Source organism: Trachypithecus francoisi, unplaced genomic scaffold (genome assembly GCF_009764315.1).
Source record: "Trachypithecus francoisi isolate TF-2019V2 unplaced genomic scaffold, Tfra_2.0 Lachesis_group0, whole genome shotgun sequence".
Lineage (NCBI taxonomy): Eukaryota > Metazoa > Chordata > Mammalia > Primates > Cercopithecidae > Trachypithecus > Trachypithecus francoisi.
This window is the reverse complement of record NW_022681453.1, coordinates 40,793,638-40,917,135: the sequence shown is the minus strand read 5'-3', so window position 1 is coordinate 40,917,135 and position 123,498 is coordinate 40,793,638. Positions and strand designations below refer to the sequence as shown.

Genomic DNA, 123,498 nt, shown 5'->3' with positions numbered 1-123,498 from the left:
TGTCCAATAGCTCCAACTGATTTTGCATTCTGCTGAACCTCTATTCCATTAAACAGCTTGACCATGTTCTCATTCCTAAAGTGAATCCTTCCCTCAGCGGGCCTCACTGCTCTTTCTTTCTATGTCTCTGGCCCTTCCTCTGTGGTCCGTTCTTTCTGCCTCCTTACCTACCTATGAACCCTAACATTCTGCCCTTTGCCTTCTCTTCTCTCACTCAGCACTTTCCCAGCATGCTGCCTTCACTTCTAAGACTTTAGTTACCATCTGTGGGTGCTAGCAATGCTCCCATTCATATTTCATAGGCAGATCTTTTTGCAGCACCAGATGTGAGCAGAACATGCCCAGTTGGATGTCCTCATAGAACCGTCAACACTGCATTTCCTAAACTGAACTGTGTCCCTTTACAAATTACTTCTCTATAACACACTTCACCACTCATACTAGCCCACAGCTAGAAACCCCAGAGTCATCCTAAGCAATTCCTTCTCTTCCAATATCCAATTAATCACCAAGTATAAAAATTTCTCTATTCTCAGGAGTCTATTGCAGCTTCCGCATGTTCACTGCAACAGCCTCCATTTATCATTTCTATAGTGCATAAGGCTTCACCTGCCTCCAATCTCTCCCCTCTCCAATCATCTGCATTGCTGGTAGAGTGGGTTTTCTAAAAGCAAATTGAATCATTTCACTGGCTTTAAAAATTTCCAAGAGGGTATGTGTGTATGTGAGGGGGGTATGGTTTAGAGACTGTATTGGCTATCATGCCCTCCAAATAAAGTCCACATTTCATAGCACAGCATAGAAGGCCCTCTAGTCTCTCTGAGTACACACTGATTTTTGCATTTCATCTCCTATGACCTCCCCTCACTGTCCCTGTATCCTGAGCTCAAGCTCCTGTGAATTCCTCTTTCCTTCCACTACTTCCTCTGATTAGATGGTGGAGATCAATTCCCAGCACTCTGAACTCCTGGCTTCGTTCAGTTTTCAAGTCAAACTGCACTTCTTCCCAAAAGCATTACCTGACCCAAGGACCAGACCTGAGTTTCTCAACCTCAGCACTACTGGCCTTTAGAGTTAGATAATTCTTTTTGTGGGGGACTGATCTGTACCTTGTAGATGGTCTAGCAGCATCTCTGGCTTCTACTTACTAGATGCCAGTAGCAACCCCACCCACCCATGTGACAACCAAAAATGTCTTCAGACACTGTAAATGTCACCTGTAGAAAGTAATTGCCCCCAGTAGAGAACTATGGAATTAGACCAGGTCTCCTTCTTATCATACATGGCTTCCTGGTCTTCCTTGATCACCACACTTATGGTACATTTTTATTTTATTTTTTGAGACAGAGTCTCACTCTGTCACCAGGCTGGAATGCAGTGGTGTGACCTTGGCTCACTGCAACCTCTGCCTCTCAGGTTCAAGCAATTTTCCTGCCTCAGCCTCCTGAGTAGCTGGGATTATGGGCACCCACCACCATGCCTCGCTAATTTTTGTAATTTTAGTAGAGACGGGCTTTCACCACATTGGCTAGGCTGGTATTGAACTCCTGACCTCAAGCGACCTGCCCACCTTGGCCTCCCAAAGTGCTGGGATTACATGTGTGAACCACCACGCCCAGCTCGTGGCACATTTTTGAAGTGACTTGTCTTATTGTCTCATCTGCTTCCAAAGGCTGTTATCTAGGAGGGCGCCTCCCAGGGCATGGCACCCAGTAGGCATGCAGTCTAGCTTCATGAAAGAGTGGGCTCTGTGATGTGAGCAGCTGTCATCTTCATCATTATAGCTCTAGTAGCCAGCGTGGTGCTGGCACATAATAGGTGCTCAGTAAGTATGTGTTGAATGAAGGAATGATTGAATGCTCCCATTCAATCACTTCTTTCTCTCTAACTGAAGTATCCTAGTCAGGGTTTTGTGCCTTGTCTTCTCTTCTCCCATAATATTATCACATATGGCCCTGTTCCCTAGTACTTAGTACACTGGATAGCAATGACAATCAAGACAATAGGTGAAATCATGTTTGTGGGAAAAAATAATGCTCTATCTTGAGGCTTGAGGCCTCTTTCTAAAAACAGAAAAACCAAGTCCAGTGCTGTGCCCAGAAACCTCATGGTCTAACTTGTCCCTCGACTGCCATGCTTGCTGTGCCCCTGGCAGCTCTCAACCACACCCGCCACACACACACTCACCCTAAGCGGAGGAATCACTCAGGGCTGCTGAGATTTGAAAGCTCACTTCCACTCCAAAGCATCATTGTACTCCTCACTGACTGTAACCCCAACCCCCTGCACTGCATTCTGCCGGGGGGTGATTACATGCAGCTCACTTGCAAGCCTCTCCTGGGCATGGGAACAGTCCTTTCTGCAGCGTGCTTTCCACCTGATGACCTGAAATGAAGAGGCCAGTGAGGGCTCCACGGCAGAAGGGAGTCGCAATACAATTCAGGAAAACAAACATTAAAAAACGGTTAGTAGAAAGGAAATCTGCCTGCTAGGGAGAAGAGTCTGGTACTCAGAGTAGAGTTGGGTAGCTCTTCATGCACAGTAGATGGTGAATATGCATCCTTTATATGCATCCTTTAGTCACAAAGCCTGCGGAGAGAAGATGCTGTAGCTAATATTTATATTTGGCATCCAATCTTCCACACAAATAACAGCACCAAGGACGCGTGTTTGGTTTAAGGTCAGCTCCGTTTAAACAGCCCGACCAGGTGCAGACACACATTCTGGACCTTTGAACTCTGTGTGTTGTAATCCAGATGTTTGGTCAAGGTGATGAACTTGGGTCACTGACGGTGAGAGAGTGTGTGCTGCTCTCTTCTAGCATCTTCCACAGGGAGCCCTGGACAGAAGGCCTGGCCCCAAGCCCACTTTCTTCGCCAGAGTCAAGAAACAGTAGCAGCTGCAGTTGTTGCTAGGGATGAGGGATCATCCACTTGGGAGTTGAGATAGCTGGGAGGGGGAGGTGGGTAGCAGGAAGGAGGTCTTGAAATTGACCATGCTTAGCTGCTGCCCACGTTTGGATTACTCGGAGACAGTCTGCAATGAGGAAAATATTAGACTTTTAATGACAGCCCTGACAAACACGATCCGTATGACCAAATCAATCTCAAATGCAACTGCTAGCATTTATTAAAGGAGGATTTGCCAAGTTGCACGGTTCTCCTAGAGTTTTCCTAGTCCCAGGCTTTGCCTCGAACACGTATCCAGAGCGAGGGGTTTGAACTCTCTGAGTTTCATGCAAAGCACGTATGTTGTTTGGGTTTTGTTTTGTTTGTTTGTTTTAATTTTTGCAAAATACGTTATATAAGAAAGACGCATATGTCAATAAAATGGTAAATACAAACCCTCCAAAAAGATGTAACATTTTTCTAATGAAAGAAAACAAACACCTTCGCTTTATCCACAAAAAAATGTAAAAGGATGAAGTGGGGCCATTTTCATTCACAGATTGTGGAATCCTACTGTTTACTGCTCTCTAAATGAGTATTTTTGAGGCATGACTTCAATGGGGATTCTCAAAACGAAGCAGCTCCTGGCATAGCGAAGAGAACACTGATGTTGGCAGCCAGGCAGTTTGGATTCCGGGCTTGACCGCTGACCCCAGCTTCCTGGCTTCCAGCCCCAGCACTCCACTCAAAGTGTTCTTGTCAAGGGTACCAGTGATCTTCTAATTGCTAAATCCAAAGGGCATTTTTCAGTCCTCTTCTGACCTGACCTCTCTTCAGCCAGATGACATAATTGTCCACTCTTTCCTCCTTGAAGTTCTCTTACCCTGTGGCTTCAATGACACCATCCCATCCTGGCTATCCTCCAGCTTTCTCTATCACTCCTTCTAAGACCCTCACCTAGGCTGCTCTCTTTTTTCTCAACAGTTATGGGGTAGCAACCGTGGACTGAAGTTGTGCTTAGGCTTTGTATACATCTTCGTATCAACAATTCATAGCATTCCTGAGCTTATTGGTTCCATTTTAAAGATAAGAAAACTTCAGGCAGCGATAGCTCATGTCTGTAATCCCAGCACTTTAGGAGGCCGAGGCAGGCGGATTACTTGAGGTCAGGAGTTCGAGACCAGCCTGGCCAACATGGTGACACCCCATCCCTACAAAAAATATAAAAATTATCCAGGCATGGTGGCGCAAGCCTGTAATCACAGCTACTTGGGGGGCTGAGACCCAAGAATCACTTGAACTGGGGAGGTGGAGCTTGCAGTGAGCTGAGATTGCGCCACTGCACTCCAGCCTGGGCGACAGAGTGAGACTCTGTCTCAGAAAAAAAAAAAAATTAAATTATTATTTAAAAAAAGATAAGAAAACTAAGGCTCTGAGTGATTTAAGGGATCCTCACCCAAGGTCACATAGCTAATAAGTAGCAGGAATGGGAATCCCAACCTAGGTCAGTTTGAATCCACAGTCAAGTTCTCAGCTATTAAACTCTAATATCGCCTTCTCAAGTAGCCCCTCCCTTAAATAGAGGTGCTCTCCAGAGTTCTGTGTTTTGCTCCTTTTTTTCCTCTCTGCCCCTGTCTCGGCTAGGGCTCCTTCTCAGCCTTGCCTGCAGTTAACTCCTCTATGATATCTTCAGCCAAATTCTGTCTTCTGATTCTGGTTTCCAACTGTTTTCATGCTATCTCAATTTGCATGTGACACAACCTCCTTATAGAGGTGGGGTGGTGGACTCCCCAACTGCCGTTTCATTCCTGATGGTTGGCTAAAGCCAGTGATTATTTTAGGAGCGAGCTCATGACCCACTTCTGCCAGTAAAATATAAAGGAGAAGATAACTGGGGACGTCTGGGAAAGGTTTTTCTCCCTCCTAAGAAGACACATGAAAAAACGGTCCCTCTTCTTCCTTTCAATGCTGAACCTTGTAATATTGGAGTGGTGACAACTGTCTGCAGCCATGAGGAGAACCAATGTCAGGTTGAAGCCATAAGAAAAGGATGGAATCCATGTGCTTATGAACAAGTTGATTGTACCTCATCTAGGACTGGGGCTTTCGACTATGTTGAATATTAATAATACATTTTCTCATGGTTTGTATGGGTTTGTTGTTGCTGTGGTGGTTGTTACTTGCAGCCACAAGCATCCCAAATAACACATCAAATCATCATATCTATAACTTAGGTCAATATTTCCTCCTCTAAACAGCCTCTCCTCCTGTGACTCTATGTCTGTTAATAGCACTACGATCCACTCAGTCACCCAAGTTGGAAACCTGGGTATTATCCTTGACTCCTCCCTCTGCCTTATTCAGAGTGTCCAATCATGAATTAAGTCCAGCAGCTTTTACTGTTGGAAATCTCTTCGTTTTTTTCCAGTAACCCTCTCCCTGTCTTTTTCAGTTATTTGTCATTTTTACTGGTCTTCTCTTCCCTTTCTCACTCTGACCTAAGCTACTACTATACGCATTGTTCCTAAGGACATCTTTTTTTTTTTTTGAGATGGAGTCTCATTCTGTTGCCCAGGCTGGAGTGCAGTGACACGATCTTGGCTCACTGTAAGCTCCACCTCTCGGGTTCACACCATTCTCCTGCCTCAACCTCCTGAGTAGCTGGGAGTACAGGCACCTGCCACCACGCCTGGATAATTTTTTTTGTACTTTTAGTAGAGACGGGGTTTCACCATGTTAGCCAGGATGGTCTGGATCTCCTGACCTCGTGATCTGTCTGCCTCAGCCTCCCAAAGTGCTAGGACTACAGGTGTGAGCCACCATGCCCGGCCCCTAAAGACATTTTAAAAATTCAATGTAAATTCCATAAATTTCCTGATTATAGTCTGTGAATAGGCCATCATTGTCTTCATGATAAAATCTAGCCATAGCTTGTGAATGGCCCACCATTGTCTTCAAGATAAAATCCAACCAATCAGCATGGTTCATAAGATGCTTCAAGGCAGAGCTTACCTCTCTGGATGCTCACATCCACCAATCCACATGCACTCCAAGTTCCAGCACACTTGTTGCGTTGCAGTCCACAAGGCTCTTCTCCTTAGTGTCACTGCATGTGCTGTTCCCCGACCTTGAGTGCCCTTCCTGACTTGTTTCCCTGAACCATACTGGTTGGCCAGTACGTTCCCATGTACTTTGGTTTGTGTCTCTTATAACATAGCAGGTAGGAATTTCAGGCATGCCAGAAATGTCTTACCTTATTGTTCTCTCTCTCTCCTTGATTTTTATTTGGAACCCATATCCTGACTCAATTTCAGTGCTAAGGGGGTTGTCTATCTGGTCTCAGGGCATGTGTTAATCACAGGTTGCCATAGAGATATCCCTAGTTTCCTCTTCATGGCCCTTTCAAGTCCGGGAGTTGTCTTGGCAATGCCCAACCCAGGCTAGAGATCCTGGAAGCTATGCACAGCGGCCTCTGCATAGACACAACCACTGCCACTCCTGCTTTGGGATCCGGCCACCTTCCCAGAGCCCATTTGTAGGCAGGCTCCCCCTGCTCTCTGGCCCACAGCCCCCTCTACCTTATGAACTCTTCATCTTCTCTCCTTCCCCAATGCCTGGAGGAAGCACTCCCCAGACCCTACTTCTTCCAAACATTTGTCTATCCCCCACCTCCTCTCAGTTCCCCTACCAGGGACTTCGGGAATTTAGAATTCAGGGAACACGAGAGGCAGGGATTGACGGGCCTTTTTTGCTTCTCCTCTGCCACATTTCCTAAGACAGGGAGCATCAACAGTCAGATTGAAAAAGGGGAAAATACCGGCAGACAAAAGAACATGGGGTGACAGTGACCGATCACCTGGCCACCTCTCTGTTCCCATCACCTGCTCGTGTGCCTCTTTCTCCCAGACTATGAGGCCTGCTGTGTCCGTGATCCTTGTATTGTCAGCATGCCGTATCTGGCTCATAGTAGGTACTTCATAAATATCTGTCAAGACTAAAAATAAAAGTAAGAAGAGAATGGAGTTGTAGTTAGGAGACCTGAATGCATCCCGCCAACTGTCTTCCTAGTTGTGTGACCTTAGGCAAGATACCCTACCTCTCTTCTCTTGGCAGTAGCAACAGGGAGGAGAGGCTCTGAAGAGGAGGTGAGGGATATGGCGCTCTTCGAAGCTCTGCAGTTGGTACTTCCACCTCTTCCCAGCCTTCTCAGATTCTGGCTCCATTTTACCATCTCCCTGTCACGCTTCAAGTGGCCCAAAACTTTTATATCAGGTGCCTCTTCCCCTTGCAAAGCTATTTTGTGTATAAATAGATTTTTGCTCTTCCTCCTCCAGGTGGGCCCCTTTCCTTCCTTCAGTTAACAACTTTCAGGATTCTTGCATTCCAGGGATTCGGTTTGTGATGAAGTACAAAGAACTGGAAATTCTGGTTCTGCCACACCCTGGCTGTGGGTTGGACCAGTGTCTAAGTCTTAGTTTCCTCATCTGGAAGATAGAAATGGTCATAACTGACTAACTAGTTCCTTCAGAGCCTGGACTCTGGAATCCAAGCTGCCTCGGTTCAAGTCTCAGCCCAGTCACTTTCCAGATGTGCGACTCAGGGTAAGTGACTTAACTTTACTGCTTCTTAACTTCCTAATTTATAAAAGGGGCACTGTAATATAATCTACCTCATATGCTTATTGTTAATATTCATTGAGTTATTAGTTCATTAGTTAACACCCAAAGTGCTTAGCACCTTGTCTGAGTAAGCACTCCATATATGTTGGTTATTATCTCATAGGCAGCCTCTCTCTTGGGTTTTTGTTTTTGACAGGGTCTCATTCTGTTGCCCAGGTTGGAGTGCAGTAGCATGATCTCAGCTCACTGCATCCTTGACCTCCCTGGCTCAAGCGATCCTCCCACCACAGCCTCATGAGTAGCTAAGACTAGAAGCTTGCACCACCATGCCTGGCTAATTCTTGTATCTTCTGTGGAGACAGGGTTTTGTCATGTTGGCCAGGCTCTTCTTGAACTCCTGAGCTAAAGCCATCCGCCCACCTTGGCATTCCAAAGTGCTGAGATTACAGGTGTGAACCACTGCACCCGGCCAGGGCAGCCTCTCTTTAGCTACCCACAAACTCATGATGTATGGATAAGTTTGCTAGATCTGCTGTAACAAAGTAATTCAAACTGTGCAACTTAAACAACAGAGATTTATTTATTTCCTCACATTTCAGGACCTAGAAGTCCAAGATCAAGGTGTTGGCAGATTTGATTTCTCCTGAGGCCACTCTCCTTGGGTTGCAGATGGCCACCTTCTTGCTGTGTCTTTATGTGGTCTTTCCTCTGTGTGTGCATTTGTCTTCGTTTTTCTATGTAGAGTGTCTAAATTTCGTCTTCTTATAGGGATACCAGGCAGATTGGACTCACCCAAATGCCATTATTTTAACTTAATCACCTCTTTAAAGACTCTATCTTTAATACAGTCATATTCTGAGGTAGCCAGGATTAGGGCTTCAACATATTGATTTGGGAGTGGGGGTGGGGACACAGTTCAGCTCGTAACAATGTGTACATAGACCCTAACATTATTAGATGTTCCTGTGGGTAAGTCTCTTTCTTAATCTTACTCTTCATGAATGTCAGGATATTTAAGCTCTAGGGATTCCATTTGTGGCATAATAGAATCTGCAATCAGAAAAGCAGGTTTTGAAGTCCAGGTACAAAACCTGGTCAGTTGCAGGAATGAACCTGGATGAGCTACATAGGCTGCCAGTGTCAACGGTAATTCACACAGAGGCAGCTGTGGGAGGCAGCGATATATGTGAAGGCCCTCTGTGATCTCTCTGCTCATGGGTTTTTGCCTCTGAACTAAGACAGTACTAGATGGATGGTCTTAACTCTTCATTCCGTCTTCAACATTCTATGACTCTGACTCTAAGGGTGGAAATTCAAGTATCAAGGATAAGCGGCCAGTAGCCGAGCCCAGTGGTATGTGCCTGTAGTCCCAGATACTAGGGAGGCCAAGGCAGGAGGATCTCTTGAGCTCAGGAGTTCGAGACCAGCCTGGGGAAAATAGAGCCCTGTCTCAAATATAAAATAATAATAAAAAAAGAACAAGCTGCTAGGGAAGCAATTTCTGGGTCCAGGGCTTTAATAAACATTGCAGAACTGGCTAGGCGCAGTGACTCACGCCTGTAGTCCCAGCTCTTTGGGAGACTGAGGCAGGTGAATTGCTTGAACCCAGGAGTTCGAGACCAGCCTGGGTAACAGGGTGAAATCCCGTCTTTACAAAAAATACAAAAAGTAGCTGGGCATGATGGTATATGCCTGTAGTCCCAGCTACTTGGGAGGCTGAGGTGGGAGGATCACTTGCACCCAGGAAGTCAAGGCTGCAGTGAGCTGACATCATGCCTCTGCACTCCAGCCCTGGGAACAGAGTAAGACCCTGTCTCAAAAAACAAACAACAATAATCACAATAACAACAGAAAACACGGCTGGGCGTGGTGGCTCATTCCTGTAATCCCAGCACTTTGGAGGCCGAAGCGGGTGGATCACCTGAGGTCGGGAGTTCGAGATTAGCCTGAGAAACATGGAGAAAACCTGTCTCTACTAAAATACAAAATTAGCCAGGTGTGGTCGCGCATGCCTGTAGTCCCAGCTACTCGGGAGGCGGAGGCAGGAGAATTACTTAAACCCGGGAGGCGGAGGTTGCAGTGAGCCGAGATCACGCCACTGCACTCCAGCCTGGGCAACAAAGAACAAAACTCCATCTAAAAAAAAAAAAACAAAAAAACAACAAAAAAAACAAAACAGAAAAAAGTTATGGAAAAAACGAAGGAAATCATACCATCATAGGGAACCACTCACCTGAATATTCACAAGGCCCAAACTGGAACAGTGCTAAAGCTCATCATCCATTTCCTGGGCTCTGGCACGTGTGGCTGGACTGTTTTGGCAAAAACTCACAGGCCCACAAACTAGGATTGAACAAAGGAAAGTCCCTGTCCCAACAAATATTACATTCTACTGGATGAACCAGGCCAAAACACACACACACACACACACACACACACACACCCCATCATACAATGCTAGGTCATGCTAAGGGTGTAAAGAAAGATAAAGCAGGGTGAGGGTGGCAGTGACTGGGGGTTATGCTATGTAAGATGTCCTAGTCAGGGAGGTCCTCCCTGAAGAAGGGGCATTTAGCATCCACCTGGACCATGACAGCAATGTAGCTGTGGGACTATCTAGGGGAGAGCAGGCAGAAAGGCCGTGAGGAGGGGCTGGGCGTGGCAGGAAACAGCAAGGGGCCCGAGTTCCTAGAGCTGAGCTGGGGGTGAAGAAGCCAGGGGTGGACGAAGTTAGCAGGTCTTGAAGGCCAGGGTCAAGATTCTGGATTTTCATCTAAATGTCATGAAAGTCATTCGAGGATTTTGTGTAAGTGAGTCATCAACATCTTGAAAGGATCTCTTCACGTGGTTTTGAGAGAAGACTTTAAAGAATCATGGTAATCACAAAGCCGATGGCCAAATATCTCTTGCTCTCTACCTCCTGGGCACATACTGGCTTCCTGTTTATGCTTCCTGTCATGCAGGGTGGCCATGAAACTCTGACCAATGAGTTGTGAGCACAGGTCACTGTGTCACTTCCAGGCCAGGCAGCTGATTGACAGAATGTGTGCCTCCAGAGCTCCTTTACAGCCACCAGTGATGTTCAAGCTAGATGCAGCTCAGAAAGCCTGGGTCTTTGTTTGTGCTGCTGTCACAAAGTACTCAAGACTGCTGGGTAATTTATAAAGAACAGAAATGTATTGTCTCACCGTTCTGGAGGTAGGGAAGTCCAAAATCAAGGTGCTAGCATTTATTGAGGGCTGCTCTCCGCTTCCAAGGTGGCAGCTTGAACACTGCATCCTCCAGAGGGGAGGAATACTGTGTCCTCACATGGCAGAAGGCAGTAGGGCAAAGAGGATGAACTCCCTCTGCCATGCCCTTTTATAGCAGCATTAATCCATTCATGAGAGTAAAGCCCTCACCACCTAAACACCTCTGCAAAGGCCCTACTTCCCAACACTGTTGCATTGGGAATTAAATTTCCAACACATGAATTGTGGAGGACACATTCAGGCCATCACAGCCTAGGTCCAAAGAGTGAGGAGAGACAGGGTGGAGGTGTTGACCTGCAGATATGTGGTTTCAGCAAGAAATCCCTTTAATCACTTTGTTGGGATAAATCACGAAGATTTGGGAGGGTTACCATAGCATAACCAAGCATATCCTGACAGTACAGAGTGCAAGAAGAGAAGACTAGAAGTCCTCCTCTTTTCAGTTAGGAGGCTGAGAAATAATTCTATGTTGGACTGGAGTGACAGCAATAGAGATAATGGGAAGTGGTCAGATTCAGGATATATACTGAAGGGCAAGTGCAAAGGCTGGACTGATGTAGGGTATAAGAAAAAGAGAGAAGTCAAGGAAAATTCCAAGGATTATGGCCTGAGTAATTGGATAAATTACTGAAAAGAAGAATACTCTGAAAAGGACAGGAGTATTCACAGTGCCAGGCACATAGCAAAGCTACAAAATGCTAGGTCTTATGGTTATTACTTCAAGAGGGGAAGGAATATGGAATGTAGATGCTTAGGGAACTTTTCAGTCCAGAGTTATTGAGATGTGACTTACATACAGTAAAATGTACTTATTTTTTTTCAGAGACAGGTTCTTGTTCTGTCTCTCAGGTTGGAGTGCAGTGGCGTGATCATAGCTCACTGCAGCCTCGAACTTCTAGACTCAAGCAATCTCCCTGCCTCTGCCTCCTGAGTAGCAAAATTTACTCTTTTTGGTGTACAGGTCTGAGTTTTGACAAATGCATTCTATCTTGTAAGTACCTCCATAGTAAAGATGTAGATAACTTCCACCCCTCGCATTCTTTTTTGCTGCCACTCCTTTGTAGTCAAATACTCCCTCCACCCCTAATGCTTGGCAATCACTGATCTGTTCTCTATCCCTCTGATTTTGCCTTTTCCAGAAAGTTACGTAAATGGAACCACACAGTATGTGACCTTTTGAGACTTTGTTCTTTCACTTAGGATAATGTATTTGAGATTCATCCACATTGCATAGATCAGTAGTGTGTTCCTTTTAATTGATGAGTAGTATTCCACGGTATGGATGTGCCACAATTTGTTTATTGTATCGCCAGTTAAAGGGCATTTGGGTTGTTTCCAAGTTTTGGTGATTATGAATAAAGCTGCTATAAATATCTGAGCACAGGTTTTTATGTGAACATATGTCTTCATTTCTCTTGGTAAATCCCTAGGAGTGGGATTGCTGGCTCATATGGTAAGTGTATGTTTAACTTTATAAGAAACTGCCAAACTGTTTTTCCAGAGGAACTGTACCATATTGCACTCCCACTGGCAATGTGTGAGGGTCACTCCACATCCTCCCCAGCACTTGGGATTGTCAGGTGTGTGCGTATGTGTGTGTGTGTGTGTGTGTGTGTATGTGTGTGTTTTGCCATTCTGATATGCAGTGGTGTCTCTTTGTGGTTTTAATTTGCATTTCCCTAATGAATAATGATGTTGAGCATCTTTTCATGTACCTATTGTGCATTTGTGTATCTTTTGGTGGAATGTCCACTCCCATTTCTTGTTCATGTTTTCATTAGGTGGATTGCCTTCTTATTGCATAGTAAAAGTTCTTCATGTATTCTGGATATAAGTCCTTTATCAGATATGTGTTTTGCAAATATTTTCTCTGTCTTTGAGTTGTCCTTTCATATGTTTAACAGTGTCTTTCAAAGAGAAGTTTTTAGCTTTGATGGCATAGAAGCTATCAACTTTTTCTTTTATGGATCATGCTTTTTGTTTCATATCTAGGAAACCTTTGCCTACCCAAGGCCAGAAAGATTTTCTCCGATATTTTCTTCTGGAAGTTTTATAGTTTTATAGGTTTAAGTTTCACATGTTGGTCTATGATACAGTTTGAGTTAATTTTTGTCAAGGGTGTGACGTATAAGCCAGGACAATTTTGACTTGTGATATTTCCTACTGTAGAAGAGGCAGATCAATGAAACTTCACATTTCTGATAAGCACGTGCACAGATGACACGGTAAAATGTCACCAGGTTGCAAAATCTGGTGAAGGTTCAAAGCAGATGGTCAGGGAAGTTCCATCTCACTCTGACTCCAGGAGAGCTTCTTTAGAAGTTAATCTTATCTTCAGCATTAGTTTCCAGATGTCCCTAGTGATACCAGCACAAGCCTGAGGCTTTCAGTGAAATGAGCTGGGTTTTCCCCAGTTCCTAAGACCCTCCACCTCCAGGTAGGTAGTTGCTCCAAGCAACAGTTTTCTCTCTTAATCCACTGAAGGAACATTATGTGCAAAGTAGGGCATTAATTCCTAGCGATTAGGATTGACATTTTAGCCTTTCTGGCTTCACTCCTTCTTGGGTGGCTTTTTCAGTCACCTCGTGATACTGTTTTCTCCCTCCTCTTCCCCTCAATCACACATAACTCAGAAAGCTTCATTAAGATCATTTAGGTCTTGGTGCCCTTAAAACTTAAAAGATAAAATCAGTGAGGGGAGAGAATTGAGAAATCAACACCAAATTTCCAACTAGTGATTTGGCCAATTCAGGACATTTTAGGAAAGGCAACTTACATTTAGGAAAGGCACATACTATTGCCATCATTCCATTAAAGAAGGGACGCTTAAATTACCCAAACCTCTGAGAAAAGAAAAAAGGAAAGAACGTAATCTCAGAATAAAAAATAATCTTTCCTAAGAATCAACCATTGGTAATTTATCTTGTCACAGGAAAGTACTCATATATTTACCCCTTATTTTTCTCATTTCACTGCAGATTGTTGAAAATGTCACCCCAGATCCACCATGTGGGACTCAGACCATAAGGAGGTGTATCATGGGTGGGGCAGGGGTAAGCACTGAGGTGTTTGCAGCAAACTTTGTTTCTCTCACTTGTTTATAATACCTTCATTGGGGATTCCTAAGGTTCAAAGTCCTAGGCTTAGTGAGTATTCAGGTTTCCCTCTGGGGAGTAGCACTTGCAAATTTAACGGCAGGAGGAAGTCTGAGTTGATAACTTTCCAGCCCTTCCCATTGGCAAGCCTCAGTGGCTTTCACTTCTTTCTTGAGCTGAAGATAGGAGGGAAGCCCAACCAAGCTGCCCTTCATGGTCTGAATCTGGGCCATTTTAAAGGTCCTTCCACTACTTCCCCTCCTCCAAGGAGTCTGCTTCTCCCAGCATCTAATTCATTAAGGCAGACACTGACAGTTCCCGGTAGACATATTCTTGGTAAACTCATCCATGGCTTCCGTTGCATTCAGGATAGAGACCTCACTCCCAACTCACTCCCTACCCTGCCATATGGATCTATCCAGCACCTGCCTCTCCAGCCTCATTTCTCCTCTCCCGTGGGACTCTGGCCACAGCTGCTTGCCTTTAGCTCCTCCAAAGCGCCAGACACCTGACTGCTTTTGCCTTTTTTTCTTGTGGGCAACTTAACTTTTTCTGGGGAGCTTCCCAGTTCCACCGGCTACATCAACACCCTCCCTCTCTTAGTACCCTCTCACCTCTCATCTTGTATTTGGTCTTTGTAGCAACTGTCACAATTGTAATTACTTGTATAATGTCTGGCTCCTCAACTAGGATGTAAACTCCAAAAGATTAGGAATGAAGTCTATTTTGTTTATCTGATCTTCCAGTCCCTGTCACGAGCATGATAGCTAGTTGTTACTCAATATATTGTTAAATGAAAGAGTTTTTTTCAACGAATGTACACTAGTCACTGTTGTAGGCACTTGATATATACTAGCGGTGGGAGGTGGTGGGGGAACACAACAAAAAGATAAAATCCCTGCCATCATGAAGCATGTATTCTACTGGGTCAAGGATCTGCTTAAACAAGATAACTGAACTGTGGGGAACGTTAGAGAGAAAGTCTCCTCATTATAAGAGCCAAATGTAGGGTATGCTAAGGAGAGAAAAGTAGAGCAGGACAGAGGGACATGAGACATCATTTTGTGGGTTGGTGTATGAAATTTTTAGATTGGGCCGGGTGCAGTGCCTCATGCCAGTAATCCCAGCAACTTGGGAAGCTGCGGCTGGAGGATCACTTGAGCTCAGGCGCTCCAGACCAACCCCGGGGAACATGGTGAAACCCTCTCTCTACTTTAAAAAAAATACAAAAATTAGTTGGGTGTGGTGTTACATCCTTGTAGTCTCAGCTACCCGGGAGGCTGAGGTGGAAGGATTGTCTGAACACAGGAGGTTGAGGCTGTAGTGAACCATCATCATGCCACTGCACTCCAGCCTGGGTAACAGAGCAAGACTCTGTCTCAAAAAAAAAAAAAAAAAGGAAGAAAGAAAAGGAAAAGGAAAAAAACGAAACAAAACAAAACACATGTAGATTGTGTGACCAGGGAAGATCTCAGTGAGGATGTGACTTTTGCGTAAAGACCCGAAGGAATTGAGGCAGCTGACAATGAATGTGGGTACCTGCGCAAAGAGCATTCCAAGCCAAGGGAGCAGTAAGTGTGAAGCCTCTGAGGCCCTGAAGGTAGGGAACTGTTTTAGGAACAGCCAGGAAGCCGGTGTGAGTGAAGCGAATGAGGGGAAGAAAGTCAAAATGTAGACTTCGAATGTGTCTTATGTATCTGTGGAAACAGTTATATAGGACATTTCTTGGCCAGTGCTTCTAACCAGCATCTACACTAAAACCATGGGTTTCAAACAATTTTTTTTTCTCTTTTAAACAGAGTCTCACTCTGTTGCCCAGATGAGAGTGCAGTGGCGTGATCTCAGCTCACTACAACCTCTGCCTCCTGTGCCCAAGTGATCTTCCCACCTCAGCCTCCCGAGTAGCCTCCCGAATACACTGTATCAGAAGTAGTCCCATTTGGCTCATACACCTACAAGGATACTTTCAACAGACATTTGCCTCCAACATCTGAATGAAATTACAGCCTCTACAGTTACAACCACATGGTGATCCTTAAGTCTGATAAGTTCCTAGAGATTAGTTCTCTACTCTAAAATTCTTTTTCTTAAACACGTTTGTTTGTTTGTTTGTTTGTTTTGAGACCGAGTCCTATTCTGTCGCCCAGCCTGGAGTGCAATGGCGTGATTTTGGCTCACTGCAACCTGTGTCTCCCTGGTTCCAGCAATTCTCCTGCCTCGGCCTCCCGAGTAGCTGGGATTACAGGCGCCCACCACCACGCCTGGCTCATTTTCTTTATTTTCAGTAGAGACAGGGTTTCACCATGTTGGCCAGGCTGGTCTCGAACTCCTGATCTCAGGTGATCCACCTGCCTCGGCCTCCCAAAGTGCTGGGATTACAGGTGTGAGCCACCGTGCCTGGCCCTTCTTAAACACATTTTTAAAAACTTTTTCTTTTTTGAAAAGATAACACAAGATACAAAAAGATATACTAAAACAGTCAGTCTCTTGTGGATAAATTACAGTGTATTTGCAATGGAATTCTACACACGTAAGCAAACAAACAAAAATGAACTATTGATGTAGGCAACAACGTGGATGGTTATCACAAATATTATGCTGAGCGAAAGGTGCCAGCCAGACACAAGAGTACAGACAATATGACCCCTGCATATGACCTTAAAGAACAGGCAAAACTAATCTTTGGTGACAGAAGTCGGAATTGCGGTTACCTAAGTGAGGGATGACTCATTGGGAGGATAAAATGTTTTATTGTTCTAATGGTGGAAAGAGGGGTGTAGATGGATGCACTAAGCTGCAGTGTGAAAATCTGTGTATTTTATTCTATGTATGAAATAATAATAACAAAGTCTCCTTTCCTCTACGTATGGCTCCCAGCTACCTCCCTGGAAGCCACTCTTCCAGTGGGGGTTTCTTAGTGCCCCGTTTCTTTCACGACCTTTATGCCAGGGGAAGAGTCTTGGGAGCATGCCAGGGAGACACCAGAGGCCAAGGCTGCTCCATGGCGCAGCTGCACTGGGCCATGGCTTGTGTACATACCCTTTGGCTTTCTACGGCCCTTTTACCCCTAGAACCCTATCTCTCTCTCCTCCTCTTCCTTCTTTCATCCCTCCCCTAAGGAGGCAGCTATGGCATTGAGGCCTTGAGAGGTTGCTGATCCTTGCTAAACAGTGTTGCTTCTCCTGGCCCTCCTGGGTGCGCCTGCCTGGAGAGGACACTGCGTGCTGATCAAACTTATTGTTGACACATTCCTTCTTTTATTCTCTCCCTTCTGATACCTGGACTGATCCGTAGGACTTCCTGCTCCCTGGGTGCTCAGTCTCAGTGAGCTTCCCTGGTCGCAAGCCCTGATATGCTTCCCTTCCACGGGGCAGTCTTGATAACAATCTATTTTGTATTTGCACATAAACCGGGCTGAGGGTCTGTCTTATCTCCAAACCCCCCATCCCCGGGCCCCAACTCCTAGTAGCATTCTAAGATTCCGTCCCTCCCCTAACCTGGGGCTTCAGCCCAACCCCGTCTGTGTCTTTTATCTTATCATCTGGGGTCCTCCTCCTACCAGATCTCCCGGCCTGAGGACAGAGGGTCCTGAGTCACGTTCAAGACAATCTGGCAAGCGTTTTTGGAGCAGGACAGAAAGTGAAGGGCACTACCCTGTTCCTCGACTTCAAAAATCGAACGCAGGGGGAATGGTGCACAATTCAGGCCCAGTTATAACAGCTCCTAATACCCAATATCTTGTTTTGGTCCTTCGTGAATACCAGGCATCCATCAGCGAACCTTCCATGCACGATTTCTCTGAATTTTCAAAACAACCCTGGGAGGATTAGCCCCATATTGGAGATGAAGGAGCTGAGGCACGAGGTTTTAATGCGGGTATGTGGTCGCCAGAATTTGAATAGCAACTTCCCTAAGGAAACGCCCTATTTAGACTCCAGGGGAGAGGAGGATCCCAGTAGGAGTCCGCCAGCAGGAGCTCAGTCTGGCCCGGGGCATTTAGTTATGCCACACCCTTTCTGCACAGTTCTCTCCCGCGTCAGGGGCCTGACAGGGAAGGGGGCTTCGGGCTAGCGTCTCGGCCGGAGGCAGGGACTTCAGAAGAGGCAAATACAAAGCTCCGCGTGGCAGAGGAACAGAAGGGCGCGGGCGAAAGCGGTCCAAAGGAGGACCTTGTCGGCCCCTAGGGCACTGCAAGCCTCGAGGCGCTGCGAGCAGTGAGGCTGTTGAAAGCTCCCGCGGCGCGCGCAAACTGCGTGGAACTACTTCCCCGGGGCGGCTTCGGGGCCGGGGTCCCAGCAACAGCCTCACGGGGCGGCCGTGCGAGGCCCGAAGCCAGTTGCCAGCTCCCGGGCGCGGCCACGTGCGCCCCGCCGGGCTTGCACGCTCCGCCGCGCCGGGCCGCGGGGCCACCGGCAGGCACGCGCGCCCCCAGCGCGCACACACTCCCGGGCACGCACACCGACGGCCCGGCCCACGTCCGCCACGCCCCGCCTTCCCCCGCGCCCCGCCTCCGCCCTCGCGGCACCGGCCGCCGCCCTCCCATTGGCCGCACGGCGCGTGACGCGCGGCGCCCGGCCCCGCCCCTCGTCAGTCACTCGGCGGAGGCGGCGCTGGCGGGGACTAGTCTCGTCCGGAGACTGGCAGCGGCGGCGGCGGCGGCGGCCGGAGCTCGAGCCCCAGCGGCTGAGGGCGGGCGGGCGGGCGCGGGGGAGGGAGGGGGGCCGGTCCGCGACGACTCCCCGGACGGCGTTTCTCCTCCGAGCGGCGCCGGTTTCGGCTTGGGGGGGGCGGGGGTACAGCCCATCCATGACCATGGGCGACAAGAAGAGCCCGACCAGGTACCTGCTCCGAGCGGAGGGGGCGGAAGGGGAGGGAGGGCTGGGGGCGGGCGGGGGCCGGCGACGACTAGGCCCCGGAGCCACCCGGGGCGGGGGGAGGCGCTGCTAAGATGGAGATCCGGGGGCTGGGGGAGGCGGCGGGCGGTGGCGGCGGCGGCGGCGGGAGGCGGTGTCGCTCCCGCTCGGGCCGGCGGCCGTGCGCGCCGCAGCCATGGCGGCTCCTCCTCAGCCGCCCTCCGCCGCCGCCGCCGCCGCCGCCACTCCTCCCAGACAAAGGGAGATTTAACCAGGTGGGGAGGGAGGGAGGGAGGGCGCGAGCTTGGGAGGAGAGAGGGAAGGAGCCGGCCCACTCCCCGGCGCCGGCCTCGGGCTGCCCCTGCGCGCCCCCTCCAGATCCGGCCCGCGGCTCCCCTCCCGGCCCCCCCAGCCCCACGCTCAAGTCCACAAGTCCGCCCGCTTCCTGCGCCCGCCGCGGCCCTTCCCGGGGCGCCGCCGCCACCGCCTGGTGTGCAAGGCTATCCGGCCCGGGCCCGGGGCTTGCAGGGTGCCAGTGGGGGCGCCCCCTTCCCTTCCTCGCTCCCTCTTCCAGTACCCGGAAAGGGTGGGTGGGTGGTCACTCGAGCGAAGTTTCCAGCATTGGATTCCTGCGAAATTACGACGGCTCACCCGCGCCTGTGTTTTGCTGTTTCTCCCCCGTTTTCCTGCTCCCTGCCTCTTCCCTCCCTTTCCCCCCACTCTCCACTCCTCCGAAGGCCAAAAAGACAAGCGAAACCTGCCGCAGACGAGGGGTTTTGGGATTGTAGCGTCTGCACCTTCAGAAACAGTGCTGAAGCCTTTAAATGCAGCATCTGCGATGTGAGGAAAGGCACCTCCACCAGGTACTTGAAGATCTGTGTTACCTTTTGTTAAAGGACTTGGTTGTTTTTTTTTTTTTTTAAGGTGAGGGAGAGGGTAGTGAGCCTTAACTTTCTGCCCTCTTTCCAACTTGCTGATTAAGGCTTTTTTTTGCATTTGGGGGTGGGTTGTGTGTGTTTTTGGGTCGAGTGTATTAGGTGTTCGGTGAAAAGCCTTGTGTTCACTAAATGATTTATGGGAGGGAATTTTCCCAGGTTTTCATCTTATTTCAGACAGACACTGAATTTATTTGACACTTGTGTCTATTGGCTTATTGGTATTGGCTGGGGAAGAGAGGAAGCAGTACTATCGCTATGGATTGTAGGACATAGACCTTTTGTATTTTTGCCATGTGTAGAATGGTTTTAATTTGCCTGTCCCGAGTTATTATTCTCTTGTCTGAGAAATTTAGGGGGGTAGTAAGGCTAGCTGTGCTTTTCCTGTCTTGAGCTGCAAATGTCTGTTACTTTCTTGCACTGGAAAATAAACGTCGGTATTTGATAAAGTAAGTGCATTTTGTGGGAGGCTGAGCTGTCAGTTTTGTTTTGTTTTTTTTCCTTTGACTAGCTTATGTGGGGTGGTGATGGGGGACGATTTTGTAAAATGGTGAAATGGGCAGTAACTCTATGGAAGTTTGTGTTTAAAGAATGTTGAAAGAATTCCTTTCCATTTTGATGAAGGTCGTAAACTGTATGTGATATTAAAACGAGTTGAACTACTTTAGATTTCACATTCATAAATACTTGGATAAAATGTCGAGACTGATTTTGTAGTCTTCCGGTCATGTTGTCATTTGTGTCTGGAGTTTGTTTCATTGGCGTTAGAGGTTGAAGTTAAACTGTTCTTCGTGTCATTTAGTGAACAGGCATTGGCTTGTGTGAGAGACAGAACGAGTTTTTGGTGAATCCTTTAGAACATTACAGTTGATTGCCAAAAGTCTCATTTTATCAGGTACTTGTTTTTGAATTGGTGACATTCCAGTATGACTGTGTAGTAGTACTTCACAGTGCCAACTGGATATTGTTCTTTGATTAGATGAATATGTCATGTTAAGATTTCATTGGTTTATTTATACCTGGGATTAAATAAGATTATTGGGCAACCCAAAATAATCTAACTCTGGGATTAATTGGCCTAATTATTGTTTCTGTGAATTGCAGTCTTTGAATAATGAGACCTTTGAATAAAAATACTCAGTTAAAAATATTACCCCATACGTTGTTTTAAGTGCATTTTTGTTGGTGTTTTGTATTACCATGGAATATATCTAAAGTAAAAAACACGCATCAGTAGTTTCATAGATTTTGTTTTGCTGTCTAAAATAGGGAATTCCATCAAATGGCATGAAAGTTTTTAGAAATGTATTTGTTACTTAAAGCAGTAATGATTGTATATTATTTATGAGTAATGTTTTTTACATGTAGAATCCCTCAGAGGCCAAACCTCTTTATTGTGGTTTTGCTTTGAGTGTTACCGTAGATGGTGTTCAAGTAAATGACTAGGAAACTCCTAAGAACTTGAGAACCTTACTGGTGAAGAGAAACGTAAACCAAATTCAGAAGTTTATGTCTGATTTATTGCTGGGAATGATTATCTCATAATGAAATGCATTTCGGTTTTTAACATGTATTTTTAAAAACCTTACTCATCAATTTTTCGGAAGCACATGGAAGGTTTTGACTTTTGAAAACAGTATATATATGTTTAAAGTTTTTTCAGAGCCACAGATGACAGTTGAAACTTAGCTTAAAAATACTGAATTATTCACAATGAAAATATTTTAGAGTCTATTCAGGAACAAGGAAAGACATGTACTTTAAGGGTCTTCGAGTACTTTTCTGATGCCATTTAATAGGATTTGAGTACAGATTTAACAGGTATGAGGACTGAAAACTGTGTCCATTCATGACACTCTTAGCTGGTCACAATTTGTTTCAATTTGGTTATTGTCAATATTTTGGTGTTCTAGAGCTATTCAGAAGTCATCATTGGTTGGAATACAAATAACGTTTTGGTTTTCCTACATTATGAACAGGTTTTGTGTGGAGAAGTGAGTTTGACAGGTTTTCATCCTATCCTGTCTCGTGTGTTAACTGTTGGTTAATCTCTTTGTGGTATTGGTTACTGCCATGTTTTTTTCTTGGGCTTCTTGTATTTTTTTGGTACCTCAAAGGTTTGAATATGAACTTGACATTTTCTGTCTTGTGTAGTTTTAATCAGACTTGGTATTGATTGATGGCAGTAGAAAACTTGTGTTTTGAATGCTGGATAATAGGCAAATATTTGTGCTTTTTAGAATAATTTGTTTCAGGGCACAGAAATTGTGTTTCATTGCTCTGAGCTGGTGTTATGTATTTTAACAATTCTAGCTAGTTGGCTAGCCGGTGGTTATTTGGCAGTTTTTGATCATTCTCGTCACTGTCACCATCATCTACCAGTCAACCAAGGAAACCGCCTATGAGTTAGTGGTAGGCCAGTATGATAGAGAACTGTATTTGCCCTTTGAGGGTAGAGTTGATATTGATGATTTGATCGGGAAAATACTGCCATTCGTCTAAAGAACACCTATTAAATTTGTAGGATATGAAAGATGCTGTTGAAGGGATTGAACAGAGGAGAGGGGAGTGTTAAAAAGTTGATAAACCATGTATGGGAATGATCATAATTCCAATTATAAAGGCTCTACGGAAGGAGGGGTCTGGCTTAGGGAATCAGTTAGAAGGATTCCTTCTCCATTTCTTTTGGACAAGGATAATTAGTTTTTGCAAAATCACCTGTCACCTTTTCGCTATTACCATGTACATCAGGTATTTTTAATTCTGCAGGTGGAAGTGTTAAGGTGATTGAGAATGAAGTATTTTTTCTTCTTTTTGGAGCAGCAATAGAGCAGAATGAAAGATGAGATGGTCTTAAGGAATCTGTTAAGGGAAGAAGGTGGCCTAGGCTGTGTGGAGGTTCAGGGGCAGCAGGAGAGATCTGTATTTTAGATGTATTGTCAATATGTGTTGGGTTTCTTTGGTTCTTTGATACACTTGTTTTTCTAACTAGACAGTCTACTCTTGATGCCTTTCTGGTTATGTATATCCTTTTTTTGGAGACAGGGTCTTGCTCTGTCATCCAAGCTAGAGTGCAATGGCTTGATCGTGGCTCCCTACAGCCTCAACCTCCCTGGCTCAAGCGATTCTTCTACCTGAAGCTCCTGAGTAGCTGGGACTATCTGTGCACCACCACATGCGGCACATTTTTGTATTTTTTGTGGAGACAAGGTTTTGCCCTGTTGCCCAGGCTTGTCTTGAACGCCTGACCTCAAGTGATCTTCCTGCCTTGCAGGTGTGAATGATAATTTACTTATAACACCCATTGTAAGTGTGCAAATCAATGATTTCTAGTCATTTTAAAGAGTTGTGCAGCCATCCCCACAACCCAGTTTTAGAACAGTTCCATCATGTCAAATGGTTTCCTCATATCCATTCTATAAGTCTTTAACACAACAGAATGGAGACATCATGGGCAACAGGTGTTGTTTCCCTACCATGCTGATGTACTCTGAGCCTTTCAAGGTAGAAAATAAAAGAGTGTATGTTAGAATGTGTGTGGAAGGTGGTAAGTGGCTGGGGGAGAAACACTATCCGTTTCTGAAGTGTGCTAAAGTAGTATTTCCCATCCTGCTTTTCCAGTCTCAAGAAAGAGGATACCAGCTTCCAAAAGTAGGAAAAAAACTGCAAATGAATGAATGTACCCAACTGTGTTTTTGTTTTGTTTTTTTCTTTGTATTTTCCACCTTCCTACAGTTCCAGCTGATGTTGTTTTGTTGTTGTGGTTTTTTTTTTTTTTTTTTTTTTTTGTAGAGACGGGGTCTTGCTGTGTTGCTCAGGTTGGTCTTGAATTCCTGGCCTCAAGGGTTCATCGTCCTTTGGCCTCACAAAGTGCTGGGATTTGCCCAGCCCCTAGCTATTGTTTTGTTAAGTTGTATTTCTCAAGATTGGGCAGAGTAGCTTCTTAGACTTGGTGATGTAATTTTACTTTTGTGGTCTTATTATTTCTCTGCATTCAATGTTACCTTAATTGTAAAATAAAAATTACCAAGACATTGCTGAATATAGTTGTTGATTAGTGTTCCCTTGATAGTAGTCCTGCATTTTTACTTTCAGCTACTGCTTAATCACAGTCACTTGCAAAATTGGAAAATTTTTACTTTGGCTAATTACCGTAGGTTTAGAACTTTCTGGTCTTCAACTCCAGAAATGTATCACTGTATTGAGATCATGTTTTATTTCATCCCTGTTTATTTGAATACTGCCCCTCTGAAAAGTTGACTGTTTTTGGAGCTTTTGTTGACAAGTATGAGTTAGAAAATTAGGTGTAGAATAAAATTGTGTAGAAATAATTATCTTTGGAAAAAGTTGGTATTCAGGTTATTGAATTGGAAGTGTTGAAGAAGCAGCTGTTTTATATGTAATGTTTCCCTTTAAGTATTTGAGAACTTACCAGTTTTTCACAGTTGTAACTTTGGACTGTCCATCCCCCCCTTAAATTGAGATACCCTGCAACCCAAAATCTCTTGAACAGTCATGAAGTACTTTAGAAGTTTTATGGAAAAACATGACATAGTTATGATCTTTGCTGGAAGCTTCAAAAAGGCATCATCTTGTGATGCTTTTTAGGTAGAAAAACTCCCAGAATAAGATAAGGTACCTGCACTGGGCAAAGCCAAGCCTCTTACTCATGTTTCCTGGTAATCCACAGCAGTGGTTTTGCTCCTTTCGTCATACTATTTTTGTTGTAGTGTTTGTCTTTCATAAAAATTCTCCATAAAAATACATAAAAATTAACTGTCTTCCAAATCAAGCTTTATCAAACCTTTCAAGCTGAAAGCTGATACAATTTTAAGATCATTCTTACCCAGGAACAGAGTAATAATTTATTTTGTGTTTACTGTTGCATTGGACTTACTGATTTATTGGTATGACTTGATGTTATGTGTACTTGGTGACCTTAAATTACCTGAGTAGTTATGGTCATTTGACAAGTTTTTATTGAGCACACAGCCATTTGCACTCTTGGTGTATAGTGGTGTAAAGACAGACCAGGTCCCTGTTCTTATGGAGCTTAAAATACTATGGACAGGAAGAGAAAATAAACAAATGAACAGAAAAATAACAATTTCAGCTAGTGACAAGTGCTATGAAGAATTTAGAGCAGGATAAGGAACTACACAGAGTGATGAGAACTGGGTGGAGTGACTGCTTTATAGACAGTGTTGAGATAATGCATTTAATTTTTTAGGAAAAAGTAAGGCTACTTCCTTTTGGAGCCAGGGATAATTCTTAAGTAGGTTTACCTGTGCCATTTAGCTCATTTGGTTGGGGGGACGGACAGCTTTTAGATTTGGAGCCCTTGTGCATAGGCTACTAAACTTATCAACTTAGTTGCATGTTGTAGACTAAGCCCAGGCCAGCTAATTTACTAGTATTTTTATTAGTCATTAAGGTGGAAGATTATGAATGGATTCACTTACATATTATTTATTCATGTGGCATATATTTGTTGTGTATTTCAGTAAGTGCTGAAGAAATTCTAAGATTAAGAAAAACTTTCTCAAGTAGCTGTAGTTTGCCAAAATAGTTATTAGAACTAATTCAGTTCATTAGTACTTTCAGTAAATAGTAGATCTCTCGTGTCCTAAATGACTTCAGCTAATACATTCTACAGTCTTTCTGGCCCTTGTTTTCTCTTTTGCCTCATTACCCATGCTTTTTCTCTTTGTGGCATCTTTTGTGTTACTTTTCATAACTAGTACTCCCACTTCCCTTTTTACCTGTAGATACAAACTTTTTCTACTGTAGCATACATAGAAGTGCTCAAGTAAGTATAAGGATTTGATAAACTTTTGCAAAATGAGCACACCTTTGCAACTAGCACCCAGATAGATTTTTTTTTTTTTTTTTGGGAGACAGTTTCTGGCTCTGTTTCCTAGGCTAGAGTGCGGTGGTGTGATCACAGCTCACTGTAGCCCCAACTTTGGGGCCCAGGTGATCCTCTCACCTCAACCTTCTGAGTAGTTGGGACCATAGACATGTGCCACCATGCCTGGCACATTTTTAAAAGCTTTTTTTTTTTTTTAATGAGACAGGGTCTCCCTATGTTGCCTAGGCTAGTCTCGAATTTCTGGGCTCAAGCGATCCTCCTGCCTCAGCCAGAGAGGAGTTATTATAGGCATGAGCCACTGTGCTGGCTTGCACCTAGATTCTTAATCAGATTCTTAAAGAGAACCTTACTAGAATATTACTGGAAGCCCCTTGTACACTGTCCCCTGTGGGCCACCTCCCCCACCCCCATCCTGTCTTTTAATACTAGAGATTAGTTGTGCTTGTTTTTGAACTTTCTGCGAGTGGAGTATACTATGAAGTATACTGTATGTACCACTGTGTATATATGTATATACAATATACTCCACAGTGAGTGAAACAAGCCAGACTCAGAAGTGTATATACTGTATGTACCACTTTGCTTAGTAGTCACAGTGTATGCACTGTGGTCCATACATATACTTCTGAATCTGGCTTGTTTTACTCATGGTTAGGTGTGCAGGATTCATCCATGTTGTTGTGTGCAGTTCTTGCTTATTTTACCAGTGCTGTTCTATCCTAAGAATATCTTAGGCATTCAGCTCTGCATGCAGACCTTTCCTTACACGTTCTAGAGGGAGGACCTGTCTTCACCCTGTGTTTATTACCCACATACTTGAACAGCTGTCTCCTCCAGGCATCATTATGCAAAAGGAATGAAACCCGGTGTGTACAACTTTCTAGAGGACGTAAAAGGAGTCAGCTTTTGCCTCTCATCAGTAGTATTGTTTATCAGTCATTTCTCTTTCGAGGCATTGGTTGAATAAATGGGAAAATTCCTGCTTTCAAGGAACTTAGCAGACCTGTTGACAGATAAGGCTATAAGAGGAAAGCCAATGAAGCACCCAGTGATGTGAACGCTATGGTGGGCATGGAATGAGCAGGTACATAATAGAGACTGTAAGTGCTTTTTAGAAGTTAGAGATTCATTCTCTGGGGCTTCATCAGGAAAATCCTCACTGAATCTGGGATCTAAACTGGGCCTTATGATTCTTGGATGTAGGGTTTGTTGTATAGGTTGATACAACTTACTTATTAATAGTTGTTTGCCCACGTCCTTATTCACTGTCTTCAGGTGACAACATCCACATCTTCCCACATCTCCCCAGGAGCTGGTGATTCCCAGATACTATTCGTTAACTAGCATCACCACTCCCATGCACACGAACACAGTACAAACAAATCCAGCTGCTTCCTGGCATCTCTGCTTGAACAACTTAAAGGCAATTCAGATCCCACAGGGTGAAAAGCTGAATTCATCTGTCAGAGTGTTTTCTAAAATCTCAAATTGATTATGTCCCATTCCTGCTTAAAATGATCTCCTGATTCTCACTGCCTTTTGGATAAACTCCAATCCTGAGTATCATAAGGGGCTTGTGATTTGGTCCTTCTCTGTGTTGTTCTTTAGAATTTCTGGAAGCAGCCTATCATCACTCCATCTGCCCTCCATACACAGCGTTTGTGTGTGTTATGCCAAACTGCTTGGTGTTTTCCAATAGTGGACCATGATATCTCACTTCCTTACCTTACCTTCATATACTTTTCCTTGTGTCTTCTTCTGAAATCCTTCTTCGTTTTGTCCAGGCCGACTCCTGTTTGTCCTTCCATGTGTCTCAGGAAGCCTTTCCATTCCCCTGCAGTCATTCATACCTCTGTCATAACACATAGACTGTATTTTTTATTTGATTTCCAATCTGCCTCTGTTAGGTTGTCACCTTTTTTGAGGGCAAGACCTTTTTGTTTCATAGCTTTAGTTTGCTGTGTCTGTTACAATGCCTGGCATTTGGTGGTGGTTGAGTAAATGTATACAGAATAAATGAAGACTGGGAGGAGTTCCAGTTAAGAGTTCTAGTAAATAACTGTTTTTTTCAAAGTCTTGGGGCTTTCATCTTGTGTGTTGAAAGTTACTGGATTAGGGGAAAGTTGTCTTTATGAAATGTGCCCTTAAAACTAGTTTTCCTGTTATAGTTCCCACCCCCCATACCCCCCAAAAAAACAAGTACTAGAAGTTAAACACAGAACTCTAGTCTTGGAGGCTGTAGGCAATTCATTTAAAGTACTTCTGGAGTGGTTTTGAGCTTCAGAGCATTGACACACTTCCCTAAATAACTGTGACAATTCTATTTGCTGTTGCCTATCGATTGCAGTGGCCAGTAGTCATATTGGAAAGTCTGATAATAAAGCGGGGGGATCAGTCATGTGGTACCAAACCAGTTGTGGGGAATAAAAAATAAGATGTGATAAGCAGCTACATTCCCGTTTGTAAACTGGCATCTACGGCATTTTAAAAATGGTGGCAAAACCATTTTGAGTATTGTTGGAAATGTTACGTTGTCTGTTCTGCCATGTTAATATACCTATAAGTTGATAGTTGCATCTTGTACCCTTGGTAGTCATACTTTGTACGTTGTATGTGCCACTATTCTGTTGAGTAATTTGGATTAATTAGTTTGGTTAGATTGAAGTCTTGACTCATTCACTTCACTCATTTATTTAGCTGTATTTTCAGTTCCGTGCAGTGCGTGACACAGACTATGGTGCCAAAAAGGAATTCTCAGTAAGGGCAATGCACGTAAATTACTGTGTTACTCAGAAATCATGAATAGTTGAAATCACAAGGTAAATGGTGAAAATTTTGTTTTTAAATAGGATTAGATACGACTTTCTCCCCTCCTTTCTTCCCTCTGTCAATTTAGAAAATCTACTTAAATTATCCTGTGGTTGGGAAAAGAAACTAGTGGAAGGAATATGTTAAAAAAGCATCTTTATTAAAATGTATTCAAAATATTTTTCTCTACAATTTAAGAGCATTAGCAAATACAACCTAGGATGAAACTTTAATAGCCTTTGAGAGGGACGAGAAATGAAATTAAGGGTGCCAGTATCATCGGTGTATTGGGTCTCATAATACATACAATGCATGGTAGTTAGTCATTGGGAGAAAACAAACCCGGTGACTGGTTTTTAAGAACAAATCAGATTTCTTGTGTATGTATATGGTTTAACTGTTCTTGTCCTTCTTTTACAAAGAACCTTAAACCTTAAACAGATTTAATATCATAAGTGCTACAAAAATAGTCAAGATTGTAATAATAAGGAATCTCGCTCAAACTACCTTAGGTCAAAAAAGCCAAAAATGTACTGGCCCACGTAGCCAATGAGAGAAGGTTGATGTTTGAACTCAGGGAAACGGGAAGAACTACAAGAATCAGGTCTCCTGTCACTTGACTAGTCCCTAGATTAAAACAGAAAAATAAATAAACAAAGCTCACCCATCATCCTGCTATTCAGAATTATTTATTGAGCAGTTTGTTCGTTGGACCTCACATACTTAACTACGGTTTTCCAGGTACTTTGCTTTAATAATGATACTTCATTGAATTTTCAAAATGATGATTCCCTGTGGGAGTGGGAGAATTATGCTATGTGTTATATGAAACAAATTGAGTTTGATTTTTAAAGGCATGTATTCAGGCTTGTTGGTTGATAGAGTTCATTTTGGTTTCTTCTTCTAAGGGAAAAGTTTTAGGAACACTTAATGGTTTTAGAGTTCTATTTGTAGAAAATAAAGATAAAATCTAGATTTCTTTCAGGATTATTTTCATTTTGGGAAGAACCAAAACATTGGATTCTTATAGTATAGTTAACTTTGCCCAAATCTTCCATTAAAGAATAATTATGTATACTAGGGAACTCAGACTTAATATTTTTGTTCTAAATTTGTTTAGAGTGCTGGTTCTCAAACTTTAGCATGTTATCAGAACCACTTGGAAGCCTTCTTCAACACATTGCTGGGTCCCATTCCCAGAGGTTCAAAAAATTAGATGTTGGGGTTTTTTTTTTTTTTTTTTTTTTGAGACAGTCTTGCTCTGTCGCCCAGACTGGAGTGCAGTGGGGTGATTTTGGCTTACTGCAACCTCCGCCTCCTGGTTCAAGGGATTTTCCTGCCTCAGTTTCCCGAGTAGCTGGGACTACCGGCACCTGCCACCGCACCTGGCTACTTTTTTGTGTTTTTAGTAGAGACTGGGTTTCACCTTGTTAGCCAGGATGGTCTTGATCTCCTGACCTCGTGCTCCGCCGCCCACCTCGTCCTCCCAAAGTGCTGGAATTACAGGTGTGAGCTCCCACAACCTGCCGATGTTGGCATTTTCAAAGTAAACTTAAGTGGTCAGCATTTATAGGAACCATGTTTTTGGCATTTGAGGTGATTCCTTAATTGATGAAAACATTGTGCAAAGTGTAGGCGTGTTTATAAATTAGGGAACCATATCAATTAAACTCGTATCTTTTTGCATTCTAAAATCATCTATCTTGCATTATTAGCATTTAGGATTGGATTTCAGATATGTTTTAAAAAAATCTCATTTCTGGCTGGAATGTGGTGGCTCATGCCTGTTATTCCAGCACTTTGGGAACCTGAAGCAGGAGGCTTGCTCACAGTCAGGAGTTTGAGACCAGCCTGGGCAACAAAGTGAGAACCTGTCTTTACAAAAATAAAATTAGCTGGTCATGGTGGTGCACACCTGTAATTCCAGCTACTTGGGAAACTGAGTCAGGAGGATCCCTTGATCTCAGGAGTTCGAGACTACAGTCATGTATGATTGTGCTCCTACACTCTAGCCTGGATGACAGAGCAAGACCTGGTCTCAAGAAAAAAAAAAAAATCCTGTTTTTTTTTTTTGTATTGCACAGTAGAGAGATGGAACCAGGTCTTATAATCAGTAAACAATATTCCAGTAAAAAGCCTGCAAAGAATGCAAATAAGTAATGAAAGAACTACAAATTAAGCCAGTAAATATGAAAAATGTATAGCCTTCCCATTACTCAAAGAAATACAAAATAAGGTAACCTTTTTTTTGGGCAAATCAAGTTTTAAAGATAAAAAAAAAAAAACCTTTAGTGAGACTGAGAGATAGGCATTCTCATAGACTCTTTGCGAGTATGGGAGTTGATTTACATTTTCTGGATGCCAGTATGGCAGTTGGTATCAAATGCCTTTAAAATACTTGTACCTTGTGATCCAGCAATATAACTTCTAGGAATTTGTTTGACCTGCACATAAAAGTTTCTGTTAGGAATTACATCATTATTATAACAAAAAATTGAAAATGACCTAAATAGGGATCATTAGGGAATTGCCAAAATTATGGAACCACCATGATGGAATATTTTGCAGCCATTAAAAATGTTTTGTAGGTTTTCGTGCCTGTCTTTTTTTTTTTTTAAAGTTTTCAGATCTGCCACACACTGCTGGCAAGAATGTAAAATGGTACATTCCACTTTGGGAAATAGTTTGGCAGTTTCTTACAAAATGAAACATATACTTACCATATGACCTAGCAGTTGCCTCCTGAACATTTATCCCAGAGAAATGAAAACTAATGTTAACAAAAAACCTGCCCACAGCTTTGTTTGTAATAGCCCAAAACTAGAAAAAACGCACATGTTCTTTAGTAGGTGAATGGTACCTTCATACCATGGAATACTATTCAGCAACAAAAAGGAACAAACTATGGATACATAGAATAACTTGGGTGGACTCCTGGGACTTTATGCTAAGTGAAAAAAGCCAATCTTAAAAGGTCTTATAGTACAGGATGCCATTAACATTCTTGAAATGACAGAATTATAGAGATAAGAGAACACATTAGTGGTTGCCAGGAGTTAGGACTAGTGGCGGGAGGGAGGGAGATGGATATAACTGTAAAAGGGCAGCAAGAGGAAGATCTTTGTGGTGATGAAGTAGGTCTGTATCTTGATTGTGGTGGTAGTTGCATGAATCTAAAAGGTGATAAAGTGGACATGCATAACTACCCGTGTCAATTTCCTGGTTTTAACATTGTGCTATCATCAAGAAGGTGCACATGTTGGGAAACTGGGTGGAGATTACATGGGACCTCTGTGTACTATTTTTGCAACTTCCTGTGAATTTATAATTATTTTCAAAGTGGCTAAAAATGTTGAGAATATGTGATGATAAAGGAAAAGGTTCATAATCAGTAAAAGTTACAAAATGATAAAATTATATGAAACAAATATTTCATACCGTTCATCCTAATGCATATGCCTGGAAGGAATGACATAAAAACCTTAACTCTGAGATGATGGATTCTTTTTTGTATTTCTGTAGTGTGTGTGTGGATGAGTCTGTATCACTTTTATAGTTGGAAGAAAGCAATTTTCCTAATAGGAAATTTTTAGAATTAATCTGGAATATTTAAGTGACAATGTGTTTTTACATTAAGGGATTAAAATTTTTATTGGGCACACTACTAACTTAGTATTAAAACAGCTATTAAGATTGGAAAGTATCTGAATGTATTCTTTAAAATGTATCTGTAAATTTAAAATTATTTTGTACTCTTCATATGTATTGTAAGACATTTTATGTGATGTTCTAAATCAGTGCTATCCAAAATACATTGTAAGCCACATGTAATTTTAAACTTTCTAGTAGTCACAGGAAGAAGGTAAATTAAGCAAGTGAAATTAAGAATACGTTTTATCAAACCAATTATATCCAGAGTGTTATTTTAACATGTAATCGGTATAAAATTACAGTGAGATAGTTTACATTCTTTTTTTCAAACAAAGTTTTAAAAATCTGGTGTACATTTTAGGTTTACAGCAAAGTTTAGTTTAGACCACATTTCAAGTGCTCAGCCACCTGTGGCTAGTGGGTACCATATTGAAAAAGAGGATGAGTAGTTGGGAGTGAGGGCTTTGATGTCAGACTCAAGTTTGAGTAACAGCAGCTCTGCCATTTGCTCATCTTGTGACCTTGGGTATGTTACATAAACCTGTGCTTTCATTTTTCATTTATAAGATAGGGATAATACCATAGCGGTATTGTAAGGATTAAATGAGTCAATGTAGGTAGCATGCTTGGCACAGGACTGGGCACAGAATATGTACTATAAGTAGTATATGTTATACAGTGGTAATTTTTAAAATTCCGATATATTGTGTACTGAATTGAATGAGTAACCGTTCTAAAAGTGTGACTGATTTCTTAACAGTAGTAGTGAGTAAATATATAACCAGTTCAGGCCGGGCGCGGTGGCTCAAGCCTGTAATCCCAGCACTTTGGGAGGCCGAGACGGGCGGATCACGAGGTCAGGAGATCGAGACCATCCTGGCTAACACGGTGAAACCCCGTCTCTACTAAAAATACAAAAAAAAAAACTAGCCGGGCGAGGTGGCGGGCGCCTGTAGTCCCAGCTACTCGGGAGGCTGAGGCAGGAGAATGGCGTAAACCCGGAGGCGGAGCTTGCAGTGAGCTGAGATCCGGCCACTGCAGTCCAGTCCGGGCGACAGAGCGAGACTCCGCCTCAAAAAAAAAAAAAAAAAAAACCAGTTCATGAAATAATCGTTACTTTTTACAATTAAAGTTTTGGGTCCTGTTAAGTTATGACTGATCGAATGGACAAATGTTTAGTACTCATGTGCAAAAATATGGTACCAGCCACTTGAACATTTAGAAGGTAGGTCTTAAGATGGTATCCTCAGATAGTGTATACTTACGTAAGTACTTTACATTTTGCATGCCACTTTTGTGTCTTTTTTTTTAATGTAATATTCAAAGCAATCCTGAGAGATAGTTGTTACTCTGACTTTCACAGTTGAAGAAGTTGAGTTTCAGAAAAGTAACTTACTTGATGTCATACCCAGTTAGTAGAATAGAAGACAGGTGATTTAATTAAATGGACAATTTAATATGATATTTAAAGTGTTTCAGCTACACTCCTCTGATTCTTTCCCTTCCAACTTTGCCATCGTTTCCAGGAACATTTGAATTAGAGGAGGACAATATGATGTCACTTAAGGAGTTAACCTTGCTCCAAATGATCCTGAGGTTATTAACCTATTCAGATAATCTATAATGTAAAAAGTTAACATAAGCCTGCATAGATGAGATGATGATTTATTTTGCTCGTTGCAGTGTTTCTCTTTATAAAGTTGAGTATTATTCATCCTGTCTTTTGGATACATATACTTATAAAAACGGGCCAAGAATATGCGTTCTGTGCTGACTGCCTTAAAGTTGGATTCTTTGAAGTGTGGTTTGTCGCTTCACTTATTCAGAAAATTATACAATTCTTTTAAGGTACCGCGTGCCACCATTAAAATCGCTAGTGAAAGGCAGTAAGTTTGTGAGTGATTGACTTTCCCAGGGCAGGGGTGCAGTGGAAGGCACTTGTTACCTGGGCAGAGTTAGATGGAGCTATTTCATTAGGCATTCAGGCTCTGTGTTCTAATATGTAGATTTTGTTTGCACTGTATGCATTGCTGGCTTTATTTCCAGTTTCTTCTCCAGTTAAAATATGGAGGAAGTCACAGGACATCCAGTTTGTTCTTGGGTACTATGGGACAAAATATATGACAGTAAACTATCAGCTCTTCTTGGCAAGTACTTTCGGTATGGACCACTGAAGCAAATTTGTAAGAAGGGAATTATATTTTGGTGCTTAGGATGGGAGTGATGATAGTTTCCAAGATTTCTATTTCTATTTTGGAAGAGGGATCTCAATGCCTAGGATTTCTGAAAAATTTCACTGTACACAGTTTCTGCTCCTGCAATTATGTTATAAATGCTTTAATTATAAGACACAACTTTATGTATGTAAAGATGTGTATGCTAGGTTGAGATTTAAAACTGTGGGTTGCAATTAAAGATTCCCTGAAATTCATGGAACTGGACGATGTCTTTCTTTTCCTTCTTTATGTTTTTTTTTTTTTTTTTTTTTTTGAGACGGAGTCTCGCTCTGCCGCCCAGGCTGGAGTGCAGTGGCCGGATCTCAGCTCACTGCAAGCTCCGCCTCCTGGGTTTACGCCATTCTCCTGCCTCAGCCTCCCGAGTAGCTGGGACTACAGGCGCCCGCCACCTCGCCCGGCTAGTTTTTTGTATTTTTTAGTAGAGACGGGGTTTCACCATGTTAGCCAGGATGGTCTCGATCTCCTGACCTCGTGATCCGCCCGTCTCGGCCTCCCAAAGTGCTGGGATTACAGGCTTGAGCCACCGCGCCCGGCCCTTCTTTATGTTTTTTAAAGACAGAGTCTCTCTCTGTTGCCCAGGCTGGAGTGCAGGAACATGCTTATAGGCCACTGTAGCCTTGAACTTCTGGGCTTAAGCAGTCTTCCCACTTCAGCGTCCCAAATAGCTAGGACTACAGGTTTGTGCCACCAGGCACAATTTAATTTGGTTAATTATTTTTTTTTGTAAAGGTGAAGTCTTACTATGTTGTACAGGCTGGTCTTAAACTCCTGGCCTCAAGTGATCCTGCTGTCTTGACCTCCCAAAGTGTTGGGATTACAGGCATGAGCCACCGAGCCTGGCCAGAACTAGAGGATGTCTTTGTCCTTTCCAGTTCTGAAATACTGTGCTATGTCAGTTTGGGCAATTTATCATACAGTAAGATGACTCTTAAAATTTTGCAATACCAAATTACTTGTCTGAAAATATATAGAGAAAATAATTTGTCATTTACTCTCCCACAGTGTGTTGTATAAATATTCATGCATTTGGGGATGACTTCTTTTTCTTTCTTCTTTTTTTTTTTTTGATGGAGTCTCGCTCTGTTGCCCAAGCTGGAGTGTAGTGGTGTGAGAGTAGCTGGGACTACAGGCATCTGCCACCACGCCCAGCTGATTTTTTTATTTTTAGTAGAGATGGGGTTTTGCCATGTTGGCAGGCTGGTCTCAAACTTCTGACCTCAGGTGATCCACCTACCTCTGCCTCCCAAAGTGTTGGGATTATAGGCATGAGCCTGCGTGCCCGGCTGCATTTTGTGACTTCTGAAGAGGAAAGCTTTATCTTAAAAATTTTTGGTAGTGTTGTTTATGTGTAGCTGAATGGTTTTATTTAAGTTATAATTAAGGTTTTAATTTTGAAATCTTCATTCAGGGGTTAAGAAATCCTTGCGCCATTCTAAGAAATTAAACTCAATGCAGACTGACGAAAGACCAGATTCAGTGAATCTCCTTTTCAGAATCTCTGAGATGAGGGCTTCAGGACAGAACACCTGGTGTGGAAGGCTAGTGTTTTCAAGTATAAACAGGTGTACTGCAGCCCTAAGGCTGTTCTTACTTAGACCTTGGTTATATTAATTAAAAGAATGACACTGATAGATCTTTTTTTTTTTGAAAAGTGTTTTTATTACTGAAATTGTTAATGCTGGATCATGCCCCACAGCAAAGCTGTTCTCATAGAACAGGGTGTACATTGGCTGTTTTTCCTGCTTAACATTTATTGATAACCATTCCTAGTATTCAGTCTGATACCAAGTTCTGCTGACTTTGTCTAGTATCCTTGCTGCGATTACCTTAATTTAGGTTCTCATTATATTTCATTTTTTATTTCAATTGTTAATTACAAGCCTGTATTGCCCAGACCTGTACCATTGCACTAGCCTTGAAACTGTTCTGCCAAGTCTAGTCTGTTGTGCTGCCTAGAGATATCTCTAGAAAGCACACAGATCATGTAGTGTGCTTAAAAAACCTTGGATACTGCCTCATTGCCCAAAGAGGTATTGCCCTTCTTATTAGCCTGCACTTTCTGGTCAAACTGTTCAGTGTTCCCTGAACATGTTCTTTTATGCCACTGTGTTGCCTGCCACGTGTATTTCTAGAACTGCTTGAAGACTTACCTCTTTGCTACCCGGTAAATGCTAGCTTCTGCTTCAAGACCCAGCTCATGTTAACTCTTAGGGGAAACCTTCCTTGATTCTTTTGTTTCTGTGACAGGATCTTGTTTCTTTGCCCAGGTTGGAGTACAGTGGCATGATCAAAGCCCACTGTAGCCTCAGAACTCCTGGGCTTAGGCAATCTTCCCACCTCAGCCTCCCAAGTAGTTGGAACTCTACAAGCGTGTGCCACCATACCCAGCTAATTTTTTTCTCTTTTTTTGAGAGATGTCGTCTCCCCCATGTTGTCCAGGCTGGTCTTGAACTCCTGGCCTCAAATGATCCTCCCACTTTGGCCTCCCGAAGTGCTGGGATTACAGGTGTGAGTCATTGCTGGGCCTTGATTTTTGTCTTTTGTGATCATTGAAGCACTTTGTGATATATTATACCACACAATCATTTTGTTCTAGAATTTCTTGTTTACATTTGCGGCTCCACATCCGCCCCTGTATGAGGCTCTCAGGGATAGAGACTGTAACCTGATGTTGAATCTTCAGAGGCAGCGTCTTACTGTGCTGCTTTTGTGTTCTTCAAATGTATTTAGAGTGCAGTCTGTTCTTCTGATTTCTTATTTAAAATGTTTTGTTTTTAAAATAATTGTGTAATATTGGTTAACCCCCTCTGCAAATAGGTTTATTCACTTAAAACCTTTGGGAAATGCCTTGGAAATACTGCTACACTACTTTCCTTTTCACTTCAGTTTCCAGTTTTACTCTGTGCGTCATCTCTGTTGTTATTCTTAAGATGATTCCCTTGATTATCTGTCTCTCTTTCAAGTTCATGCCTGCTTTTCTGTTCATAGCTGATAAAACAGTTGATTGCTAACTAGGATGCTTCTGAAGCAGTGTCTGTTTTAAAACGGTGATCCCTCTTAGGAGGGCTCCCATAGAATGCCTTCTGAAGTTCTTTTCTGCTCTCTGCTCTCTGGCTGAAAGTTTTAGAAACAGAGCGACTGGAGTGGTCTAGAGGTAGAATACAGTGTAAGGAAGCAAAGGGGATGAAAATTGAGACAATCGTGAAGTCTGTATTCTTCATGAGATTTTGCAGCTGAATAGGACTCAGAATAGTTGTAGTTCTCTTGGGCTAGATAATTGTTTGAACTGATAAATAATTTAGATACTGGAATTTTTTCTCTTCTTTTTCAGAAGCTACCTCCTAGATAATCTTCCTCTTCAGCTGATACTGTTTATAAATAAATGAAGCCTCTGAATTGTTCATTAGTATTTTCAGAACTCTTTGATCTAGTAAGTTTTATGAGAGAAGACATTTTTCTTGATGAATTGGAATGTTTTGATTAAACATTTTTTTGTTTTAAGTTAATTTATTGGACATTAGTAAGCACTTAATTTTGGGGGCACAGTACGTGTGGAGACTAATGCTCAACTACAAAGTTTCTCAGTAGATGCTGGGTAGAAACTTCTGTAATCTCAGTACCTAGTTTAAAAAAAATTAGAATTAGGAAATGTTCTATATAGAAGTGAATAAATTTAGTACACAGTGACCAGACTGATCCCTAGATTGGGGGATTTTTGCTAATTTAATATTAGATTTAATCCTAATAGTTAAATCAACTGGTGATGCCATGAATAATTTTGATCCTTTTGTGGTTTTGAAAGATGTATTTTCAGAATTAATTTTATTACCCTCATAACATGCTCAGAGAACTTTGGTGTAAAGATAATGCGTTGTTTTTCTTGGTGGCCAATATAATCTTTTAAAGTGTACTTTTTAGTTTAGGTATCCCTGGAAGTTTTTGTTCTCGGTTTAATGGTCTTGTCAAGTAAATACCACCTAATTATCTATTCCTATTCCGCTATCATGTATCCAGGCAAGAGAGTTTTATATTAAATAATGCTTTAGGAATGAGCTATTTGTAATTCCTGTTCAGCTATCTTGTCTATAAAGCAAAATTCATACTTACAGTAGTTTTTATTCTCTAACTTCTCAGTTAATAGTGTGGTGAAATTGAAAAACCCTGCAAAGTAACACAATGACAAATACATCTTGGATATTTTTGTGTAGTTCTCTTGTCATTTTAACTTTTCTCATCTGCTAATGAATCAGACTTTAGAGGAAAGATGAAGAGCTGACTTTCTGATGTCCTCCGCATAACTGAGTAAACCTATCTGGATTGTAGATTTCATTTCATTTCTTTTTTTTTTTTGATACGATTTTGTTGCCCAGGCTGGAGTGCAATGGTGGGATCTTAGCTCACTGCAACCTCCACCTCCTGGTTCAAGCGATTCTCCTGCCTCAGCCTCCCGAGTAGCTGGGACTACAAACATGCGCCACCATGCCCGGCTAATTTTGTATTTTTAGTAGAGACGGGGTTTCTGCATGTTGGTCAGGCTCATCTCAAACTCCTGACCTTAGGTGATCCGCCTGCCTCAGTCTCCCAAAGTGCTGGGATTGCAGGCGTGAGTTACCACGCCCAGCTATAAATTTCATTATTAAGAGAGTGATACTTGTGGTATTCTTGTGTTTATACATTTTTTCCTCTAAGAAAGTGGGCTTTTTACTGATGACTTGTTCTTTAGAGTCAGAATATCTTTAGTGTATAGATAAACCAAAATTCTTCTGTAGTTCTGTGATGGAGGACATAATTTGACCTTCAGGTTAGTGAATATTTGCACTGAGTTGTGCATTATTTCTTCATTGTATATGAATGAACACATTTTTTATTCTTGTCACAGGCTATTTAGAATCAGAGGAAGCAAGGCTTGTTGGTCTCTGCTGCTTTACTGTAAAAGCAATGTGAGAGTGATGAATGCAGAACAGTTAGTGTAGCTGCCAGTTTTCAGTTGTCTTATATGATTGGAAAGTTCCTCATGTAAACACAATAATTTATTTTAATCATTAACCTTTTCATTATTTTCTCCCTCAAAGACGTACCCCCCCTCCCCCTATCAAAAACAAAAACCCGCCTAAGCCCTAAAATTAAACCAAAAAAAGACTCTGGCAAATAAAGTTGATTTACTTTTCTTTCTTTACCTCTGGCCTTTCAAGATTCAGAGACTCAAAAGTAGTGAAACAAGTCACACTTTTCCCTATATCCTGCCCACAAAAACTTTCAGATGACATGAAGCAAGAAAGGACTAACTAGATAGTTGACTTTTGAGTAAACTCAGGCTTTGTTTCTTCTCTGTCTTGTGGTAGATAAGAAAGACTTTGGACCAGATACTGGTATGAAGATAAGGAAGAATAGGATTACTTTATTGTTGGAAATATGGGAAATATATTCAAAATATATGAAGCTGTGTTCCAGTGTAAATATGCTAGGTTGATTATCTCTTCCAGTCACCATGAAAACCGCTTCATGCCTTGGTGAAACTGGCAACGTGAGTTGTTTCTGAAGAGATGCATGTTATAATTTATGGGGTGCATTTTTTGTGTATGTGTGTGTAATGATAATGATGGTATTCATACCAAATTTACTGCTACAGTGTTACAATCTATTGCCAGTTAAAATTACCCAGGAATGAAGACAGCATTTTGAAAATACAAGTTTGTGGTAAAATACTTTGCTGTACAAAAATAGAATTTTTTTTTTTTTTTTTTTTTTTTTTTTGAGACAGTCTCACTCTGTCACGCAGGCTGGAGTGCAGTGGTGCCATCTTGGCTCACCGCAAGCTCCGCCTCCCGAGTTCACTCCATTCTCCTGCCTCAGCCTCCCAAGTAGCTGGGACTAGAGGCGCCTGCCCCCATGCCTGGCTAATTTTTTTGTATTTTTAGTGGAGATGGGGTTTCACCGTGATAGCCAGGATGGTCTCAATCTCCTGACCTCGTGATCCACCTGCCTCAGCCTCCCAAAGTGCTGGGATTACAGGTGTGAGCCACCGCACATAGCCTACAAAAATAGAATTTATTTGTTGTATTTCTATACTACATCATCAAATAATATGAAACAATTAGATTTTATCTCCTGATAAAACTTGTCTAAAGTAAATGCTGTAGACTATTGTGTAATTTTGAATTAGTCTCTGTGTTTGAGAAAATCCAACAAGTATTATACTGCAACCATCATGAAAACACAGCATTTGCCATCCTCATTTAAATTTTTTCAGGTTTATTAAAGTGTAATTGGCATGTAAGTAACTTCACTTTTAAAATATTACCTGGGAAACTACCACCGTGAAGATAATGATCACATCTGTCATCCCTAAAAGATTTCTCCTGCCTTTTGGTAGTTCCTCCTTCCTGCTCCTTTGTCACAGGCAGCCACTAATCTGCTTTCTGTCACTATAGATTAGTTTGCATTTTCTTGAATTTTATATAAATGTAATAGTGTATGCGTTCCTTTTTTTTTTTTTTGGTTTGCCTTCTTTCAGTCATCGTGGTTATTTGAGGTTAATCCGTGTTTATTTTGTTATTTTTGAATAATATTCCATTGGGTGAACAATCTGCAATTTAACTGTCCTTTCACCTGTTGAGGGACATTTGAGTTTTTTTGCGGTTTCTAGCTCTTACAGATAAAGCTGTTGTATATATCCCTGAACAAGTCTTTGTGTGGACATATGCTTTCACTTCTCTTGAGTAAATACCTAGGAGTGGAATTGCTGGGTATTTTTAACTTTTTAAGAAACTAACAAGCTGTTTCTCAAAGTGGTTGTATCACTTGAAATCCTGCCAGCACTGTATGAACTCCAGTTTCTTCGTATCCTTGCCAGCCTTGATATGGTCAGTCTGTTTAATTTTAGGCTGGTGGCAGGTGTCTAGTGGTAAGATAGCTCATTGTGGTTTTAGCTTCTGTTTCCCTAATAACTAGTGATGCTGAGCCTGTTCTCGTGTGCTTATTTGCCACCTGTTTTTTATTTGTTTATTTATTTACTTATTTTGAGACAGAGTCTCACTCTGTTGCCCAGGCTGGAGTGCAGTGGCGCAATCTTGGCTTAGTGCAACCCCCGCCTCCTGGGTTCAAGCGATTCTCCCACCTCAGCCTCCCCAATAGCTGAGACTACAGGCATGCGTGACCATGTCTGGCGGTTGATTTTTGTATTTCTAGTAGAGACGAGGTTTCACCATGTTGGCCAGTCTGGTCTCAAACTCCTGGCCTCAAGTGATCCGTCTGCCCTGGCCTCCCAAAGTGCTGGGACTACAGGTATCAGCCACCGCGGCTGGTGGCCCCCCTGTATATTTTTTAAATGTCTTCATATTGTTTACTCATTTTTCAATTTGGTTGTTTGGCTTTACTGAATTGTCCTTTATCTTAGATTCATGTATATATTTTAAGAGTGTCTTCTGAAGAGCAGATTTAACTTTTGCTTTTTGTGTCATAGTTAAGAAATCATTACCAAACCCAAGAACACTAAGATTTTCTCATAGCTTTACCTTTAGAAGGTTTATAATTTTAGCTCTTATATTAAGTACTTGGATCCATTTTGAGGTAATATTTGAATACATATTTCTAACGGTGAGGTAAGTTCATTTTTTCTTTTTTAAAAACATATGGCTATCTAATTGTCCTGGCACCATTTATTGAAAAAATTGCCTTTTCTTATTGAATTGCCTTGGTATCTTTGAAACAATCAGTGGGCTGTATATGTGTGAGTCTCTTCATTTTGTTTCATTGATCTTTCTTTACACCAATACTATCACTTAAAATAATGTAGCTTTATAAGTCTTGAAAATTAGGAAGAGTAAGACCTTCAGTTCTTTTTAGAGTTATTTTGGATATTCAACATCCTTTGCATCTCCTTTAAAATGTTATAATTAGCTTGTCAATTTCGACATAAAAGGGATGGTCAGGAATTTTTATTAGGATGCATTGCATATATAGATACATTTGGGAAAAACTGACAGTCCAAAACATTGGACTTGGTATTCCAATCCATGAACATAGGTATCTCTGCTTTTATTTAGGGCTGCCTTCAGCAGCGTTTCATAGTTTTCGGTCTCATTTGTTAGATTTATCACTATTTCATGTTTTCGCTGCTGTGTAAATGTTACTGTTAAAATGCCAATTTCTGATGGTTTGCAGGTAGTTTATATACAGATTATTTTTGTATATCTTGTTTCCTGTAACTTGGCTAAATTTAATAGGTTCTAGGAACTTTTTTTGTAGATTCTATAGAATTTTCTCCATAGACAATTTTATCTGTGAATTGAGACAATTTTTACTTTCCTTCCAATGTGGATGCCTTTTATTTCTTTCACTTGCCTGAACCCTCCAGTACAGTGTTGAATAGAAGTTCTGAGAGTGGACATTCTTGTATTAGTAAGCGTGATGTTAGCTGTAGTAAACATTTAAGTAGGTGTAGGGAATTCCTTTCTGTTTTAATTTGCTGAGGGGTTTTTCTTAGTCTGGGTCTTGCTCTGTGGCCCAGGCTGGAGTGCAGTGGTGCAGTCACAGGTCACTGTGACCTCAAACTCCAAGGCTCAACCTGTCCGCCTGCCTCAGCCTCTTGAGTGGCTGGGACTAATGCACCGCTATGCCTGGCTAATTTTTTGGGGGGCCAAGGGGTAGAGATGGGATCTCACTGTATTGACTAGGCCTCAAGCCATCATCCCACCTGGCTTCGGCCTCGCAGCGTGCTGGTATTACAGTTGGGAGCCATCGTGCCCAGCCCACTGAGCCTTTTTATTAAGGAATAGAAGTTGGACTTTTGTCAATTATCTTTTCCTCCTGCATTTAGTAAGACAGTCGTATAGTTTTCCATATAATGCTGGGTTACATTAGTTGATTTTTGATTGTAGGAATCCTAAACCAACTTGGCATTCCCGGATTAAATCTCACTTTGTCATGATGTATTTTCGTGATGAATAATCCATGTTGGTTTGGTTTGTTAAGAAAATTTGCATCTGTGGTCATGAAGAACATTGGTCTGTACTTAGTTTTACCTTCTAGGCTGTTTGTCTGGTTTTGGATTCGCGGCAATGTGGGTCTCGGAATGAGTTGGAAATGTTCTGCCCTCTTCACTTTTCTGGAAGAGTGTGTGAGGAATTGAGATTATTTTTTTCTTAAATGCTTGGTAGAATTTACTAGTGAAGCCATCTGGGCTAGGATTTTCTTTCTGGGGAGGTTTTACTACAGATTCAATTTATTTAAAATACATAAGCGTATTCAGATTATTGATTTATTCTTGAGTGAGCTTTGACAGTTTGTACCTTCCAAGAAACTTAGGAATTTGTTTGTTTTATTGAAATAATGTTCATGAGATTTCCTTATCTGTACCTGTAGAATCTGTAGAGAATGTCACTTCTCAGTTTTCATTGGTAATTTGTGTCTTTGTCTTTCGATGAGTCTGGGTTGTCAAGATTTTATTGATCTCAGCAAGCTTATGATTTCACTGTCTTTTTTGTTTTGTATTTCATTGATATCTGATCTTTATTATTTTCTTTCGTTTATGTTGAGTTTCATTTGCTGTTCGGTTTTTGGTTTCTTAAGGTGTATGTATACTTTGCTCCTTGTTTTGAAACTTCTTTTTTTCAAGTGTGGGTGTTTGGCGCTAAAATTTTTTCCCTCAAGTTCTTCTTTAGTTGTAACCCACAGATTTTGATATTTTTGTGTTATTCAGTTTCAGATGTCAGATGCTTTCTAATTGTTCTTTTAATTTTTTTAATCTTATGGATTATTTAGAACTGTCACTTAGTTACTAGATATGTGAGGATTTTCCAAATACCCTTCCGTTTTTGCTTTCTAATTAAGTGATGTTCAGCTTTGTTACTTTGGTGCATAAACATTTAAAATTATGTCTTGATGAATTGATCCCTTTTTCATTCTGAAGTAAACCCACTTTATCCCTGGTAATAGTATTTGCTCTGAAATGTACTTTGGCCAATATTAGTATAACCACTCCAGCTTTGTTTCAAATAGTGTTAGCATGGCATCCCTTTACTGTGTTTGTGTCTTTGTATTTGAAATGAGTTCCTTATAGGCAGTATGCAATTGGGTTTTGTTTTTCTAATCAGATATCGTAATCTCTGCCTTTTAATTGTGATTTGTAGACGATTTGTATTTAAAGTGATTATTGACGTGATCAATTTTAAATCTACCATCCTGCACTTTGTTTCTACTTTTGGAAACAAAACGTATTTGTGTGGATATACGTCCTCTGGGATATATGCCTAGCAGTGGAATTGCTGAGTCAAGTAAGAACTGCCTTTAACCTTTTGAGGAACTGCCCCAGTTTTCCGAAGTGGCTGTAGCATTTTATGAATAAATTCCTTCCAATAGTGGTTTCTCATTTCTTGCCCTTGTTTCAAAACGTATTTTCAATGTGTATAAAATTTCCAGGTTCAGTTTGTTTCTTTTAGTTGTCTTAAAAGATGTTACTCCATTGTCTCCTGGGTTACGTAATATTTGATTATCATTCTTTTTTGTTTTGTTTTGTTTTTTTGGGGACAATCTCACTCTGTCACCCAGGCTGGAGTGCAGTAGCGCGATCTCTGCTCACTGCAACCTCCCTCTCCTGGATTCAAGCGATTCTCGTGCCTCATCGAGTAGCTGGGACTACAGGCCTGCACCACTGCGCCCGGCTGACCTTTGTATTTTTAGTAGAGACGGGGTTTCACCACGTTGGCCAGGCTGCTCTTGAACCCCTGACCTCAAGTGATCCGCCGGCCTCCCAAAGTGCTGGGATTACAGGTGTGAGCCACCGTGCCATGCCAATATTTGATTATCATTCTATCATTCTTATCTTTGTTCTTTAAAATGAGTCTTGGTTTCTCTGACTGCTTTTAAGATTTCACTTAATCACTGCTTTTTTAGCATTTTGATTATAAAGGGCCTTGGTATAGTTTTCTTCTTGGTTGTTGGACTTGGGATTTGCTGAACAGTATTTTGCCTTCTTATTTAAAGCTTATATCCTATTGGGAAATATATAGAATTTTTATGAGAATGTTAAATCCTCATTCATATTAAGAAATATGCTGTAGCCTATCAGGCCAAGAAGAGCTAGACTCTTTTAGATTGCCCTTGGTTGCTACTGTATCTTTCTCCTTGGAAAAATTTCTTTAAGACGGGTTTTAGAGATATTGTCCAACCATTAACTAAAATCCAGTGATTGGCACAAGGTTGTGGAGCACATTAATAGTAATAGAGCCTGCACTGGACTCCTTGTCTAGCCTTGGGTCTTCCCATCAAATTACACCACCTCTCTGACACACCAAGTACTAGGAAGATGACCAGGGGTACTACTCTGGACCCTGTGAGTGTGACTGCGGCTGTGCTTTATCTCAATTTCCAGCTCTTTCATTTCTCCATACAAACACTTCTGTGAAACTATGTTTTGTTGTAGTCCACAAACAATGATAACTATCTCAGACTTCCAGTTATGTTACTTTAGGAAGTCTATGATTTGGGTTGGCTTGCTATTCTCAAACAGCAGTTAGCTTGACCAACTTTTTTATTTGGTACGATGGGCTTTGGGGTGTGAACTTGCTTTCTCTTGACATATGTTTCTGTTCTTCTGCCCACCTAATTTCCCCCTAACGGGAAGTATGTATGAGTGTGGGTTGGTGATTTTAAGTTACCATCTGTATCACATCCATAGCACTACCTTTCCCTTTGTAAGATTTCCTTTCTTTTTAGAATCCTCTCATTGGTTATTTGACATTCTTTGTAGATAGTTGTGGAGTACCTGGAGCATTTTGGCTGAAGTGGAATGCTTTACATGTCTTTATCCTTTTTGAAGCTTATCTGATTGGTTGTACATTCCCATGCGTTAGAAACAGCTTGTCTAGTAATATGGAACATCCAGTCACCTTATCTTGCAGAGTTCAGGAAGTACATGTATCTTCCTGAAGTATCTTCCGGAGTTCAGGAGGAATTTTCTAATGGAAAACCAGAATGTTGTAATTGTGAGAAATCTTTTTAAAGTTACATTTATTGAGGTATGATAATATAGTAAGAGTAACCCTTTTTGCTGTATAGGTTCTGTGAATTTTGATGAATTTAAGTCCTGTGATGACAACCAAGAAAAAATAATGTTTTAATTTTCATTTCCCTGATGACTAATAATAAGCATCTTTCCTGTGCTTAGATGAGTCATCTATATATTTCTTTGATGAAGCGAGTTCAGATTTTTTGCCACAATTTCTAGATTGTGTTGCTTTCTTATTACTGAGTTTTTAGAGTTTTCTGTATATTCTGAATAACAGTTTTTAATTAGGTATTTGTTTTGCAACTGTTTTTGCTGAGTCTGTGACTTTCCATTTCATTTTCTTTTGATTTTGACTTTCCATTTTCTTAATGGTGTCTTTTGAAGAGCAGAAATGTTTAATTTTTATGAAATCCAATATATCAGTTTTTCTCCTTAATGGCTTATGCTTTTTTAGTTCTTCTATATGGAGAAAGATATGGATCGAGGTTCTTAATTTTGATGAATGGATGCTTCATTTTTTTTCTGCACCATTTGTTGAAAGACTCTCTTCTCCACTGAGTTAGATTGGCATATTTGTAAAAAACCTGATTACTATTAATACATATGTGTGAGTTTATTTCTGGACTCTGCTCCGTTGACTCTTAAGTGTCTTTTTGCCAATACCACGCTGTCTTAGAAATTGTAAATAGGTAAATCATGAAATCAGGTAGCATCAGCTCTTCAATTTGATACTTTTTTTTCTAAAATTGCTTTGACTTCTAGGTGTTCTCTTTTTCCATGTAAATTTTAGAGTCAGCTTGTCAATTTCTATGAAACTTGCTGGAATTTTGACAGGATTGCATTGAATGTGTAGATCAATACTGTTCAATAGAATTATCTGTAATGATGGAAATGTGTATTTACACTGTCCAGTGTGTGGTCGTCACTAGCCGTATATGACTGTTGACTACATAAAATGTTGCTTGTGAGTGAGCAGAGATTGCGCTACCGCACTCCAGCCTGGGCGACTGAGCAAGACTCCATCTCAAAATAAAAAAGAAGAAAAAAAAGAGAATGTTGCTTGTGAAATTGGACAAATGAATTTTAAAGTTTATTTCATTTTGATTTATTTAAATTCAAATACAGTCACATGTCACTAGTGGCTATTGTATTGGACAGCATAACATAGATTATTTTGGGCACAATTATATATTACTTTGACTTCTGAAAGTCAGTATTAAGCCTTAAAGCCCACAAATGTGGTATATCTCCCTATTGAGTCCAAAAATTTGAGATTGCAGCATACATAACAGATCTTATAGTATATATTTTGTTAAATTTATCTTGGAGTATTTAATGATTTTTGGATGTTATTGAAAGTGATATTTTTTCTTTAATCTTGTAATTGTTCATTGCTAGTATGCAGAAATAAAAATGATTTTTATATATTGACTTTGTATCCTATGCCTTGCTTAGCTTCACTTATTTTATTCTAGTAATTTTTTGTATGTTCTTTGGGATTTTCTGCATAGACAGTCGTGTAAACTGTCAGTAAAGAGTTTTATTTTTTCTTTTCAGTCTGTATGTGTTGAGTGGATCTGTAGGAATAGATTGCTGAGTTATATAGTAACGAGATATTTTAACTTTTAAAGAAACTGCCACGCTGTTTTTCCAAAGTGGTAATTTTATATTACCACCAACATATGAGGGTTCCAGTTTCTCTATATTCTCACCAACACTTGGTATTTTTTTAATTATAGCCGTTTGAGTTGGTGTGTTGTGAAACATTGTGATTTTTTAAAATTTGCATCTCTCAAATGACTAATGATATTTAGCAGCATTTCTTGTCATTAGCCATTTGTAGATCTTCTTTGGTCAAGTGTTGTCTATTCGTATATTTTACCATTTTAAACATTGGGTTGTCTGTCTTATTTATTGAGTTGTAAACAGTTGAGGAATGAATGGGCTTTACCAGATACACTGGTGTCTTGATTTGGGACCTCCAGGACTCCAAAATGTGAGGAGTAGATTTCTGTTATTTATAAATTACCCAGTATCAGGCATTTTGTTAAGCACCCTGAATGGACCAAGAGTTCATTTTATAATTCTATAGAAATGTGTTTTTCAAGAAGGTAATTTTATCAGTGAAACAATGAGGTATACTTCATGAGCCTTTTTTAGTTAGTTTCTAAAACCATGTTGGGATACTGCCTTGATTCTTGGTTTTTAGTTTTCTTATCCCAAAACGAAAAAAACCATTTAATGTATCTGTATTTCTGTTCTGAACCTTCTGGATGTATACTAGTCTTCCCCGCCCCTTTAGTGGGAGATACATTTCAAGACCTCCCAGTGGATGCCTGAAACTGTGGATAGAGCTGAACCCTAGATAAACTCTGTTTTTTCTTGTGCATACATTCCTGTGATAAAAGTTTAATTATACATTAAGTACAGTTAAGAGATTAACAAAAATAACCTCGCTACTCTTGCATTTTGGGTATGATTAAGTCAAATAAGGGTGACTTAAACACAAGACTGATACCACCACAGTCAAACTGAAATGGCTTATTGACAGGCAGATGGTGTCTACAACACGGATATCTTCAACAAAGGGGTGATTCATATCCCTTGTGGGACAGAGTGGAACAGTGAGGGATTTTATCACGCTGTTCAGAACAGCATGCAGTTCACAACTTAAGAATTGTTTATTTCTGGAATTTTCCATTTAATATTTTTGGACCATGGTCAACTTCAGAAAGCAAAGTCTCAGATAAAAGGAGCTTACTGTATTACAAATCTGTGAGAAGTTTTCATTGTATTACTTTGTAGTGAAAAGCAATAGATATTCTCTCAGCCTAGGCCTGCTCAGGTCTTTTTCTTGAAGAACAAGTAATCAAGCCACAGACTAATTTAAAGTTACAAAAAATAGTAGAAATTTATTTCTCACAGTTCTGGAGGCTGGGAAGTCCAAGATCGGGATGCTGGCAGATTGTCTGGTGAGGGCTGCTCTCTACTTCCAGCTTTGTTACTGTGTCCCCACATGGCAGAACGTGGAAGGGCAGAAAGGCCTTGCTAGTTCCCTCCAAGCCCCTCTTTTTATTTTAATTTTTTTATAGAGATAGCATCTCCCTATGTTGCCCAGGCTGCTCTTGAATTCACGGCCTCAAGTGATCCACCTTGGCCTTTGCAAAATGCTGGGATTACAGTGCACCCGGTCCCCCTTTTAGAAGGCACTGATCCCATCTATAGGGCACAGCCAGAATGGCCTAATCACCTCTTAAAGGCCCTACTGCTTAATGCTGTCACCTCAAATGCTGTTGCCTTGGGATTTTCAACATGAATTATGGAGGGGACACAAACATTCACATCATAGTAGGAGTATACTTTTTCCAATTCATACGTATTTTTTGCCTGCAAAAGAAAAATTTTTCTTGCTTAAAAAGTAAAATTGACCTCCCTAAACTGGTGGTTAGATGGGGAAAAAGTTAATAGGGATTTCATTGGTGCTTTACTGCGAAGCTTCTTAAATGAGAACTCTACGAGGGAGAAAGTGAGTGACTTGGAGTGTTGGTGGATTAACATATAAGCTCTGGTGCAAGATTATTCCCATCAGAGAGAATTGGCTGTGCCTTTTTGGAAGATATCTCTTTTATTTTGTATGAAGATATCTCTTTTATTTTGTATTTTACAGTTATGTGGAGATTCATGTAACAGATGAAGCACCTGCTTCTTGCAGACATTAACTTAACACAATATTTTTCCAGCATAGTTGATGCACAGAAGTGCTAATATGGATAATAAGGACAGTGTTTTACTAAGCATGTTACAATCTTTTAAACATACATTATCTTGGAGCTTGCCTGAAATGGATTTTGAGTGTTTTCAAGTCTTCTCTGGTGATGATGGGTACTGCTGAGTTAACCACAGTCTTTTGGTTAGGCTACAGTTAGTTAGCAAAGAGCTACATGTAGCTATGTAGGTAGTCTGATTTTGTCCTCTTGCCAAGCACTGCCTAATAAACTGAATGGATTGTCCAAGCTGATTTGGATGTTTTCCCTCAGTTACAAACCAGGAAGCATGTTTTGCAGGCTGTTGAAATGTGGATAACAGGTGACTGGACTTGATTTCCTTCTTTAATTCTTTCCCAAGCATGACAGGTTTTGCCCTCATTAGCTGCATTTTCACTGTATGGTTTAATTACATTTTCCTTACAAGATTCAGCGCTAATGATGCTTTTTACTTTTCTGTTTTTGAAACATATTCTCTGACACTTTTGTTTATTAGTGTCTTTGGGAGTGGGGAGGGAGGGCATTTGGGGAAGGAATGCTGATATGACTGGGAGACTTACGCTACTACCTCAGCTCTAGGCTGCTCTACTTCATGTGGGCATAATGTGTATAAAAAGGTAAACCTGCTGACAAATAATGGACTCTCATTTGGTGCAGTATAAATGTAGTATCTCTTGTCTCTTATTCTCATCATTAGTATAGCTGCAAAAGAGGATTGATTGGAACCCTTCTGAATCTTTCGAGACTGATAAGAATAAACCAACTTCACTATTGACCTCCCTGCAGATCGTGGCTGTTAGTACATCTAAAGTGCATGTGTAGTTCCTGTCACCGATGAAATGGCTTCATGGGATATGGGGGATCCTTTTTTTTTTTTTTTTTTTTTTAAAAAAACATTGGTTTCCATAGATAAACATTGAGATGGCTTCTTGTAACCGATTTGTGAATTGGCTGACCCATCCTTAATCTTTGCTATTTGTTGGTTTAGAATTTGTTATCTGGGCTAAAGTTGATTTCTCATTCTCTTTATATGTATGTAAAATGTCCGTAGGTTTGTATTCTGAGATGTCTATATGGTTTATAATACGCTTTAAAATTTCTGAATAGCTTAGAGTAAAAGATAAATAATTGTCTGATAAGGCTTAACAATTAAATTATTTGCACATTTTTATAGATTGTGGAAAACAGCATACCTTACTGCTTTTGTAATCACAGTGAAAGTTCCTTACTGTTTACTAGCTTTCAGATAAGAGCACAAACCTCAGGTAGAGTTCTGTGTGTTCAGTATTTGGGTAACTGCAAAGAGTTCTTATACCCATCAGCCTTTCTTAACCAGCTCTGAGAGAATTAAGCCCTCCTGCTCTAAGACTTCCATTGTAGACAGTTACTTTTTCTCATGTGCATTCAGAGTGGTACTGGTTATAATAGATACTTGGAAGAATTGAGAAAATGATCACTGTCATCATTTTTTGGGTGTTGCGTGGTTCAGACTGAGAAGGACCATGGACCTAGAGAGTACACTGTGATATAATTATTATTTCTCATTCAGATTTACAAATACAAAACAAAACTGGCCGCAGAGTTGTTCTTAGTACTTTGAGACATCACTTGGCATATGCTTTTGGCTTTTCAATAACCCAAATACTTAGTGAACCTCCTGGAGTCCTTTCTTTCATGGGCAGTAATGTGCTTTGGCTGCTCAAATTATTTGGAATTCCTGTACTTTTTGTCTCTCACCTTACATAGGTTTTCTTCTCTGTTGGGGATGTTCCCTTTGTTCACCTAGTTCACTGAACTTAAAGAGTCACTTCCTTTGTGAAGCCCTTAGTCATCTGCCAGCACAAGGTTGGTATTCCCTCTTTTGTGCTGCAGTACCTGCACTTAAAATCATTACTTATCACATTAAAAAATAATATTTTACAGAATTGCCTCACCATTCCTATTTCTATCCATCCCTGGAAGGCAGGGACTGTTAGATTTGTTAACGCATAATGTGTGTTGGTTGAATGTTGAATGAGTGGTTGATACACGTTTGCTGTATAAGGTAGGCATTTTACAGTACAGTTTTGCAGTATTAACAATGGCAGTGGCCAGGCGCGGCGGCTCATGCCTGTAATCCCAGCACTTTGGAAGGCTGAGGCAGGCGGATCACGTGAGGTCCAGAGTTCAAGACCAGCCTGGCCTACATGTTGGTGAAACCCCGTCTCTACTAAAAATAAAAAAAAAATTATCCGGGTGTGGTGGCAAGTTCTTGTAGTCCCAGCAACTCAGGAGGCTGAGGCAGGAGAATCGCTTAAACCCGGGAGGCGGAGGTTGCAGTGAGCCAAGATCGTGCCACTGCATTCCAGCCTGGGTGACAGAGCGAGACTCCGTCTCAAAAAACAAACCCCAAAAACCCAGAATGAAACATTCAGAGGGCACCAAACAGCAGAACACGTTGGCCTTTGTGGAGATAGAAATACCATCATGGCTTCATTAAAATACCAAGCTCAACCCAGCTGAATCCGTAACCGTAGCCTGACTGGGCATAAGAACATTAAAGCATATTCTGAGTGATGTAAAACCATAATACTTCAAATGCAGGTATGTAATTAATTGCAGTGAATGAGCCAGCATAGTATTTGATAGATTAGATTAGATAGATAGATAGAGCTTCAAAGGAGGTATGTACCCAGAAGGTCACCACCATCTCTGGGCTTCTCATATCATTTTCTCATTTGTGAAATTGTTGTTTTGGGAGAGTTTCTTGAATATTTGAGCAAGTGTGTTGAAAGTGAGATGGCAACAAAATAGACGCGTGAGCTGTAGTGAAACTTAACAAATTCTAAGTGGATTGTTGAGAGGTTTCTATCACTTGTCAGTCAGAGAGACTAATATATAAAGTCTGCCATATAGTGGATGTTCAGTAAATGTTTGTCGAGCCAATGAAAGAAGTGAAATTCCAAGATAGAATTAACAAGAATGACACTCTAGGTTGAATTGGGGCCCAGAAAGAGTAGTCTAGGCAAAAGAGGCCTCTGGAGAATGTCTGGAAGTACCAGTACTACATGGGAATGGATTGTGAAGTTAATTAAAACCTTAGATCTGGCCTGTAGTGCATTGTGGTAACCCAAGCTGATACTTCCAAGGTAGCTGTACTTTGATCTGATGCAGGAGGTGGGATACTTACCATTTATTGAATGACCGTTTTATGTTAGACTAAGTACAAAGCACCTTATAGATGATTTTTATCTTGACAGCAGCTGAAGGCACCTGTTTTTACCCCCATTTAAAAGATGAGGATAGAAATAAGCCATCCAGAAAATACATAAAAGGTAGTATGATACAGTAACTTAAGTTGCAGAGGAAGTAGTTACATGGAAGAGAGGGGGGAAGAAGAAAGCAGGAGGGATGGTAGTTGTAGTGCTGCAAGGGTTGCCCTTCACACTGGATCTCTCAGGCTTTGCCTTTACAGATTTGGTGGGGAACAAAGGTGAAGCAGGTTTTCCTTCTTTTGGAAACAGTTACTTGTTTTTGTTTTAATTATTTACTGAAGGATTTAGTCAGACTTTTAGGTTTGTTCTGTTATATTGAACATTGGTCATACTGTGAGGAAGGGTCACACTTGATAATGCTTGTTACATATTTTTAAAAGATCAACTGATGAATGAGTAGTAGCAGTGTATTGTGAAAGCTCTGAATTTGCAGAGGAAAATAACAGTTGGATTTTCTTGAAAGTAAAGCTAAGAACTGTGTGTAGTAATTTAACCTCCCACGTCAGTAATTTAACCGTATTAACCACCCAAAGAAGTAATGAAAATAGAACTTTTATTCAGATATTTGGCTGTACACATTATATCTGTTGTTTTACATTTCAAAGCTACCTTTATGGAATGGACAACATTTTTTTCTCTCACACTTCTTTACCTTCTGTAGAACAGATAGAGCGAGTCACTTGTTTTTAATTCTTACCTGCAAACCTTCTTCGTAATTACATTTATTTCTGAAATGCCTTAGAGCATCTTGTCAGCTTCCTCCCCTCGGCCCCAGAGATTTAAATCAGTTAGATTCATATGATATCAAGAAGTGTTTAGTTTCTTCTATAGAAAGTCATGATTTATTACAACATACTGCTATAACTGCTTTGCCAATTCATCCACTGCGAATCCACTGACTGTACTCTCTAGTGTACATCTTAGTACATTTTGTGTTGCTATAACAATACCTGAGACTGGATAATTTATAAAGAAAATAATTTTATTTGGCTCATGATTCTGAGGTTGGAGAGTCCAACATCAGGCAGCCCCTTTGGTTGAGGGTCTTGTGCTCCTTCAGTTCATGGCAGAAAATGGAAGGAAGCCAGCATGTGCAAGGAGAAGGAACAACCCACTCTTGGAGTAATGAATCCAGTCCTGTGAGAGCAAGAACTCACTGCCACAAGATGACATAGTCTTATTTATTAGGTATCCCTCCCATGACCCAAACACCTCTGACTAGGCCCCACCCACTAACACTGCCACATTGGAAATCAGATTTCAACATGAGTTTTGGTGGAGACAGACCACATCCAAACTATAGGCACATGCATCAAATATTTTTGCTTTGTGTGCTCTGAATATTTTGTGGTGGTCATAGGTTTAGCTCATAATCTCCAAAAGGGAAATTGTAATAACTTCTAACTTGTAATTGAGCTGAAACCAGTATAAACAGGCTTATTACTTTTAAAAAAAGTTTTAGGAAGAAGTGGTAGTTTAGTATTTTAAGCTGTATCAATTGGATGAAATAAAGTGGAGGAAATGCTTTAGAAGTGTGAAATTGCTGAGTTTATAGAAATAACATATGTACTGCATGAAAAGAAATGTATTTGAAAAAGATGGCTGATGTACGATAAAGCAATCCAGCAGTATTTCAGTCAGCACAGAGATTGATTTATAAGTTAATACTTTAAAGACATACCATTGCTTTAATGGGGATGGTGGAGCAGAACACATTTCTTAGAATTTACCTATTGTTAAAACAAAGATTTCTATTGGAAGACATATGTAAGTCATCCTTTTTTTTTTTTTTTTTTTTTTCAAAGTGTAACTGTGTTTGGGAAGGAAATAAAAATATGAATAAAATGTGTTTTAAATTATGTCATCAAAAGGTGGGATGTAATGTTCACAGATTTAAAGTTAGAAGTTTTGGAGACTGAAGGCATTTGCTAAGCATTGTTTTTCTTTTCATTCATTTAAGGTTCCGTATGGCATCTGTGTCAGGCTGACAAAATCACATGTGTTACATGAGGCCAGGTGTGCACCCCTTAGCTAACAGGTGGGCGAGCGTTAAGAAACCCAGTAACCTGTTCTCACATCTGTCTCTGTGTACTGTGGTCAGTGAAGACTGTACAAGTGTAGCTGTGGAAAGTTTGTGGACGGTAGGTGGGATAGGTATTGAAAGACACTTCTGGCATTGATGGGAGACTGTTTTAGTGAAAAGCGACTTCAAACAATAGTGCCAGGATGGTGTAATTTACATTTGGCCCAGATTCACCTTAGTTCTTTGAGAGAACTAATTTTTCTCATTATGGCAATTGTAATTGGCCCTCAGAATGGATCTGTTTTTAAAATAGAGAAGTGAACATTACATTGCATTTTTTACTTTTGAGATAAATTTTGGTAAACAAGTCTTGGTTTTTTTCATGTGTAAAACTGCCTGCTTAAGTCTCCTTATGCTTTAATGTGAACATTTCTTATTAAAGATGTGCGACAGCCTGATGGTAAAAACAGATGCACAGATAAGCCCAAGTAACCAGTGAAATCTAAAGCTATTCATAAGGGGAGTTAAGTTTTGAATTATTATATACATTAACCTGTGTATATAACCAGTATTGGGGGCAGAGTCCTATTGGTACAGATAACTAACACTGGCTGTCAATTTTCTTATATAACAGAGCACAGGCTTTTTAGCCAAGGTGTCTTACTTGTATTTAGGCAATTGTAATAGCTTAAGAGTTGACCTATATGTGATTTGCATTTGAATTCTTCTAACTGTAATATGCCAGGAACTTTAGGAGTAGTTTTGAGTGCAGATCCTCTCTTCCAGTCTCTTGGGACCCTGCGTCTGTCCTTAATCTATCACATTCTCAAAAACTTTACCTGGGACACAAGCAAACCTGGGTTCAGTAGTTTCCCTTTCTTTTTTTCCTTTCTTGAGAGTAGGGGAGAAACTTCTTTGTTGGACAGAAATCACTCAACTCATTTTTTTCTACCACTTTATGGATTTTATGCCATCTCCTACAGAATAGAGTTTTGATTAGAGTATTCAAGACCAAATTGCTTACTTTCAGGGTAGCTTTATTATTCCAGCCCGATACTGCACTCCCTACTGAATTTTTGATACAAACTTGTTAGTTTGAAAGGGTATGAAAACAGTGTGGTTCCTGAGATTTAGCTACTTAGATGGGGAGTAGGAGGAGACCGCAGGAGTTGGGTTAAATCTAGGAGGAATGAGGTGGGGGAATGTCTAGTGTTTTGAGAAGGGCTGTGAGAAACAAAGTTCTATTTTCTGAGAAGCTTATTAAGAGAGTTGTCCCTCAGGCAAGTAGTTCTCTACTGGGATTTCACCTTTCTAGAATCTCCTAGGGGGAGCTATTTAAAATACCTCTGTTTAGGTGGGCCTATCTCCTACCCATTAAATCAGTGTCTGTTAAGGAAACAACATTTCACCTGTTTAAACTTAGGAGTTTTAGAGGTTGAAGCCATTTACTAAGCAGACTTTGATTTTCTTTTAATTAATTCATTCAAAGACTTCATCTGACACTTGTGTCAGGGTGACAGATCTCCATTTGTGACATAGTTTAGGCTGGACCAGAACCTCATTGTTCTTTTAAAGGCTCCCCAGCTGATCTAATGTGCAGTCAGATTTTTGAGCCACTGATCTCTAGGACAAGCATGGTTGAGAATCGATGTGATCTGGTGTCTTTGTCTCCCAGGTTGCTTATTTTTTAGTAGTGTGTGTGTATTTTGTTTAATCTTCAAGTGAATTTTAAGTTTCCAATTAGATAGTACAATAGTATGATATAGGGATTCATAGTAGCTGAGTACATACATGATCTATAAGTAACAGTGCTGATCTGGCTCCTTGCCTTCAGTTCCTGCCTTGTCTTGTCAGCCCAGTCTTACCAGCCCAGTCTCTTCAGCTTAACCACCCTAGTCTTCTTTTAGTGTTAACTAACATATGATTTTTCTTCCTACCACAGGGTCATTTTCCATGTTTTTCCTGACTGAGACCATCCTTGGCCACCCCATACCCCACCCCTGGCCCAGACGTGGCCACATTTTTTGAAAAAGTCCTTGATGTTCCTGTCTTTTGGAACACTTCCTTCATTTGCAATTTTCTATCTGTGTGTGATTATTTGCTTGTTTGGCTCCCTTATTAGACCAAGCTTTTTGAATCTGCCTATTCTTATCCATCTTTTATTTCTAGCATCTCCTCAGTGCCTGAGATATAGCAGATGTTGAATGAATGCATAAATGAAAAGTGCAAGGTAACTAGATAGAAATTCAGTTAGTTTTATGTAGAACTGAATAGGAGAGCAATGCAATAATGTAAAGGCTTCTGGGGCTGGAGAAATTGTAATGGACAGGAATAGTCAGGGAAGGCTGTAAATTGGAGGTAGAAATAAGGAAGAGGGTAATCGTTGTCAGGTTTGGGGGGTGAGAAATAGTGGGAAAATGGGTAAAGTAACCAGACCTATTTGTTTAGGGTATAGGGATCTTGCTTAGGAAAGGCAAACATTAAATTGGTATCAAATTGAGGGGTTTAGGCTTTAGTTGAAAGACATTGAGGGTCTTAGAGGAGGGATTAAAGCAGTATTGTTAAAAGATGAATTTAACTTTAGGGTAGAGGCTAAAGTGGGAACGGTAAGGAAGGAACTGGAAATACTATGTGTGAGAAATGAGTAGGATATAGGTTTTATTTTGGCTTCCTGGAGTGTAGTTTTGAGGAATCTGGAGCCCCATTTTCTGCTGTGTTTCCTGTGGGGTTTAGGAGGGAGAGCATTTATTTATGCTTGGGTGTTTGTCATCTCTGGGCTTTTGAGAAATGACTAAGGATGAATGGTAAAGTCATTGTGGGAAACCTTGTGGAGGAGAAATAGCTAGTGTTTATAAAGGGTGGTTATTTTTTAGAGAAATTGTTATCAGATGATAGTTAATGCTTGTTGTAGCAAAATTTAAGTAGTTTGGATTTCTTTGGGTTGATCTTTTTTTTTTAAAAAAAAAACAATTAGGATAATCCAAACCTTTTTGAAGTTCTAAATTGGCAGGCAGACTACTTGTTCATCCTTTTGATTGTTTATTAATAGCAGATGAATCCCAGGACAGATTTTTAATATTTTAGAAATATATTTTCATGTATTTATGAACATTAAATCTAAGATATTTATATGAATTTTATAAGGAAGACAGTGTTACAGGATTTTTTTTAAAAAAAGCAAGACTACTGTACCCAGAAGTTAGCAGACACTAAATAGCAGTAAAACTTTTGGCAGATCACTTAGTATTTGCATTTCATCTGTAAACTACAGTAGTCCCCCATATCTGCGATTTCACTTACCAGTTTGTTACCCACTGTCAACTTCTATTGGAAAATAGGTGAGTACAGTAAGATATTTTGAGGTAGGAAGAGAGAGCAACATATACCATGTTCACATAATTTTTAATACAGTACATTATAATTGTTCTGTTTTAATATTGTTAGTCTCACTGTGTCTGATTTATAAATGAAAGTTTATCAGAAGTATGTAATGTAGGAAAAAGCATAATATGTAGGGTTCAGTACTGTCTGAAGTTTCAGGCATCCCCTGGGGGACTTGGAACATATCCTCCGCAGATAAGATAGATGGACTACTGGTAGAAGAAATTGGACTACATATATTCTAAGTGGGAAGGGACAACAGAATATGGTTGCCCACTGTTTATTGTCTGGACTTACCCCACAGCTTAAAAGAAAACAGACCCTAATACAAGGAAAAATGGTAATCATGATTGGTGCTTTTTAATTTTTTCTATAATTGTTCCTGTTTTTAATTGTTGTGGGAGTAAGATGCATGGGGATTGATTATCAGTGTTCTTTGCTAATGACTAGCCTTGCAGGAAGCCTAAGCCTATTTAGTGGCTAAGCTCATCCGAATGCATTGTCAAAGCCAGAATATCCATGGCAGTATCTTGAAGGCTTTTCTGTGATCCTGGTGGGCACCTGGTCGGAAAATTTTCCATGCAAAAGTTACCTTAAATGACCTGTGATGTACAGCTTTGGGGAGTCAGTTTAGTATTGGTACATGTGCTGCAGTAGGCCCTCCAGATACCTAATGGCTTTGCCTTCCGCTGTCTCTTACCCCACAGTGGGGTAGGATGGCCTGACCTGATTTTAAGTTCCTTAATTTTTAATTTTTGCCATACTTCAGCGCCTATCTCTATACCTAAGGTTTCTAATATCTAGACCCCTTAGAAAATGCTTCCTCTACTGCTTTCTATCCAGCTTCTTCCCAAAAGTGGCACCAAAAAAAAAAAAAAAATTGCATTTAAGGAAGATGAGAGGCAGTTTAGTCCCTTTTCCCCCAGGCTGTCTTTCCTGAAGGATCAAATGGAGCTAATCAGAGGCTGTTAAACCCAGAAGAGTGTCAAACTTGCAGGGACCCTCTCTTGTCTTAACCCTAAGAAACTCATTTGCTTTGCTGGCTTCTCCTGTGTCCCCATCCTTAATTCATCCCCCTCTTCTGTCCTTTTTCATCAGAGCTACCTGGAGTTCACCCAACCATAGCAAACATGTTGTATATTGTATATTTGCTCTTTTTCCTAGTCCCAATTTTCTACTAATAAGCACATTTAAAATATTTGTTTCCACTCTTTACTTTGAAACATCTAAGTGTTTTCTATCCCTGTCTTAAACCTACATTAAAGTAATATATAGAATAGGTTTATTGGAAGGGAGTTGATTAGCCATGGAACAGTGCTAAATTTACTAAAAACTACATTTTTAAAAATAAGATTTCTTAAAACATTGAATTTTCCTAAGGTACTTAATATTTTTCAGTTTTTAAAGAATTTCACTTTAGTATATACCCTGTGTAAAGTACATGCACAACTTTAGACTAAATATGTCTGAAATTTTGAAGACTTTAAACAATTTATCAGTGCATATTGTAGTTAGATTCAAGCTGGATCCTTACCTGTTATTGGATGTGAAATATAGGACAATGCTCTCAGCCACCAAATATAGCCAAGCAAATTCAAGACTATGTATAATTTCACAATGAGCACCCAGCTCTCCATTTGTGGCAGATGTAACTTGATCCTGTTATTTTTCCTATGGGGATATTCAGGATCATAGATTGGCCCACTAGACTGCTTTCAAGTGCTTTCAGTGATATTTTCACTTGAGAAAAGGACATTTAATGGGAAGTTTCTATTGGGGAAAAAAGAATTCTACTGAGAAGATTAATGGGTCTATAATTTTAGAGACAGAGACAAAACACTGTTTTAAGACAAATTAAACAGGGGGACTGGCATTCCCTTCAGAAAACATTTCACTGGGTTCTTGGAAAGAAAAATTTTCCTAATATGAGAACCTAAGCAGTGGCGCATTTTCCAGACCAAAATTTCTTCTTGTCATTCAAAGGTTTCAGATATAACAAATTACAGCCCCGTCATGAAGAGGCTGAATGCCAGAGAAAACAAATGACGGGGCGAGGATCGCATGGCTAGTTACTATGCATGAGGGCTAGACGTTGGTCACTTCACCACCTTATTGTTATGAGGGCTAATTTAATCAGATTAACTTCATCCCAAGCATCTATTGGTTTAAATAAATAGAGTTTACAGAGCTGTGTGCTTTTTCTTTTTTTAAAAAAAATATGTTATGAAGCCTGTAACCAAAGAATGTGATAATATCAGTAGTCAAAGGTAAATTGTATACTTGTTTGCTTACATGGGTCACCAGTATGTCAGCCTTGCTACTCAGACTCCTTACTTGCTTAAATGATAGATATTTGCTAGGAACATTACCACCACCACCCCTATCTTAGTCCGTTCAGGTTGCTATAACAAAATATCATGGACTGGATAGTTTATAAGCAACAGGAATTTATTTCTCACAGTTCTGAAGGCTGTAAAGCCCAAGATCAAGGTGCTGGCAGGTTGAGTCAGTACGTGGTTCATCACAACTTTTTGGCTGTTCTTACATGCTGTAAGGGGAGAGGGACCTCTCTCTATGAGAGCACTAATCCCATTCATGAGAGCTGTGACTTAACTACCTTCCACAGGCCCTACCGCCTAGTATCATCACCTTGGGGATTAGGATTTCAACATATGAGTTGTGGGGGTGAGGAGGACACAAACATTTGTATCACAGTAAGTCCGTTTTCCCCAGTATCCTAACTGAAACAAATGTGCATTTTTCCAGTTTGACAAGATTGTATGTCTTTATTCTTTAGGGCTGTGTGGTTGAGTGGATACCAAATATTGTTAACTTGAGAATAGCAAACCTTGCTCTCATGAAAAAGCAAGGTTTGCTATTCCAGGTAGCTCTTGTCATCTAGACTGTAGTTGCCCTACTTACCCTCTGTGTTTTTTGGGTCTGGGAGCTCAGGATGGTTTTTTATAGTTTTAAATGATTGTGTATGTGTCTACATAATATTCTTGATTTTGTTTCTTGGCCTAAAAGAGTTATTATCAGACCCTTTACAGAAAAAAATTGCTGATCCCTGGTCCAAAGGAATACAATACATGGCCAGGAACAGTGCCTCGTGCTTGTAATCCCAGCACTTTGGGAGGCCAAGGTGGGTGGATCACCTGAGGCCAGGAATGTTTGAGGGTGTGGAAAATGCATGTCTGTCTATTCATTGTCTGTTGCTGTGTAACACATTACTCTGAAATTAACCACTTAAATATTATCTCACACAGATTTTTGAGAGTCAGGAATCTGGGAGTGGCTTAGTTGGATGATTCTGGCTCAGAGTTCCTAATGAAGCTATAACAAAATGTTGACTGGGGCTGCAGTCATCTAAAGGCTTGACTGGGGCTGGAGGATCTGCTTTTCAAGATGACTCACTTACATGACTGCTGAAGACCTCTGTTCCTTGCTGGTTTTTGGCAGGCAGGTCTTAATTGTTGACCATATGAACCTCTCCATAAGACTTTATGAGTGTCCTCATGATGTGACTGCTAGCCTCCACCAGTGACCCGAGGGAGAGCAAGGTGGAAGCCAGGATTTCTTTTATATTCTAACTCAGAAGTCACTTACCTCATATTCTGTTAACTGTGATTCTCTAAGTCTAGCCCCACAGTCAAGGAAGGAGAAGAGAATTAGGTTCCTTATTTTCTTCTTTTAAGGGAGGAGTATCAAAAAATTTATGGACAAATTTTAGAACCACTGCAATCTATTTCAGTGGTAGTGGTGGCAGTGGCAATGGCAGTGGGCTGTAGTATATATGCATTGGAAGGCATTGATGGGTTGTATTTCTTTTAGGGATATGGTTGGGTTACATATAGTAGGTCTTGGTGACCTGTCTAGTCAAGCAGCAGAAGGGAGGCACATGAGCATGTATATTTTGGGTGAAATTAGGCGTGTTTATTTGGATGGTGTGTGTATTTTTTGTTGGTATCTTGGTGTGTGTATGTGTTTGAAGGCATGTGCATTTGAAGGGTGTGTGCACTTGTGTGGGGATAGGTTGCTTGAGGGGCATGGGCAGGTTTGTGTGTATGTGCATGTGCGCACATGTACCTCTCTGAAGGACGAGTCTATGCTGGTGTGTCTGAGATGAGGTTGGGGTAGGGTAACACTGGGATGCTGTGTTATCTGGAAGGAAAGTTGATTGGTGGGAAAGAATAGACTCCCCACTGTCATCAGGTGGGTTAGGATTTCATTTGGAGGCCCCTAGGAGAGGCCATATCTCTACTTTTGGGGGATGATTTTGTCCTGAACTGGGATTATTTCATTACAAACGCACATATATATGTACATACATACACATGTGAATTTTATATGGATGACTTCGCTGCACAAGCCTGTGGAATGCATCTCACCCAAGCCACCCCATTGTAGTTACCTCCATCAACTCAAGGGTTTGCTTGAGGTATCTCTGGACTCTTAATTTTCATGTTTCCAAATTGGCCCAATGGATTTATCTGTGAAGGAGATTGATTAATATACAAAGACTTATTCCCTCCTATTGGAACATACCCCAGAGCATCTCTGTTCTGAGAAGACCTTAAAGTGTGAATTTTAAAATCAGGCTATTGGTCAAGTGTCATCAGAGGAAAGAAACACAGTGGTGATTGATCCTGCAATACCAGGTGTTGACAGTCTTTCTTCCTCTTCGAGATGCTATTTTCCAGAGGCTTGGGTTTTAAAAGAAAGAGTGAAAACTGTATTTCTTGATCATGAGGTACTTAAGATTTAGTTACGAAATTAAATACCCCAAAACTCAATTTAAGAATATATAAGCAAGTAAAGACAGAATATAAACTCTGTCAGTTCTTCTGCAATAAAAAGCAATGATGGGATTGGGGTGGAGAGGGAAATTTCTTGGGTGTAGATATTAAATTGCTCCATGATTGTGTCACTGTGTAGATGAAAATACCTGCAGAAAAGAGGTAGATGGCATTTGTGTGTGGTCATTTTCAGTCAATTTAGCTATGTTTTCGAATAGTCGTCAAGGCATAATCCAATGTAAATGCTATGTTTTTTAGTTCTCATAGTTGATAACTTGAGAAAAATTAAAAATCAGACATATTAAATGTACTACCTGAGATTCTGCAGGTCCCACATGGAATCTTAGCCAGTCATCCCTATTGTTTGTTTTTTTGTAAATGGGGATCTGCTCTACCAGACGTTCATTATTTGAGATCCACAAGGCCCCTGAAATTGCATGCAGACATTTGTGTGTGTACTTATTTCTGAGTAGGTTGAAGTTTCAACATACAGTCTTTTGTATCCCAGGTTTCACTTCTCAGATTCAGCCAACCACTTGTTGAAAATATATTCAAAAGAATAAAACCAATAAAAATAACAATACAACAATTAAAAATAATGCAGTTTGATAATTTCCATAGCGTTTACATTGTATTATGCATTATTAGTAATCTAGAGATTAAAAAGCATATAGGAGGATGTGCATGGGTTAAATGCAAATATGCCATTTTACGTAAAGGACTTGAGTACCCACAGATTTTGGTATCCATGGGGGTCCTAGAACCAGTCTACACAAGGAAGATTTTGGTTGGCAGCACCACTGTCCAGGCTAGTCACTGCAGCTTTTGGTCTGAGTGTGGATAGCTTTAGAGGGGGAGATCACCATATGCCGTACCTTCCCTCACAGTCAAACACTTACTACTTCTGTTTTAAACGTGTTCATAGTTAATCTGTGGGACAGTTTGTTCAGTTCTGCCAAAACCTTGTCAGCCGGGGAGTTTGTCATGATCTTAAATATTTGAGAAGGTTAAATAAAGTTAATTGTTATTATGCAAACAGATCAGTTAAATTGATAATTATTGAGTATTTTTTTCTGTGCCAAGGCTTATTTTGAATTTTATGCTTTTGGAAATAGTTGAATTTGTTAATTCCTTCAGAGAAGATGGGTCATTTGTTGGATAGGCAACACCTGTTTTATGATTTAAGGTTTCGGTGGTTAGTCCTGGTATGTCCTCACTTATATCCCTACCAATCCCAAATATATTTCCTAACTCTTGTTTGAAAGGGAACGGGTTTAGCTCCGGTTGACTGTATTTGTTGTTCCCATGAGATGATACTTCATATAAGAGACTATTGATGTGTTTGAGTATTCTTGAAGTTTTTCTTACTAAATGTTATGTTTGGGATGTGGAAACATACTGAAATAACATGGTGTTGTGGTTGCTTATTAAAAATAGTTGAGTATGAAAGGAAGTTGGTGGTTTCTTTGTTTGTTTTTTGTTTTTGAGACAGAGTCTTGCTCTGTCACCCAGGCTGGGGTACAGTGGCGCGATCTTGGCTCACTGCAACCTCCGCCTCCCCGGTTCAAGCGATTCTCCTGCCTGGCCTCCAGAGTAGCTGGGATTACAGGTGTGCACCACCATGCCTAGCTAATTTTTGTGTTATTAGTAGAGACGGGATTTACCATGTTCTCCAGGCTGGTCTCAAACCCCTGACCTCAGGTGATTTGCCCGCCTCAGTCTCCCAAAGTGCTGGGATTACAGGTGTGAGCCACCATGCCTGGCCATAGGAGGAAGTTTTAAACATGCTTTTTATGACTGATAAATTTAATGCAGGAATACCTTATTTAAGAGGGTAAGTCTCTTTAAAGGACACTTGGAGAAGATGCTTTGTTATTGGTCATGGATGGAACTCAAAATTGTGGTCTGCTTCTGAAACAATTATATTCTCAATTCTAGTGTGTTGCTTTAAATGCGTGTGTCTGCCATAATGAGGGCTGGGTGGTGGTGTGGAAGACACAATAACAGCAGGAACCATGGACAGCTGCTAGAGGAACAGGTGGGACACTGTCATTGCTGTAAACCATCAAAACAGTGGCAGGAGCTGTATTGCGTAGGGCAGCTCTGAATACTTCTTCAGGGAATCTCACCATAATAGCAACCTAAAGTAATCAAAAGAAGAAAATATTATTTTCCATGTAGTATTAAATGATACAGGATCTATAGAATACAGTTTTTAAAAACTAGAATCAGTGGTGGTGCTCAATAAATGTAGTGTGGCAATTAAGGCTTTTTTTCTTTTGGAATATTTTTTATGTAGCATCTACATTCTGAGGCATATATTTGTCTGAAGCTTGGGGGAAAATATATTCTTCTGATTTCACTAAGACCAAAGTTTTTAAAACTTGAATTTGCTTTATTAATACATATATACAAGTGTGTAAGAAAAACAGAATAGCACTTGTATACTTTTTCTTCCAAGTGTCTATTTTACTGATTCCAGCCTTTTTTTCTCATATTGATGAGAATGTAGGACAGGTATTTTCTTTGTTTTAGCAGTTGGGAAAACAAGCTGAAGGCTGTGGTTCGTTCTTACAAGTCATCTGCAAATTAATAAAAGAACCAGAGCTAAAATTCCATTTTCTTAACATCTGTTACTCTTTTCACTAGAGTTACATTCAGATTAAGAAATGCAAGGGCTGATTACGTGGCTCATCCTGGAGTCCCAGCACCTTGGGAGGCCAAGGCAGGAGGATTGTTTAAAGCCAGGAGTTTGAGACCAGCCTGGGCAACAAAGCAAGATTCTGACTATAAAAAAACAAAACAAAACAAAACTGGGCACAGTGGTACGCACCTGTACTCTGAGCTACTCGGGAGACTGAGGGAGGAGGATTGCTTGAGCCCAGCAGTTCAAGGGTACAGTGAGCTGTGATCACATCACTGCACTTCAGTCTGGGTGACTGAGCAAGAGCCTGTCCTAAAAAAAAAAAAAAAAACAAGCAGATGAGCTCTATAAATATTACTATGATGTGAAATCTTGTTGTCTGATCTCAAAATCTATTATTCCAGTTTGCTGAACCCCTTCAGATTTTGGTTGTCTCATCCAAAGTGCAGCATATCCATCCATCTCTCCTTTCCAGTCTTGTCGCTTGTCTTCTGTGTTTACTTCCAATTCACCGATTCTACAAACCTTTATGCAGTGCATACACCCTTACTCATCTAGGTCAATGGTTCATTTTTAAGAGATCGTTGATAGTACCTTCTTATAAAGCTGTTTAGCTTAGAGTAAAAAATGCTTTATTCTATTACTCTGCGCCAAAATTTGACAAGTAGCTGTCTTTACTTTCGTTCTCTTCTGAGTTCTTGTACCTCAATTAAGACATTCTTTGGGCATGAAACTCAGCGGGCTTCTAGTTTATTTTTAACTTTTAAAAATGGATATAACTGAAACACAAGAATGGAAATAATCTCCCTGTTCATCACCCAGCATCAACAGTTTGTATATTGGCAGGCCTCTTGATCTTCATAAATACTGTATGGGCTTATTGTTTGTGTTAAGCCATCAGCTTAACAGTGCACTTGTATAAAAGTGCATTCTGGGCAAAAAATTGGCTCCACACCATTAATCATTGGGGAATTACAAATTAAAATCACATTGGGATGCTACTGTACACCCACTTTAATGGCTCAGATTAAAAAGACTGACAGAACCAAGTGTTGTTGAGGATGTGGAGCAATTGGAATGCTCATCCTTTGCTGGAGGGAATGTAAAGTAGTACAATCCCTTTGAAAAAGAGTGTGGCAGTTCATTATAAAGTTGAATATGTACTTGCCATAAAGTTAAACATATACTTGCCATAGGCATTTTAGCCAAGATAAATGAAAACATATGTCTGCACAAAGACTTGTTAATGAATGTTCATTTCAGCTTTATTTATAATAGTGGCAAGCTGGAAGAAGCCCAAATATTCATCAACAGGAGCCTGGATAAACAAAACACGTAACAACATGGTTGATTCTCAGAAATACTATGCAATGAAAGTAGCCTTACACATAAAGAAGAGTATATACTGTATAATTCCATTTATGTGAAATTCCAGGAAAGACAAATCAAATTCCTAGTGACAGAAAACATCAGTGACCTCCTGGAGCTGGGAATGGGGATTGTCTAGAAGGGGCACCGAAGAGGATTAGGAGTGATGATTATATGGTTGTATACATATGTCACAACTTCTTAAAACTGTACACTTTATTGTATGTAGATTGTACCTCATTAAAATTTACCCTAGACAAACATTGGCCATGTCAGTAAACTGCAGCACCTATTCTTCTTCACCTTTTTTTGTTTTTATTTTTGTTTGGATGGCAGGTGATCATTCACCTGTAAACAAGCAGGGTGTAATTTTGGAGGTACCTCTAGTCTTTAGTTCTATTCCAGCTGTAGGGAGGGCTGGATAGGGTCAGAAGTAATGGGATTCTTTGCTGCTTTCTTCTACTACAGGCTGTTTGGGTCTTCTTTGGAAGATGAAGCTTTGGCTCTTATATCCTTATTCCTGGGCAGGATAGCTCCAGTTTCTTTCAGAGACTGAAATATTTTCCTCTCCCTTCCCCACAATCCCAGAAAAACATGTTTAATGTTTTAGAGAACACTTTGTCTAAACTAATGAATCTATCATTATTTCTCCTGATATTTCTACTTTTGGCCACAAATTGTTTGATGCTTAAGTATGTCTTTAGAACACAGCAGTTTCCCACTGGCAGAGGTATTCGATTAGTGATACAAATTAGTTTAAAACTCTGAGAAAATATATTCATAATGATATTCAGAGCTCCCATACCTAACTTTTGGTGTTGGTTGTGCTGTCTGGAATATAAGGCTGATTGGGATAGGGTATAATGATACATCACTTCACGTAACTTACTGGTTAGAATATTGTAATCCTTCTTTAGGTGGCCTGTAATGGTTTTCTTTGACTACAGTGCTTAGGAATGTGAAAAAGTCCAAGAAACATTTGTTCCTAAAAGTCTTCTAGACTTTTAAGGGTTCAAAAAAGGATGGGGGCTTGTCGAAAGGAAATAGGGACTGGGTGCAGTGACTTTACACCTGTTATCCCAGCACTTTGCGAGGCTGAGGTGGGCAGATCACTTGAGTCCAGGAGTTCAAAACCAGCCTGGGCAACACAGTAAGACGCCCCCGTCCCTACAATTAATAAGCCAGGCATGGTGTGATGTGCCTGTATGTAATCCCAGCTACTCAGAAGGCTGAGGTAGCAGGTTCACTTGAGCCTAAATATTTGAGGCTGCAGTGAGTTTTGATCACTTCACTGCATTTCAGCCTGCTCAGTAGAGTGAGACCCCATCTCTTTTTGTAAAAGAAGAGAAAATAGGAGACAGCCTGAAGGAGGAGCTCCTGATGGCCAAAGCTGGAACAATTTGAGCAAAAAATGCTCAAATGAGCATTTGACAGTTTTCTGTTTTAACCTATAGGATAAAATAAGTATCCATTAATTCATATTGATGTAAATAATTGAGTAAATATATGGGAGAGTAGAGACAGCTCTTAAAGAAAAATTCCACTTAATAATTATAAAAGGAAAGAGGGAACTAGAAAATCACCATTAGGACAAAAATACCACCACTACCAACAGAAAGTTAGAGATTTGTGCCGAATCCACATTTGGATGCTAAAATTAGTATAAAGTTTCAGGAGAAACAGCTTATTTATGTAGTCTCAGTATCTCTGCCAGAATATTTATTTGAAAGACAGTAACTTTAAGGTGGAGAAATATAACAACATCATGAAACCTTTGATGTGATACACGGAGGAGGGCACATCATTGCCATGGCACGACCTTCATTCTGATCATGAGAAAACATCAGACCCAGATTCAGGAGCATTTCTGCGAAATAACTGACCAGTCCTCAAGAGTTGTAGGTTCATAAGGGACAAAGGCCAGAAAAATATCAGGAGGAGCCCAAAAAATGAGAAATAAGAACAGAATGTGATATGAGACCTAGATAGGATCCTGAAACAGAAAAAGGACTTAGTGGGAAAACAGGTGAGGTTCAGGAAAGGTTTAGTTAACGGAATTGTATAGATGTTAGTGTTCCAGTTTTGATCATTCTGTGTTTATATACAATAGTAACATTAGGGGGAACTGGGTGAGGGGTATATGAGAACTCTACTATTTTTGCAACTTTTCTGTAAGTCAAAAATTAGTTAATAAAGCATCTAAAGTTTCTGCTTCTAAAAAGGCATTTGAAAAATCTGTTTTGTCTTTGCAAATTAGTGAATCATTTTCAGCAAGTCTTTGCAGAAAGTACACTTACAGGGAGGGTATCTCCCTCCCTCTTTCCCTCTCTTTCTCCTAACAGGGTCTTGCTCTGTCCACAGGTCAGAGTGCAGTGGTGCATGATCACAGCTCGCTGCATCGTTGACCTTCTGGGCTCAAACAGTTTGCCCACCGCAGCCTCCTGAGTAACTGGGACTGCAGGCATGTGCCACCACACCCAGCTAATTTTTTTTTGTATTTTGGTAGAGATGGGGTGTTCCCATGTTGCCCAGGCTGGTCTTGAACTTCGGGGTCAAGTAATTGGCCCGCCTCAGCCTCTCAAAGTGCTGGTATTACAGGTGTGAGCCACCACACCTGGCTTCCCTCCCACCCCCCTCAAATAAAGACATTTCCAAGTCATTTATGGAACGTACAGAATCCTCACCTTGTTGGAAACTTTTTACAGGTGATAAAAACTGGATTACACTGATGCCAAAGGTAGATAATTTGGAGTGGAATACTAAATTGAAAAGCTTTTGTGTCAGAATGATTACGGTCATGCAGGTACTTCCATGTATGCAATATACAATCCCAGTTTTCAAAATATCCCTTTCTTAAAGCTAAGATTTTAGGTAAGTCTGTAATTGGAGATCTTACTAGTAGTGTGAGAATCTCACTTGATGCCGCAATACTTGGGCTTGTGATAACGTAGTTTCTCTGAGGTTAGAAAAGCAGGCGTATTACGCCCTGCTCTGGGGACTCAGTTTTTACTACCTATAGACCTTTTCTGTTTTTGATAGAGAAACAGAAAAAGCCAAAGAGCATTCCTAAAGGACTAGATTCAACTTCCTAAGAAGTTTGTCCTAGTTCCTTGTTCTAAGATTTTTAAAAATCATAGGCATTCTAGAGCAGATTGCAAAAGTAGCTTTTTTCATACCAGTATAGGTGGGACATGTTTTGGTAGTTGGGCTATTTGAGGTAGGAGGAAAGGTGTGGAGGGTTAAGGGGCATGTATATAATCTGGTGAAGGAATTGGAAAAGAAACTTTTTGGAAGGATACCTTCCTGATGGCCATGCCAGGTTCATAGGATTGTCCTCAGGCCTTATTTGTTAATAGCTTTTAAGATTATTTTTAATATTATTGACCATTCTTTCCTGGAAAACTTTCTTTTCCTTTTAAAATGGCATCTCGTTATCTTTGTTTTCCCCTCTTTTATTGGCTTCTGTTCATCTCCCTTCCTTCTTAAGGTTTAGTGGAAAGAGCAGAAACTTAGGTTAAACTCTACTTGCGCTAGTCTCGTTTTTACTGTTGGGTGTTTGGTTTATTTAATAACTTCAAGAAGTCATGAGGATAGTGAGAGGTGATGTATGTAGAATGCTCAACACGGTGCTTCCTCATAGGAAACATTCATTACCTGTTAATTTTCTTACTTCTTCCCTCTTTTAATGGGGAGCAGTTCTATCTCTGGGTAGATCTTTATATTCATTGAGATCTCTCTCTCTGCCTCCCTCTCTCTCTCTCTCTCTCTCTCTCTCTCTCTCTCTCTCTCTCATGTATCATATACATTGAGATCTCTCTCTCACATATATAATATCCCCAAAGAGCTCAGTTCTGAGGCTCAGAGAGAGACAGTTAAGTGTATCATTATAATACAATGTTATGCAACATGCTGATGTAGCATCTGCTGTCTGCACTACATTATACAGAGGACATACACTCCTGCAGCCAGCATTAGCTGACCTACTGGCAGGAAATTACTATTTTGAAGCAAGTTTGGGGAGTATACATAACATTGAAAAGGTTGGTACTGTCTCAGAGATGTTCATCATCTAGTAGGGAGACATAGACAACCAGGGTGATAAATTATAATGTAAAACCTTAAGTGGTGGAGGTATGTCACGGTGGTTTGGGAACACTGAAAACCTGGCCACAAACTTACTTACCAGGAGAAGTTGGGAAAGAAGCGGCATTTGAGCTGGATCTTAAAGCAGGTATGGGTTTTATAGAAGAAATATGGAGAAAAAGGGCATTGCAGAAGCTAAGGAATAGCAGATAAGAAATAAAACAAGTGGTAAAGGTATCTTCTGAAAAAGATAAGATAAAGTTTAGTGTGACTTGAGCTCCTATGAATGAGAGGCCTGGGACAGTGAGTGTGGAGAAAAAGCAAGCTGAGAGAAGTGTCTGAAGAAACTTGTGAAGAGCCTATATATCATGCTAGGGAGTTAGGATTTTATTCTGTTAGCAGCAGGCTGTGGCAGAGTTTTAAGCAGAGGAACAGGCAATTCACCTTTTCTCTTTAGGCCCTTTGGCCTTTAGCATCATGTATAATAGCTAGAGGGAGGACTAGAAAAGACCAGATAGGACCGTATGGACATAGGAAGATACTTAGGCCCTGAACTAGCATGGAGGAAGACAATGAAGACGAAAGGTGAGTATAGGAGATTAGAGCGTCCTTTCTGAGGTTTCCTTGGCATGTGAAGAATGAGGGTGAGGGAAAGTTCACATACTAGAGTATCCCCAGCAGTGTGTTCCAGACATAATCGTCTTAACTAATTGATGCTGAATACATTAGATGATACACATTCTGATACATTTTTTAAAACATCATTTCACCACACTTGCTTGGAAAGTTCTTTGGAGAATTTTGCTTAGGTAAGAAAAGTACTCATGAGTGGGAGCTGTGCAGAATTAAGTTTTTATGTAGAAATACTTGTTAACACTCCTCTGGTCCTTCAAAATGAAAAGAGTACAGAATGAAAGAATTGGTTAAGATTTCCTGACATGTTTTCTTTAGTTAGAGTGGACTTTGATACTTGCATGATTAATTTCTTAGGCACTAAGATGTGCCTGCTTGGGTGTGTTAGGATGTAGTACATGACTGTTGATAGCCTTGAAGTTTCTCCTCTTTATTCAAGTTTCTATTCTTATGCAAATGTTTTCTGGTTATTCTGATAAATATTTAATCCATATGTAAAAAAATATGACCAACATTTTAAGTTCAAAGATCACTATTTAAATTGACATATGAATTCTCATCTACCTGTGCCACTCTGTGCCCTCCCAGCCCCCAGAAAAACAAAACCATTTTTATGGAGTTGAAGGAATTATCAAGCTTGGTGCTAGTGTTTCTAGTAATAGATACTGGTAATTTTAGAGTCTTCTTCACCTTCATTCATACCTGATTTTTCAGCCATTTGACCAAGTAAATAAAGATACCCTAAAACTTTTTTTTCCCTTACTCAAAAGCCATTTCCTTCCCTTAATGGAAATAAAGACCATGATTACCAGAAATGTTTGAGGTATAGATGGTATTGTCAGAGTTGTAATTGTATAGAGACCATCAAATTGTCTTTCCATCTGGTGGGAGAAGAGTGATCACACGTCTGAATGCAGAGATAATATAGTATCAGTATACTCAGTGTTCTTGGGATTCCTCTCCCTATGTCCTACCCTTTTATAGCCCCTACCAATCAGAACAGTGAACACATTGCAGATGTCTTGTGCAGGCATCTTTTGATAAAACTGCACAAGAGAATTTCTCTTTGTTCTAGATTGCCCTCCCATATTTGCAAAAGTTTCTACTCCCTTATATTGTATTCCTGTACTTAAGGTTAGACAGTAGACCAGTGATGCTCACCTGGGAGTGATTTGTTTTCTTCTGGGGAACATTTGGCAATGTCTAGAAGCAAATTTGGGTGTCATAACTTGAGAGACAGTGGTACTGCTGCTGGCATCTAATGGGCTGCTAAACATTCGCTAATGCATAGCACAGCCCCCACAACAAAGAATTATGGGGCCCAAAATAAGGAATAATGCTCAGATTGTGAACACTGTAGTTAGTGAAGTGTTGGGAATCTTCTGAAGTGATAATGGGCTTCAAGAAAGTTTTTAATAACGAGTAATGTAATTTTTAATAACCGGTAATAAAATTGTAAAGTATTAAAACCATTAAAGTTTTAATAACCAGTAATTATAATAGATCTCTTGACCATGAATGAATTTGTCAGGGCTGTTATTTTGTATTATTTAAGTTTTTGTTTTGTTTTAAAGGTTAGATTTGAGGGAAACCTTAAAATTTACCTTAGGTTAGTTGGAATCTTAATTTGATAGGTGAGGAAACTAACACCTGAGGAGGGCAACTAGTTAAATATTTGTTAGACTGTGGCTTATCTAATAGCTTCTTTCTTTGATAAGTTACTGATTCTTTTGTGTTTTGCAAGTACCCATGTTTGTGACATGAACTGTAATTTCAGAATCATTAAATGCATTTTAAATAGGATCTTTGACAGCTTTGAAGTAATTTGCAGAGCAGATTGGATTGCTTTAGTGTAATGTTTCTTGGAGAAAGACTTGATTTGTCACATTTATTTGCATCTGAAAATGGCGTTTGCTTAGAGATTCTTAGTTTCTGGGATTCATCTTCATCATAGACATGGTTTAGAAGGTACTTTTGTGTATCTTTTTTTGGTGGGGGAGAAGGAACAATCATGTCTAAGTCACTAAACCAACAGTATGTAGTTTGTAGAAGGTTTGTAAAAGCATGATGTTTATTTCTAACTTGCATGAGTTACTAAGAACATAAACTGCAAACTTGCCTGCACCTCAAGAACAAATACTTTATTTAGTTGTCTTTATTAAATACTCAATACAAGTGTCTGAGCTAAAGGAACCTTATAGATCACTTACTGTAATCTTTTTGTCAACAAAGAAATTGAAGTTTGGAGAGATTATCTAACTTATCCAAAGTCACAGACTTAGGGTTCCAAGATAATATGAAAGCAAAAAGGGGGAGGTCTAGATATCTCTTCCTCTAAAGGACTGTGTCCCAGCTTGTGTGACAGGGGAGACCCCATGTAAGACAAAGGTCCTCACCAGAGGTCTGGGCTGTTGGAATCTCTTGTGTTATATCTCAATTGGCCAGTTGGAAAATGAGCATATATCCACACACATCCAGAATGCACAGCACCGTGCCTCTGCATTTACTAGGCACTGGGAGAAGTCTGTTGCATGAGTTTAAAAACGTAAGTCAAAATACTAAAGGTGAAACTGAGATGGAGAGGAGGTGGCATAAGCCAGAATGCCGAAGATAAGAGTTGAGATGCAAGAGGAGATGGCACAAGAAATGTTACATCTCTGACACAGAGAGTAGGGTTGGATGTCCACGTAGGCTTTTGCTCCTTCCAGGGACTCAGATGAGGAGAAGATTGCCTCTACCTCGCCTGTAGTTGTAGTACCAGCAGCTGCTGTGGGGCTCACACTGCCTCAGATGGGACAGTGATCCTGCAACACTACTAAACCAGATGATCAGCAAGCAAAAAAAATCTTTTACCATAGAAGAAAGTTTATGTTGAAAATATGGAATGGAGGTATCAAAAAGAAATGTAGCCATTTTCCAACAAAAGTCCATTTTCAAAATGATTTAGGAAATGCTTTTCTTTACATGATACATTGAACTAACACATTCTTTATTAGTGGGCATGTTCTTTGGAGAAGGGCTGAGGGAGAGCTAAAGGGACTATTTATTATGGGACATTTACTTAAAATATTTGAATAACCACAAATAAAATTCTGTTATAGGCACCACAGGAGAGAGGAAATGGAAGGAAGCCAGCTTATGACTTAAATACTTGAAGCCTACTTTTAGAAAGTTGTTCTAGTGTTAAATAAGTTTAAGATTTTTCTTTATTTTCAAAATGTTTCCAGCAATTGGAGTCAATGCTGCTTTTCACTTTTTTTTTGAGGAAAAATTTAAGCCTGAGAAGTTGCCTTCTCAAGACTGTCTCTTTCTTTACCCGCGGTGCAGTAGAGTTGCGCAGTCCAATATTTGGCATGGTGTTGCGGTGGCCGTTCACAAGCGTTTTGGTCAGAAGATCTCTTAGGTTTCGTAAGAGTATTAATGACCCCAAGGAGCTTTTGTTCATCTTAGTTATATGTATAGATAATTCCCATATCAGAAATTAAAACTAAGAAATGTTTAAAACATGAAAATATACGAACTCTCAGACCAGTGATGGCAGATGTCATTGCTTTGGAAAGCTCCATTGTAAACTCTTGAAGAAAAGAAAGTGAAAAGGCAAGTAATGTTTTAAAATTATTATGAAAATAGTTTTGTCTCGTAGATCCTCCTGAAAGGATCTTGTGGACACCCAAGAGTCTGGATCAACACTTTGAGGCCCACTGGGCTGAGATAACTATGTGTTGCTGCCAGATTGATTTATAAAATAGGTCTTTTTGTTTCCAAAAATCAGAACCACTTTTAGCTCTTTTTATTTATTGAATATATGTTCCTGAGTTGCAGAAAAGTTACGGTATTTTCACCTGTTGGTGCTCAGGTGAAAGTCTGTTTTCAGGGCATAAGAGACATTTTAATATCCAAAATGAAAATTTAAGGTGAAGGAGAACATTTCAGAATCTGCTGTTTATTACGGTAAAGATACTTGTTAGTCGTGTTGGAGCCAGTTGTTTCTAACCAAGCTGTATCTGGTGAGAGTTTGTGTGACACCATATGTGGATATTGTACAATTGAAGTTCAGTGGCCTTCCCTAAAGGCATCCTCTTTTAAAAGGGATTTCTGCAAAACCAGAATTCTCTCTGAAATATGCAGAAAAACTGGCAGCTATGTTGGTGAGGCTCCTTAGTGCTGCTGTTGCTGTTAGACAGCATAATTAACTTTAGGATGCTAACATATGCGAAGGATTTATGTCTCTAGAACCATTTCCCAGGGCAGACTTACCAGCTTCTTTCACTTGTAAATCTTTCCACTTGCCTTCCAGTATCTGAAGAAGGGTGGCAGACACATCTACGACTGGAAAAGTAGTGTTTTGGAATGTATGTATTATTTTTACAGGGAGTTATCTTGTGGATTATCTATCTACATGTCCTGTTACAAGAGCTAAGTGAATGGTACCTAATTTCATCCTGACCTCAGCCCTATGAAAGTAGGTGTGGCCTTGTTCTCATTTCAGGTAATTTACCTAAGCTCAGTAGCAGGTCTGGATAAAGTCCAGAGGCTGTCTTAACTCCAAAGTCTATACTCTTCCTTTATAGTACTCTGTTTCCCTTTTACCTGTGAAGATGACGGAAGGAAAGATCAGGAAGAAAGGGGATGACTTGAGTTGTGAAATTTTGATAGGATTAAATTTGAAGGAAATTTTTAATTTTCTAATACAGAGCAGAGTGATTCTCTTGAGTCGAGGATGTATGTGGGAAAGAGTAACCTAGAATGGGACTAGGACCCCCTTCAGGTCACTTAGTAGCTCCGTGTAGATGGGCCAAAGGATTTGAGAAATGGAAGAAAAGTGTTTACATGAAAGAGGAAAGTACTATTTAAGAGACAAAAGAACTGCAAAAAAAAATACTGTTTGGGAAGCAGAGGGAAATTAATAATCTCCTGCAACATATGATCTTGGTAAAGTGACAGTTGAGTTTTTAATTATCCATATTATAATGATGGTTGGCTTCAGTCAAGTCATGAGGTCATATATGTTCCTTGGTATATAAAAAATATAATGGAACAGAGTATATGGGTTAAGTGAACAGAAAACAAATTGTATTAGTCGTCAAAGCCAGAGACCAGTAGTGTTTACTGGACAGTGCTATTGGGATAAAACAACTCCAATGCTTTCACACTTTAACACTGCTTTCCTTAGAAGTAAATATATATGTTGGCCAACTTAAACATGGATTGTATTCCACAAACATATTTGCAATTTGGTTATTTAAAACTTGGAATACGTTATCTGAGACAAGTCCCGACAAAGATTTAGCCTCAGCATGGCTTTAACAAGGTACTTTTGCAAAGAAGAAATAAAACTTGTATGCAGTTTATAAAGCATTTTCACACATGTGACCCACCTAGTTTCCTGCAGTTGGATTTTACTACCATTCCTATTTTGTTTTCAGAATGTTTTAGTCGGCAGGTGTTACAGAATAACAGCTGAGTTGTATACTTTGGTAGGTTCCAAGGTGGGATATATGCATTTTGGGACATCAGTAATATAAAAATTCAGTCATTATTGGATGGGGTAAAATCTGTCCTAGCCAACCCAGTCCACATGTGTGTGTGTGTACAGTGTACATGTACATGACCTTCTGGATGTAGGGACAGGAAAACAGGTCATGTGAGAAGGCTAATTACAGTATCATAATGTGACCTATCATAAAGAATCCTGATAAAGAGTGCATTCAGTGGAGAGACTTGCCCAGAGTTGTTAAATTCTTGAAGCTGCTAATTCTTAAACTAATAGATTGCCAAAGCAAGGAAGGGTTAGGGGGAACATAAAAGCAGCATACAAAGAACTCAAAGGCTCGATGTAAGCTGATTTGATGAAGGCATTTTGTAGGTTGTAAGGAACTGTGTTAATTGTAAAGTACCTTTTGTTTGAGATGGATGGGTTTATTGTCTTAATTCCACAACCCGTGGGTATTTTAATTGAGAAGTGAAATGCCAGGTGGATTTCGGAAAGTGAGCAAAATGGACACATGGTTGGTAGTTTATGAAAGGCTGGACACATAATCAAGGAAAGGATGCAATTTATTAGAGACTCTTCTTGCTCTTTATTGCCTGAATCACAAGATGGCTTTGTCATCTCCTTGCTTGTTGTGGTAGCTGAGATCCAGAGAAGTATGTGAGAAATGAGCAGTAAGGTCTCATGTTGCACAAGAGGAAAAGGAAAAGAGTAGTACACAGGGGAAATGCCTCTTTAAAAAATAACTGTTTTACCTGTGCTCCCTGAAAGTGCTATCAGTACACATACCAAAGCAATCCAGAAAAGGTGTCTTGTTTTCTGTTCTCATTTGTGGTTGTGTACCTTTGAACTCTCTGAAGTTTTTCCTTTCCAGACACTAAGGATGCCCCAAATAAAGATCTGCTTCACTTTTTATAGGATGGACTCTTCTGAAATGTTAGCTACTTAAATGCAAATAAATATTTTCCTGATGATGTCTATTATTGTAGTTTCATAGCACATTTTCGTTTATATGCTACTAAAATGGCAACAATAAACCTGTAAAATATTTCAAGAAGACACCCTTTTCATAAGAAAATACAGTCGTGAAGAAGACACAAAAAGCTTGTTTGCTAAATTTATGAGGGAAACTGTTTACTATCTTGAATCTCTGGTCATTTTTGTTTTGTTTTGTTTTGGAGATTGGTAGTGCTGGTGGTGGTGATTGATTGGTTTTAATTTGAGACTTAGACACCAAAAGTTGCAGGCCATGGGCTCTGATCTAATATTTACTGCTGTATTGTGAAGGTGTTTACCTGCTTGTTTAAGGTTCGTTGGGGAAACTTGAATAATCTCGGAGACCAAGCTGTCAGCTTCGTATTGAAGAAGTGACTTGCCACAACATGTTGAAAGTTTTGCCCATTAAATGAGTGCTATTTACAGTGTGTTGTATGACACTTAGAAGACTTCATTAAGCAATATGAATTTGTGGGAAGTCACTGTTTCTCACCGATCAGCAGTGTTAAGTATCATAGTATGGGTTCATTCCGTACACAGAATGTTCTAAAGGCAGTGGAAAGCAAGGAAAACAGTCTTGCCTGTTCCCCTGCCCCCTTCTTTTTTCTTAAGGACAACCAAGTAGTCCCCTTCTTGCCAGAGTAAGGCATGGTGAGGCTAACAAAGGTGGCAGTGCTGTTCTCAGGGAGGAGTCTAGCTAAACGGTAACTTGGACCTGAGTTTTTCAGTCCCTAGTACCCTCATCACCCTTTTCATCTCACATTGCCACCCCGACACGCACGCCAGGCTGCGCTCTTCAAAGGCATAATTGTAGAGTGTTCAAGGATACCTGAAGATAAGAGGAGTCCATGAAGAGTCCAGATGGAGCTGAACCTTGGATGAATTTCTTACTCTTTCTGCTCCTCAGTCTTCCTAATTTGTAAAATGGAGATGACAATTCCTCCTTGAGGGCATGTTGTGCTGACTCTGACTTCTTGATGTGCCTGTCCTGTGATAGCTTTGAAAAGGTTCTGCCTCTCCCATGTTAGGTACATTTGTAATGTTTAACTGGGAGAGCCTGGCACAGCATCCCAGGAGTGGAGTGTGGGAGTGTGCATAGCTCTGAATGGAAAATTGGACTTTCTCATTCTTCCACTTGCCATGCAGCGAAGAGAGTATTCGTCTAGAATTGGGGAAGGGGACAGATTGCAAGAGCCGCCAGAACATCTCTGACAACGTAGCATCTTTATACGGGAGGGCTCAGCCTGGTGGCCCTTGTATTTTTCTTTTCCTTCGCCTTCCAAAAGGTGAATTTCCCTACCTCATCTCCTGCTCCCCAACTCTAGGAGTACTGTGGCATTTGTTGGGAGAACTAGTTTGAAAAAGCAGTTGCACTAGTTAAAATGATAAATGCTTACCTGTTGTTGAGGGATTTGGGTGGGGAAGGAGGGGGCAAGTGATGGTTTAAGAGTTAGGTTGTCACTTAAGGACACATACAGGACATTCGGAACACAGCAGTACTTTTCAAACAACACAGGTGGTTTAGCAGATGCCCCATTTTTCTTGGTAATAACTAGATCCCAAATAGTCTTGTGTCCTTTTCATTTGTGAAATTTTGGTTTGTTGACCAACAGAGGGAGAAACACTTCATCATACTAGTCAAACATTTTATTAGGAACGAGTGAGACTTTCACCCAGTTGTTTTTATATGTTGCATTTTAAGAGGACTTACGGGTGAAATTTACGTTTTGTACATACAGAATTCATCCTGTAGATACCAGATTGTCTTGCGTGCACTGAAGAATTCTGAGTGTGCATTTGCTGAACTGTTGAATGATATCAGTGGCAGAACCATTCAGAGGGCACCTTACCTGTTGTCTACAGTGTGCCAATAAATATTCGTGGCAGATGGGCCATGTTTTAGGGAATAAGCCATTTTGGATAAGCATGATCTCTGGGTAGTGGAGACCTGCTTCTTTTAGGCATACTATATTCATGCTATTAAGAGTAATTTGTGAGATGCAAGTAAATTTCCTTTTCTTTCTCGTTCATCACCTGCTCTGTTTTCTCCTATACTGTTAGTGCCTGCTACTCACCAAACCAGGCACTGCTTTTGATCTCCATGGTTCATTTAATCTCTTTTCTGATTTCTCATTTCCAAATTCTGCTCACGACCCCTACACTACCTCTGCCGTGTTGCGTGCCTCCCTGGAAAGGGAGAGACCAACTGAGAGAACTTGCTCAGATTGTCATCTTTTCTAGTAAAAATGTCACTTTATCTTTACCTAGCATCCCTCTCATGTCTCAGTAGAAAGTGTCCCTATTCCTTTCCCTAGGCCTTTTATTTGTGTTCTTTCTCTCCCTTTGACCGATGATTTAACCCCTCTGTCTTGCGTGCCCTCCATTGTTCTCCCTCTTTGATTGTACAGCATCATCCATGACACTGTTTCCTACAGAAATCCTCCTCAGTTTGCTTGGGTAATGAGCAGAGCAATCCCTTACTTCAGCATCACAGTTCTGTGGTGAGGAAGAGCTCCTGTCCTCTTCTCTGGCAACCTTCAGGCTCTTAATTCTTGCCGCCCTGATCCCACATAGCCTGCTCTCCTAAAAGTCACCAGTGACCTCAATCTCCAAAGCTTGGGCCCTCTTCTCAGTTTGCATCTTACTTTGTCTTTCTCTGCGGTGTTCATTTATTCATCCAGCAGATAATTTTATTGAGTACCTAGCACTGCCTAATGCCATGATGACAAAGATGATTAAGTGTGGTCTTTGCTATGGAGTAGTACACAGTTGATTGACAGTTACAGTGTAACGTGGTAAGTGACAACTTTTATAGGTTGTCCTGGAGTAAGGCAGGCTCCTCCGTCTCAGATTGGGTGGGCCTGGTGATTAGGCTGAGATTTCTCTGGGACCAAGCACCTGGCTTACCTTTGCTTCTCGTGTTTAGGATAGTCTTAAATTGGTGTTCAGGTGACACCTCTCTTGTTCTTGGATCGGATATCTCTGGCGTAAAGTACCCATGTTGGCTTAATTAAAACTCTTCTTCTTCAGGGTGTAGTTTCTCATAGTTTGAACGGTTTATTCACATTATTAACTCTGGCTACAGTATTTCATTTTAACACCTGAATATTGGTTAATGTATGGTAGTTTATTTTAGCACCAATTTAAACTGGTAATCCCTGTAGACAGCTGATCTGTGTCCCCAGTGAGTGCGTGTGCAATGTCTTGTAGTGGTCATTATTTTTTTAAGTATTAACACAATCATGCTTCCTCTTTAAAAGGAGTAAAATGTATTAGAATGACTACTGCTGCTGTTAGAATCTGTGAAAAAGGGAAAGTCACCTTTCACCTAGGGCGTCCTGTGTGTTTCTTGGAAGAGAGGGGCTTAGAGTAAGTACATGCCCCTTCTCCAGGGCGCTTTCACATGTGTTTGAATCCCTTGTCACTTGTGATCCAGGCTCAGGTAATACAAGGTTTCGTGGTATGCCATCCCATGACCAAAACTTGTATTGCTAGAGACCAGTGGTAAGCTTGCTCTGAGCTTGCTCCTTTTTCACAGTGTTTTCTTGCAAAGTCATGACCAGTACTGAAACACTCAGAATATAACCAGTTCCTTCAATGTTCAGATTAACTGTGATACTGTCATGGCATAAGCATCTGTCCCCACCTGTCCTGTGGCCCCTGTCAGCTATATCATAGCCACTGCCCAAGAGGTGCTCCAGTAACCACACTTGGCTTAGGGAGCCAGCATGTCATGTACCTAGTGGCTCTCATTTTGTTTCCTGGTAAAGAATAGCAAAATTGGCCAGGTGTGGTGGTTCACACCTGTATTACCCCAGCACTTTGGGAGGCCGAGTTGGGTGGATCAGGAGTTCCAGACCAGCCTGGCCAACAGTTTGGTGAAACCCCGTCTTTACTAAAAATACAAAAATTAGCCAGGCATAGTGGCAGGCATGTGTAATCCAACCAAGCTACTCAGGAGGCTGAGTCAGGAGAATCACTCGAACCTGGAAAGTGGAGGTTTTATGAGCCAAGATCGTGCCACTGCACTCCAGTCTGGGCAACAGAGTGAGACTCCACCTCAAAACAAACAAAAAAGAATAGCAGCGTTAGGTAAGAATGCAGCAGCTTTGTTTTGGGTTTTGTTTTTAGGTTTTTGTTTTCTAATCCTCCACCACTGACTCTCCTATTGATGTGTCAGACTTGGTTTGTCCAGTTATTTTTCTCCTGGGGAATTGGAGAGGGAGCTATCGGATCTGAAGGAGACTGTTACATTGTGGCAGCCAGTTGTTTTACTTTGTTAATGAACCATTTCTATATTTGTTTTCCATCTTAAACTTGGAAAGTTTATTATATTGTAAGTGTCTAGATGGGAATGTCTTGGAGAATTAATATTATGTAGAAATAAAGCATAGGCATTCCTGTCTCCCTTTTTCATTTAGGGCTGTGAATGGTCATGCATTGTGAAAGTGTTTGGCATCTCTTAGAATTTGTGAACAATAGTGCTAAGAGCCAGTGTCAGTTGGAGATTGGCACAGACATAATGGTTTATGGCACAATGAATGTGTCACTTGTGTAAGTTTTTTTTACAGTGACTTTCAGTCTTCACTCCCTTGGGAGCTAGTATGAGCTATAGTTACCTTTATTGCTCTATATATGTTGTCTGTGCCAATCACAGAGCTGCAGGGGAGCAGAACAAGTTGGAATAATTAGATTGAGGAGTGAATGTCACACTTCTAATTTCATTCTCTTTTCAAGGGATTACTCGTGTCCATTTAATAAAATGAGATTAACCCTCTGCAGCAGGAGTATTTGAAAGCTGTCAGTCAGTATAATCTTGACGGCTTGAAAGAAGTAGTGTTCTCAGCACTTTTAGAAACACTGTCATGTTTTATTGGCTCAAAGACTATTTTACTGCACAGGGATGTGTATGTTAGTGTTATCACTTGTGAATGTATCATTTCCTTTGAAAAAGGAAAAGTTTAGTATCCATACTAAATAATCCATACAAAATCATGCAGAAATAACACGTACCATATAATTTAGTTTTGAATTGGCAGATATCAGTAATAAAATACCCAAGGAATTGTGAGACCAGATACAAATGTTAAAAAAAAAAATTATAAAGCAAATAGTGATATATATTTTTTGAACATTTTAGAAAACCTCGGATCAATTCTCAGCTGGTGGCACAGCAAGTGGCACAGCAGTATGCCACTCCACCACCCCCTAAAAAGGAGAAGAAGGAGAAAGTTGAAAAGCAGGACAAAGAGAAACCTGAGAAAGACAAGGAAATTAGTCCTAGTGTTACCAAGAAAAATACCAACAAGAAAACCAAGTAAGTTTCTGGTTAACAAAGTACAGGATATTACTTTGCAAGTGAATTCAAGATATCTTCTAAATGCCTGTTTTTTGTTTGTTTGTTTTGTATCTCCCTCATTTAGACCAAAGTCTGACATTCTGAAAGATCCTCCTAGTGAAGCAAACAGCATACAGTCTGCAAATGCTACAACCAAGACCAGCGAAACAAATCACACCTCAAGGTACTTGGAAGCTAGAATGACATACTAAATTCCCGCTCTCATTTACTTCATCGTAATCATGAACCTGGGGTGGTTTTGTGCCTTGGGTTTGTAGGCTAGTAATTTTACAGTGGTCTCAAACTTTGCTCTCTGTGCTTGTTGGATTGATTATTGCTAAAGCTGAGCAGCACACTTTGTAGTCGGCTTTGGCATGTGCGGTAGGCAGTTCAGATTCGTTGCCACAGTGTCGTGAAGTCTTGTGTGTATTGATGACATTCTGCCAGAAGCTGTTTTTGATCCATAACTTATTTAATTGGCTCTTCCCCTGTGGTGTTCCTTCTAGGCCCCGGCTGAAAAACGTGGACAGGAGCACTGCACAGCAGTTGGCAGTAACTGTGGGCAACGTCACCGTCATTATCACAGACTTTAAGGAAAAGACTCGCTCCTCATCGACATCCTCATCCACAGTGACCTCCAGTGCAGGGTCAGAACAGCAGAACCAGAGCAGCTCGGGGTCCGAGAGCACAGACAAGGGCTCCTCCCGTTCCTCCACGCCAAAGGGCGACATGTCAGCAGTCAATGATGAATCTTTCTGAAATTGCACATGGAATTGTGAAAACTATGAATCAGGGTATGAAATTCAAATCCTCCACCTGCCCATGCTGCTTGCATCCCTGGAGAATCTTCTGTGGACATCGACCTCTTAGTGATGCTGCCAGGATAATTTCTGCTTGCCATGGGCATCTGGCCACCAAGGAATTTCGCACCCTGACGATTACTCTTGACACTTTTATGTATTCCATTGTTTTATATGATTTTCCTAACAATCATTTATAATTGGATGTGCTCCTGAATCTACTTTTTATAAAAAAAAAAAAAAAAATCTGCTGTGCACAATTTTCCATGTACATTACAACTGGTTTTTGTTTTTGTTTTGTTGCGGGGGGAGGGTTGGGAGGGGGAGGGAACTTTTATTTATTGTGTTCACAAACTCCATCCTTTCAGCATATCCTTTTAAGTTTAGTTCTTTCTTCCAGTTATACTATGTACTATCAGTTTTGATATAACTATATATATAAATATAAAATTATATATAAAGGGTTATTTGAAACCAATCCATGGCAACGCTGGTGCTTGATACACTGTGAAGTGAATACAACATTGAACAGTTACAGATCTGGGACAGTCCCTTCTATGAAAGTGCTGAAATTTAACTAAAATCAGTCTTACATGAAGTATGTTCCAATCCATGTGGGAACTTGACTCTCTCATCTGTCTAAAGAATACTGGACGACATAAAAATATATATTTTTTAAACAATGTGATCTCAAATTTAAAGACTGCTCCAGATAGCCTGCATTTGCAATGGAATAACTGACAAATCACAAGTGGTTTAGTTGGGGAGGGCTTTGATCATTCAGAAGTAACTAAACTAGCTCCAGAATGCCAAGTATTTGTGTAAATTATGGTTACATGTTATCATTTGCTGTTCTTACATAAGCACTCATGAAAATATGGTATTCTGTAACTCGAATTCCATCCTCCATTTTCCAGACCTCTACTCATGTCTGAGGTAAATCTAGAAATTTTTTTAGTTTTAGGATTGAAACGGTCTATAAACTGTATTTTTGGTCCATGCAGGAAGCTGTCCCTTGTTTCTACATGACATTGCAGTGGTGGTTTCTGTAATTCAAATTTGTTTGCCTCATGTCCCTTCGTCTCATAAACCTTCACTCTACCGATTCAGTTGTGAGCATTCTTTGTTTTTCCTTCTCAGAACCGACTATGATTTGTTTTACTGAACAAAGGTTATCAACCACACATCTAGTCCTGACATGGAGCTTTTCAGTGTTTGGAGACGTTTCTCAATCTCCTGCTGTGGTAGGAACTCCAGTGGTGAACGGCTTGCGCGCCTGCAGCCAGAGTTGCAGGGAAAGCTCATACTTACTGCGAGCAGCATGTAATCTTTTTTCTTCCTGGACGTAAAGATAGCTTGAATAAACTGTTCTATTTCATTCTCTTCACTCTTTTTACTGTCTTGCAAAAAAAAAAAAAAAATAACAATGATAATCGAAGACCACTAATACAATTCCACCTCTCCTTATTAAAATAATTTTTTAAATTTTTGTTTTGCTCTTGTTTGGATGTGGGGTCTCTCTTCTATTTGACTTTTACATTTAGATACAGAGTTTGTAGTACTTCAGAGACATTTCAAGCATGAGAATTTGAGGTTACCTCTCTTTATTTGACGTTTAGGGACTCATGGGAGGGCAGCCTAATTTGTAATGAAGCACCACATTTTGGTGTTAAAAATCTGGTTTGCTTAATAATAGAAGTAATTTCTGTCTGTGGAGGCAACAAATAAAAAAATTAACAGCTTGAATTGAGTAGCCAACAGGAAAGGTTCCTTTCACATTTACATTAAAACTATTCTGTAGTCACTAATGTACCATAATTTAAATTCTTTTCTCAAAGGTATAGATTATAAAGCAGTGCCATTTGTTGCTGTGGTCCTATTCTCAAATGCATGGACAATGTTCCCCCGTTTTTAAAATAATGCTTGTGTCTGGGATGCAAGCTACGCTTATCTTTTTAAATACATTTTTAAGGTATTTATTAATGAACCAAAGGGAATCAGATGCTTTCTGTAGGCATCAGAATATATAATACAAAGTGATTTGACTATGAATTTTCAATCCACATTTTAATATTAGTGGGATATTGCAAAGACATTCCTTCTAAAGTTTTAATATTCCTTTTATTAAGGGTCTCAGGGAGGGTAAATTAGTCAGCCATATTTATTTTCCAGAGGTTTAAGGAATTGCTGTTTTTAACTTTTTTAAAAAAAAAAACTTAAATGCCACCAAACTCCTGTAGGTTGCACTGCTTTTTGAACCAATAAGTGTTGGTATGCACTTTGTTCAGACACACTGTGTACTTTTTCAAAAACTAGTTTCATGTAAAGTGATTGGACCCCATAGATTAGTGGAAAAAGCTGATTAACCAGCTACTCATAGGCTGCTAATTCATTCATGCCAATGTTTTGGTTTTTCAGTTTTGCCTCCGTGATAAATTAAAGAATGGGGAGGGGTGAAGGAAGGGGAGGATTGCTTTAGAACAAGTGGCATGAAATTACCATTTTCATAGAAACCACAGCTAACAGTGGGAGTTATCTAAGCAATCAGATGTTACAGGGCCAGCCCTTTAGTTGCTGTGGTGTAGTCTGTTGGGTAGTGAGGTAGCAGGTACTTTATAGACTTTTAATTTTGGAAATTGATGACATCCCTCAGGCATGTATTCTGGAAATGGAATTCCTGTAACTTCCTGTGTCTGCAGTTTGCCCTACAATTAGTAGGCAGGGCGTAAAAACACTAGTGTAGATTATAAAGATATATATTAAAAGAGGACCAGAAATACTTGGTATTCAGTGGCACAGAAAGCAGGTTAAACAAAAAGCACAGTGTTATGCTTGCAAGTTTCCATTTGTTTTAATACCACGCAATCTTTTACACTCGTGCGTGTGCACGCGCACAGAGCTTACCTGACTTTGCTCTGCTTGAGTCATGCAGTTAAAAAAAAAAGACATCTTGACACCCACACAATATTCTAATCAAAACCTTTCAGTTTCAATCTGGATATTTAAAAACATTGGCAGAAGCTTCTGTGAGTTTAGTTCCACTAAGATGTTTCACCTGCCTTATCAAGACCATTCTCAGTCTACTTTTTTAAGCTACCGTATCTTAAATTATTGAAAATTTATTAATTGCTGAATATATAATAACCTTTGCTTGTATGTAACCGAAAATGGTTTAAGAGCCAACATTTAGAGTATGACAATGGAGCTGAACAGTTTTTAATGCGCAAGCAGTTCTGTTCTTGTGTATGACTTGTAACCTTAATTTACTGTGTAAAGATGGTTACATTATTTCCTTAGCTTTGTTTGTTGGAGACAAATAGAGAATGCTTGTTAAGTATGTCAAAACAATCTTATCTTGTGAATTTTTGTTAATGTATTATACGAGCTATATTTTTCATTTGCCCAGAAAGACAGCTTGTATAACGCTTTTGGAAGTTTCTGCTCTGTAATGTCTTTAGAGCTGACAGTCTGTTAGGTTTGTTTTTTTTCTTCATGCTAAAGTGTCAGTTGGTGGTTTTGTGAACTGGTCAAAAATTCACAGGTCTTAAATGTTTTGGGGGAAATTTATATTGGACACTGCTCTTTGTCTAGCAAATAAAAGATGTTAATATATTCCTGTTACTGGCATGTGCACGACTATGTTATTAGAAGCCACTTTATCATTTTCCTGCTTTAAATAGAAATGTCTATTTATGAATTCTGCTTGTAGTTTTTTCACAAATAAAATAGTAAAATTTACATTGGAAATCTCTATTTTTGTGTGTATAGATTTTAGCCTTTAGAATAATAGTTAATTTTTAACCTGTGGAATATTTCCAATGTGAATAGGGAGCTCACTTTGTATTTTAGAACTTGTTTATCAGAAGCTGAAAGTAGCTGGGTGCTTAAGTACATGCCTCAATGATGCGAAAGAAGACATAATTGAGCAAAAGAATCACCAAAATTTGAAAGAAAATGGACTGCCTAAGTGTAACCTTTGAGATAAATTGCAATGATGTAAAGGAAGGAAATGGGATTTAAGGAAAGAAAATGGAGATAATGCTAAAAATTGCTAATTGAGGACTGAAAATCCTCAGAAGACAACCCCTGTTTCTGGCCAACTGGAGTTAGGTCAACTCTGTCTCAGAGATGTGAATAAAGTGTGTTACTAACCTAAAAGCCACACAAGCTCACTTACTGCCCCATGCTAGGGAGACTCCTGCCTGCTGCTGCAGGTGCTGAGGCACACCAGTCTAGAACCTTCCAAAGAATTAAGAAACCACTTAAAACACGTCAAGATCCATCCCTGATTATTTTGTCCTGGGTCTCCACCTGAACTAGCGCCGGAAGGAAAAGAGTGTAGATAACGCAGGATGTTGAGCTGAAAAATGGGTCTGTTTTGATAAAACAGCAAGTTCTGTTCTTCGTCCTCATTTTTTAGTACTGAACATGACCCAAGTTTGGCCCCTCAAAAGTCTTGGAAAGGATCTGGAAGGGTTGAAGGACAGGGATTGGAGGGGGTCTCTGATGTTTCTCATAGGCCATTTTGGATACAGATGTGCAATCTGCTAGCCCCACGCCCCTCTGCTTGCTTTTGTGCCTGAGTAGTTCACTGTGAGGGCCCCCACTGCTGGTGGCACTGGTACCACCCTTTGGAGGAGGATGGGAATTGTCTCCCATACCAGGTGTGGGCCAAAGCAAGCACTTGGCCTTTACAGGGGAGGCACAAGGAAGAGTAGTTTCTTACCAGTTGTGTGGACGGAAAGGGAGGCAAAAAGGTTTTCTCTAGTCCTCAGCCAAACTCTAGTGTTAACACCAAGTGTCTAGACCCCCTATTGAGAAATCTCATGGATAGAGTGTGACAGGATCATGGAAGCAGCTCTTGCTCAATTATTCTTGATCAAGGGTGGAGTGGCGACTTCAGCCAGCAATCTGAGGCTTGTGCTCTCTGATTTCATAGCCATGCAATGTGGAAATGGAAACCAGCCAGACTCCACCTTGGGCAGTGAAGAGAACATAAGGGACGTCCACGCCCCTGACCTCCCAGTGGTTCTGGAAGGCCACTCCTAACCTTCAAACCATAGCAAGGAAGGTTAGAGCAATCTTTGTGTTAGGATCAAAACTCCTGAGAAAGTTGTTTGCTAACCACTGAAGGAAGCCCACGGCCTGTCTTTAGGGCTTCTGTCAGGAAAGTACAATGGATGTAGACAACTAGATACTGCAGGAGGGCTCTGATTTTCCGAGACAGGATCCTAGGATGTGTCTGGAAGCCTGGGGAGTGAAGGTAGATACGCAGATGTGATGTTCTGCCTGATAGTGCCTCTCTCCAGGCATTAACTACAAGGCTGGGTGGGGGCTCACTACAAGGCATCCAGTCCCTAAGCATTTATACAGTCCCAATTGTGCATCAGTGCAGTGCTGGTTATAACAGGGAAGAATTTGTGGAGGGGAGGGCACAGGCTGAAATTGACCCATTTCTACCCGTGCTCTTGACCTAGACCTGGAGTGACGCTGACCCCAACTGTCCCCCTACCCACCTCCAGCTTGTGCCAGACATCACTAATCAGTCACAGCACTTCTTTCCAGCTGAATCCAGACTCAGAATCCTCATTAGAGCTCATTGTTAGCATGTCTTCCTGAAGTGCAACCCATTTGCCAGTCCTTCCCTGGACGAAACCCACCCCAAAGAACTGGGAAACTCTTCAAGGCAGTTTTTAATCAACGCTTCAATTGTGGAACTGCATGAATCCAAGAAGGCCAGCTGAAAGGCTTGGAGGAGTCAGGAAGGAAGAAAACTAAATATCCAGCACCCAACTCTTCAAAGAGTTCAACTTCCTGTTGAAAACAGGGACAGACCAGGGGATTCTTAGGGAGGCCAGTATTGAGCACTGTAACTTTAAATGCAGCCCTGAACCCCAGACCTGAAGGCCTGCCAGTGTCTTATCCTACAGGCCAGACCAGGAGCTACTTGCCCAAGTTGTCCCACTGGTTCTGTCAACCCGGGGCTCTCAAATAGCAGAGTAGAACACCGCACAGATATGATTCCTGGAAACCACAGAACTAGGCGAGACTCTTACCTCTGACTGCCTGGGTGTCCTTGGGCAAGTCAGCCAACTGGGCCATTTCCCTCAGTTCTCAAATAGGGATTAGAGGTGTATGCGCTCCTGCTGTGTTCTCTGCTGTAAGGAATCATGGCGCAGTGCCCCCAGAGGTGGGTTGTGTGTTACCATGTTTTTAATAACGGGGAGCAAAAACTTTTTCTGAACTTTCATTCTGATGCTTCACTGATGACATCGGAAACGAAGAGAATTTGTTTTGTGATTTATTGTGTTTTCAAGTTTTAATTCATGAATTTTCCTGTACTAAAACAAAGAGAGCAAAGTTGGTTAAAGCCTGCATGTAAATAAAGTCCAGTGGGATTTTTGACACCTGCTTGATGTTTCTGTGTCTACAAATAGTGTTGTAATGGATACGACCTTTCATCATTAAACATTTGATTTTTTAAAAATGATGTTTACTGTCCTGTTGTTATTGAAAAGGTAAAAGTTAAAAGTTGATGGGAGAAGTAGAGACATGCATGGTACCTGCCGTGATCACACAGTAGAAGCTTACTAAGCATTAGTTCCTGGGTTGTGCATAAATATATGTATATGTACATACATGTATATGTTCTTGAGAATGGGATTTTTTTTCATTGGTGCATAAATGCCACAGGCTTTTTGCACAGAGAAGTTTGAGCTACAAACCCTTAGATCTGCCACAAATACACTCATGGAGTGAATTCTAGATGAGAATCATTTTTTCCAGCCTGAGTAATTCAACCATCACAGCAGCCTCAGAATGAGGAGCGCTCGGTGTCTCGGAGCCAGGCAGATTTATAAATTGTATTCATTGCCTCTTCACATTAAGAGGAATTTGTACCCATTTGGAGAAGTCTCCAATAAAGTTATCTTATTGGTTGGAATTATAGCAATCTAGAAAATGTGTGAATTCAAGGCATTCCCAAGAGGCAAAAACCTCTAATAAATTATACTGTGAATTTTCAAGCAACTCCTGCTTGTAGAAATCATCCTGACAATGCACACGAAGGCAGCAAACAAATAGGGGAATAAGAGGGAGAATTACAAGTGGCTTCCATCCATCTTAGAACAATCAGCGGCCTCCGGCGCTGTTAATGCTGTTAATCGTGTCATGTCGTGGTGTCGCGTGTGGCCTGTGCTGGCCGGCAAGATGGGGACAACTTTGGTGGGCTGCTGAGCAGAGGCAGGAATGCCAACACCCTGGCTGGGCTCACCCCTCTTCTGCAGAGGTTGATAAATCCCGAGTGGGAGCTTAGGCCCAGTTGAGACTGAGTGAACTGGAAATGGAGACACACGTGAGTAGAAGTGGTGGAAACAACAGTTCACTCTACAACCTTTGTTTATGTTCGCAGCCCTCTGACAGTTATTCATTAGTGGTTTGTTTTTTGCTTTTTTGTTTTTCATTTTTTTTGAGATGGAGTTTTGCTCTTGCTGCCCAGGCTGGAGTGTAATGGTGCAATCTTGGCTCAGTGCAACCTCCACCTCCGGGGTACAAGGGATTCTCCTGCCTCAGCCCTCCAAGTGGCTGGGATTAAAGGTATGTGCCACCATGCCCAGCTAATTTTTTGGATTTAGTAGAGACAGGGTTTCACCATGTTGGGCAGGCTGGTCTCAAACTCCTGACCTCAAGTGATCTTCTCGCCTCAGCCTCCCAAAGTGCTGGGATTACAGGCGTGAGCCACCATGCCTGGTCAGTTATTCATTAGTTCTATGCAACATGGATTGGTATCAGCATTGCAAAACTTACTGAAATAGAAAGAATGGCACATTTTATTGGTACTGTTTTAATGCCTTATGTAAACACATTTAATCTTCACAGTGACTCTATTGAATATAGCAGGGGTTGGCAACTACAGCCCATGGGCCTAATCCATCCCTTTGCCTGTCTTTGCACAGCCCTCAAGCTAAGAATTACTTTTACATTTTTTTAATGGTTGAAAAAAATATTTAAAGAATAATAATTTAGGCTGGGTGCAGTGGCTCACGCCTGTAATGTCAACACTTTGGGAGGCTGAGACAGGTGGATCTCTTGCGGTCAGGAGTTCAAGACCAGCCTGGCCAACATGGTGAAACCCCATCTCTACTAAAAAAACAAAAAATTAGCTGGGCATGGTGGCGTGCACCTGTAATCCCAACTACTCAGGAGGCTGAGGCAGGCGGATCACTTGAACCCAAGAGGCAGACGTTGCGGTGAGCCAAGATCATGCCATTGCACTCCAGCCTGGCGGCAGAGTGAGACTCCATCTCAAAAAATAAATAAAATAAATAATCTTAATGATTATTGAATGATTTTTGAAGAATAATTGTGATGTGAAAATTATATGAAATTCAAATTTTAGTGTCTGTAAATAAAGTTTTATTGGAACACAGCACAATTATTCATTTATGTATTGTCTATGACTGGCTGTTTTCCCCACCACAACAGCAGAGTGGAGTCATTGCAATAGAGACTGTGCGACCCAGAGCCTAAAGTATTTACACTCTGGCCCTTTCTAGAAAAAGTGTGCTAACCTCTGCAATACACTCCCATCTTGGTCACATTCTGTGAGGTAAGCACTGATACAGCCCTCCATGTCTGGAGACTCAGTAAGAACTCAATAAATAGTTGTGGAATGCAGGAATCCTAACTCCCTGCTTTACAAATGAGGATGCTTGGGCACAGGAAGGTTACCTAGCTAGTGAGTGGGGAAGTCAAGGTTTGAATCAAGGCTGTCTAATATAGAGCCCTGGCTTTTAGTTTTCAAGAGACTGAATGCACAGCTTGCCCCAAAGCGTGTTCCTTGAAACATCAAGTAGGCCAGATGCCTAGCTTTGGTCAAATGTGTTTGGCAATGACTGTTTGACATAGACGCCTTCTTGAAGTTTCACAGTGATCATTAGCATATCAAAGGCTCTGAGAAGTGCTGCAGGAAAGAGACCCATTTAACTTTCTTTACTATGGTGTTTTAAAAACTTAAAAATTTTGACCTACCTTCCACCAACTTATATAGCTTAGGTGAAAGCTTAAGTGAACAGAGCGAGGGACTTGCAGGTAAGACATACTAGGTACAAATTGCATCTGTGACCTTGAGCGCATCATTAAACCTCTCTGAACCTCCATTTCTTTCTCTGTAGAATGGTAAGACAGTTGTAAGGATTTAGTGAGCTGATGAGGTCCTGGCTCCTGGTAGATGCCCAGAAAATGACAGTTCCCTGCTCCACTTGGGTACTAACTCAGATGTCCTGCAACCTGCTATTTCCCACTGTAGGGGCCACATTGGAACCACTGTAGCTTTGCAAAGTGACAGCTCATTTCATGTTCAGGTGCCTAGTGGTTACAGATAGGACCATTCAGAGCCATCAAATGCAATCCCAACTGCAGAAGAGGGAAGGTTCTGGCATCGTAACTGCAGACCGGAAAATGCTCCCGGAGCATCTGCATGCCAACAGCATGGCCCGGCCCGGCACCGTGGCAGGGAGCCGCACTCCCCGCCTTGTGGGTTTCTCGTCCATCATTTTCTGGGAGAGATCTAACAGTGTACTCTGGCTGTCAGTAGCGCTCTTGAATCCGCTCTCATCTTAGTCACACTCCTGCTTAAGTGAGTCGTTCTTGACTCCCTGGACACCAGAAGCCTTTCTTCCTGACAGCAGGTGAGAGGCTGGCAGCCTCTTGACGTGACCATTCACTTCAGTGCTTTCGAAAATCCCCGGCTGCCCCGCGACCCAGACATCTGAAGATTTTGCTTAATAGACTCTGCTGCCAGAAGGTGTGTTGGGACTTGGCGAGCCCAGCCTTGGACTTACTCTGCCTGAGCCAGGGTAATTCCCTCATCAGTGCTTACACTTGCCTTCCTGGAAAAGGCTGGCCCTCCCCAGGGGGAAGAGAGGGAAGGTGGCATACCACCTGGCACACAGCAGGAGCTCAGTAGATTATTTCACTACCCAAATTATGGAGTTTGGTGAAATGCAAATTCAACACGTATTCTAAGAACAAAAGGGAAGAACTCAGAAATTTCCTGTTCTTAGTATACTCTTCTGCCCTGATGGCACTTTGGCTGGAAAGTTTGAAAAAGCCTGCTACCTTCCTACCTCCCACCCCACAGAGTGCCTAGTTTGGGGAGGGTTGGAAGGAGGGGGAGGTATGTATTTGACAAAGTGTGAGTTCCCAGGCCCTCCCATGAGCAGGTGTTTTTGTTTGTTTGTTCCAGATTCCATGTGCATTTGCTAGTCTCTGGCAGCTGGCAGATCGAGCCAGCGGCTGTCTCTCACACATACTCCTGAAGGCCTCTCAAAAGCATGAAAATTAATCATCCCAGCACCCCAAAAAGCCAATGGAAGACCAGCACTGACTCTGTTGTCGTTTTTGTTGTGTTTTGTTTTTGAGACAGAGTTTCGCTCTTAGTGCCTAAGTTGGAGTGCAATGGTACGATCTTGGCCTACTGCAACCTCTACCTCCGACTTCAAATGATTCTCCTGCCTCAGCCTCCCGAGTAGCTGGGATTACAGCTGTAAGCTGTCACACCTGGTTAATACGCCCGGCTAATTTTTTGTATTTTTAGTAGAGACAGGGTTTCACCATGTTGGCCAAGCTGGTCTCGAACTCCTGACCTGAGGTGATCTACCCGCCTCGGCCTCCCAAAGTGCTGCAATTATAGGAATGAGCCACCGCGCCCAGCCTCTGCTGTTGTTTGGATCAAAGGACACAGTTGCAAGACAGTGACCTGGTCAATACCCTCACCCCCTTCTCCAGCTCCTCCCTGTCCTACCTCACCACCCTCTTGGGGAACAGGTGCTCCCATTCCAGGGCCACCCATCCTGCTGGGAGTTTGTATCCTAAGCAGCAGCAGGCCCTTCGGGAGGAGGGGAGCCAAGATGGCAGTCAGCCTTCCACTGTCGCTTTGAAAGGTGTAACATTTTATTCCCTGAGTTTTGTATGCCTCTGCTTGGCTGCTTTTCTCTTAGCGCACAGCCACGCTGAAAAGCAGGTTGGTCTGATGAGAAGGGCTTGTATTTGAATATAAAAGCAATGACATCTCTCAATTACTACATGGTAGAGAATTTAAATTGCTTCTCAATCTCCTTTCTTCCCTTTCTTTCTTTTTTTTTTTTTTCGACGAAGTCTAGCTCTTGTCACCCAGGCTGGAGTACGACGACATGATCTCAGCTCACTGCAACTTCCACCTCCCAGGTTCAAGCAATTCTCCTGCCTCAGCCTCCTGAGTAGCTGGGATTACAGGTGCCTGCCACCACGCCCAGCTAATTTTTGTATTTTTAGTAGAGATGGGGTTTCACCATGTTGGCCAGGCCAGTCTCAAACCCCTGACCTGAGGCAATCCCCCTGCCTCGGACTCCCAAAGTGCTGGGATTACAGGTGTGAGCCACTGCGCCTCGTCTTTTCTTCCCTTCCTTTTTCATAATGGAATCCCAGTGATTAGCCGGGCTGATTGCCTTCTGGGATGAAGACAACAGTTCCCAGCCTCCCTTGTAGCTAAGCATGGCCATGTGACCATTTCTAGCCAATGTGAAGCAAGCTGAAGTGCCATGTGTCTCTTCTGGGAAGTGTTCTCAAATGATGGGGGTGGAAGTGGAGAAACAAGCATCCTCTAGCTTTCTAGCTTGGAACTTGAATGTGATGCCTGGAACTCTATCAGTGATCTTAGACCATAAGGGGAACATTAAGGATGGAAGCCACATATTAAGTATGGCAAGAGCTGAACGACAGAAGCCCGGGTCCCAGGTGAACCACGAAGTTGCTGTTCCAGGTCAGCCCTCTCTAGCATTTGACCTCTTACAGATGATGTAAATAAACTTCTCTTTTATTTAAGCCACTATTACTTTTGAGTTTTCTTTCTGTTATATGTAGATGAAGTTGGTATTAACTGATTTTTAAAATTTCTAGTAAAACTGATGCTCCCCTCCCCCCAGAAGAAATAGGCCACATTTCTCCCCAAGCCTCCTGTAGCCCTGGGTTTGAGTAGCTTGGAACTATGGACAATGCAAGGGTTTAAGGTCAGTGGATTTTGGGTCCAAATCCACCTGTCACTTAATAACTAGATGACCTTGAGGATTTTTCCTATACAACCAGGTCATATTAATCCTTTGTTTCATAGGGCTGCTGTGTTTAATCCAATATATATTTCTTGACTGCCTGCTTTGTACTAATTACCATATTGATCCAGAGCTGAATAATACAGTCCCTGTCTTCTAGCGGAAATTGTCTTAAGTGCTAAGTTAGGTTTCAGCCGACTTAGTCTCTGCTGCCGGGAGTTTTTGAAGATGAGACTGAAGTTAGATCTTAAATGAAGGATTCACGAATGGCTTCAGAGGGTCTGTGACACAAGTTCCTTCTTGAAAATTTTCTCAAAAATATGTGTGTGTGTGTGATGGCAAATGTGCATTTTTATTGGAGGCAGGGTTTGTAATTTTTTTTTTTTTTTTAAGACAGTGTCTCTCTCTGTTGCCCAGGCTGGAGTGCAATGGCGTGACCTCTGCCTCCTGGGTTCAAACGATTCTCCTGCCTCAGCCTCCCAAGTAGCTGGGATTACAGATGCCTGCCACCATGCCTTGCTAATTTTTGTATTTTTAGTGGAGATGGGGTTTCACCATGTTGGCCAGGCTGGTCTCACACTTCTGACTTCAAGTGATCTGCCTGCCTTGGCCTCCCAGTGCTGGAATTACAGACGTGAGCCACCGTGCCTGGCCAGGTTTGTAATTTTTATTAGAGTCTAGAATGCTTCCATGGTCTTAAGTGGAAGTGCTACTGCGAGCTAAAAAGGATCCAGATAATCTTGGTATGGCTCTCACTTCTCTTCTGCTAAATGGCTTCTTCCTTGAAAAAGAATCTGTATAATGCAGAGAATGTGAGGGCCACATAAGTTAATGGGGCACTGTTGGGCTGCTTCGAATGGAAGATATGCCCACCAGAATCAATCAGCTGAGGCTGTGTTTTGCTACTGTAACAAATGACCTCAAATCTCCAAGGCTAACAACAAAGGCTTGTTTCTCACCCATACCAGTGTATCTGTGCATTACTCTGGAACCCAAGCTGATGGAGCAGCCTCTCTCTGGGATATTATTGTCAACCTTGAGGCAGAAGGGATAGCAAACCATGCACTGGCTCTTCAACCTCTGTTTAGAGGCGACATGCATCACTTTTGCTCACATTTTACTAGCCTAAGAAGTACATGATCACTCCTGACCACAGAAGACTGGGATGTATAATCATCCCACGAGGAGGGTGCCAGAGGGAGAGGAAACACACATTCTGAGCATTAATCGATTTACCACATGATTTTATTGGGATACAAGAACACAAACAGAAATTGATCAAAAACGAGCAGGAATTAAACCGAACCCAGCTTCCTCAATTGCACTCTACTCAACCCTCTGCAGCCAAGGAGACACGCTCAACAGAAAAACCTGGTTTTCCATTCTTGCCACATTGTTAAAATTGGAAGAAAAGCAAAACCAGGTAGAGGCACTTGGACTCTGGGAGTCTTTGTGATGGGCAAAAGAGAAGACTAGTAAAATGGATGTGTTTAACAAATGTCTACAATTAACCAAACTTGGGGCCTGCCTCTTTATGCCCCCAGTACTGGCCTTTCTATCAGGATGATTTTAACACATAGTTCATGCTCCCTGGATGTATCTTGCTTAACATACTCATAATTTAGAGAATTTCCTAGATCTACACAGCATGCTAAGTGCAATGGATTGGATTGTGTCCTTGCCACCCCAGCTACCACCACCAAATTCATATGTTTAGGCCCTAACCCTGTATTTGAAGACAGAGCCTTTAAAGAAGTGATCAAGGTTAAACGAAGTTACAAGGGCACGGCCCTAATCTAATAGGACTGGTGTCCTTGTAAGAAGAGGAAGAGACACAGAGGAATGGCCATGTGAGGACACAGCATGAAGGCAACGATCTGAAAGCCAGGGAGAGAGGCCTCAGGAGGGACCAGCCCTGCTGGCACCTTGATCTTAGATGATCAGCCTCCAGAACAGTGAGAAATAAATGTCTGTTGTTTAAACCACCTCCTCTTTGGTATTTTGTTATGACAGCCCAAGCATCGCAATACATTAAGAAAAACATGCTGGGTGCAGTGGCTCACACCTGTAATCTCAGTACTTTGGGAGGCTGAGGTGGGAATACTGCTCGAGCCGAGCCTGAACAACATAGTGGGGCCCCCATCTCTGCAAAAAGAATGAAAAAATTAGTCACGCATGGTGGAGTGCACACGTAGTCCCAGCTACTCGGGAGGCTGAGGTGGGAGGATCATTTGAGCCCAGGGGGTAGAGGCTGAAGTGAGCTGAGATTGCGTCACTGTACTCCAGCCTGGGTAACAGCGAGACCCTGTCTCAAAATAAAAGAAAGAAAAAGGAAAATAGCAGTCCCAATCCCCAGCCCTACCCTCTTCCCTTCTCCCCTTCTTCAGAGGAAACATTTTCTGTTGTGTATCATTATTTCTTTGGTACTTCTTTCCACATCTCTTAAGAATCATGCCTAGAGCTCCTTGCTGTGTTTTCCATCTTAAGTGTTTTCTCTTGACTTTCCACTATGGAAGATGAGATTTTAGCCCTTATTCCTTCTGTCCATCCTCATCCCATGTAAGCAGACTTTTCTCTCACTCCCTGCCCAACTCTCAATATTATTATACTGTATTTGGCTAAATCAATAGTCACTATTTCTATTGTTTTGGCTTTATTAATGCGCATCATCATAGTGGTGTTTTATGGTAAAACTATGATATTAAGGTAAAACCTTTCCTACACAATTTTTTGCTTTCCTAGAGTTTATGATTTTTTTTGTTTGCTTCTTTATCATCAATTCTACCACAAACATGGGCAGGGTGAGTTGGAGTCCTGGTTGGATGTAGCATTTCACACAGATGTTTTAATCCAAGGGTTTGTAAATGAAGGGGCTGTTGATAGAGGTGTGGACGAGGACGGAGAGGCACCCCAGGACTTCAGCAACAGTAGGATGCTGTTGACAGTGCCAGGCCTGAAGGGCAAGGGAAGGAAATAGTGTTCCTGGAGCCTAGGAGATTGAGCTGTGGAGGGGATGCCTGTAGGAGCCGTGTTTGGGGAGGGATGACATAGCCACTGCTGAAATGGTGGTTTATCAGTCTGCTCCCATACTGCTGTAAGGACCTACCTGAGATTGGGTAATTTATAAGGAAAAGAGTTTTAATTGGCTCTCAATTCTGTATGCTGTACAGGAAGCATGACTGGGGAGACCTCAGGAAACTTGCAATCATTGTGGAAGGTGAAGAGGAAGGAGGCACATCTCACCATGGCAGAGCAGAAGGAAGAGAATGAAGGAGGAGGTGCTACACACCTTTAAACAACCAGTTCTCATAAGAACTCACACACTATCACAAGAACAGCAAGGAGGATGTCCACCCCGATGATCCAGTCACCTCCCATCAGGGCCCTCCTCCAACATTCGGGATTGCAATTTGACATGAGATTTGGGTGGGGACACAAATCCAAACCTTACCAGGTGGCTTCAAAGCAGTCAGGGAGAGGCATGGAATACACTTGGCCTCTCTCTTTTCTTCTGCTCCCATGTCTTCCCAGTGCCTCCCATTAGCCAAACTCAGTCAGAACCCAGGTGGGGGAGCCAGGAGTTTCAGTCCGCAGAGACAGCCTCCTGGAGGCTGCCGGCCAAAGAAAGGCAGAAAATGAATGAGGTGGGCCATGGTGGAGACTCCCAGCACATTCATCCAGTAGTCTCATTCCTTCTCAGCAGATTCACAGGCTTCAGGTATTATAGCAGTTTCAGCTTTTGGAGACATGTCTCCCAGAGCAGAGCCTCCTGACTTGCTCCATCCAGGCTGGGGGGCCCTGCTCTCACAGCGGGATCTCCTTGACGGTCATCCTGGGACTCCCTTCCTTCTCTTCAGTGTTGTATGTCCTACTTCCTGCAGGCTTTGTCTTTCTCCTTCTTTGCTTACTCCCTCATTTTGGTGGAGCTCATCATGCAGTAGCTTCCTGAGAAAGGATGTGTGTGTGGGAGGTACATTCTTTGAGACCTTTCAAGATTAATAATGTCTTTATTCTTCCTTTACATTTGACTGATAGCTTGACTGGCATAATCTCCCAGGAGGAAGTGGTTTTCCTTCCTCACAGCTGGTGACACTGATGAGAAAATCAAAGCCCTCTGATTTCCAGAGAGAAACTTAAAGAATCTTCTCTGCGTCTTCAGTATACTGAGGTTTTATGACTATGCGCTTTGGTGTGGGTCTCTTTTCACCACTGTGCCAAATACCCAATGGGACCTTTCAGTCCCAGTGTTGGGAAATTTCCTTGAAATATTTCACTAATGACTTCCTTCTCTTCATTTTTTTTTCTGTTTTCTTCCTAAATCTCCAGCTATTCAGGTATTGGATCTCCTCTAATTTTCTTCCAATTTCTGTCTTGTCTTGTGTTGTCTTGTGTATCTCTTTATGCTTTTGTTCTTCTTGGAAGGACATGCCCCTCATGTTATGCAGGGGTTGCATTGTGTCTCTCCAGAAGATGATGAAGTCCTAACCCCCATTGCCTGTGAATGTGACCTTATTTGAAAATAGGGTCTTTGCAGATGATCAGGTTAAGATGAGATCATTATTAGGGCAGGTCCCTAGTCCAATATGACTGTATCCTTATACAAAGGGAAAATTTGGATATGGAGACAGACACACACACAGGGAGAACACCATATAAAGACAAATCTGGCAATAAATCTACAAGCCAGTGAATGCCCAAGAGTGCCTGCAACCCACCAGGAACTAAGAGAGGGGCAGGGCACAGATGGGGTCTCACAGCCCCAGGAGGAACCAACACTGCTGATTTTCACTTCTGGGCTTCAGAAAAGTGAGATGATATATTTCTGTTGTTTAAACCACTCAGTTTGTGGTACCTTGTATTAAGCTTAGCCTCTACTTTAGCCCAAAGCTGCCTCCTTACATATTTCAAGTTCAACCTAGAGGTTTCTCTGCACACAGTGAACGGTAACCCAACTGGATGTGGAAACAGACTGTAACCTACTCTTGTACCAATCACAGAATTTTGGCCAATCACAGGCTGCCAGCTGTTCAAACCATGTTCAAATAAGGCAAACACCCAGGTGTAGCCAATTCAGCTGTTTCTGTGCCTCACTTCCATTTCGTGTACCTCACTTTCCTTTTTCTCTCCATAAATATTACCCCACCATGTGGCAGCCCTGGAGTCTCTCTGAACATGTTCTGGTTCAAGGAGCTGCCCAATTCTCAAATTGTTCTTTATGCAATTAAACTCCATTAAATTTAATTTATCTGAAATTTTTCTTTTCACATGTGTTATGGCAGCCCTAGCAAACTAATATACTCCATCGTTGCCTCTAGTTCTTACTGTTAAGTTCTTCATTTCTTCCATCATGTTTCAAATTTCCAAGAGCCATTCATTTGTACATATCCTTTTGGTCACCTCTACTTCTCTCTTTCGCTCTTTCTCTCTTTTTGTTTTTGTTATTTTTAAATTAGAGACGGGGTTTTACCATATTGGCCAGGCTGGTCTCGATCTCAAGTGATCCACCCGCCTTGGCCTCCCAAAGTGCTGGGATTACAGGGGTGAGCCACCACTCTCGGCCCTGTTACATCCTCTTCTTATTTCATGCCTGCAATATATTCTTTCATTTCTCTGAGAAAATTAATGATGCCTATATTCAAAGCTTTCTTTTCCCAGACTAGTCTCTGTTGTCAAGTTCCTTGTTTCATGTCTGTCCTGTTAGAGGATTTTCTCAGGTGTGTCTAAAACTCCTAAATTTCTTATTTAACAGGGGAGGAGAGCCGGGCACAGTGGCTCATGCCTGTAATCCCAGCACTTTGGGAGGTGAAAGTGGGAGGATTGCTTGAGGCTAGGAGTTCGAGACTAGTCTGGGCAACATAGTGAGAGCTTGTCTCTACAAAAAATTTAAAAATTAGTTGGGTGTGGTGGTGCATGCTGGTAGTCCCAACTACTCAGAAAGTTGAGGTGAGAGGATTGCTTTAGCCTGGGAGGTCGAGGCTGCAGTGAGCTCTGATGGCACCACTGCACTCCAGCCTGGGCCACAGAATGAGACACTGTCTCAAAAAAAGAAAAAGAAAAGAAAGAAGTGTGGAGGACAATAAAGGTGAAAACACCAACCCAAGAGCAGAGGGCATTAAACTTAGAGGGATGTGATTGGCTCTGTTTGGGGGAAATCCAAATATAAAAGTCTTTAGGTCTTCCCCCTTGGCCTAGTCAGCCCTTCCAGTCTTCTGCCTAGACAGCAGTCTGGAGTCTCAGTCTTCATTATGTAAAGTCACACATCCTGCCCTGGGGACCTCTGTGTCACCCTCTCCAGAGGGCAAAGCCCCACCTAGAGTGGATTGGGGAGGACAGTGTCCTGCAGCCTGGAGTGAGGGCCGGGACTAAGGAGCAGATCTGGGAAACCATCTACTCCTTTAACAGCTTTAACCCACTCCTTATTTAGTCCTCCCCACCCTTCACCTCCACTTCTGGAATTATAAGAGCAACAAATTTCTGAGCTCTGGAGGATTCCATTGGTTCTTGGATTTTACAACTTGGCTTAGGATTTGGCTTTCTCAAGGTAGTGCCTGCCTACCCATCTATTTTCAGCTTAAAATATTTTCTCGTTGTCTCCTCTCCATTCTCCCAGTCCTGTGCGGCTTTTGTTTGTTTGTTTGTTTTTCGGTAAAGAAAAATATAAATCCTTTACTCTAGTTTAAGTGGTTCCAAGAGGGAACAAAATGACCTGTGTTCAAGGGTCCACCCTTACCTGCAAGTCCTAAAGTCTCTTTTTAAAACTCACGTTCACTTTTACGATAAAAAAACACTTAACAAATGAGGACTAGAAGGAAACTTTCTTAATGTGATAAAGGGCACCTATGAAAAACCTACAGCTGGCATCCCACTTAGGGATGAAAGACTGAATGCTTTCCCCTGAGATCAGGAATGAGATAAGGCAAGAAGTGCTCTTGCCATTTCTGTGCAACATTGTACTGGGACTCCTAGCGAGGAATCCAGGAATTAGGTTTAAAAATGACATTAAAGGCATACAGATGGAAAGGAAGAGGTAAAATTATCTCTATTTGCAGATGACATAATCTTGTATATGGAATATCCTAAGCAGTCTGCTAAATACCTATTATAGCTAATGAACAAGTTCTGCAAGGTTGTAAGATAAAAGACCAATATACAAAAATCACTTGTATTTCTATACACTTGCAGTGAACAATCTGAAAATGAAATTAAGAAAACAATTCCATTTTACAATAGCATCAGAAATAACAAAATACTGAAGAATTAGTTTAACAAGGAAGTGCAAAACCTCCTTTGTGTGGGTCTGTTTTTGGACTCCTTACTCTCTCTATCTGATACATGAATCATTCCCTTCACCAATGCCACATCATTTTGATTATCTTCCTCCAATTTTACTCTTCTTTGCAAAAATTGTTCTGATTATTCTAGTGTCTTTGCCTTTCTATACAAATTTTAGAATTAACTTGTCTACATCAGCAACAACAGAAATCCTGCTGGAATTGTGTTAAATCTATTCATCCATTTGGGGAATGTTGACAACTTTACTCTGTACAATCTTCTGATCCATGAACATAGTATGTCTCTCCATTGCTTTAGGTCTTTGATTTCTTTCATCAGTGTTTGTAGTTTTCAGCATACAGATCTTATATGTATATATTGTTATTTTTATAAATACATGTATAATACATATTATTTTTATAAGTGAAATAAATTCAGGTTGAGTATCCCTTAAAATATAAAATAAAATAAAATTTAAAAGTGCAAAACCTATGCTTTGAAAACTATAAAACATTGTTGAAAGAAATTTTTAAAAGACCTAAATAAGTAGAAAGACACCCCATGTTCACCAACCAAAAGATTTAATATTTGTAAGATGGCAGGACTTCTCTGAATTGCACTATAGACTTAACACAGTCCCTATTCACTGACTTCTTTGCAGAAATTGATAAGCTGATCCCAATAGTCATAAGAAAGTACAAGGGACTCAGAATAGCCAAAGCAATCTTAAAAAAAAAAAAAGAAAATTAAGGGGCTCACACTTTCTGATTTGAAAACTTAGTGCAAAGCAACAGTAAACAAGGCAGTCTTGGCACTGACATAGACATATAGATCAATGGAATAGAATTGAGAGTCCGGAAATAAATTCTCACGTTTATGGTCAATTGATTTTTCATGAGGTTACCAAAACAGTGCAATAGGGAAAGAATAATATTTTCCACAAACGTTGCTGGGACAATTGAGTATCCACATGCAAAAGAAGAAAGACAGATCTCTATTTCACATGGTATAAAATATTAACTCAAAATGGATCAAGATCCTAAATGTAAGAGCTAAAACTATAAAACTCTCAGAGCAACCTGGGCAGCATAGGGAGGCCCCATCTCTACAAAAAATAAAAATAAATGAATTAGCCAGGTGTGGTGGTGCACACCAGTGGTCCCAGCTACTTGGGAGGCTGAGGTGGGAGGATCACTTAAGCCCAGGCAGTTGAGGCTGCAGTGAGCTGTGATCATACCATTGAACTCCAGCCTGTGTGACAGAGTGAAGACCCTGTCAAAAAGGGAGGCGGGGGGGGGACAAAAAACACCTCTTAGAAGAAAACAATGATAAATCTTCATGGCCTTAGATTGGGTTTTTTTACATTGTACCAAAACAAAAGCAACTAAATAAACATTGATAAATTGGGCTCCACTAAAATGTAAAACTTTTGTGTTTTAAAGGATGCAATCAAGAAACTGAAAAGATAACTCATGAAATGGGAAAAAATAGTTGCAAATCACATGATAAGGGACTTGCTTATAGAACGTATAAAGAACTCTTACAATTCAATAATAAAAAGACAATCTAATTAGATGGGCCAGACAATCTAATTAGTGTTGTGCACCTGTAGTCCCAGGTACTTGGGAGGCTGAGGTGGGAGGATGACTTTAGGCCAGGAGTTCAAAGCTGTATCGCTTCTGCACTCTAGCCTAGGCAACAGAGTGAGACCCTGTCTCAAAAAAACAAAAAACAAAAAGACATTGTAATTAAAAATTGAACCAAAGACCTGAACAGACAATTCTCTAAAAAATTACAAACAAATGGCCAATAAGCACATGAAAAGATGCCCAACCTCATTAGCTATTCAGGAAATGCAAAAGACAGATAATAATAACAATAACCAGTGTTGCTGAAGATGTAGAGAAACTGGAACCATCATACATTGCTGGTGAGAATGTAAAATGGTGCAGCCACTTTGGAAAATAGTCTGGAAGTTTCTCAAAATGTTAAACATAGACTTACCAAGGAACCCAGAAATTTCTGGGTGTATATAACCAAGGAATAAAAACACGAAGACTTGCACACAAATATTCACGGCAGAATTATTCATAATAGCCAAAAAGTGAAAACAACCCAGATATCCCTCAACTGATGAATGGATACATTCAATGTAATGTTTCATATAAATTCCAATGTTGGGAATAAAAAGAAGCAAAGTACTGACACATGCCTCAACATGATGAACCTTGAAAACGTTCTAAGTAAAAGAATCCAGACACACAGCTCACATATTGCATGATTCTATCGACATGAAATGTCCAGAACAGGCAAATCTGTAGAGACAGAAAGTAGACTAGTGGTAGTTTAGGGTTGGGGAGGGATTTGGAGAGAAACACAGAGTTACTGCTAACGGGCACACAGTGCTTTTGCGGAGGGTGATGAAAATGTTCTGAAATTGATTTTGGTGATGGTTGTATATTCTGCCATGAATATACAAAAATAATTGACTTGTCCACTTTAAACGGTTGAATTGCATTGTATGTGAATCATACATATATTAGTCTTTTTTTTTAATTAAAATTTTTCCCTTTTGCTATGGTGCTGATGTTATTTTTTAAGCCTAATTTTAACTGTCTTGGCTTCTGTGTTCCGACTACAGCCCTTTATGTTAGCTTTTTTTTTTTTTTTTGAGACAGAGTCTCGCTCTGTAGCCCAGGCTGGAGTGCAGTGGCTCAATATTGGCTCACGACAAGCTCTGCGTCCTGGGTTCATGCCTTTCTCCTGCCTCGACCTCCTGAGTAGCTGGGACTACAGGTGCCTGCCGCCACGCCCGGCTAATTCTTTTATTTTTATTTTTATTTTTAGTAGAGACGAGGTTTCAGTTAGCCAGAATGGTCTCGATATCCTGACCTCATGATCCGCCTGCCTCGGTCTCCCAAAGTGCTGGGATTACAGGCGTGAGCCACCGCGCCCGTCCTCCTTTATGTTAGTTTTTAAAGTAGTTGGGCTATGCATTAAAATTAGTATAATGACACTATAGATTTAGAAGGAGGATTATGGACAGTGAGTCAGGTGGACCTGAGTGGATTCTGGCACATCTGCCTCTTGTTTGGTCTATAGTTTTAGACAAGTAACTTAACTTCTTTGGGCCTCATAGTTTCATAGTCTGCAGAATGAAATTACTAATAGAACCACAGGAAGGAGTTTTGTGTTTATAGGAGCAATGTGCTAAACGGACTATGGGAAACACTAAGACGCTTTTAGCCTATCTTCCACCCAGGAAGAACATGTTAGAAGTATGTATTAATTAAGACTCTTTTGGTTGTAAGATACAGCAAAACAAAGCAGCTTAGAGAAAGTGAATTGGCTTGTTACCTGAGAAATCCAGGCATAGCTTCAGGCATGGCTGGATCCAGGGGCTTAATTGATGTCATCCCTTCCTCTTTCCCTTGCTCACTCTCTGATAATGGTTAAGAGTAAAGACTCTCAAATCAGACACCTGGGTTTGAATCTTAATTCTTATGTGACCTTAGGCAAGTGGCTTAGCCTTTCTATGCCTCAGTTTATTCATCTTTATAGAGTGGGTGGTGGTAAGGGTGCTGAGGAGGAGGAGGAGGCTTGTGGGGATTCAGTGAGGTAATATGTGTAATGTGCTGAAAATAGTGTTAGGCACAGTAAATACTAAATTAGTTTTTGTTATTATCATTATTATTATTTATTTTGTGATCCAGCTGCAGCCAGGAATATTTCATCAGGCCAGAGAGTTGGTTCTTAGAAGCCTGAATCTATATCCCTGTAGCACAAAAATGTAAGAAAAAACCAAAACAAAACAAAAAGAGGGAAGGACTATTTTTACACACTAGCTTTGAATCCCTGGGAATGTGGGTTATGTGACCATCCCTGAACCAAACAGAGGGACACAGCTGCACTACGACTGGCACAGTCTGAGGCATGTACCCATGATGCCCAGGGTCTGGGCACCGTAATAACAGTCTGTTGAGACCACGTGGAGACACATGGAGTTAAAGAGGGCAGAGGAAGTAGAAAGTAGTCAGGTAGACATAAACCAGTACTACGTTCACCTACTGCAAGGAAGTTTCCAAGCATTGCTGGAGAGAACTGAATCTGGAAAGGCTGTGATGGGGCCATGGCTCTTTGGTACAGCTTATGGTGGGGAAGAGGCTCAGCCTTGGTACTGGAAGCCTGCTCTGCACCCTGCCATTCCAGTTATCTCTAGAAATATGAGGCCTCTGAGGCTTCCGTGAGGCTAAGGAATGCCATGTGGTATGCATTATCTGCCAAGTAATAGGCCACTTACCTTCCCCAAAGCCGGGAGCAAGCAGACCTAACTGGTGTAGCCACTGGAATATTGTATGTCTCCCACTGGGGTCCCAGAACTTGAGACCCTCTTACTTTTGCAACCAGGACAACATGTTGAAAAGATGGTGGTCTTTGTTCTAAATGGAAAAAGCAACAAAACCACATTTTAGATGGTTATGGATGGTTTGAAGTGGTTTCTGGTTAATTCCAGCTCCATGGAGCCATCTGAGAGGTTTGCTACATCTGGGGTCTGCTAGAATGAGGAAACGATTTTGCTAAGCCAGCCTGCATCTGCATTCCCAAATATGGAGTTCAAGGACTCATCTTGGAGAAACTGAAATAGAAGCTTCCAACAAAGGGTTCTTGAAGTCAGTTTGTAATTAACCTTTCTGTGTAATGTGAGATTTCTCAACTAAATAAAGGGGAGAAAAATAGATTCAATTTCAATAATTAACAGATACTTAAATACAGGAGTTCCAGTGTGCCTCGCAGCATATTGGTTGCCATATGCTGCGGGTGTTAGTCGACAGCCACATATAAACTGATCCGACCTATCTATTTTTTAAATTTCGGTTTCCCCTCTATGTGACAAGCAGGCTGGCCCTCCTCCGGCTCTGTGAGAGGCAGCAGTGCAGCTTCTGGAGCCCGGAGCAAGAACACCACAGCGAGGCCCAGGCTGCAATCCCTGCCCTCATTTAATCTGTGACCTCATGGACTTGTCTCCAAACCATAATTGAATTCCCATTTGATCTCTTTGACCTCAGCCTCCCATAGTGCCGATTCCCTGGTGGACAGGGTGTGCTCTGAGAACTCTCCAGGCTGCAGGGGTTGCCACCTGCGCCCTCTCGGGCAGAACGTGGCCTCCAGACAAATCTTATTTGGCCTAGCCAGGGTCGAAAAACGCTTTTGAACGTGGATGCCTTTGGATGCTGTATTTGTTCCCTGGGGCTGCCATAACAAAGTACCACAAAGTGGGTGGAGTAAACAACTGAAATTGTCTCATGCTTCTGGAGGCTGGAAGTCTGAGATCAATACGTGGGCAGAGTTGGTTTCTTCTGAGGGCTGCAGGGGATGGATCTATTCTGTGCCTCTCTCCTTGGCTTGTAGATGGCCATCTTCGCCCTGTGTCTTCACGCTGTCTTCCCTCTGTACATGTCTGTGCTTGAATTTCCCTTTTTTATAAGGACATTAGTCACACTGGATCGGGGCCCACCCTGATGACTTCATGTTAACTTGATTATCCTTGTAAAGTCCCCATCTTCAAATAAGGTTGCATTCTGAGATACCAGGGGTTAGGACTTCAGCATGTGCATTTTGGGGGGTGTAATTCAGCCCATAACAGATGCCACGGCACTTCATTTTGCCATGGTACCATCCATTTGTGAGTACCTTACACCAGTGCTTCTCCTCTCACTTGTTTACATTCCCTCCTGGCTCCTGTATATCTTTTTTGGGGGGATGGGGTCTCACTTTGTCACCCAGGCTATAGTGCAGTGGCGCAATTTCTGCTCACCGCAACCTCTGCCTCCTGGGTTCAAGCAATTCTCCTCCCTCAGCCTCCCAAGTAGCTGGGACTATAGGCAAATGCCACCAAGCCCGGCTAATTTTTGTATTTTTAATAAACATGGGGTTTCACTATGTTGGCCAGTCTGGCCTCAAGTGATCCACCCGACTCAAACTCCTGGGCTCAAGTGATCCACCCGTCTTGGCCTCCCAAAATACTGGGATTACAGGTGTGAGCCACCACATCCAGCCTCCTGTGTGCTTTTGGATGGTGACTCCTCCCTTATTAGTTCATAGTTCATTCATTCAATCATTCACTCATTCATTCATTTGTTCAATCATTCATCCTCATAAGATTGTTGAAAAAAATGAAATAATGAGTAAACAACTGAAATTTATTTCCATGTTAGCTTAATATCTGGCATATATAGGTATTCAGCAGCATTTACTTATTTATTCATTTACCCATATTTATCAAGCAAGCATCCACCAAATGCCAGGAACGCGGCAAAGCCAGACAAGGTCACTCCCCCGATGGAGTGTATAGTGAGGCAGGGGAAGAGACTCGATCCGGTATTCACAGTGTAAATGTATGAACCAACTGTGATAAGTGCTCTGAGCTGCAAGGGGCAGCGGGAGGCCAGGCCGTGTGGAACCTGCAGCCCGTGGGAAGGCATCTGGAGCTTCCTTGGAATGTACCAGATGGTGAAATTGATAACTTATCAGCAAAAGGTGACACTCTCAGGGTAGCACTGGGGCAATCAGGTTGGAAGTGGGCAAGAAGGGATTCCAGAGACCTCGGGGAGGCTGCTGCAGATGCCCCAAGAGCGAGCTGGGAGTTTGGCTTCAAGGGGAGTGGAAAAGATGGAGAGGGGTGGATGACTTTGAGAAATTAGGGACAGATTGGCAGGACGTGGGGATGGGAGGGATGTGCCAGGGATGGACAGTCTTACAGATGTGGCTGGGTGGTGTGGCTTCTCACTGAGAGAAGCAAGGGGATCTGGTTTACAGGGATATGTTGAATCTGAGGAGTATGGACTTGATAAAGCATGGGGCATCACAGTCAATCACCTACTCATTCATTCGACAGTTATTTATGGGGCACTTGGACATGGGCAAGCATGGTGTTAGATGTCAGGAATACTGCAGGAAGCAATGCAAAGTGTCTTATGCAATGGACATTCTAATGAGGAGGCAGACAGTAGATAAGTGAGCAAATAGATAAGACTATTACAGAGTATGATAAGAAAATAAGGCCAGGTGACGTGCTAAGGAGTGATTGGGGGTAAAAAGGGTGGGCTAATTAAGCTGGGGTGGACAAGAAAGGCCACTGTGAAGGGCTGCCATTTGAGCTGAAGCGTGAATGGTGAGAAAGAGCTGGATACAGAAGAGCTAGGGGATGGTCATCTCAGGTAGGGGGCATAGCATGTGCAAAGGCCCAGAGGTAGGAAAGGCTCAAAATAGGGTTGGTGTGAGAATCAGGGACCAGAATGTGCACATACTTACAGGCTAAAGTAAGGCATTCACACCTTTCCCCAGGTCCATTTAAGAAGGAAAGCCATTTAAGAAGGCCTTAAGCCGGGGAGTGACAGAGTCTGCTTTCCTCGTTATAAAGATAGGCTTGATTTTGAGAAAACACAAAGTGGAATTTTAGGGATCTTGCCCATACCTTTCTCTTTTTGCTTAACTTGGTTTGAATTGAGCTTTTGTCTCTTGCACCCCAAGAGTTTTGATGAGCACATTTGGGAAGAAAAACCTTTCTGGTGAGACAGGTGTCAAGATCCAAGATTCACAGAAAGTCAGAGCCGGGTGGGGCCTCCGGGATGGGCTAGGTCAGGAGTATCATGACTGCTCCCCGTGGAGACTGTGGGGCGCCAAGACCCAGGCCTCTTTTGTCTGGAACAGCTGCTCTTTCATTGGTTTTGCACACACAGAGATCTGCGAGTGCTTTCATCTGTGCTTTCCTTGCCTGACAGTGTCTGGAAACCACTGAGACAAGTTTGTGCCACTGCTTTACAGATAGGGAAACTGGGGCTCAGGGGGATTAGGCCACACGGCTGGGAAAAGGTCAGACATAGCTGTGCCACTCCTAACTCAGTGCCCTTGGCAGTGGAGAAGCCCACTTGCCTCTGAGGCTGGAACTGGGCAGTTTGCTGTGAGGGCAGAAGGTTCTTCCTTTCTTTCCTGGATGTGGCCAGAGAGGGCCCTGAAGGAGCTGCAGCTTTGTGATCCACCCCTTCCAGGAGATGAGGGAGCCACGGGGCCAATTCACAGGCTGGGACAGATCATGCACAAAGAGAAGGCACGCCGTGGAGCTGAGCTGCTTTCTGGGGTTCCGCACATGATGGAGAGGACTGTCACTTACCCAACCTCCTCTGAGGACTCAGGACTTCAGAGTCCTCGGGACCGTGGACCATGCACTGTGGCCCAAAATAGGGTATGGGGCACAAGCTTTGGAAGTAGAGCTGGGTTTAAGTCCCAGATCTTCCCCACATCTAACTGTGGGCACATCATTTACATTCTCTGAGTGGCAGTTTCCTTGGCTGAGAGAGAATGCATAGCAGCCTCCCAGCAATGTGGTGAGAACTAAATGAAGCACTTAACACATCAAACACTGAGCGTGGTGCTTGGTACCTGGTCAGTGCCCAATACGTGGCTGCTGTGCTATTATAATTTAACAATGATCACTATTTTCATTCCAAGCTGCACACTGCACAGTAAGGGACAGAAGGCTGAGGAAGGCAGAGCCTGAAGGAGTCTGAACTGGGGGCTGGTTTGTCAATTGGCATGAAAATCCCACCTCACAGTAAATTTCCGATGGAAATGAAGCGTGAGAGTTCAGTGTTTTCCCACTTAATGGAATTGTGACTTTTCTTCTAGCCATGGTTCTTTGTCCTGAGTTAAAGTTGTAGCAAAGGCTGTCACTGTTTGCACTTCTTTGTTTTATTTTTACTTATGTGAAGAGCAATCAAAATAAATAAATCGGCTGTGTGATTTCAAGTAACCAAAACAGAAACTGAAAATCGAGGGAGAAAAAAACCCAACAAACCAAAACAAAACCAATCAAAATTTGCTTCTTCAGTGGCCCAGATGCCTCTTCTGAGTTTAGGCACCTGGGGGTTTGTCTGCTCCGGAGTACAGACACGCCAATTGCATGGTGTTCCCAAGGCTTAGAGGAGCAGACTGAACATTCAAATGCATTTTTGCTCCTCCAGCAATTTCAAAAATAAATAATTATAAACCTAACAGTTTTTTATCTATTTATCATGTGCCAGGTGCTATAAATGTGTGTTTTGCGTGCATTCTCTCCATTAATTCCCCCAAAAAGCTAAGGATTAGTATTATTCCCTTTTACAGGTGAAGAAACTAAGGCTGAAAGAGGGCAATTAACTTGCTTATGGCCACACAGCTGGTAAAGATCCCGGGAGACTCAGGATGCAGGGTAGGGCAGATTGCTCCAGAAAAGATGCTGAAACTCCTTCTGGAGACTCCGCTGGGTGGGCGTTGAAATATGGTGGCTGAGCCCTTCAGTGTTCCTAGGGCATCTTGGGAAGAATATAGAGTGGCCACAGCTCAGAGGACCCACTTCCTGACAGACTACTTACTTCCAAGAGAGTGGCCTCCCTCAGCGGAAGAACTCCCACACTTTCAAAATGTGTTAGTCAGATTTGGCACTGTGATATGCTGCATGACAAGCCCCTCCCACAAAATCTCAGGAGCTCATAACCACTACTCTTTCTTTGTCTTGCTCCTGGGTTTGTGGGTCATCTGGGGGTAGACCTGCTCTAGGCTTTGGGTTAGGATCAGGAATGTTCCATGTGCTTCATTCTGGAATCAGAGGTTTCACAGAGGATGTCTTATGGTGAATGGCAGAAGTACAAAAGACCCAGCCAAACCAAGCGAGCACATTTAAAACCTCTGCTCACCTCACATTCACTTAACGTTCTGTTGGCCTAAGGAAGCCAAACATTCCATCACTGTAATGGAGATGCACAACCCACTTCCTCTGCAGTCCAATCTGCCACACAATGGCAGCTTACTGCAAGACCACCTGGCCTTACCATGGTGGGCAAAAGTTTTGCCTCTTCTTTCCATGAGAATGAGGTTGGAAATTTTCCAAAAAAAAAAAAAAAAAAACTTTACTAAAGACTAAAGGGAGAAACACAGAGAGGCTGTAGGGGATGTCCACTGGTTCTGCTTGTGAAGGCTCCATTCAACTGGTAATTCCCAGTCTCCTCTTGGAGAATCACCTCTCCTCGTTCTTGGTCCCTGTGATTTGAGGGTGAGAGGTTGCTGTCCTGGCCTGCCAACGTCAAGGGTGGACACCTGATCCATTCCTGGCCAATGGAAATACTGCTGCAAATCCTTGTTCCAAATGACTGTCTCTGGTCATCTCACCCAAACTGGGCCAGTGACTTATACTAGGGTTATTAAGACAGGGGTTCTCATTTCTGGTGAGTCTGTAAAACTTCTAGTATAAAAGCTTGGAGCCTCTGGTAGCCATGTTTGGTACCTTTCGTACCATAACGTGAAGCTCACACAGAGGCAAACATAGCCAAAGGATGAGGCAACATTGAGAGAACATTGAGCATCTGGATCCAGCTGTGCCTGAAAGCCCTAAACTACAACCAATTTCTTTTTGGGGTAGGGGTTGGGGCTAAACCAGTTTGAATTGGATATTTGTCCCTTGTAACCAAATAACACCTTACTAATTCAGAAATAGAGGCAAAGGTAGAGTAAGATGGTTGAGATCAGGCCTGGGTTTAAATCCTGGCCCTGCCACTTACAGCTGTGTGCCCTTAATAAGCCTTGATCTCCGCATCTGTCAAATGGGAATGGTCATGCTGCCTTTGAGGTGGTTGTGAGGGTAAACCATATAAAACGGGTTGTCTGGGTCTGGTGAATGGCCGATGGGTATGCTAACTCGAGGATTCAGAAGCAGGCTTCCTGTCTTCCCTGGGCGAAAGTCCAGCCTCACAGTTTGTTTGCCCACAGATCCCACAAGTCACGCGACCTCCCCTTCCTGTTGCCCGCAGGAGGCTGGGGTTGGCACGGGCTCCGAGCTCTGGCAGGCTGCGCCTTCTCTCCCAGAACGTCCCTCTCGTCTGCTCTCCAGGCCACCTCTGGGCCCAGCAGCTCTGTACCTTGGAAGGCGGCTGTGCTCTCCCTGACCAGCCCCGCCCTGCCCCTGGCGGAGGAGCTCTTCCCCTTCACAGAACTGCAGGCCCTTAGTGGCAGGAGACCAGGGACCCTAGAGACTCCCTCAGTTTTCTTGGAGGGAAATCTCAGGCTCCCAGGGCACAGAGCAGCAAGTGGCACCCCCAGAATTCAAACCCTGGCCTCTGCCTCCATGCTGCTTCTGCTTCTGCCCTCAACTCCCTCCCTGGGAGCACTGTCCCATGTGGGGGTCACAGACAATCAGGGGACATACCAACCAAGGAATTTTTTTTTTTTTTGAGACAGGGTCTTGCTCTGTTGCCAGGCTGGAGTGCAGTGGCATGAACATGGCTCACTGCAGCCTTAACCTCCTGGGCCCAAGTGACCCTCCCACCTCGACCTCCCAAAGTGCTGGGATTACAGGCATGAGCTATCACGCCTGGCCCGGAGGAACATTTTTAACCTTAACAGCTATAGACTCAAGTCAGCAGCTATTCCCAGCTGCTTCTGCATGAGAATGCAAGCTCCACAAGGACGGGGGTTTTTTGTCTGCTTCATCCCTACTGTGTTTCCAGAGTCTTAAATAGCACCCCATCCACAGTCAGTGCTTTATAATGTTTTGTTGAATAAGAGGATGGAGTGAATGAATGTATGCGGTGCTGCTTCTCCCTCTGATAGGTGACATAAAGTTCTACGTGTGAATGTTTTATACGCCTTTTTTTTTTTTTTTTGACATAGAGTCTCACTCTGTCACCCAGACTGGAGTGTAGTGGCGTGACCTTGGCTCACTGCAACCTCTGCCTCCTGGGTTCAAGCGATTTTCATGCCTCAGCCTCCTGAGTAGCTGGGATTAATACACTCAACAAATATTTATCGCCACCACACCAGGCTAGTTTTTAAAATTTTAGTAGAGACTGGGTTTCACCATGTTGGCCAGGCTGGTCTCGAACTCTTGGCCTCGAGTGATCCGCTCACCTTAGCCTCCCAAAGTGCTGGGATTACAAACATGCCCATGGCTCCCAGCCTGTAAATACAATTGAGTAAGAAAGAGTTAGGTCAGTTAGAAGGCAAATGTTAAGGGAAGAGCAGCAGGGTGGTGAGTGGAAGCAGAAACAGCAGTCAGGTGGGGCCAGGATGCCAGGATTTAGGCAATGTCGGGTGATTCAGCTCTGCTGTTCCTTCCAACAGAAAATTCTGTGGTTCTCAGAAGCATGCTGTTCATGGGCTGAAGCAAGAGGTAAGTTCGCTCTTCCCCTGTGTATTCGTTTCCTGTGGCTGTCATAACAAATTAACTACAAACTGGTGGCTTACAACAACAGAAAAGTATTCTTTTACAGTTCTGGAGGCCGGAAGTCTGACCAAGTTGTCAGCAGGGCCACGCTCCCTCTGAAGGCACTGGGGGAGAAGGCTTCTTAGCATTCCAGATTCTGGCTCCAGGCTTTCCATGGCTGTGGCCCCATCACTCCAATATCTGCCACTGTTTTCACATGGCCTTCTCCTCTGTGTCAGTGTCTTCTCCTCTGCTCTTTCTTAAAAGGATGCTTGTCATTAGATTTAAGTCCCGCACAGGTAATCCAAGATGATCTCATCTTGAGGTCCTTAATTTAATTACATCTGCAAATATCTTTTTCCAAATGCAATCAGGTCACATTCACAGGCTCCAGGGGTTCGAACTTAGACATGTCTTTTTGGTGGCCACCGTTCAACCCACTACACCTGGATCTGGTCCCTAGTCGGCACCAATCCCTGTTCTGCAGTGCTGCCCTCTCCAGGGAGGCCTCGCTATGTCCCGAGGCCCCTTGGGGGATGAGGATTGGGGCCATCTTTGTTGGGGCCTGGGTGAGGAGCAGCAAGAGTCTTCCTGGGGAAGCGACTTGCTCCCAGACAGCGATCTTGGGGGCCTGTTTGCTCTGGTCATCCATTTCTGAAGGAGGAAAGGGGTTGAGCTGGGAGAATTTGGTCCTCAGGGAGTCTGTTGAGGGTGGGGGCCTGCTTATCCACCTCTTTAGAGTTGTCTAGTTCCTCTGCAGACTTTGATGAGCATTGCTTTCTGAATGCAGCAGGGGAAGGAAGAGAGGAGAAGAGGGTCTGCATTAGGCATGTGACTTGGGAGTCCCATAGCCCGGATGCCAGTGCTGCATTCACTTGACAGATATTCATAGATCACCTCCTGTGTGACAGAGCAACAGTAACACAGTGCCAGGAGCTTGCAGCCCAGAGAAATTAGACAGATAAAATAATGACAAAACTGTGATCACTGCTAGAAATGAAACAGACTGGGTGTGGGGATGGAGAGTGACAGGGAAGGCCTCTCAGAGGAAGTACTATTTGAGCTGAGACCTAGAGCTGGAGGAAAAGCATTCCAGACAGAGGGAGCAGCGTGCACAAAGGCCCTGAGGTTAGAAAGAGCCCAGCTCATAAATGGAAAAAAGTCCAGTGCTGGAATGTACTCAGTGGGGGTGAGAGTGGGAGAGGTACTGAATCCTACCGGCCTCGTGGGCTGTGGGAAGGAATTTGGATTTTATTCAAAAGATTTTAAACACGTTGTGCCATGGCTTGAGTCAGCATTTTTAAAGATCCCTTTGGGGACCGGCAGAGAATAAATTATAGGGCAGTGGTCAGAAACCTTTCTCTCTAAAGGTGCAGATGGAAAATATTTTTGGCTTTTGGCTGGGCATGGTTGGTCATGCCTGGAATACCCACACTTTGGGAGGCCAAGGTGGGTGGATCACTTGTGCTCACGAGTTTGAGACCAGCCTGGGCAACATGTATTTTTTGTTTCTACAAAAAATACAAAAATAAGCCAGACGTGGTGGTGAGTGCCTGTAGTCTCAGCTACTCAGGAGGCTAAGGTGGGAGGATGGCTTGAGCCTTGGAAGCGAAGGTTGCAGTGAGCTGACATCATGCCACTGCACTCCAGCCTGAATGATAGAGCTAGACCTTGTCTCAATTAAAATAGAAAGAAAGAAAATATTTTTGGCTTTGGGGGCCATATAGTCTCTGCTGTGACTACTCTGCTGTTATAGCCCCAAAGCAGCCAGAGGTAATACATGAGCAACCAGGCATGGCTGTGTGCCAATAAAACTTTATAAAAACAGGCTGGGCACAGTGGCTCACACCTGTAATCCCAGCACCTTGAGAGGCTGAGGCGGGTGGATCATGAGGTCAGGAGATCGAGACCATCCTGGCTAACACGGTGAAACCCCGTCTATACTAAAAAAAAATACAAAAAATTAGCCAGGCGCGGTGGTGGGCGCCTGTAGTCCCAGCTACTAGGGAGGCTGAGGCAGGAGAATGGTGTGAACCCAGGAGGTGGAGCTTGCAGTGAGCCCAGATCACCCCACTGCACTTCAGCCTGGGTGACACAGTGAGACTCTGTCTTAAAAAAAAACCAAAAACAAAAACAAAAAAACACTTTATAAAAACAGGCTGTGGCTGGCCTGGCCTGGGGGCTGTGCTTTGCTGACCTCTGTTGTAAAGTGGAAATAAGAAGAGTCTTGTGGCCTGGGGCAAGTGACTTAACTCTGTGCCTCAGTTTTCTCATCTGTAGAACAGGCACGTCTTACCTCATAGAGATGTTGTGAAATTTCTGAGCGTTAATGGAGATAAAGTTCTGAGCGCAGAGCCCTGGCCCGTGGTAGGTGGTCAACTCTCAGTGGCCATACCAACACTAGTGGCTGCACTAATTATTATTACATCCAGCTGGAATGATCATCACATTTATAAAGCAAAGACTTGGAGTGAATATAGTTCACCAATGCTGGCCATCATACTACTTCAGTGGCAGGTTGGAATGTCTGTGTATGGAGTTGAATGAATCCCACAGTGACATGAATTAGAGCTTCCTCCTTGGGTGTGCCAACACATCTTCCTCAAATCTTGCTCAAAGGCAAGATTGTCCTGAAACTTTTTTCTTCAATGTAGCATCTGCCACCTCCTGCCCGCCAGCCCAAGTGGCCCTCCTGTCATCCTTTCCCCTTTGGGGAATATCTTTCCAGCAGCAGCAGCTCCCCTAGGCTGTTCTTCTGGGCTGCATATGAGGTTTAATTAATCTTTGTTTACACCTTCTTCTTGCTTTTTTTCCTCTCCCAACACGGGGGGTTTCAAGACTTCTCTTTCCAGTAGCTTGGTAGGAAGGAAACTGTAGTGAAGGATAAGGGTCTGTTTTTCTCAAAAATTTTGCCTGGGGAAGGAAGAGGTAGGTACAGAAGAAAGAGGTGGGTGGGGAAAGTGGGGGTAGGTATTTGGGGGAGTCTAAGAGACCACATTTGTCTACATGTTCTGGCTGATTTAGAGGGCACAGCTCTCAGGCTGAGAGGCAGGAAGGGTAATGTGGGGCCTTTTCCTCACCTCCCTGTCTTCAGGGTCACTGTTATGGTCCCTGACCTCTGAGACCAAGTGCTTCAGGGGAGGTGGGAGGGGCCTCATCCTAAGGCATTTCTGGGTGGGACCTATCACAAAACCAAGAGGGACAGAGGCAAAAGGGATGGACACAGATGCACGGAATGCAGCTAGGACTTCAGGGCAGAAAAATAGGGGTTCCTAAAGTTTTCTCCTTAAGACTGCTCTCCTAGAGCAAAGACCTCCATGGTACAGTTTGGGAAGAAGGGAAACCTTGTTCAGAATTCTGTGTTCTTCCAGTTGAATGTCCCGGGGTTGGGTAAATGTTGTGAGTCTAGGAACTGCTACAAAATAGAGACAGTCAGACAGATAGATAGATGGGTGGGTGGATGGATGGATGGATGGATGGATCGGCAGACGAATGGATAGACAGACAGAAGATAGATGGATGGATGGCTAGATATATGATAGATGAACAGGTGAATAGATACATATAGAGCAGATCTTCTCTGTACAATAAAGTGAGAGTCATTCATCATTTATTAACAAAGATTTCATGAGCACCAACTATGTGCTTTGTGTCTGGTTCTGATTAGACAATGTCAAGTGAAATAGGTGGGCTCTCTGCTCTCGCAGTGCCCTCAGTCTGTTGTAAAATCTAATGCTCTGGGCCAATAGAAATGATTACGATTCCCTTAGTGTGAGTCATAGAGGAGCCCACATCCTCCACCAGGAGAAGACAGAGGGAAGGGCCTGAAGGCCTGGTACTCACAAAAGTAAATTTTAAGAGGCTGACAGGCGTCATTGAGCCAAACCATGAAGGCTTGGGAGTCAGGCCTTAATTTGTGACCTTGGGCAAGTCACTGCACCTCTCTGAGCTTCAGTAGCTGCATTTGTTCACTCATTATTGATTTTGAGTTCTTGCTAGATACTAGATACTCTTTTAGGTGCTGAGGAGGTGGCAGCCAACAAGATAGATAAAGTCGCAGTCTTCATGCAGTTTATAATCTACTTGGGGGGAGACAGAAAATAAATAAATACGTCAATTTCTAATACACCAGTTCGTGATGAGTGGATGGAGAAAAGTCAAGCATGGGATGAGGGGTTTCATATGAGCAGCTCCCTGAAGGGTGCGAAGAAATGAGCCATGTGGATGTCTGGGGGAAAAGCATTTCTGGTGGAGGGAACAGCATGCACAAAGGCCCTGAGGCAGGGGGTACTTTGCAGATGTGATTAAGCTCAGGATCTTGAGATGAGATTATCATCCATGGGGATGAATGTGATCACAAAGGTCCATCTAAGAAGGAGGCAGGAGACTGGAGGGACAGAAGGCAATGTGACAAGGGAAGCAAGAGGTTGGAGGGATCCGAGGAAGGGACCATGAGCCTGGGAACATAGGCAGCCTCCAGAAGTTGGAAGAGACAAAGGAGACGGTTTTTCCCCTGAGGCTTTCAGAAGGAAGACCTTCGGAATGCAGACCTGCTGTCACGCTGATGCTAGACTTCAGACCTCCAGAACTCTAAGAGAATCAATCTGTGTTCTAAGCCATTGAGTTTGTGGCAACTTGTTCCAGCAGCAATAGGAAACTAGTCCAAGAATGCCTTTCTTCTTTTGTAAGACAGGACCGTGAGAGTCCCTGACTGAGGCCCTGACCGTGAGAGTCCCTGACTGAGGCCCTGTGGAATTAGCGGACTGGAAACCTGGCAGCTCTGCCCGAGGAGGGAGAGCTGGCTTAGAGATGGCCTGAGACCCAGGCTACCCCTGGGACCCCAGCTCCAGTCCCTCTGGCAGGTCCAAGGTGCCCCTGGAGGTTCCACTCTCTCCTGCCTCCAGGCCTCTGCACAGGCCCTCCTCCCTGCCAGGAGCTCCCCCATCTGGCCCCCTTCATCCTTTGGCTAAGCCTGAGATGGCTCTGACCCCTTCTTTCCCTTCCTCATCACCCCACCAAGTGTGGAGCTCCTGCTTCTAGGTTTACCCCCTAACTGAGCCCTCGCATACTCTTAGCATTTAAATGCTTGTTTTCTACTTTGCTTTCCCCTCTAAGAGTAAGACAAATAGCTCCCCATTTATGGAGCCCTTACTGTTTGCCAGACAGTGCCACTGTGAAGAGCTGCACAGGCCATGACTGATCAACCCTGGTGTGAACAGCAACCACTAGAGCTGTGTGAGGTGGTAGCAACAGTGCTAAGTGCTCATTCATTCTTCACAGTGACCCTATGGGGTAGGGCCTTATGCCCATTTTACAGATGAAGAAGGAATTGTGGGGCAGAAGGGACACACTCACAGCTCCTTGAAACATATTTTCTAATCATTTATTGAACATTTTGTTAAATCCTCACCATGACCCAGTGAGATTGGTGCCATACTATTCCCATTTTACAGATAGGAAAATTGAGGCTCAGAGGCGCAAAGCCACTGGCCCATGGTTGCAGATCTAGTAAACCTCTGAGCTGGGATTCAAGAGTGGGTCTGCCTGGCTCCTGAGTCTGAGGTCTTAAGCCTCTGCTGTGCTGTCCTCCCGACTACACACCCCTAGAGCCAGAGACCGGGCCTTCATCACTATTGTTTCTGCCTGATTCAACAGAATAAATGCTCTTAAAAACTTGCTGAATGAAGGAATGAATGAGGAAGGAATGCAGCAGGAGGTGGCCCTGAAGTTCCTTGGCTATGACCTTGGGGATGCTTTATTACCTGGCGTGTTGTAATTTAGAGTTATAAGTGGCTGTGAAGGTCAAATGAGCTCACCTCCTCAGCAGCCCTTTGAGAACAGGACAGCAGTGTTAGCGTGGGAGGGATTTTTCTGGGCCCACACCCAGGTTCTCAGCCTCCTGAGGAAATTCTGCCTCTCTGGCTGCCCTCACTCTTCTCAGCTTCAGAGAAGAGTTTGGCGCTTTCTTCAGCTCCTGGAGGGCCTGAGACCCTGGGCGTTCCTGGAAGAGGCTCCTGTCCCCACCAAGGCCTATTTGTGATAACTGGGCCCTTGGCTCTTCCCTGAGGTAACCCCAGAAAATTTCCTATTTTCACCTCCCTGTCCCTGGTGACCAGACCCCCGTGGCTGTGGTGTCAGGAGCAGCTGGTGCCCCCCAGAGAGTCTGTAGGATCCTTTGGGGAAGCAGGTGGCATTTCAGGGTGGCTGCGGAGGGCCCAGCTGGGCTCATCGGTGGCACTGTTACCAGGCTGTGCAGCTGCCTCCCAACACTTTGGGGCTGTCATGGCTTCCCAAGTACATTCGCGCCAAAGATCTTGATTAATCCTAATGCCTCCCAAGAGATGAGGATTAATCATTGTGCAGGTTCACATTTCTGAGTTGTTTACTAGGTGCCAGGCACCGAGCTGAAGTCTTCACGTGGATTGTTTTTTCCTCCTCATGACAAGCTTATGAAGTAAGTGCCTTTCTTGATCCAGTTCCCATTTGTGAGTGGGGACACCGAGGTGCAAAATTCAAAGCTCCCTGCTGGAGACCACATAGGTGGTGGCAGAGGCATCTGCGCACCCAATCCGAGTTCTGCCAAATGGCTTCTATCAGAAACAGCTGTTCAACCAGTGAGGCAACTGAGGCTCAGACAGGTGGAGTAACTTGCTCAAGGTCATCAGCCCTGCCCCCAGAAGTCTGCTGCCCAGTATCTTGTGGGAGAGTAAGGGAGGGCTGAGGCTCACCACCTGCCCAGGCTCTGGGGGACAGCCCCGGGGGGCCAGGTGTGGGAAATGCCCTGGGCCCTTGAGAGCTGTGGGCCTCTGTTTCCTCAGCTATAAAATGGTGGCAGTAACAGAGGTGTGACTGACAGACACATTGCTCCTTGCTAAGGCTTCTCCAGCCCTGCATTCCAAGGCTTGGATTTTCTAAGGCAGCGTTTGGCCCCAATCCAAGCCCCATAAATGGCTGCCAATGGGCCTGCCCCGCCCCCACCGGCTATCCTCCCTCCCCCAGCCTTATAATTGGAGTCCTGTAGGTGAGTTATTGGCTCAATATGTTTATAGGTTCCCCCAGCTCCCCTCCCCCTTCACCCCCAAACAAAGGAGCTATAAGACTGGAGCCAAAACACAGCTCCA

General features: G+C 41.9%; 1 protein-coding gene and 2 long non-coding RNA genes across 3 annotated transcripts; 2 read left to right on the top strand and 1 right to left on the bottom strand.

The window, feature by feature from the left end:
- Positions 1-2,006: 2,006 nt before the first annotated feature.
- LOC117076474 lies at positions 2,007-7,277 on the bottom strand. The gene is made up of 3 exons (XR_004434377.1): positions 6,985-7,277; positions 6,770-6,882; positions 2,007-2,589 (listed from the first exon to the last, which is right to left on the bottom strand). It is a non-coding gene; the product is annotated as an uncharacterized LOC117076474 (long non-coding RNA).
- Positions 7,278-7,374: 97 nt separating this feature from the next.
- Positions 7,375-17,999, top strand: LOC117083139. The gene is made up of 3 exons (XR_004436965.1): positions 7,375-7,489; positions 15,977-16,884; positions 17,894-17,999. It is a non-coding gene; the product is annotated as an uncharacterized LOC117083139 (long non-coding RNA).
- Positions 18,000-18,445: 446 nt separating this feature from the next.
- Positions 18,446-88,527, top strand: RYBP (RING1 and YY1 binding protein). Its single transcript, XM_033210459.1, has 5 exons — positions 18,446-18,691; positions 19,444-19,569; positions 83,790-83,966; positions 84,073-84,171; positions 84,494-88,527. Exons 1-5 carry the CDS (start codon positions 18,660-18,662, stop codon positions 84,744-84,746), a joined length of 687 nt encoding a protein of 228 aa, XP_033066350.1. The 5' UTR covers positions 18,446-18,659; the 3' UTR covers positions 84,747-88,527.
- The last annotated feature ends 34,971 nt before the right edge of the window (positions 88,528-123,498 follow it).

Excerpts from the sequence above, each read along its gene's own strand:
- RYBP (XM_033210459.1), top strand. The coding sequence starts at position 18,660 with ATGACCATGGGCGACAAGAAGAGCCCGACCAG. Across the intron at positions 19,570-83,789 it reads AGGAAAGGCACCTCCACCAG|AAAACCTCGGATCAATTCTC; the intron begins GTACTTGAAGAT and ends TGAACATTTTAG. Across the intron at positions 83,967-84,072 it reads AATACCAACAAGAAAACCAA|ACCAAAGTCTGACATTCTGA; the intron begins GTAAGTTTCTGG and ends TCCCTCATTTAG.